General features: G+C 40.4%; 9 protein-coding genes across 10 annotated transcripts; 2 read left to right on the forward strand and 7 right to left on the reverse strand.

Annotated features, from left to right (window-relative positions):
* Positions 1 to 3,715: 3,715 nt before the first annotated feature.
* On the reverse strand, positions 3,716 to 5,756 carry pvalb8 (parvalbumin 8). Its single transcript, XM_030789876.1, has 4 exons — positions 5,696 to 5,756; positions 5,362 to 5,494; positions 4,326 to 4,435; positions 3,716 to 3,741 (listed from the first exon to the last, which is right to left on the reverse strand). Exons 1-4 carry the CDS (start codon positions 5,754 to 5,756, stop codon positions 3,716 to 3,718), a joined length of 330 nt encoding a protein of 109 aa, XP_030645736.1.
* A 4,105-nt stretch (positions 5,757 to 9,861) lies between these two features.
* Positions 9,862 to 10,617, reverse strand: LOC115825973 (parvalbumin beta). The gene is made up of 4 exons (XM_030789649.1): positions 10,557 to 10,617; positions 10,262 to 10,394; positions 10,038 to 10,147; positions 9,862 to 9,920 (listed from the first exon to the last, which is right to left on the reverse strand). Exons 1-4 carry the CDS (start codon positions 10,615 to 10,617, stop codon positions 9,895 to 9,897), a joined length of 330 nt encoding a protein of 109 aa, XP_030645509.1. The 3' UTR covers positions 9,862 to 9,894.
* A 2,730-nt stretch (positions 10,618 to 13,347) lies between these two features.
* LOC115825967 (parvalbumin beta-like) lies at positions 13,348 to 14,415 on the reverse strand. Its single transcript, XM_030789638.1, has 4 exons — positions 14,334 to 14,415; positions 13,889 to 14,021; positions 13,678 to 13,787; positions 13,348 to 13,373 (listed from the first exon to the last, which is right to left on the reverse strand). The coding sequence occupies exons 1-4, from the start codon at positions 14,392 to 14,394 to the stop codon at positions 13,348 to 13,350; spliced, it is 330 nt and encodes a 109-aa protein (XP_030645498.1). The 5' UTR covers positions 14,395 to 14,415.
* Positions 14,416 to 17,449: 3,034 nt separating this feature from the next.
* pvalb5 (parvalbumin 5) lies at positions 17,450 to 18,907 on the reverse strand. The gene is made up of 4 exons (XM_030789823.1): positions 18,847 to 18,907; positions 17,973 to 18,105; positions 17,719 to 17,828; positions 17,450 to 17,472 (listed from the first exon to the last, which is right to left on the reverse strand). Exons 1-4 carry the CDS (start codon positions 18,905 to 18,907, stop codon positions 17,450 to 17,452), a joined length of 327 nt encoding a protein of 108 aa, XP_030645683.1.
* A 1,803-nt stretch (positions 18,908 to 20,710) lies between these two features.
* lmtk2 (lemur tyrosine kinase 2) lies at positions 20,711 to 50,918 on the forward strand. Of its 2 annotated transcripts, XM_030789864.1 has the most exons (15): positions 20,711 to 21,228; positions 28,597 to 28,727; positions 28,996 to 29,146; positions 31,010 to 31,086; positions 31,837 to 31,955; positions 34,180 to 34,267; positions 39,451 to 39,581; positions 42,760 to 42,844; positions 43,391 to 43,512; positions 44,250 to 44,399; positions 44,574 to 47,064; positions 47,113 to 47,562; positions 47,659 to 47,791; positions 47,913 to 48,161; positions 48,455 to 50,918. In XM_030789864.1, exons 1-15 carry the CDS (start codon positions 21,132 to 21,134, stop codon positions 48,481 to 48,483), a joined length of 4,503 nt encoding a protein of 1,500 aa, XP_030645724.1. In that variant the 5' UTR covers positions 20,711 to 21,131; the 3' UTR covers positions 48,484 to 50,918. The 2 variants fall into 2 exon arrangements, with proteins under 2 accessions (XP_030645724.1, XP_030645723.1); XM_030789863.1 differs by having other exon boundaries at positions 44,574 to 47,562.
* Positions 50,919 to 51,265: 347 nt separating this feature from the next.
* tecpr1b (tectonin beta-propeller repeat containing 1b) lies at positions 51,266 to 63,555 on the reverse strand. Its single transcript, XM_030790026.1, has 25 exons — positions 63,481 to 63,555; positions 62,608 to 62,840; positions 62,264 to 62,449; positions 61,726 to 61,848; positions 61,306 to 61,428; positions 60,729 to 60,903; positions 60,294 to 60,391; positions 60,055 to 60,156; positions 58,209 to 58,339; positions 57,568 to 58,016; positions 57,191 to 57,297; positions 56,845 to 57,000; positions 56,218 to 56,367; positions 55,827 to 55,984; positions 55,372 to 55,499; positions 55,053 to 55,128; positions 54,853 to 54,949; positions 54,442 to 54,521; positions 54,297 to 54,353; positions 53,971 to 54,145; positions 53,626 to 53,761; positions 53,243 to 53,335; positions 52,960 to 53,066; positions 52,428 to 52,547; positions 51,266 to 51,855 (listed from the first exon to the last, which is right to left on the reverse strand). Exons 2-25 carry the CDS (start codon positions 62,830 to 62,832, stop codon positions 51,721 to 51,723), a joined length of 3,387 nt encoding a protein of 1,128 aa, XP_030645886.1. The 5' UTR covers positions 62,833 to 62,840; positions 63,481 to 63,555; the 3' UTR covers positions 51,266 to 51,720.
* Positions 63,556 to 64,418: 863 nt separating this feature from the next.
* Positions 64,419 to 68,244, forward strand: bri3 (brain protein I3). Its single transcript, XM_030790149.1, has 3 exons — positions 64,419 to 64,947; positions 65,704 to 65,824; positions 67,974 to 68,244. Exons 1-3 carry the CDS (start codon positions 64,788 to 64,790, stop codon positions 68,104 to 68,106), a joined length of 414 nt encoding a protein of 137 aa, XP_030646009.1. The 5' UTR covers positions 64,419 to 64,787; the 3' UTR covers positions 68,107 to 68,244.
* A 2,646-nt stretch (positions 68,245 to 70,890) lies between these two features.
* On the reverse strand, positions 70,891 to 97,557 carry baiap2l1b (BAR/IMD domain containing adaptor protein 2 like 1b). Its single transcript, XM_030790469.1, has 15 exons — positions 97,498 to 97,557; positions 95,471 to 95,546; positions 95,149 to 95,235; positions 87,793 to 87,854; positions 85,312 to 85,383; positions 84,805 to 84,939; positions 81,208 to 81,360; positions 80,327 to 80,482; positions 79,828 to 79,936; positions 79,319 to 79,532; positions 77,392 to 77,451; positions 75,984 to 76,158; positions 75,002 to 75,052; positions 71,426 to 71,466; positions 70,891 to 71,141 (listed from the first exon to the last, which is right to left on the reverse strand). The coding sequence occupies exons 1-15, from the start codon at positions 97,546 to 97,548 to the stop codon at positions 71,069 to 71,071; spliced, it is 1,515 nt and encodes a 504-aa protein (XP_030646329.1). The 5' UTR covers positions 97,549 to 97,557; the 3' UTR covers positions 70,891 to 71,068.
* An 11,902-nt stretch (positions 97,558 to 109,459) lies between these two features.
* On the reverse strand, positions 109,460 to 114,315 carry nptx2a (neuronal pentraxin 2a). The gene is made up of 5 exons (XM_030790843.1): positions 113,860 to 114,315; positions 112,924 to 113,143; positions 111,953 to 112,197; positions 110,344 to 110,523; positions 109,460 to 109,687 (listed from the first exon to the last, which is right to left on the reverse strand). Exons 1-5 carry the CDS (start codon positions 114,313 to 114,315, stop codon positions 109,460 to 109,462), a joined length of 1,329 nt encoding a protein of 442 aa, XP_030646703.1.
* Between the last annotated feature and the right edge of the window lie 29,230 nt (positions 114,316 to 143,545).

Raw genomic sequence — 143,545 nt, forward strand, 5'->3', positions numbered from 1 at the left:
TCTAGAGAGGTAGACACTCCAATAAAAGTGTCCATCCAGCCCATTGCATAGGTGTGTAAAGTTGCAAAAATACATCTTAAAACAGATTGTGAGTCACCTTGAATTTAAATTATGGTTGAATGCGATTCATTCTGCATTTTTTTTACCTGTGAGGGCAAGTGTTTCAGGTGGCTACCACTGATGGGAAACCAGTTCCCAATCAGCACAACAAACTATAAAAATGTGTGCAGAGGTGGCGTCAGGGAGAGAATAGATATGATACGCAGTGTTTACATCAGCAAAGCCAGCAAGCAGACAAGACAGGGAAGCTCAGGAAGCAACGCTTTTATTCCAATTTAAGCATTAAGTAACAGAGCTACTGCGGTGCCATGCACAGGGCATGTTACTCCATTTACTATTTATGTTCGATAAAGAAGAGTCTTCTCATTAGTTCTCTTTCAGTATTATTCAACCAGGTGAAGCTAACTGAGAAATAAGACATTCATCGTGCAGTTATTTTGGACCAAGCCTGGGCTTAAATGCGCAAGTTATATGTTAATCAACAGCAGCAATCTCCATTAGGATTCATGAAGCTGTGACCACTTGCTCACTGGATCATTTTTTTCCCTGAATACTTCACCAGGGAATTAAAGTACTAACCCTTAAGCTGTGATTGCGGAGCCCCGACATCTCAACACTTTACCATCTCTCACTGTATGTCTTTGTGTCAAACAGATGCAATATTGGCATTATCGCACAGTCATGGTTGTCCTGCTCCCATGCCCTTGTCACATTATCCTGTTCTACTGTCTTAACAGTCAGCTTGGATCTGTTGGGTCCAATTTCCTTCCTGTTTACAAGTCATGGCTCCTGACCCCTGAGGGGTCATGGCTCTATTGTATCTTCTGGCTTGTGTTACCTACTGGCTTCCCCCATCCTCCCTGCTCTGGTACCCTATGCCTAAAGATGTTGTACCTGGAGTGTCAGAATTACAACAGACCTATGGACTATGTAGGTGTACGTTCTCCATTTCTCTCTCTCTTTCCCTCTTTCTCTTTCTCTCTCTCTCTCTCTCTCTTGCTCTCTATCTTTTCCTTTATATTTACATTGTTTTTTAAATGCAACAATGACAAAACCATATAGTCAAAGTTAACTTCCTTGATTCTACTGTGAGAGGCCCAGAGTTGCTGTGGGTGTCTTAATGTTAGTTAGTTAGTTAGTTAGTTAGTTAGTTAGTTAGTTAGATTTATTGTCCCCGGGGGGAAATTCTTTTCCACCGTACTGTACACAGGGAAAATCAACATCACACTATCACCATCATATAGTGCATACATAGATAAACATGGGCGCTTGTACATACATAGACGCATAGACACAACATATAGCCAGGATTTCTTAGTTCCTTCTTGAAGTCACTCTGTTAAGGGCTGCTACGGTGGTGGAAACCAGACTTTTAACAAAGCGAACCCTTTTGCACCTCAGCGACCTGTACCTGCACCCAGGGGGCAGTGAGATGAAGTGGCAGTTGAGTGGGTGTGTGGTGTCCTATGCTATTGTGATTGTGATGCGTGTGATGGCCTTACAGTTGAGTTCTGAGAGGTTGGGTGTGGGGAGGTCTGTTATCTTGGTAGCAGTATTGATAATGTGTGTGACTTTGGCACGGTTTGTAACAGAGAGCATGTTAAAGAAACAGGTGGAACAGCAGAGCAGGATGGGTTGTTCATCTAAGACACGTTTATACTCTGAATTAAACACACAGAATCTATCTGAGATTTTAAAAAAAAGACATGATTATGATAGAATGTTTATGATAGAATGCAAACAGTAATGAGTATGCTCTACTGTGTTATTAAACAGTGCCAAAATGCTATTGTGAAAATAGCAGATTATATGTAGGATGTAAATGACAGAAATAGAGAGACAGTGCAGTCTTTGATGATGATGTTCCTCTTATGTTGGAAAAGCAAGAAACCTGCAAAAGAAGCACATTTTCTGTCTCTGCATCAGATGAATGTGCATTGTACAGATGTCTAAAAAAAGGACATTTTTGTTAATTTGACACTTTGTCTATTGTGGGAAATGACTGTGGATGTGTGTACTCTGACGTGACCTCACACTCATACCCATAATTTATCACATGTCTGGTACCAGTTTGGAGTTAGCACAGCTATTTTGTTTTAAAATACTCTGAATGAGGTCCCTTGACTTATCAGCCTGAATTTCTTTCTGGCCCGCTGATTAAATAATAGTTCCTAAATATACACAAATAAGCCTAAGTTTACCTAAACCTGAGGCAGTGGCCTAACTGGGCTCTGATTATTGCCTACTGCTGACTATTCTAGTCTGGAGGTCTCTGACTGCTTTCCTTAACTGTGGGCCTTGTACTAGCATGTTGTTGTTTTTGGAGCTCAGATAAAATCGCTGTTCAGGTGGATATTCCAGTGTTTGAATATGTTGATATTCCATTTGTCTTTGACTAGATATTTAACACAAAAGACTAGATCATAAAACGGAGCTAAGTGTAGATGGTAATTAAGTGGCTTCAGTTCTTTATTAGCTTGTCCTTAAGCTGTCTTTGGTCTTGACACTGTGCATTGTCTGTGTGTATAGAAACAAACTTTACATCTCTTTCACATTTGTTCATATTTGTTCATAGTTGATTTCACCAGTGCCACTATAGTCAGTCTTAGTACACTCCATCTCCAGTGTAATTATGTTTCTGCATTTGTGATGCCAGATAAATCAGTTAAGAAAATCATTTATTGTTTGATCATAACAAATTGACTCTCTCTCAACAAAATGTCATAATATAATTAGATATGACAAGCTTTTGAGGCTTCTCGTGTGAAGTAATGGGGATTCCCTTTGTGACTGAAACAGTAGAGTCACAGCACTTGTATTTTCATAATGTTGAGTCTTGGCTTCATTTACAAAGTGTAGGTCAAATGTCACTTGAAACAATTGGCTGAATCAGTAATTCGTCAGCATTCTGCCTCTCTCGGTCTTCTCTCTAATTACAATGAAATACACTGTGCTTTCAGGATGTGTTGTATTACTCCTTATACCTGATACCCAAGCGATGAATGGAGTGTTTTATACACCGGTGTGAACATGAGCAGATGCAACTGGATTAAGCTATTTTAGAAACACCAGTGCGCATGGCTCATTAAGCAAGAAGAGGCGGCTGTCATCAAACTTTATGGATAACTTCACAGACTGATCAGTCTGAGAGGTGAACCTGTTTGTACCTTTCCACTGATTTTTATATGTGTGCACATATACGTGGGCAAATACACACACACACACACACACACACACACATATATGTATGTATGTGTGTGCATGTGCGCATGTATGTGCAAAATTTGCATATATATTTAATATTATGTAATGAAAGTTACAGTTTCTAACATGAGAGAGAGAGAAAGAGAGAAAGAGAGACAGGGAGAGAGAGAGAACTGAACTGAACTGAACAGGATGTAATAAACTTCAACAAAACCAAGGACAACATTAAATTTTTCAATGGTTTATTTACTCATTTTGGGTTAGTTTTACATTTGGACAATACTGTAGCATTACCTCTCTAATGGATTGTATTTAAAAAGCAAATAAAAATGTGTTGAGTATAGATTCTGTTGGTTGGAGACTTTAAAAAAAAAGGCCTCAGGGGATGTAGTGTACATAAAATTCAATCCTAGTTTGGGTGAGAGGAGAAGACCTGAACAGTCCAAATCGTTTAGGACAACACCATGGCCTTGAACTCTGTTTGAAAAAGACAGAGAAACAAAACAAGATCAGTTACTGGCTGTGTCCTTGGCTGTGATACACAATCGAAACATGTCACACATATCATCATGTGTTAGGGTAACAACATAGTTTTACTGTATCTAAAAAAACTGATTGAATTTTCTGTGAAAAAAAAACCTGTCAAAATATGACACAATCTGATTGCAGACCCTTTCAGCAGTATGTTATTTATTCATTTAGTTATTTTTGTCCCGCAAAATAATATATTCTCCTGCAATATATGTGAGAAATCATTTTGAATATTGCCTTGGAGGAGTGCTTTGATTTTTTGCATTATATTATGAATAAAAGGTTCCTGTCACTTTTTCACAGCAGGGCCTTTTTTTTTTGGATGAGAATAAGTATCACCTTTGTCAGCACTTCTTCTTTTGCAACAGTCAGCAAACTATAACCTTATAGCATTTTAACTTAAAATGATCTCAACTATCCAAATTAAATGATTAAACTCAATCAGCAACTATAATGTATTCTGAAGCTATTCAAACGTAATCACTTTAAAAACAACACCCGTAAAGACAGATGAAGACAGTTATATTTACCATCTACACCAATCTTGCCATCGTTGTCGTCATCAGCTGCAGACAGGAAGGCCTTGGTTTCTTTATCGGTCAGCACCCGGGCTCCTGGAGAGAACCGCTGGAGGAAGAACCTGGAGCACCAGACAAACACTGTGAGACACTCCTCTACTAAACACTTAAATTTCCGAGGCTCCATAAACTGAATGTGCCCCTCTTTGTGTTATCCGCTCAGTCAGTCAGAATCTAATGTCCTGATTAGACATCTAATGTGGGTAGCGTATTCACAGAAGCCAGAGAAAAAGATTTAAGGGTGAATGTCTCCCTTTGTGTGAAAAGCAAATGTGTTCTAAGCCACAGAACATTTGCTTTCACATATCTGAGCCACGCATGTGCAGGTTTTTCCAAAGGCATACAAAATGTAAAACTTATATTTCAGAAAAAGAAGCCTAATATGTTCTCTGATGTTTCAGATCAGGAAATTTAATTTAACCTGCATTAAGCAATACCTCACATACATCAGCATCGAGCTACAGCTAATTTATTCTAGTTTTCAATAAAAAATTTCCTTCTCTTAGGCGTAGAGGGACATGAGCTTTTCATCTTTTCTGTTTCCAGAATCAGATTGTATCTTGGCTGCTAGTTTCCTTTTACTATGTCAATTACTCCAGTAATCTATGCCACATGCTCAGGTTTATCATAGTACAACCTAATTCAATCATAAAACAGATGTCTGGCACCAGATGATTTGTCTTTTCAGGAAATACTGAGGAGACACCTGAAAAGCTAATTTAAGGACTGTGTTATCCTGTATATTAACATTTCTTTCTCTAATGTTGCTCTTTGGAGGGCTATCAGAACCCATGAAGATGGGTTCTGATAGCCCTCTGAGCTCACACACACACATATGTGTGTCTGTGTGTGTGTGTGTTCCCTGCTGTTAAGGCTCAGGTAATGTCTAATTTTTGGTGGGTGAAAACAGGTATATTTCCTTAATATATTCAATGACAAGAATAAATAACCTGGTGCAGACAGGAAAATGAATGAAGAGACTCCTTACTTGAGCTCCTCCTCCTCAATGAAGCCACTGCCATCGTTGTCAAGGATGCGGAAAATGTCCTTTACTTCCTGGGGACTTTTCTTTGTCAGACCACACATTTGGAAGAACTTCTTATGACAGAAGGAATCAGGTGCTGTGAGAGAATTAACCAACATGTTCCATCAACTTAACGACAAAGAGAAATAACTGTCATGACTCTGTTAATCTCACACTGGCATCCATATTACTTAAAGCTAACCTAACATTTTGGGACTTCATGCCTAAACTCTATCCACACATGGAATTGAGGTGTCCAGTGAAGCAGCAGTATAATGATATTGGTGGAAAGCGATACCTTGGCAGTCCTTGACAGCGCTTTCGATGGCATCAGCGGAAAGGATAGATGAGAGCGACATTGTCCTGTTGGAAGAACAACCATTGTAAATAATTAACACATTTTCATGACTGATTGTACCTCTTCTCAAATCAACTTGGCAAGAATAGTAATATTCGTGATCATATGATAAAAATACATGCAGGGTTCCACAAAATACTGCTTAAGTGATCGCATATATTTTGGAAAATCTTTTTTGTTTTTTCTTTTTAAAACTTGCTGAGGCAAGAACAAAATCATCCACTCAAACTTTTTTTTGTTACTTGGTCCAGCTAAAGACAACCAGGGATTTCTCACAGAGTAGCTTACATTTTCAACGTGCACTTCCAGTGAAAACTGCAGCTAAGTCTTTCATCTCAGTAAAAGCTAAGAGTTTACATCTGAATGTGAGGAAAGATAAGCACCAGGCCAGAACATATTAAATCATCCCCCCTCTCACATTGCCTTTTCCATCTGACATTTCCACCCTTTTCATTAAATCCACCCTACATTTCTTTAAATTTTCAGAGCTCAAAATTTTGTATCTCCATTCTGTCTCAGTAGAAAGATCAGATGCGCTGAATTAACGGTGACATTGTGTCAGCATTCACAAACAGCACAGAGAGAGAAAATATAAAACAAAGTGATGCCCGCAGGTCCCCATGACGCAAGCGCACTTACCCCTTTGGTGTTCTCGCCGGCTTGGTGATCCAACAGAGAAGTAAGGCTAAGTGGTGAGTGCTGTCTGTCAAGGGGGATTTATATAGGTCTGATTGCAGTGACAATGGGCATTTCTTGAGTTACCTGTCTCTGGATCAAATTCTAACTGCTAGGCCCAGCTCACATTTCTTACCTAACTAATTAACCTTTACTATTTTTATCCGTCCTGGGGCTGAGTGTGGATAGGCCAGCCTACAGACATCTGAAACGCCCTTGTAAATGGCAAATTAAGTAATAAGTGCTTTTCTGTCTGTTCGCTGCTCTATAACTCCACCTCTCCCATTATGGATTATGATAATACAGATGCAACAAAAAGTTTCTCTCTCTCTCTGCCCTCTACCCTTCACACTCCTTTGACATCTTATTCCACCAAACAATTTATCTGTTGTCTTTTTTTTAAGCATCGATAGATTTGTTAAATCAGAGTATTAAATTACTGTGATCATCAAATACTATCCTCATGTGTTTGTTTTACTACTAAATTTATTCTTTCATCACTCCATTTGCATTTTTGAGTGCATATTTAGTAAATTCCTAAATCTTTTACTTGGTTAGAATTCAGAATAATGCTGCCTTTTCTGAAATTCTTATTCAATGTCTTTATTTTCAGACACAAATGTCAAGAGAGAATAAATTAAAAAAAATCCCATGCAGTGATACATATAGTTCCCAACTGAACTGATGCATCACTGCTTTTGTCGAACACTGAGTGCCATGACAGTTTAACCTTCTCATCTCACACTCAGCTATGAAGTAAAAACTGATCTATCATTTTTATTTTCAGTATGCTGATTCAGGAACACAAGGTCACCTGCTGCCTCTGTGCATTTGCAGTGTTTTGACTGCGCTGTTGTTTATGTTTTACCACGCACCGGAGTTCAGCATTCTCCATACCGTTCAACTTGTTCAGGTTGTAATGGGACAGACAGCCTAGCTGACCCTTGTTTCTTCAAAAAGAGAGACCTGTCTTTCTGTTGGGTACGCAAATACTTCTGTGTAGGTTTCATTTCCATGCATCAATGGAATGTTTATGAGCATTTCATTTTATACATATTTTAGATTTTTTTTTTTTCAAGCGGTGGATCATAGTTTTTTAGAGTTAGACCTGATCAAAAGTATGAATAGGCACAACAGTTCTTCTTATAGACAGCAAAGTGAATCATAGTTTGAAGCTCAGAGCATTTGGTTTATTTTATCACTGACAGAATTTGCACATTACACAGCCTGAGTAATGCTAATGGAAGGCCTGCAGACTAGTAATTTGCAATACTGAATGCTACAGTTAAACAAATAATAATAAAGACTCCAAAAGAAGTTTGTTTGAAACAAGCATTCTAGCCTACACCCTGTTCATTGACCATTACAGTGTTTGGGATCTTGTTCATGATGTCTATTGCCTTGCGTAAGCCCTGTAACCAGATGCAAGGAGCTTAATTCTCAAAGAAACCGCGAACATCTGTGGTTGGTTTCCCTCAGAATGCGCTGCGGTTTTAGGGATTCAATATACCCGCTACAGCTGTGATGTTCACTGTATGTGAAAGCTGGTCATCCTCCTAAGTGCCGGAGGCAAGCCTGTCAAAATAATATGGTTGGGCAGATCAACTGCAATATGGATTTTTAGCCAGGTTGACGTACGATGACGTTTAGTCATGATTTTGTTGTTGTTGTTGTTGTTGTGTTTTTGAGTGTTTTTGTTGTCTTGTGAAGACTCCAACCTTTTTTTGTCCTCATTTGAAGATGAATGTAAACCAAAAACACAGTGGGAAGAAAACAGTTATCCTGATCAGATTCGCTTTGAAAATAACGCTAAGTTATTTCCTTCTTACGCGTTCAAATCTTTTTAAAAAGGTGGTGGTGGTGTTTTGTTTTTTTTTCACTGCGAGTACTGACATGCTTAGGGCTGACCTGTCTGTAATGAGTTGTAGGGGACCCGCTACCGTGTTGCAGTGAGAGAAACCCAAGAGCTGGCATGTCCTTGTGAGGATGAGACGGTTAAAGACATCGGATCCAGTGGTGCTTCTTACCGATGGACGATGATGTCATGGCCGTGCCGAAACCTCATATCCTATACTGTTACTGAACAATAATTTATTCATTTACATTTACTAATATTCATTGCAAGCAGGCATTGCAGGCATGTGCTCAATGTAGCCAATGACCTAAGCAACTCTCCTAACTGTTGTGGTCCTTTGTTATTTCTTTATTTGTTTCCCAAATAACATGCATTTGTCTAGATTGTCCTAATAGAAGAAACTACTGTACCGTGTAAGCTATAATCTCGCCCTGTATACCTCAAGTAACATTCTAGATAGAGATATGCTCCCATGTTGCCTGAAAATGAAGTGTCTGTCACACCAGCAGGCAGTAGTGATAGGTATATAGCACCATCTAGTGGACGGTTGAAAGACTACTAGGTGTGCTGCTGCGCTCCGTTTGCTTAATGAAACCAGTGCTCATTGGCCACATGACCGACGCTGTTTTGAGGAGGATGTCAGTGTCCATTAAGATAATCATCCCAAATAATTTGTTAGAGTTTACCATTACATTCATTATGATCGCCTCAGATCACGTTCTTTTGCATGTTGATGAATTAGGCATACGCGAATCAGCATACTGCTTAATTTTACGCGAGATGAAGGAGAGACCGCCACCGCCACCGCCACCACCGCAAACATATAAACGTGAGATTTAACATGTACTGGTTTTAAGATGATTTGCGCTTTTTACGTGCATATCCTGCCTGCGGCTCTCATAGAAGTGTTCCATACTAAAATGAACCCCAGATAGGGGATAAACAAACAGACTAAGAAAGAAAGAAAGGTAAGAAGGAAAGAAGGACGCAAAGAAAGAAGGAAAGAAAGAAAGACAGAAAGAAAGAAAGAAAGAAAGAAAGAAAGAAAGAAAGAAAGAAAGGATGTGAATCCAAATGAGTGTGTTTTCCAGAATTGTGCAGAGGGCCTCCCTGATTGAGCCCTGTGTTTTGCTGGACCATAATATTTTTCTTAGGCCTGCAAAATGAACAAATCAGCAATAGAGGTCAATAGATAGCTATTGTAATCCTACTGTAATCATCCTTTTTTAATCTTGCCTATGAACTGCAAAAATATCCATGCAAATATATCCAAAAATAAGCACACAATATCAAAAGTTATCTTCTGATAATGTTGTACACTCCATTTGAAAAGGAAATGAAAGCAAGTCATAATATTGCAAAAGAATATTTATTCTTTTCTCATCGTCCGTTTCCCAAAAGTGCATTATAGATTTTACAATAAGCAAAATTCATATTTAAGACATGAGACACAACCGCGCTACATTCACAATCATCATTTTGGACAGAATGCTGTATGGGAGGAAACTTGTCACAAGCAAATGTATAAAAATTATTTATAGTCAGATGAAAGTCGGAGGTCTTGGGCAATGTTGTTCCTTCAGAGCAAGATGTGTTGGTCTATCGCTGTTTATGCCTTAACCAGGGCAGCGAACTCTGTATGAATGAAGAAAAAAAGAAAGAGTAAGCAATTTAACAATGATGCCTGGCCTGTAACTCATTTATCCAAACGTTTCTCTAAAACAAAATGAGAAGAGGGGTAGTGTGACCCACCATCAACTCCAATCTTGCCATCACCATCAGTGTCTCCAGCCTTAAGGAAGGTCTTGGTCTCTTTGTCAGTGAGTGCCCTGGCACCAGCTTTGAAGTTCTGCAGGAACAGTCTATGGAAAAAAGCAAAAATAAGATGAGTTTTATTTTATGTATGCTCTAAATCTAAATATTTACTTTTTTCTTTTCAGCTGTTTGTCTGTCCTTTCTAAGTCAGCGAGGCTTACTTCAGCTCATCTTCCTCAATGAAGCCACTCTTGTCCTGGTCAATGATGGCAAAGGCCTTCTTGACGTCATCGGCGGACTTGCCAGTCAGTCCAACCTTGGCAAAGAAGGCCTTGTGGTTGAAGCTGTCGGCGGCTGTGAAACGAGTGTATGCAGCATTGTCAAATATCGTCGATGTTGTTTTTGCAAACCAATTATTTTGACACTATTAATCCTTGTGGCCTAAAATGCATAACTGTGGCAGAAAATTAAATTAGGGACTGAAATTGTGTGATCATGACCATAAAAAGCAATTACCTTTACATGCCTCAAGGGCTGCAGTGATATCAGCATCATTCAGAACACCTCCGAATGCCATCTTTAGCTAAAGAAAAGAGAACACATCTTCTTTAGTCTTACAGCAGGCTAATGCGTCCCTTTGTCTTTACCTCTGTCCTATTCTTAATCTCGACCATTGTATCGAGCAAAGTTTGTTCATCATGGAACCTCTAAAAAAGTAAATTGCATGCAGATATCTTGGCTTAAGGACTGGAAATATTCAAGTTTTCATGGTTACCATGAAATGACTCGCTTTTGTTTAATAGGTCTGTCTCTACCAATCATTTAATCAAATTCCCTTTCATTCATTTCATTATACGTCTTTAAAAATACTAGCTTGATTCATGAAAAATATCAATAAGTTTCAACTGAACAGGTCAAATCCACACCACATCTAGCCATTTCATAATTATGGGGTGTTAAATTCCAAGAGTCCCTTGTGTGGCACGCATAAGGTCGGTCCTCTGTAGCTTTAGCCACTAGACAAAAGTTAGCCACAAAGTCCAAAGTAAGTCCAAATGAGTCTCAGAAGGAGCAGAACATCTTTGATGATCAGAAATGTTCTGGTAATGAAAAAAAAAATTGCAGTTCCACCTGGGCAGTTCATTGGTCCTATAAGATTCTCAACAAAGCCAGGATGTTGCTGTTTTTCCCCATAAGATGTCCTTTCTGCGTGAAGACTCACCTCTTTTGTCTTTGGTGGTGTGGACTGATTCAGAAGACTCCGAGCAACTGCAGTGATTTCAAAGTTGCCTCTGTCAACCTTATATACTTTCACTCACCCGAAATATGAGGCATAATGAAATGGATACCAGGCGGAGGGGCGGCATATGCGTCCAGTAGACAGACTGTACTATTTTTATCTTCATAAATGAAGATGCTTAAATGGTGCGTTTGAAAAAAGTTCTTAATATCCCGCAATGCTAATAATACACGCTGCTGATATGGATGCAACGACGGGTGCTGGCGACAGATTTTGCCTTGGCTGCATAATGTAGAGAAGTGCATGTATGGATATCGCGGTGGTCGCTACGTTTGGCGTTTCTCTGGAGGGAACTTTGGAGGTGGGCTTTCTTTCGTCCACCGGGCAAATCGCCCACTGTTGATGTAATTCTTGACTGTATTCGATTTTTATCAGAATTGTGTTGTAATTCGTTGGTATGATGCTAAAAGCTTTTTTTCTTTTTATGATGTTTTAGACCATGTTACGATGTGACTTATTGCACTCAAACACTGCTGACAGGGTAAGCTGGGTTTGAATTGTAAACGTGTCAGCGGTGTTTAAATTGTAGCGAATATTGGGAATGACAACACTGGTGGCCAAGTTTGTGTAGTTGCAATTGTAGTGTAATTGGAGTCTTGTTTATATTGAATCAATGAACGACGCTTAAAACCGACGGTGTGCAATGATTGTGACAGCCTAAAAGCTACGTAGACACACTTTTTAAAGCAACTACTGGTATAAGACCATTAAGACCAATGGAAATTAAATTTACAGAATATCTCTTTTACAGTATGCTTTTTCTTTTTCTTTTACAAATAGACAACTGTCACTAGTATAATTTCCCCAATACTCGAGAAATTTTCCACACCTGACAATATGCATTCATTAGACAAGTAGGCAAAGTTAACTTGAGTATGTCAGATTCTTAAAGTTCCTATTCAAAAATCATGTTAGTAGCGATATTAGTAGTGTGTAAAAAGTCTTCATAGACAACGTGCCAAATTTGCATTAAAACAGGTGAAAGAAACCCCAGTATGATTTCGTACTACGTCGTGTCGCTTTCATGTTGAACAGTAAGTGGCAGCACTGTTCCGTCAGTCACATGAAGTGACGCTGTCGAAAAGAAATTCATTTGCTGATAAAATCTCCGTGTTACAGCGTTCTACACTTTTAATTCCCCACTCTGCTGTATTTTTTTGAATGAAGAGCTTTAGAAAGTTTCACTTGTATTCCGCATCAACTGCAGAGACGAAGTGGATATAGGCCTATTTTGGTTATCTGTATTGGGTGTGCTTCAATATGCTACTATTCTGAGTGAAATTCTTTTTCTTTCTTTCTTTCTTTCTTTCTTTCTGTATGTATGTATGTATGTATGTATGTATGGATACAAACTCACAGAGGTATCTATGTAGTCTGCTTTTTGGACGATTATATGTGGTTATGAATTTGTTTTGTTACTGTTCTGAGAATACAGGAAGCTGACATGGACTCTAATTGGGTATGTGAAAACTATCCTTTGCAAATCCCCTCCATTGCATCCCAGCAAATCTCTGGGCCATCCCTCTGCCATGAGTGTGCCAAGACTGGACACTTACCCAGCAGGATTCCCTAGTGTCAGTGCATTACTGTAACAGGTGCATCCCTTGTCACTGACAGCCACTTACAATAGCACCAATTCAAGTTTTACAACTGTGCAAGGGAGGACATTCAAATGTTTCTTCCCCTTAAAGGAACCAGCTGAGACAAGAACAAGAAAAAAGTTAGTCAAAGACAGGATACACCAAAACTACATTTATTCCTTGTTTTTCACTCTTCCTCAGAAGTGCATAAGAGATTGTACATTTGCACAAGTCTTGTGCTTAAAAGTAAGATACATCCAAGTAACTTCGACAACAAACTAGCAGAACACTGTTCAATGCTGAGCAACTGTCCAAAGACAATTCATAAATAAGCTATAAAAAATATTCATGATTTAGCTGAAAGAGTTGTGAGCTGTAGCTTGTTAGGAGTTCTGGTTCCTTGAACTGAGATGGACCTTGGTCAGATTTATGCCTTTACAAGAGCAGCGAACTCTGTGAGATGAAATAAAGAAACAACTACCATTAGTGAACTATTTCTCTAAAATGCTCCATAATTTCACATTTTGTTTGACATGCAGCCATTAACAGCTATAATCAGTTCATATTCAGTTATACCCAAAAGTATTTCATCTTCACAACAATAAACAAATACAGGCTTCAGAATGAGACTTTCTACCATTTTATTCTTCTTACTTGTACATTCCCAATCCAATACTGGTTTGTTTAGCTACTAATAAATATGAGCCAATAAAATATTTTATTAGAAGTCTTTGTAGAGAAAGGTAGACCATTTTACCGTCAACTCCAATCTTGCCATCACCGTCACTGTCACCAGCAGCAAGGAAGGCCTTGGTCTCTTTGTCAGTCAGTACTCTGGCACTAGCTTTGAAGTTCTGGAGGAACAGTCTAGGGACATAATACAAAATTCTGTTAGCCTCGACCCAGCTCTGTACCTCAGATTGGGAATAATCCGGATCGTGACTAAGCATTGATTCATGTCCCCTTACTTCAGTTCATCCTCCTCAATGAAGCCACTGTTGTCCTGGTCAATGATGGCAAAGGCCTTCTTGACATCATCGGCGGACTTGCTGCTCAGGCCAACCTTGGCAAAGAAGGCCTTGTAGTTAAAGGAATCAGCAGCTGTAGAACAACATCGGAGTAACATTTTTATAACAGACAGCTGTTTCAGAAGCATCCAGAGGAAGAACTTCAAACTGAAATATGCGAGTCTATCTGAAAGGAGCTATATAAAAAATGTTATTTTTATTTTAGAATTTCTCGATCAGTGTCAGTGTTGCTGATGTTAAGATCAATTTCACATTACTCAGCATGCCAGCTCCATTTTTTGAACTATGAAAAAAATATTAATTCAAAATGTAAATCAATTTTATATTCTAAATCAAGAGTTTAAAACATCCAAGACTGTAAATTACACAGATTGTTAAGACTTACCCTTGCAGGCGTCAAGAGCTGCAGTGATGTCAGCATCATTGAGGACTCCAGCAAAGGCCATTTTTTATATCTGATCAAGCTGTAAAACAACAAGCAAAACATTAAAAATGTCCTACATCTGATATCACAAAATAGTTTATGTTAGAGGCCTATGTGAGAAAAAATCCAGGTTCTCATTTCACTAAAGGAAATTTGTATTAATCAGCACACAGGTCTCCTGTCAGTGTCTATTCTATTCTACTAACGTTTATTCCAACGTCTTCTACCCGTTCAATTAGCCTATAATTCAGATTATTGATCCCTTACAACAACGCTTTGCAGACAGGTCTGATCAAGAACAAATTTACACAATACAGGTTTGGCAATTTGATGTAAGTAAGTGTTCAGCCTATTAAACAGAAAAATCAACCCAGACATTACAATTCGGGAGAGATCACACAAATTAGCAAATGTTTTCGTCAATATGCGGTAAGAAATAGTCTTCCCACAGCCGTGGTGTAGAGACCAAGTAATTTCTTAAATCTGCCGAAAAATCATTTGCGCACAGCTTTACAACAGAAATATGAATTGAATTATTTGCCCCAGTGATAAACCCATTAAGATATTTTTTTATCTTCCAACAACTCATCCACACGCATTTGTTCATCTATGCAAGTTGGTCCACTGATGCATGTGAACCGAGGCCCAGAATTCGATATGAAGTCCAAATTCTCTTGGTAGGCCGGCGTGATGCCGGCGAATCCCAAAGTCACTACTAAGTATTCCCAAAAAAATCCATTTGTGGTAGTGATTTTCTTGTAACCATCAAGAATATCTCTGAAAACTTTTAGAACGCGAAGACCTCTGCACATGATGCCGAGTTTATCCCATGGCCTAATGGACGTGTCCTTCACTCACCTTTGCGCTTCTCTAAGGCGAGTGAAAAATCAAAGAAGTAAGTCGAGGTGTAACCACGCTTCCTTCTTTCCCGACTTATATACCCCTGACCCGAACCATTTACAGGAGTTTGGGGCGCAGTAACAGATACTTCAGATGCGCTTCGGTTAGGAATAGTTTCAAAAAAATGTGTCCAGTAGTCAAGTTGGGCTATTTTTATCCTCACAAATGATGCTCAAAACCATGTGTGAAACCCTGTAGACATTTCAAGGCGCCTTCCTCCAAAACTGAGATCGTCCTCATTGGCAATATATTCTAACCCTCTCACATGGTATAATATATGACTTTAGTGTTATTCTTGTATGATTGTTTATATTACACTTTTGGCCGAAACCGAGACACAAAACACGCAATAAACCATAAAAACCTATTTATAGGAACGTCTTTGCCTCGTGCAGTTTAAGTGGATTATGTTTCTGTTTCCAAGGAAGAACGTTGTCCTTCCACTAAACCCCTGAGCTGAGTTGGAAATTTGCAACTAGGCTTGCACAAGACTTATAATTATAACTGAGTAATTACTTGATTATTTTAATTGGTAAACACACCTAGAAAGAGCCTAAATCTTCAGGAGTGGGCGAATGGTCAATGCACACAAAATAGAATATATCTCTTTTCCTAGTATGTTTGAGCTTTCTTATGGACAAATGTTTACGTGAAAACAGTAGGAATTTCTATTAAAAACAGTTTAACAGCTGAGATGAACATCGGCGTGGCATTTGCCACGCCTCATTTACATATACTCTGACGAGTAGCCTATGGCGGTTCACGAATATCGACCAAGGTTCTGGGATAAATGAGTACCCGCTTGGATGGTTAAGAAATATCTCTGATGTTGTCTCAAATGACTTTGTCTGCAATGTAATCTTCAAGGTTGTCATAGCACTCATCTCATAGTGAATTATTCCTGAAATCAAGATCGATCAATGACCATATATAGCTGCGAGTCTTTCTGCCAATCCCTATATGTACACTTCTTAAAATGTAGGCTAATATAGACCACTCGAGGCTCCGTGTAGCCCCAGTTTCTTGGATCCGCTCCAAAACGTTAAAGGGGGCTCCACGGACATAATCAGTCGTTTACTGTTCGCGTCAAATGCTTAAGTTTATCCACCTGTCCCTCCTGGAAATCCTGCTTCCACATAACTTGCAGTGTAGCACTATACATAATTACGTGCATAATAAATTACAATGTCTACATTATAAACGGGATTAACAGATACGGTATTCAGTGTGCCCTATTTTTAAATCAAGGGAGTTGAGCCTAAAAGCTCTCCCTGTTTAAAAAAATCAGTTTTAAACTGCCAGTTTATGGAACACAATAAATATGCATTGCTTAACTGAGAAAATAGATGCATATTGTAGAATATATGGTCTGGAAAGAATCAGATCTGGAAGTAGACGATTTTAATATCATCATCTGGCTAATGTGACGACAATAAGCGATATTACAATTATTTGAAGTTGCACTTTAAACGTGTCCATCATAACGTGAGTCTTCTGCATGTCGTGGGTACAGAGCCGTAGGGATCATGAAAGCAAGCCTTGAGAGTAATTCTGAAGCCCACTGCAGCTCATAATGCTTCCAGTGTCTTTGCCTGAGACGATTTTCCGCAACGTTGAATCCAATCCGTAGGGGCACAGGCCCTGTCCATGGTCCTCGAGCTAAATTTAAGGGACTGTTGCTTGTTAAGCACTAGAAATGCTTAACAGCGAACAAGAATGTGACACTGAGTTACTGGCTGCATTGACGACGAGTATGAAATTTACTTCCTTGAACCTATTGCATTTCGTGGGCACATCCTGCTTGTTAAGTACTAGAAATACCTAATTTCAACAATGAATGCGAATGTGTCGTTAAGTTACTGGTTACAATGATGTTCACATAAAGTCTAATTTCTTTAGATTAAAGAGTAAGTAGTCTGTGTGGCTGGTACTAGGTTTCTAATTTAAGAAATTGTGAGTAAATTTGGAGGCAAATAGAAGTCATTTAAGGACACACTTTATTGAACAGTTCCATTGAAGCTGTAAATCCAAATTTGCAAAGAAAAAAAAAGAGTGTTTTTCAGCTTTGCTGTGGCTGAGAGTTGCATGCCAGTAACATGTTTGACAGGCCAGCTCATGGGCTCTTTTTTAATGTCCATCGAAGAAACCAATCCAGTCCTTCACCGCTCAGCACGACTTCATTTTAGCAAAGAGCAGAATTCTAAGGGGAAGGCAATGAACAAAATGCAATCACTTTTAGGCATTTATGCATTCAGAGAAGTAAATCACTAGATCAATAGATTCATTGAGTATATTCATATATGCAGCTGTTTCTTTCTGAATTGTGCTTCAAAATATAAAGGATCTATTCGGTATATCCACAACAAGAAACATTGTGAAGTTTACTTAATAACCTAATGACAGCCTGCAGTGAATGATTAAATCATTCAGCTGATATGATTTTTACCTTCCATTCCAATTTTGCCGTCGCCATCACAGTCTCCAGCTGCAAGGAGTGCTTTGGTCTCGGCCTCTGTGAGCTCCCTGGCCCCAGAGGAGAAGTTCTGTAAGAAACGTCTACAGAGAAAGTGAGAGAACACATAAGGTGTACGTTTAACAGTTATTCAACGTGCTCGCTTTAGCCAAAATCAACTTTTTGTGTGAATACTCAGGATTACCTCTGCATTCTCCAAAATTTACATAATGTGATATATATCTTACTTGAGCTCCTCTTCCTCAATAAAGCCACTCTGATCTTGATCTAGGACTTTGAACACACATTGGCCATCTGCATTGGACTTGCCAAACAGCCCCACTTGCTCAAAGAAGGACTTATAATTGAAACTGCCTGGAGCTGTTGAGATAAAGGGGACATGAGGGAGGAATAGATGGTGAGATTGAGGGCAGTGTAAAGAGAGAAAGAAGAGTAACACCATCTTGCTGGAAGGAAAGCCCTACAAAGCTTTTCTTATTTAACTTTAAAAAAAAAAAGCACAACCAACATTTTAATATACAGGTGGGCACAGCTGATAAGAAGTGGTGGCTTCTAGACACACAGTGCAATAGGTCACATCGATCCTATATGGATATATATAGATATATAACAACTGTTCATCATCTCAATATGCTGATTTCACCAAGTTGTTCTATAAGGTCATCCATATTACAAATCCTCTTGAGTATTGACTTGTAAAAACTCTGTGGTTTTGTTGGTTGCCCAGTGAAACTGTATCTAAAGGCACTGACATTTACATTTATTCTGGATGGTGTGCTTTGTCCGTCTTCTGAAGCAGACATAATTTTGAGATGAATAATTAAGAGCGGGTGGGATCTGAAGTCTACATAGTTGGTGATGCAAACTGGATCTTAAACGCTCAGCATAAACACACTGGTATCTTGGTGGTAACTACTCCCCAGCCCCCTGGCTGCCAGGTTACCTGTTTCTTCCCTTTCCCCATGCTGATGCCCATAGGAGTTGAGGTGGGAGTCGGCGTGTGTGTGTGTCCACATATTATTTTAAGGTTGATGCCAGTGGGTTTTCTCTGTGTGTGTATGTGCGTGTGCGTGTGTGTGTTAGCTATCATGTCTGACTCACCTTGACAAAACTGGATTGCAGTGTTGATGTCTTCTTCTCTTAGGATCCCTGCAAATGCCATGGTTTTCTTCACCTGCAGTCTGCCCAATTACCTTTCAAATGACAAAAGGTGATTTTTGGTATTTCTGTATTTTGGCTGTCTAGTGACCAAAGACTAAATCCTGTGAATATCACTGTCTACCCAAATATCCAGTAAACAACAATTAAATAGTTGTATTTTGACATTTACAAGGAACTCCCTTGATTCAGGGTTTTTCAAACACTTTCTCCTTTGTACCTGCATGTTTGTCATAGTATACAAACAAATAATCTATATATATCTTTTAAGACCACTAATTCATTTAATCCAGAATGAGAAACTTCCAAGAAAATGCAAGACTAAAAAGCTACACTCAGTTAAATCAGTGAAATAACAGAGGTGACTTTACTGTAGCTACTGTATTGTCATAATTATACTTCTATGCCATAACTCCAAAAAATGCCAAAACATGTGTGAGGAAATTAAGTAGATACTAACCGTAAAATTGCCTGATGTAACCGTTTCTTAAAACCAGCTACCAGATATATCCACCTGAATTGCTCGCTGCCAATGCCACTCTCTCTATGAGCTCAGAGATTCACAGAACTGAAGCAACCGTGATGTCTGTGCCCTCAACCCTAAGGAGACTTCCCTGCCATGAAAAGACCTCCCTCTTCATTAGTTAATCAGAGCAGATAATTTTTGACAGTTATTGGATTAAAACCAGACACACAAACTCTCTATATTCCAAAGAAAACAACATAGAAACATGGTGGAGAAAAAAACTTTGTCACCAAGTCATTATTGGAATTCTGTGAACATAGAATTTTCTGATAGTGGATTTTAGTTTTATATCACAACATTAATGTTGAGTAGTTATGTGTTTGTTCATGTGTAAGTTTATGTGAGTGTGATTGCATGTGTACTGATGAATGAATGTAAAGCAATATGTTACTGGTAATGTTCACAATATCAAACATTATTCATACCAGAATGAATTCTTTGCAATGACACTGCTGGCAGGTCTTAATGTCATAGTAATAAGTTAAGCTTATCTTATTTTACGAATTTGTGACTCGCCCTAATTTAAAAGGCTTACTTAAGATGATAACTATGGCTTCAACGTCTTCTGGTTATGTCTCAGTATGGTTGAAAATAAAAGGGGGGACATGGACCTGTGTACAATTTATATATGCACAGACCACAAATAGTGTATTCTTCTCACGTCTTGAAAACCTCATTTGAAATCATTCATGAACCTCTTAACTGTAATGAGCGTTTCTTAAGGAACAATTTGCGCTGATATCAGCAGTAGCTGTTTTGTACAAGGAGTGGAAGGTCTCTGCAGCAAGCAACATCAGACATCATATGTGTATTTATAGTTGCTATTTATAAATATTTATGTACAGTTTATTAAAGTGTAATCAGTGATACAGCTGTAATGTAGCACTATTCAAAACAAACCGGGGAAAATATTCATTCTGTGATACCCTATGGGCAATGTTAACAATACAATGAACAATAGAGAAATACGTGATTCATGGCTCATATTCACACATAACAAGTTTACTGTGTCTGATTTACCTTTCCCTAACCATTCAACCACAGATTGCATGAGTTTCATGTTTGCGAAATGACATGAAACTGCAGGTAGGCACATATGTAACTTCACATCAACCTGTTTCACTAAAGAAATATTTGTGCGAGTAATGATTGGTAGTTTCGTGTCATTTTAAAGGGTGTGGGACGTGTGATTAGTTTGTGCTTGTGACTGTGTGTAGGTTGGACACACGGCCTCCTCGTATGACGTAGCATTGTAGTAACATGGCGCCGGTAGGGAAAGGTGATGCTTGACTGTGTACACTATCGATTTGCTATCGTGAAAATAAACGTTGTGAAGATGTTAGAAAAATGTACACGTAAAGATTTGATTGTTGAAGAGAGGTAATGGAGTTTTGTCGTTGTGTGCGATGAAACAGAGACGTAATTTAAGACACCGCTAGCTCTCAGTAGCTAGTGTGTTAGCGATAGTTAGCCACAGGCAGCGTCGGGCTGTCGTGAACGTAGCTAGCTTAGCTCTGCTAGGTGTTGTAGCTAAAAACACCAGATGAAACGTTAACAGTAGCGGTAATTTTTAGGCTATGTCATATAGACTATATAATGTGTTGTGCGTCTCATAGATGAACTCTAGCATAGCATTGAACTTGATAAAATAAACTGTAGCTGTAAATTTGGAACGACTAACTGGATTAGTCAAACTGGGAGGATGGAGAGTCACCATGGATTTGTGATGTTACTGGGTGCTCTGTTTCCTTTGTTGGCATTGCCTTCAGAAGGTGCACCAACTCCTGATTCTGAAACAGGTGAGAATATTAATTTTCTCGCAACGGGTTCTTTTCAAACATACCTGCGTGATACACCTGACAACAAGTCAGTTTACTCGGCATATTGTTCAAGTGTTAGCAAGACAAGACAACTGTCTGACTAGCTGGCGAAACCGGTGGTCGGCCAACTTGACAAGCGACAACTGGAATTCTTAGCCAGTAGTAATGGACAGTGTTGTTTGAGAGACGTTTTAGTCAATCAGCTGTTTAAATTTCTTACTGGTGTATTGACATGGCACTGTGTAAACAGATAACCTATTCAGAGCTCATGTGTAAGCTGTATGGCTAATTAGCTTGCTAGCGATGGACAAGGTTTCCCACTACGCCAAGTGCTGGCCAGCAGTGATCAGCCAATTTATCACTTGTGAGCTATGAAACAATGAAACCAAAGCGGATCAGTCATTGAACTCGATAAAGCTGTAAAACAGCCAAACTCTTAAATTATTATAACTATACAGTTTCCATACAAATGCAAGTTGAATCGCACTAAAGGCACAAGGTTGCTATTCCACTCCATGTAAATGTTTTAAACTCAAGTGATGTCATTACGACACAGCTGTGTGTCGATGTTTAGGTAAGAATAGAGGATAGCTAGATATTTGTTTGGGGCGGGATATAGAATATTACATTGGTTTTGGGATTTTGTATGTTTTACTGAACTTGAGAAATTTGCCAGATGTGCCAAAACCTCATCCCATGATCTATATGCACACCGCGTGATAACGGCCCTTTCTCAGGCTAAGGGTTATTGGCGTGATCGAAGATTATCTCGTTAACTTTCTCCCTTTTCCCTTAGTCTTGTTTTGTAGCTGTCTGATTGTGGGTGAGAAGTCATTTCCTCATCCATGTGGTGGTCACCTACAGTTAAAGTAGGCTATTGTGTAACTGCAAAAATTCTTTTCTTATCAACTGTCGTTAATGATTTACTTTTTGTGGTCTTCAACAACTTAAAATTCGTTGAACACACACAAAATGATTTGTGAGTGGCTTTAGAACTAGTTTATCTGTTGGTCTGAATTCTTTACAAAACATAATAAAGGATCTAGCATAGGGGTTTAGACCTTGATCGTCATTAGTTCAGGATGATTATGGTTGTTTACTGATGGCAGCAGTTCACGCTGCTTTTCTCATGCTGACACGATGACGCATTCCTTGCTGACTAATAATGGAGTCAGAAATGGTGTCCCTCACAGCTCGTGTTGCTTGGCTTCGGTCTCTGTGAGAAAATTCAAGGTTCAGTGACAGTAACCCTGATTTTTTGGGGGGCTGCTGCCTTATTGGGTGCTCTGTCTTGATAATCTGTCAAGTCACCCTGAGGGCTCTAGAATGACAGCCCGTACCAAAGTGTTGTAGTGTCACTTTGTGTCATAGTTACTGTACTCCATCTTTAATTTCAAAGGCCTACTGATACATATGAACAAACTCCCATTTGTCTGAGATTATTCTTCCTACCGTTGGAGTGTCTGATAGGGTCCATGTAGTTTTATTAAACTGCTCTTGCTCCATGTCTTATGCACAGGCGAGTCGGAAAGGCAAGTTGAATGTGTATTGAAAGTGGGAAAGGCACCTTGGAAAAAATATTGAGACAACCCTCCTATAAGGAGCTACCTGGATAACAGCTGAAGGGAGTTGTCTTCTAAAGATTAGGATATGGAAAAGGACAAATGTGTTCACAAAACAAGTTCATGCAATTTACTGGAAACATTTCCTGGAGTTTATAGAAACATTTCCTGAGTTTATCTGTAGCTTTGAATCTCTTGACTCTCTACAAAATTCAATCAAGCTATGCTTTCTCAGGATACAGGATGAGAAGTTTACATCGTGAACATCATTAGTCTGCAATGGCAAGGATGATAATTGATAATGGTACTGATTATCTATAGAAAATACAACAAGCTACTGGCTTCAGCTACAGCAAAGCAGTTCCGCACAGTGTGGCTAGCTACTGTGGTGAAGATTTTCTTTGCTTGGTTTTATGCAAATTTTATTATACTGCCGGTGGTTAATGGAAGTTGTAACTTTGCCTGCATATGCAATCTGATTGGAGGAAAATCATATCAGTGCATTAGGCAATATTTATTGTAAAGGGTTTTTGTCAGCAGGACAGCTATCATTCTCTGTTAAAGGTATTCTTTTTTTTGTTTTGGACATTTTCATGATGTTGAACAAAATGATCATTTTCTCTTTTTTCACATTTTTGGGAAAGTGGTGCTTTTATGTGCATCAAGAAATGTGACTCGTAAGCTCAGTAAATTCATCCTCATCACCGTGTTCACAGTATAGGCCTAATATCATATTCTCTATTCATTTTGTATAATTGGGAAGTACAGCTGATTATTCTCAAATTGTGCAATAAAAATCCAACTACTAAGTTGAATCTAGGTTGTGTTGTGGTTCTGTCTTTGTAAATTTGTGGTTCAAATTGTTGAAAGCTTACATAGCTGTACAGACATACATGCGGCTTGACATAAATGCTTGTAGCTGCTTTGCCCATTCTTAATGATGCGATGACCAAGGGCATGAGTTTGAACTATATAGGCTATTGCTTATTTCTACACGCTGACCACACCATCACTAATGTACAGGGAACAGTGTAGTGAGACCTGTGTAACTGGGTCAGCTCCACTTTGGTGTGAACAGAGATCACTATAAAATGCAGGGAACAGAAATAAGAGCTGGCAGCATTGCGTGGATTGGCCTGAGCAGTAGTTTAATAATTTGTAAGGTTTGCTAAGTCATAATGTAAACCCATGACTCAGATAAGGAGAGCAAATGGATATGTGACCATACATACCCGTCTTTAAGTGGGCCGTCGAAGGAATGCCGTGGAGCAGATTTAATGGTGCACTGGGTACGGTTTTTGACCGAAGTCCCTACGCTCCGTGGTTATGAATTAATTTGGGAATGTCTAGAATAGTGGTTGACTTCATTTAGGGCGAGTGTCCGCGTTGTGGAATTTTGAACTTTAGTCACATCTGTGTTTTTTTGTTAACTTAATGCAAAATGGACTGCGCTGCAGTAGGTTGGGAATCAGTTAATGGTTGTTTTATATTGTATTTTGGAGCTGAAGCTTCGCCCACTGACCCAGCCAGAAAATAGTGTACAATGTTTATCTTACAACCTATTTGATAACCCCCCCTCCTCAGTTGAGGTTAGCAGTATTCCATGTGTTAAAGCAGCCCAAATCAGATAGTGTTTGGTTGTGGAACTACTTCCAAGATAATTGCACTGTATGACCTCAGATCTCCTTTGTCAGTTTTTTTGTTGTTTTTATCAGTTCCCCTACACCGCTTTTGTTTAACAAGTGGCTTAGTCCACTTATTTCCATACTTGACTGACTTTTGACCATGGCAGAAAAAGATAAATGTGAATTCCCGCAATTGAAACCTATAGCCTTTTCTTTCTTCTGTGTTTATAGATATTGTCATACTGTGTGGGAGCTTGTGTCAGAGAACATCAGAGAGTTTAGTCATTATATTTTGTATACTGATTAAACTTGTGTCATACTGTTTAACGTGAACTTGCTGTAGGTGCATTTACAGAGCTCTGTCATCCTCTCTTGGCAGTCTCTTAAGTAATGGATCTTTCCTAAAAGCTCTCCTCCTCGCTCAACGTAAAACACATGACTGCTACACCGTCAAGACTTGGCTGCCTCCTGTCACTTTGTGCAAATGTAAATGTAAATCTCAGCGATCGCACACACACACACATTGTGAACCGTGAGCAGTGAATTTGTCCTCTGCATTTAACCTATCCAACACACCGGTAGTGAACTCACACACACACACACACACACACACATTGTGAACCGTGAGCAGTGAATTTGTCCTCTGCATTTAACCTATCCAACTCACCGGTAGTGAACTCACACACACACACACACACACACACACACACACACACACACACCCGACGCAGGAGCAGTGGGCAGCATGCCTTGCGCCTGGGGGGCATTGCAGTTAAGTGCCTTGCCCAAGGGCACACGGCCGTGGATCTCGGTCCTGGGAATTGAACCAGCCACCCTTCGGTCACGAGCCCAGTTCGCTGACCTCTAATATTCATTAGATGTAGTTGGCTAGAAGTTGGGTTAGCATGATTTGGCTTAATTTCCTCCTACTTGTCAAATCCTATGTGCATTATTCGCTCATCTTTCCGCTAGCCCACTGTATCTTGCATCCATTCCATAGAAGTCAGTGTCACTGTGGTTTTTGTTCTAGACTCCTGGTCAATTCATTTTGTAGTAGCATGTTTCATTGGAAAAGACTCATCTTCACTGGTGTCTTCAGCCCCCCCCCCACACCCACACCCACACCCTTTTTTAAATGAGCTTAACACCATTGTGCCGCAGTTGGCCTCTGAATTTTTAATATCTTGTTAATTTTTCAAATCAGACGCGGCTTCCTTATGGCTGTCGCTCACATGCCAGTCATGTGTCTGTTTGGAATTCATGCCAGTACAAAGAAATATGATGCAGTGGACTTTGTTTCCTGTTGGCCAAGACCAAATTTGGTCACATGATTGATGATATCACATTTTGTATCAGTTTAAACCCCAAAAGTTGCTCTGTAGTTAAGTACTATGGAGGTTGTGTATAATGAAAAGAGAAGAGAAACTGGTGAGCATGAACCCAGTCTTGGAATAGCTGCGTTATGAAATAGAGGTAGTTATGAAGATTACTCTGTGGAGAAATTGTAGAGGGTTTTCAAAAGTCTACAAGTTTAAAAAAAGAAAATGTTTCTTCTTGAAGCTAGTCTTTTGTTTCCTTTACTATAATCTAGCCTATGTACTAGTGATTTGATGAAATAAAATAATCTTTAATTTGTATTTTAAAGAACAGGGCATGTTCAGATGTTTTCTCATTCATTTGTTTTCATTAATTCACTCTTAATGGATTAACAAAACTGGTGAAATAGCCTACTAATGTCTAATTAACAAAGCAATGTACCAGGTCAGACTTTATATAATTTTATATTAATAAGAATAATTTAGACATAAATGATTTATATTTTCATATGTTTATACTGAACAACCAAGAACAAGAAATATTTCAACAAACAGTGATGATATTTGGTGCACGCTAAATCATTATGTAATGTCCTCCAGTATGGTGTTTTTGTATTTGTTTCTCCATCAGTGAAATTCATTTTCCATGTCTGATTTTGTTTTCTTGAAGTAGAGCAATCATTTCTACAAATACATTTTAAACTGTTTATTTTACATAGCCCATTAAAATGTTTGTGTTATACCCTACAAGTTAGGTTAAGCGAGTGGGCCAGATTAGGGCCGCCATACTCAGATGTATATGAGAGGAGATTGGTCAACAGATGTTAACTGTATTGGAGTATGGTCTGAACTAACCAGTCAAATATATGAATATGAGGCCTCTACTGCGCACAATATTGTGTGTTAATGATATTCTTAATTTTTCATAAGGAACTGATATCCATTTCTATATCTCGAGTGAGGTTCTGGTCTTTGATAAAGTATGGCCCGTGTTTTTGCTTTCAAATGTTGCAAAAGAATCTTGTGTGAGGGATCTACTTCAGTAGTTTATTACTTTCACTGAACTGCCAGTGTTGACTCACCTGCTATTTCTGTACAAACCGTTTGTTGTTTTCTGCAGTGTGTGAAAGAAATCCCCTAGGTGAGTTGAATTGTCCATTACTATAGAACTGATGTTCCATTACAAAGGATACTCTATAGTAAACAGAGCTCATGCACATTTGCGGAAATTCTTTGTGTATAATTCCCTAAAGGAACAAATCAAAGGAGCTGTTTTCTGTGCACTGAACATGTAAGGGCAATTTCTCAGCCAAACTGAGCATACAAATATTGCAAGTGATTTGGCTGGCAGATAGCCATGTCCTGTTGGCCTTTGTTTGCATCTTTCCGTTTTTGCTTATGGTTTACATGCAGTGAACTGTGTCACTGCAACACACCCTGGCCATGTTTCCGTACGGCCTTACTGCTGGGGCCAAACAGGAAAGCTCTGCTTTAAAAACCAGACTCCAGGTTAGGCCACTGTACCGACCAGACACGCTTTCAGGCTTGTCTAGAGACTTCAGCAGGTCCTCTCCACAGACGGCTTAAATTTTTTTTTTTTTAAGCTGGATGAGCACGTTGCTTTCTACATTTTAAATATTTAGAATTTAAGTAGGCTGTTCTCTGTTGGAGAGAATACAACTTTCCTGGCCTACTGCTTGGAGGCAGCCCCCTCAAATGGAAGTAATGTCTCTCTTTGCCCATTTCACTTTTGCTCTATTTGCTGGCTGTGATGCTCTGGTTATATGTTGGGGTTTCACTCACCAGTGAAATAGCTTTGATTGCAACTGACATGGCCTATGACTGTGTCCAACATTTGTGACCATTGCATTTGCTAATAAGTGCAAGGAAAAAAAGTAGACAGGCTACGCTTCTAGCATTGATTTTATTTTCTACGCCAGTGTGTAAGCTCCATGTTCCTCTGTGATGTAACCAAGAAATGGCACTGGTCTACTGTGTATTGATCTGGACTGATTTATATGTAAGAGCAGACACTGTGAGGGCATTGAGACCACCTGATGGTCTTAACACAGTCAAAAAACACCCACTTGCCCACAAACACACACGCGCGCGCTCACACACACACACACACACACACACACACACACACACACACACACACACACACACACTGTGTTTCAGCCTTCGGCCGAGGCAGGTGCTGCTCTGACAAGCGGGTCCTCTGTGAGACCTGTGAAATGTGGAGAGAGGCCAACACAGACCAGATCCACCAGCTGTGTGGAACATGACAAAAGAGAGAGGAGGAGAGGACTGGAGTCCTGTAGGGAAATGTGCTGATAGAGGCTCAGTGTTGCAGAAATGAGTGTGATGACAGAGGAGGATAGAGAGAAGCGGGCTTTCAGCACAGATTGCTCTATTTCCAGTTTATTTTAACGTCACGTTAAACAAATGGTTTTGCTGCCTGGTGAAGAAAGAATGGCCATGTCCTCCGTGACTTAACAGAACAACTGGCTGTTTTAGTCTTCTGAAAGCCCTCCGAGGAAAACTTGACTGAATGGACGTGAATTAATAAGTTATATCACGAGTGTTTTGAAAGCTAAATTCAGTTTTGTTAACATTTTTTTTTTCGACCATTCTGGTGACACTTCATTTAATCCATAGAAGTTACTGTGTTTCAGTGCTGATACTGGTTGTATAATATATTTGGTTCATATACTGTAAAACAAGTGGAAATGCATAGTCAGCCTGCGTTGCTGAGCACGGCTTGTGTCTGAACCTTTCCTGAGAATTATCTGAACAGTTTACTCATGTCACATTTCACAATGTCACAATTATTCTTTTCAGGGGAGTCAATTGCTGAGGGCTATGTCTCTTTGAGTCTCCCTCTGGCTGTATCTCTGAGCGCGTTGATAGCCATTGTTGTTCTGCTGCTAAACTGTGTGACCTGCTGCAAGGAGCGAGAGATCAATTTTAAGGTAAGTAATGTCACGTCATCATCTTTTTTTTTGTCTCTCTCTTACACTGTTGCTCTTGGAAAATTAATCATCGATAAATTGAGTTGTGTACCGTTTTTTGTCTCTGAAAAAAAATTTCAGTTTAACAGAATTAATGCACAGTCTTTCATTTTACCTTCTGAAGTCCTTCATTAGTAAATAGTTGGAAATATTGTCTCTGGTACACTTGTGCCAAAATCAGCAAAGTCTATTGGTCTGGACTCTAATGTCCTCCACGTTTTCTCCTCAGGAGTTTGAGGACAACTTTGAGGATGAGATCGATTTCACGCCGCCAGCCGAGGACACGCCCTCCATGCAGTCTCCTGCTGAGGTGTACACGTTGGCCGTGCCTCCCGTGGCTCTACCTGGCCCTCCGCACCTCCAGCTGCCTCATATGGCCGGTCAGAATCTCCTCTCTCTCTCTCTCTCTCTCTCTCTCTCTCTCTCTCTCTCTCTCTCTCTCTCTCTCTCTCTCTCTCAGACTCTTTATCTCTCTCTCTCTCTCTCTCTCTCTCTCTCTCGCTCTCTTTATCTCTCTCTCTCTCTCTCTCTCTCGCTCTCTTTATCTCTCTCTCTCTCTCTCTCTCTCTCTCTCTCTCTCTCGCTCTCTTTATCTCTCTCTCTCTCTCTCTCTCTCTCTCTCTCTCTCAGCCTCTGTACAGCACGACAGCACTGTCCTTCTGAAGCACATACTCTTGTCCCGGGCCTGCTTGGCCTCTGTGTTGTTTAATAACTTCTCGGCTTGGCTTGTTCAGCGGTCACACTCGATGCAGTCGTGATCTGCGTTCTTTAACTAGCAAACAAACCACGTTATGGAGATGAACATGGTTTCATTTTGTGAAAGTGTTTCAGCTGCGTGCATTTCGTTTTGAGTCTTAATGTCCATTGCAGAGTGAAGAGAGACAGCCGCTCTAAGCTTTGTGAATGACAAATGGTGTTGTAGCAGCGTGTCAGATCCGAGTGTGCTCATTCATTTCTGTTGCTCATTCATTTCCACTCAATGGTTTAATATAGTAGTTTTGATGGCCTACTTTGTAATTCAAAAAACCCATGTCAAAATATGAGTGATGGGGGCACACATCTGCTGGACTGAATGAACAGCATTTTTGACACTTAGCATCTGAAATGCTTCCAAGTTGTTTTTGGTCCAGAGTTGAATCCATCTGCCCTGTGAAGGGAGCAGTTGACTTTCTCACTTAGTTCTGTTTTATAGTACTGGTGTCACATTACACTAACTGATGTCATTTTTAGGGCTCACTCTAAAGAGACAGTCCATATCCGACCTGTTGTGTCAGTTGCAAGCAAGCCAGTTGTAAGCATATCTTATCTAGACAGTGCTTTAGAAGCCTGTACCAAACATACTGCACGCTGCCACTCAAAATCTCATCAGCAGCTGCCGTTTCTTGTTGACCAGCTTAACTTAAAATGAAAAATTAGACCTCATACTTTCACCTCTTGTGCCTTTGATATGCATGGCTGTGAGGGCTGTGATATGCTGTAGGTTTAGGCTCACATGATTTAGGTGGCAGTATTTTTGCTGTAGACTGAACTGTGTGGATCAGTAAACATTACGTAGGATGTGAAAGTGGTACTCAGAGAGAGAGGTCTTTGTAGTTTTTTGATGAAATCACAGAGTGTTATGACGTGGGTGAACAGTATACAGTGTCTACAACACATACTTTTCATCTCTGTACATGAGACGTGAGGAGATTTACTGCTTTGAACCTTTCACGTATTTATCCAAGGGATATAGTGAAACATTCCTTAAGATGAAGCAAAGTTCAGTTTTACATAACAAGCATAGGAATCATGTTTATGGGAGAGGGCTTCCCCCCCCCCCTCCTCCAACCTTATGACCGGGTGTAAAATAAAAGAGGATGTAGTTCTATCTCATTCCTTTTATCAAGAGTTGTTTACTCATAAATGAGGGAAACAGAAAATATATTCTGTTTTCTTGTATTCTTGCTGCTTTATTTCAAATGTAAACAATAATAGTTGTTCACTGCAGATGAAAAACACACAGAGTATAGCATTTTGTTTGGCTGTCAAGTCTATAAGAGTATTAGAGTAACGTGAAAGGTCATTATTATAAATAGTAATTAGAGGCAGTTAAGTTGTAAATGCACAAACTTGGCAGGCTAGAAAAGGGTCTGACAATGGGAAAGGTGCCAGTGGCTAGAGGGTTTACTCTACTTGTGTGCTCCTGTGTAAGTCCCCTCCTGGCTCTCTGACAGCAGCTCTTTGTTTTGTCTTTGGCTCCACAGACAGCTCCGCAGGCTCACATGTGCCCCGTCACACTCTCAGCTACATTCAGGAGATTGGAAATGGCTGGTTTGGCAAGGTGAGCGTTTCCTGTTATTTTTGGTTTACACTCGATCTGGACGTGCGGTTTGTTTATGAGGCCATTGCCAAACACAACCTTTTTTCCCCACAGTCTCACCACGGAAAAGCAATCTTAGGATTGCGGAAATAGGCCAACACCAAACAAACAAGTCCCCAACAAATAAGTGCACAAATTGGTCAAATTTATCTCGCTGCTCTCGCTCTTTTATTGTCACTTTGTTTCTAGGCCATGATTTTGCTGTTAAATTTAACATGTTTGTTCCGTCAGAGGTGAAAAGACAAAAATAGTACCTCCCGCTGCCCCAAAGCAGGCTGCAGTTGGTGTTTAGTCTTCAGTGTTAATGAGAAGATTCTGCTCCATCTCTGAACCACCACTCTTTGTCTGCCAGTCCTCCAGGGAGAGGCAAGTGTGTGAGCGTGATCTTATGCACGTGTTATCCCTCTGTAGCCGGTGTGTTTACAGAAAGCTTGGCCGATGGGAGCGCTGCTTCCTGAAGCTGCTTCCTGTGGACTTCTATCCACGCACTTGCACAAAACCGGCGAGCGATGAGAACATCCTCTGCTCTCCTTCGACACCTGCTCCGCGGCTCCTGACCGTCCTGCCCTTGTTTTCAGGAAGCGGAGTCTTTCCTGCGCAATGCAGTTCTCTCTCCGGGCTGGGAGGCTGAATTGTGGGGTCTTCCAGCATGCAGTATAAAAAGCTGTTGTGTTACTGACTCTCTCCTGTTCTTTTCTCCCTCATTTTCAGGTTCTGCTCAGTGAGATCTACTCAGAGCCTGGAGCTGCCAGAGTGGTGGTTAAAGAACTTAAAGCTAGTGCTAGCTCTAAGGAGCAGAATGAGTTCCTACAGCAGGGAGACCCATACAGGTGAGTGGCCCGGGGAACACTCTTCACAGGATGGGTCTTATACGTACACGCGTTAGTTCACTGAATTATGAATGGCTGAATCAAGAAGTATCTCATATAGTTTTGTTTTTATTCTTTGACATGATGAAAATTGTCACAGGCTTGTTCTGATGGGACTCTTTTTGTGAGCTCTATAGCAAAGCAGTAATTCCTGGGTATGATGTTTGCTTCTGTAGGTATGATGGTTGCTGTTGTACAGAATTACTTTGTCTGTGCACTAGGGGCTGCCCCCTAAGAGTAGGAAACGAAAATATTTTCAGTTTAGTTTTTTAACAAAAGACTTTTTTTATTTATCATTTGTTATTGTGTTGGTGTTTCAAGTTCATAAGTTGTGTGATGTTATGTTGTGTTGAAATAAATAAAGAAAATGTTCGGGCTCCTTGCTACGATGGAGTGTTAGGGCCACACTGAGGAAAAAAAATGCTGAGGTTTCGAGAATAAAGTCGTAAGACTACGAGAATAAAGTCGTAGTTTTACAGGAAAAAAGTCATAATATTACAAGAACTTTATGCTTGTAATATTATGACTTTTTTTCCTGAAATATTATGACTTTATTCTCATTAAATTACGACTTTATTCCCATAATATTATTACTTTTTTTCTCAATTACAGCTTTATTCTCGCAATATTACGACCTTGTTTTCAAGATCTCAGAATTTTTTTTCCCCTCAGTGTGGCGTACCTTGTTGGTTGCTCCGACACATTTAGAATCATTACCACTTTTGCCGTTAACAGGCAGCTGGCATTATGTGTGTGCTTGTATATTTTAAAGGCTCTTTATTACGGTTTTGTAGGCTTATCTCTCTGTAATGTAGCACGGTGTTGTAACATTCTCTCTCAGCCCTGGAACTCAAAACGTTTTCTAACGCCCCAAATATATATATTTAAATAATTAAATTAATATCATAAATGTGCAACGACTAGTCGACTAATGGCTTGAACTAACGACTACTAGTTGACTAGGAAAATCTTTGGTCAGGGGCAGCCCTACTGTGCTCCAGTGCATATTGACAGATGATGAAGATCTTCTGTCAGTAAATTCGGTTTATGTCAGCGTAAGACTGCATGATTCATCGTATTTTTATCATCTCGGTATGAATTTCCACAAAAGCCACATCGAAGAATTCCGTGATATCAAAATGGTTCAGATTCATACAGCTGGAAAGTTGCTTGAGGCGTAGACCAGAGGAATAACCCTACTCTAGCATTACCCACGCACAGGTCAACCGTGCATAGACTTGTGTGCACAATGATGTAATTAGATGGCATGAGCAGAGATTTGCAAAGAGAATCACAAGCCACGTATAACAGTCAAGCAGCAAACCACCGCAATGAGTAGTCCCGAGGAACCAACTGCTGCCGATGAAGTAAGCGGAGGAGCAGCAGAGAATGCGGGACTAAAAAGGGAAAATCCATCAGTCAACTGGCAACGCTGTGGAGTTTGCATGTTCTCCCGTGTTTGAGTGGGTTTCCTCCGGGTGCTCCGGTTTCCTCCCACCACAAAGACATGCATGCGAGGATTAGTTCTCCTGTCCGTGATCTTGACCAAGGCACTGGCAAAAAGTCCTGGAGTTGGTCCCCCAGGCGCTGGCTGCCCAGTACTCCTAGCTCATAGTGTGTGTGTGTGTGTGTGTGCTCATTGCTCAGTGTGTGTGCTCACTGATGTTAGGATGGGTTAAATGCAGAGGCTGCATTTCACTGCTCACTGCACAGTGTGAGTGTGACAAATAAAGTACTACTTCTTCTTCTTCAATACCCAAAAAAAGAGATGGTTATGAAAGAGAGAACTGTTGGTGAATGTAGGTTTTTTGCAGTAGCGGTTACTGAAAAGGGGAACGCAACAAACCCGTGTCATCATTTAGCATACAACCAAAGATGATCTATTCATTTTCAGGGTCTGTTCTTACAGCATGTGCAGAGACAAGAACATGATACACTTTTAATCTTTGTTTTATCACATCTCACGTTGCATATTTTCTCCATATTGTGCAGCCTTATGTCAGAATGCTTTTAGTGTATTGGCATCAGCTGCATTTTTCCAATGACATTACTCTATCGCTCACTCTCCCAAATATAGGTCTGTTAATATGAGCCGTATCTTCAGGTATAGATTCCACGTAATGTTGTGTATGAGCATTTTTGTCAGACTGTAGTTTTTAACGGTAATTTCTTTTTGTTATTGTAGGGTTCTTCAGCACCCAAATATCCTTCACTGTTTGGGTCAGTGTGTGGAGGCCATTCCATTCCTACTGGTCTTTGAATATTGTGAGCTGGTAAGTGAGTGCTGGCACCTGGATAACACCATATAGAAACTGACTTGTCTTCATTACTCTGCTGCTTGACTGGATTCTAAGTCAGCATGTTAAATAATTGTTTAAATGTATTCAAATGGTTTTACCACCAGTAATTTAAGTCTCTCTGCACTAGACTCCACACAGGAGTTGTTTTTTTTAGAGATGAGCAATGCTGGTGAGATTTAAGGATACTCCAAGTAAATAGAGATCTCTGTAGCGTATGGTTTATTCTCTGTTTTTCTTGATCTATTTTGGACTTGATTCCTGTGCCTGCCAAGCATCTGAGCTACATAGCAGCCTCCAGCAGGGAGCTCTCAAATTCCCTCACAGCCCAATAAAGCAAGAGGCTCCTTTTAACCACAGTGTCACTATGGCATCCTGCTGTGTTTGTACATTTTATCCTGTACTAGGAAGATAATGTAAAGTGCAGCCCTTAATGTGTGTGCATGTTGCAAGTCTGCTCTGAAATATATCACTTCCTTGTGAAATGATCATCTCTTTTTATACATCTTTGTGCCCTGTGATGATTTGAAACTCTCTCTCTCTCTCTCTCTCTCTCTCTCTCTCTCTCTCTCCCCCACTCTCTTCCCCTCCCCCTCTCTCCCTCCCCCTCTTATCCTCTGGGTGTTGGCTACTTCAGCCTGTTGTTTGGAGTTTTCATGCCCCATATAGTATAAACATTGTGTTTTCTATGTATTTACGCCCACTTTATAAACGTGTTTTGGCAAGACGTGTGTACGTGCATATGAGCGTTTTAATATTTGCATAAAGCCTGAGGTCACCTTAGGCTGACTGTAGCTGCCATAAACCATATCAGCTCCAAATGTTACTGACTGGTTGTAGCTCCTCTCATATCAGAGGACCTTTATAACAGCATACACCTGGTAGCGCCCGATATACTTGTATCGAGAAATATGTAATTAAAATATGAGTGTATTCTGTATGCTGTAAGTGGATGAGTCTAATTAGCAGCCTATTTTTAAGACTTGTGCTGTTTTCAGTGAATATCACATGAATATTCAGTGAATGTCTGGCTTTCTGTTTGAGCTTTTGATTCTGAGTAGAGTAACATAGACTAACATTTAGGATCTATGCCAGTCTGCTCACAATGCCATGTCGGTCAACCAAAGAGAGAGCTTCAAATATACCCAAGTTCATCTCTGGCTAACCTACTATTCAGTGAACCGTGTGTGTGTTCTGCTGAACAAACACACTGCTGGATAAAAAAACTCTATGCCTTATTCTGTTGCTTAGATATAGTCTAGAATTAAGCGGCAGAAATCCAAGAGCGCCACAACCAGCTCTACCAAATCTTGGCGCTAACGTTACAAATTAGGTAACGTAAGACAGATGGGACTGAGCCCAGATATTTCCCCGCTGTCTTTTTGGATTCGCCAGACTTGGTGATTTGTTCCTACTCAGGAGCACTCGGAGACTGCCAAGTGCATGTCGTCAGCAGGAGAGAGAACCATTATCAACGCTGTAGCCTACTCAGGTAGTGCCAGTCTCTCCTGTGCTCCTGCCAGGAGAATGGCTGGAGATACAGTCTGTCCAACCCAGGGGGACGATGAGCTCATTTTGTCCCTGCGTTGCGTAACGCTGTCTGGGGTATCAAAGGAACCAGTTTTCCCTGAGCTTGTCAACTGGTGTTGTGGGTCAAGTTGCGGCCTCACTCATCCATCAGTCAGCAGGTGTCTTTGTAAGGCTGGAAACAGAGATGAGTTTGGGTGCAGTTTTTATTAGTTGGTTTCCTACAACATATGATATGTTCAACAAGAGGTGATTGAGAAGGTGACTGCTCCTGTCAGGAGGTCTATTCAAGTTGGGAAATGAATCTTGTAGCAGAATTTAGCTTTGTTTCAAACACAAACTGTTAACTTTTTGTTAAAATTAAGCCCAAATGTTTAGCAGCTGAAACTGCTTCTTAAAATATATCTGTCAAAATCACACAATATATCGTTGGATGTGTTAGCTTGTAACAAGCACCTTATGTTCTCACTTCAGTTTAAAATTAAATCAATTTAAATTTAAAGCTATGTTCAAAACGACAAAAGAAAAGTAAACGTACAGTCTCTTCTAGTCTCCATTTTAAGGACTTTTAACTTTGTGAATGTGAAAAACCATTGTGATTCAGATTTAACTTTGACATGTTATTTGAGCTAATGTCTCAACACTAGTCACAGCCTGAGTTTCCGCTATATTTGGACCTAAAATCTGTACTGTGCTGTTTTTTTTTCTGCCAGTAACATGTAATCACACCCCAAAAACACTCATCTGAAACTCACTGCTGTGTGATGTCTATAAGGTATTTCTGTATACACACGTACATCTACAGTATGCTACAGCAGTGGATTGATTCTGGCAAACCTTGGGCTCTGGCCGAGTGACAGAAGATCGTGATGACAGAAATCTGCTGTCATACACGGGCAGCCAACAAGCATTTAGTATATTTACCTATTATTTTGTAATCCTTTTTTTTTTTTTTTACAATTAGCAAAATAAATGAATGAAAAAAAACCCCATTTTCAATAGGAAGGCGCTTTTACCAATACATTACCAGTGGGATTTTTCCTGTCAGCAGTCAGATGTTGTGACTTCATGTGAGTGCTGTAACATGGTAATATGACTTAAGCCATTTTTGTCAGTACTTCAGACTACACTCAAGGGGAAAGACTTAAAAGCTGACTGTGACTTGGACCCGTTTCTGGGCTCTTCACTGTTTACATTCATGTCACGTTTTCATCAAGTGTTCCAAAATAGCAAAGCTGCAATTTCAGCTCATTGAAACTATAAAATAGTGCTTAGATATTTCCTAGTTTCTTCACTCTTCATTCTAAAACATATTTCAATTAGGCATCACTCCCCAAAACGTATGGTTACATTTCCCACTATCTAGTGCTTTGATTGTTGTGGCGTGGGGCTCACGCTAGACAGGTCCATGATTGATGTCTGTTTCCCTTATGTGTCTCAGTAACCAATGGTAACCCTGACTCATTGCATTTTAGACAGAAATATAGCTGCAGTGCGCAATTGGAGCAGGCTAACAGAATGCCAGCTGCTGTCGGTGTGAGTGACAGTCTCTCCTGTACACGCTTGTTTTAAGGGGGGTATGAAGGAGCGTGTGCAGGCTACCTCGGAACGGGGGAATGGAGAGATTTGTAGACTCTTTGAGTGAGAGTCTCACACTTTCAGAGTAATCCTCTAGTGACTTTTAGTGCCTGTGATTTTCTACATTTTAAAGTCTCCACTGGCTGATGTGTTTAGTTGTGCCTCACTGTGTGTCCACTGTGTTTCTGACTTAGCACTCTAATATCCAATAAATTTTCTCCTCTAATTGGACTCAGAATTAAGGCTGGCTTGTGAAACAGGGAGCCTTTTTATCCCATTTGTCATCTTGTGATAATGAGTTTCATCATAAAACCTGGTAAAAGTCCGTGCTGGTTTCATCGCTTGGTCCTGTTGTCAAAGTTTAGTGAAATGAATATCTCTTTAACCTTAATCATCATTTAAATAGCATAATGAGAAAACCTGCTTCAGATCAAGTGAAAAGCATTTGTCAGTATATTACATAAAGAGCTTCTGATCTGTGACGCATCAGAACATTACTTTTTCCTCACTTCTAAGTATGATGACAGGGTTGTGCTAAGGGCTTGACACTTTAACAAGATTTCACTCAGTGAAAGTATTTACGTGTTCATTATACGGTCTTTCCAACTATTTTTATGTGTCTATCTTTCAGCCAGACCTGTTTGTCTGCTCTGGTTAAGCACATTGCCAGTTCCCCAGCGTGTGCTGGCTGTCTCTCTCATCTGCTCTGTCTAGCCCATAGTAACAGCTCTCCACTGCAAGCAGAATATTTTTGTCTTATGCCTTAATTTAGACCTCTATGATCTAATACAGCCGTGGAGGAAGTCTTAGCACTAAAAAAAATGAATGATTAGGGTTACGTTAATGGTATTCTATTATTCACCAGACAGGAGAAATTGAGAAACTGAGAAGCGCAGTGCACAAACATAGCGACGACTCAGCGTTGCATGGCAAGCCTGGCACTTTTAGCCAAACCAGCTCATATATTATGTTACAATGCTTGTGTTGGTGCAGCAAACCGTGTCTGTGCTGTAACATTCCAAGGGGAGTGTTTAACCCTCTCACCGGTGTGGTGTGAAGCAAGGGGCCTCAGCCCAGGCTAGAACCTGATCCTCTTAGCCCTGGCCCCCATAGACCTCTCCTTCTGTGGACGTGTTTCTAACACCTGAGTCTGGGAGTCAGGGTTTGCTGACAAAAGACAAGTGTAGTACCTTATTATTATTATTTTTGTCATTTTACTGTTTGTAATCCATTCTTTGTGGTTTTTGAATTGAGAGGACGTCAGTAATCTTCTCTTCTACGTGTTAGGAAGGGTGTGTGTTTTCTCATTTTTTTTGTCAGTCGGTGACAGAATCATGATAGTGAATTTTTAAAATAATCAGTTAATCATAATTGCATTGTCAGAAGAGATTTTCACCTTACTCTGACATGCAGAATGGACTCATAAGGCTGCACAACTCAGCTCATTTGGTTTGTTGCTACACTTAATTGTTTGTGGTTGGAATTGTTGGCTAAAGAAAATCTTTTTTTTTTTTCAGCCATTCTGTGTAGTGTATCCTTTTCTGTGAGTAGCTTGTTTGGGCTAATGAGGTTATTTAACTATGGCCTGGATCAACCACCATCAGGGCCTACTTTCACATAGTCTGCTCTTCATCCCCAAACTGGGCTTCGGACCCTGGGCCCAGAAACTTGACCCAGTACAGCAGTTCTAAGGCACTTAGCCAGTCTGACCATTGCTCTTTTATTTTTAAATTGCTGTGACACAGCATATAGGCTTGTCTATTAAACAGCCTTTCCCTTTTTTGGTCCAGTCACCAACGACTGTAAACTTACCTCTGTGGAGAGCGTCTGCTGACCCCTTGTGGTTATACCAGTGCAAGACACTTCCACATGTACAGTAACATTACAAAAACCCTCAGCAGATACATGCACAACATAGAACTGTTCAAAGAATATATTACCGCTCCGTGTTTTGTCTCGTTTTACAATTGATTACATGTCTGGGGGACTTTACTGTGAAAAATAACTTTTGCTTAGGTTTTGCTCGTGTCTTACATATTTTTTTGTTGTCACAGGGGGACCTGAAAAGTTATGTGGCCCAGCAGGACTGGCTATACAGGAACACTGAGCTGCTGCAGCTCCAGAAGATGGCATGTGAAATTGCTGCAGGGGTTACCCATCTCCACAAACACAACTTCCTACATAGGTAACTCCTCTAGACCTTCCTGCATGCTAGCTAGCTATTCTCTGAATAAAATGCGTAGATTGTCCATGTAATTTTTTCTTGTTACACTGAAAAAAGTTTAATGGCCTTAGTTAGTTTAGTTAGTTTATATTTTAAACGTTAATGAATTATTTTCTTTGTCATAATGTAAGCAGAATTTAAGTGAATGTAATTGTCTATCCCTTCTTCCTTTTTTAAACTCCATTCACACACTACATTGCGTAGTCTACCTTTACGTATAACACACTGGCAGAAAATGTATTAAAATTGCCAGGTGTCATTGTTAGAACCTGGTTCTCATGACATTTTGGACTTAATTTGCGTCTTTACATGTTTGACTCGTTAATGATCATTTTGCTGATTTTTCACCGTAAAAGGCAACCTCTGTTTTGATTTTCAATTTTACCCCATGAGTGCTGTCTGTCTGGGCAAGCAAGACCAGGGTCTAGAGTAACATGCAGCGCTCAGCTTGTCTGCTCTGTTTTGCATGCTCAGAATATGCCAATAGGCATCCAATTACACAGCTCTCACGGATTGCTTGGTGTCGACTGTCCTCAGTTGGAGGGATGTGATGATTCTGCACTCTGAGTGTAAAAGGATACCCATATATTGGGGGATTTTAAAGAATATTAGGACTTAAAAGAGGTGCGCGGAGATTCCACTCAGTGTCGTTACGGGAGTAATGAAAGCATTCCGGCTTAAGCTTTTTGGTCACAAAGTTGATTTACTATGAGAACCTTGGTGTCACACTCCCTCCCACATGGGCCTCACATGGGCTGCTGCCCTGCGTGCTGCTTGGACCCCTGGGATTACTGCTGGCTGATTGGGAGTGAGGCCAAAACATACGATCTCATTTGCTTAGTGCAAAGGGCTGAAGATAAAAGACAGGCAGTGGGGGCAGTCACAGAAAAGCCCAGGCATCTTTGGTCACACAGGATAACATTTAGGGAAATGGAGGAGAAAGGTCTAGTGTCTACATGACAGTTGTTTGAAAGTAATGGTATACTGATACAGAGGAAAACGTAGGCAAATCATTCCTTCCCCAAGGGAAACTTACATAAATTATGGATAATTATATCATTCCATGTTATGATCTGTCTTGAAAGCTTTTTAGTTCTTGCAGCTGCTGTCCACACTATTAACTTGTGAAAATGTCTGCAGAATTGTGTTTTTAGGTTTAATCCCAAGAGATATTTGTGATTAAGTGAATTGGACTTGAATCTATGGGCAAATGAACCATTGTGTCTGCATGAGGACTTCATTGACACTAAATGCACTAATTTTGCTTGTGCACCATGCCACCTGAATTTGCCTTGTAGGGAAAAAAGCCTGACTTTGGTTGACGAGGACCAACTATATGTCCATCACTTGCTAGGGGCAGGGTACAGTCTAAAATATCTGTCCATTTATCTTGCAGCAGTTTCAGTAGGTTTGACAGTAGCTCTGGGGTGTGTGAGCAAAGACCACTAGTGTCAGCGATGTCCTAGGCAGGCACGGTAAAAGAGACACCCTTCTGGAACTTGGGCTCAAGTATGTAGCCGGGCCAAAAGGAAACCAGAGCTAAGCCTTCCATCAGACTTCTGTCTGTATGGGCAACCATATGTTCTCCCCACTCTCCACCCCTGTGACGAGTGTTCCTCCCTTGGAACAATATCCTGATGCTGTGTGAGTGATTCGGGAAAAGCTCCAGCATCAGTGATTTTGTTGCTAGGGGGAGAACGGAAGCAGCTGAAGATTGCCCTGTAGTTGCTCCTTAGGTGACCTCTTGAACATGTAGCTGTGACTTTAAGTAGTTTTTTTTGGCAGTTTTTGAATGACATGGTTTGTGGTCTAACTTTTAACGAGGGATCAGTTGTGGCATTAGTCGTGGTAATGCATTTGATGCAACTGATAGCAGTCAGTCTAGAAAGAAGGGTTCTTTGAAGGGTTCACCTATCACATGGGTAAAACAGGAACACAGAGGTTCTTGAACCTTTTCAGATGGCAAACAGTTCTGTCAATGTACATTAATACATCCATACCTCTTTGGCCTTTAGCTATGCTAAAACACTATGAAAGCTGTGGACCGCAAAACCAGTTGGGTTCTGATAATGATGCCTAATGTCTGGGCGGATTTTCACTGATTTTCTGATAATAAAGTAACAAAAAAATCACATTATTTGACAAAAACAAAATATGCACTTTTAATGGCCAACAGGTGCACTTCATAATACTTTTCTAATTATTTCGCAGTTATTTGAAAAATAGGTTCAGTGAGAAGGAGAGATGTTAATGCATGTTTGATTGAAAAATTCAACTTTTATAAGCAAATTATTTTAAACACAAAATATGTTCCCATTGTTGTTGTTATTTGCATTATATCTGCTATTTTTCATTTGGTCTGATTCAGACCTGTTCATTTGACAGAACTGTATTTCATTCTGAACGGATGAGTTTTGCATGATCTAGTTTCAAATCCCAAAAAATTGAATTTGCAAATAAAATTATACTGTTGAAATGACTCACTCTTGTGGTAACAATACTTTCCACTGAAGTATTTAAGCCTTTGGAGTCAGGACTCCATAGTTTTAGAATTACTGGAATCAATGCAGTCAGAATTTCACATGATAAAAGTGGGTTGGAGATGGGTCATCATTTTACAAAAGTTAAATTCTGTCTTGGAGTACAGAATTCCACTAATTAAATAATTGAGCTTTTACTCCTTTTGTCAAAAATGAACTGAATGGTACTGAAGTAATCACCACATGAGTGGAATGACAGCGAGTTTCTCTGTTTGATAAATGATGTTTATTATAGGGACAAAGGGATGATTTTGAAAGAGTGTCATGCCAGACACTCTGTTTGGTACTGTTGACCAAATAGCGAGGGAAAATGATGCGGCTGTCCTGTCGATTGATTGGTTAGGCCTAATAGTGGGTTTTAGAAAATAAAGGAAATATTGAATACCTGTAACTCTTCTCTCTTCAAAGCAGTTACGCGTTTTTTTGTTTTTTTTTTGGTGGGAGGAGCACAGTTTATTGCCTAGGACAAGGTATTGTGCAGGTCACTTCCTCTGTCTGTCATTGTTGTTTTACCTGGCAACCACATTTTTGTTTCAGGCTTTGTGATTTTAATTTGAAATATTTTGTCATGTTTCCTCCCCCCTATTTTTTTTAAACAGTGACTTAGCACTGAGGAACTGCTATCTAACTTCAGACATGACCATCAAAGTGGGAGACTATGGAATTGGACCCTCTAGATTTAAAGTGAGTTCACATTTTTATCCTTTAAAACATCAAAGATTAAAAAAAGAATGTATTTAATAACTTTATAGGTGCTGTGTACCTACTGTAGTTGTCAACTGGTTATTTAATTTATGAGTTTTTCATGCACAGTTAACCTTCAGAGAGGCAATAGAATGTGTATACTTTTTTATTGAAGGTTATGTTCAGCTGCTGGCCTTTAACTCCTGGTTGAAGTCAGAGTTAACCAAAGTGAAATGCAATACAATACATGTCATGACTAGAGCAGTCACGCAACAGTGTTATGTTGTCAGTTGCATTCTTCAAGTTATATAGAGATCTTTAACTAGTTCACACGATCTCTTACTTGTTACCTAAGCATACAAATTCAGCAAAAATGGCTTTTATGTAAATTATATATACATTTTATTATTTTTTATGTGTTAGGTAAATGACTACCAATTTTTGTAGTCATTTAATTTAAATTTAAAATAAAGACTAATTCTGGACACATTTAGTTAAGTTTAATTTAGTTGGGACTTGTTTGAAATAATTTTTCTTTTGACCCAGGATGATTACATCACTACAGAGGAAGATAAGTGGGTTCCTCTGCGCTGGCTGGCCCCTGAACTGGTGGGTGAACTTCATGGTGGCGTGATCACAGCTGAGCAAACCAAACCCAGCAATGTGTGGTGCGTATGTCCCAGTGTTCATTACATCAGAACACAAATATTTGATTCAAGATCAAATTGTAGTTATGGTTAACATACGTGATGTGTCCAAACAACAGGATTTTGTCAAGTAATTACTCAAAACCAGCGGAAGCCGTGTCCTTTCTGTAGTAACATAGTGCTTAACACATGCAGATTTTTTGTAGTTCAGGGATTCCAAGGTGATAACTTCAGGGTTTTGTGACCATAGAATTAAGTCACTGAGAGATCTGTTTGAATGTCTTTCCCTTCACAACAGCTGTCAAAATGTCCTTTGAAAATACGCTCCCTTTGCTCTGCCCTCTGTCAGTGATTGTAAATCACTGTTTGGTAGCACTAAACTCTGACCGAAGGGGGCCCTCATTCTGACACCTCTCTCTTAGGCATCATTCTGAATTCCCAAATGCTCTCTTGGCTCCTGTCCAGACATCTCGGGGCCTTATATAAGGAAGTTCTTATTACAGGACTGCCCATCTCTGAAAAAGGCTGTACTATGTTATTGCAATGTACTTGCATAATAAGTATCTCATTTCATCTTGAGAATATTTGTCAGGAAATTATGTTTTAATCCTCATGTTATAGACTGAGCATTTTGAGAACAATATTGGTAAATTGTGAGGGGGGAGGGGGGATATAAGTGAAATGACATACGGCTGCAGTGTTGTTGTGTGAGGAGATTAGTGCTTGCAGCGAGTGTATAAAAATCTTTTTGTTTTCAGGGCACTGGGTGTGACTCTTTGGGAGCTTTTTGAGAAGGCAACCCAACCTTATTCACACCTGTCAGACAGAGAGGTACTCAACCATGTGATCAGAGATCAACAGATCAAACTCTTCAAACCCCAGCTGGATCTACCCTATTCTGAAAGATGGTGAGTGTTATCAGTACCTAGTTACATGTGAAGGCACTCAACTGGCTCTGGACCAGTTCTTAGCAGTTATTAAGTCTGATAGTTTGTGTTCTGTAAAATAGTTTTCTGACTATATTGTACGCAGGCCATGTCTGTTTGTGTCATTCTCTGGTGTCCATGTATTCTTCTGTGTAGGTATGAAGTTCTGCAGTTTTGCTGGCTGCCCCCTGACAAGAGGGCCACAGCAGAGGAGGTACACCGCCTGCTGACCTATCTCAGAATGCAGGGTCAGAAAGAGATGGAAGATGACTTTGAGCAGCGCTGGAACTCCCTCAAGCCAAATCCCACTGCCCGGCAAGCCACAGTCAGCCACTCGTCTTTCCCAATCCTAGAACAGTTTGACGATGGACGGGAACCAGATGAGGTGCTAACGGTGACTGAGAGCAGTCGTGGTCTCAGCTTTGAGTATGTGTGGGAGGCAGCCAAACATGACCACTACGACAACCACAATCGCTCACCAATGGACACTACACTGAATTACCACAGCATGTTCTTCCCAGTGCCTCGGCAGGATACTGCTACTCGTTTTACTGAGTCGGTAGGTCAGCGGCAGGCTGACAGCGGTAACTTTTCGACTGGAGTCCCAGGCATCCTGCCAGTGTTTGACGCCCATAAGGCAGCCTCTGGGAATGAATACTACATTCAGCTTGAGGAACAGGAGGAGAGCGATTTGGGTGGGATGGAGAGCCAAGGTGCTGAGGGGAGCACCACATCAGAAAAGCAACAGTTTGTTGTCCTAGAGGATATCCGACTGGATGAATCCAGCACGGATGCAGATTTCTTCCATCGTAGCATAGATTCTAAAGACTCCTTCCTCCAGGACAGCCATGTGTGGTCATCTAGTGAGCATGAGAGTCCTTATCATACAAACATTTTCAGTGAGGGTGATTCAAAACTAGAGGACTCACATTCTTGGAGACAGAGTTTCATGGAGCTCCCTAAACTCAAAAGAGATGATTTTCAAAAAAGTGAATCATTAAATGGGGAAATTAAAAGCCCAGAAAGAAGTGAAAGTGGTTCTTTTTTAGGGGAACATCAAGAGGCCATTCATCTGGGAGAGGAGAGCCCAGATGTAATGAGGCTTCTTAACACTGAGAAACTGACTGACAATTTCATGTTCCTCAAAGAAAACAATCTAATGAAGGAGGACCCTGATTTTTTAGGGACTGAGTTCAGCAACATCCCAGAACAACAAAACTCAACACTGAATCCTTTTAGTGATGAAGTCTCAGAAATGGTTAATGTAACTGAGGGTACCCTAAACTCAGAGGAGGATCCTGTCCAACTAAAAGAGGATTTCTTGAACTTGGTGGATCCAATTTTGGATTTCTTATCACCAAAAGGAAATGAAACATTGGTGCCTTCAGACATATTCAGTACAGGAGAAACCTGTAGCAACCAGCTACCAGTTAGAAATGGTTCTTCCAATAAAGAATGCATTCAGTTACATTCTTCTGAAGCTGGGATTGATTCTATTCCTGAATCTACCTCTGAGAGCGCTGAGGGCCGTGTTGTTAGTTCAACTAATAGTCACCAGTCCTCTGTGCTCCTTGACAGTGCCACTACAAACATTTTGTGCACAGATGCCAAAACCCCTAGCCTTGAAGATAGCCTTGGATCCTCCAAGGATAACGAGCAGTACATGACAAATGTAGAAAATCAGAAAAGCCTTGAGACTTCACTGACACTTGAGAGTAAGGTTGTTTTTGACAATAGCTTAACTGAGAGCCCAACAATTAAGATCTCGGTGAGTGACATGCTTTCAGACTCGGAGAAAGATAGGACTCTTGATGAGATTCAACCACCCGATGACCCTGATCAGAAGGAGTCCCCAGTGGACAGCACTGTATCTCAGGACAGGTCATCTTTGTTGATCTCAGATCCATGTCCAGATCAAATCAGTCAGGACAGCCTCCTAGAGGACAGCCTTTCATCCACTCTGCCCACCATTGAAAATTCTGCAGAGACACCTGATTCTCTGGACTCTCTGGACATACATAGAGACGTGGACCAAGTAGAAACCCTGGACACCCCAGCCCTTCATAAGCTCCAGCCACCTTACAAAACAGCCGACAGTGGATATGAAACTGAGAACCTTGAGTCACCAGAGTGGAACTCTCAACCCAGCATCAAAGATGCATCTCCAGAGAACGATGAAACAAATGCTTCCAAGGTGCCAGATGCTGTTGTGCTGGTTCCTCCAGAAATTATTGTGTCAGAGGCGGATCCTCATGAAAATGTGGATGAAGATGATCATCAGCAAGGTCTTGCTGAGGATGTGCCTGCTGGTGGGAGCTACAGAGACTCTGCTTACTTCTCTGATAATGAAGAACCAGAGAAGAGATCTGAGGACATCAGTAATGGACATATTTCTGACACCTCGCCTTGGCCTAATGCAGATGGCAGTCGTGCTAATGGAGATGTTTTTGCACTCCCAGAGGTTCATAATGAGCTTACTGAGTCTGGTGCTCAGATGGAAACCTCTGGTATTTCTGAGGTAATACCTGATCTTGATAGAGGGACATCAGAAGGAAATGGTCTCCAGGAATTTGTCCTGACCACAGAGGAAAAACAGAGTAAAGATAAGCCACTGTCTACTGATGGCTCAAAGGATGAGAAATTAGAGGTTTCCTTTGACTTGTTATCTGGTGAATCTGAATCAAGTACTGTCCAGGAATCTCTAGAAACATCTGCTACCTCAGCAAAACCTTCAACAGATAGCAAGGTCCATGCAAAACTCACAAGAATGTATGCTGGAGAGGGCCCCAAGAGAAAAGAGCCTGACATGGAAGGTAGATATCTAGGCAAACTAGATGGGACTGTTGTGGAAGATGGACCAGAAGATGGCATGGATGCAGATGAGGAGGATGAGAATAGTGATGACTCTGATGAGGACATGCGCGCCTATCGGCTACACAGTGACAGCTCTGAAAGCGAAGATGACACTGTGCATCCAGTCCCTGTGATTGTGTCAGACAACAGTGATGCGTGTAACCTCAAAAGCCTGCTGAAACCCAAGTCCCTCCAGACAGCCAAAGCCTCCCCAACAGGGGGCAGTGATGGAGAAAACAGTAAAAGAGGAGTCTCCTTCTTTGATGACGTCACTGTATATCTCTTTGACCAGGTGCAGTATTCCTCTTGTGTTAATATCAGTAACAAATATATGTCTATACAGTGATGGCATAGGAGCTTACTATTGCTTACTGTTTTCCTTCATCAGGAAACACCTACAAAAGAACTTGGGGACCATAGTCTGGGTTCCAACAGCCAGGTGTCAGAGTTCAGCAGTCCAGTGCCCTCCTCCAGCTATCTTAATAGATTCACCAACTCTGAAAGCTCAACAGATGAAGAAGGTACCTCTCAAATGCTTGCATATTGCTACCCAGATATGGTAACTTCTCCTGCAGTTTAATTACCACCCTGAAAGGTCTGAGAAACACAAGGAAAACTGAAAACCTTTTCTCTGCCCCACAGGTGGTGCTTTTGAGTGGGACGATGACTTCCCTTCAGAACCCTCCTTCCTCTCCAAAGCAGGTAGTGACACTTCAGTGAACAGGACTCCACCCTCTTCAGCCTCACGCTACTTCTCCCCACCTCCTGCCAACCGTACCCATGAGCAGAGCTGGACAAGCACCTCCTCCTACTCCCGTTTCTCCATCTCCCCAGCTAGCATCGCCAGCTTCTCCCTCACGCACCTCACAGACTCTGACATTGATCAAGGAGGTATGTCAAAAACACACGAACATAAATTTATCCTAAATACACTGCTGTGAATTGTTAGCATAATGCTAGAATGTAGATTGTGCAGTAAACTCTTCCTAGGTGTAAAACGAATCCTCTGACCAATCACAATCTCATTATAGAATTGTGTTCTATGTTGGTTCAAAATACAGAGTCCAGAGGAAATGTAAGAACATCAGACAGATAGAGTATACCTGCATACATGAAAACACTGACTGAACTTATCCGGCTATTTTATGACTGACATATTTATGTTTGTCTTTTTCAAACCGCAGGAAGCAGTGAAGATGGAGAAAAGGATTAAGAGGTAGCTGGAGAGGTAATACATCCTCTCTTGGGTGATTTAATCAACCTGGAGACACATCTTTGTGAATGTAGGACAGACACTTGATTGCTTTTCTCAGGCAGCATTGCGATTTCAATGAAAAGGACTTTGTATCTATGTATGTATGAAGACTGAGCCTTTGGCTCAAACCACCCTCGAGCCCATTCTTTGTTCCCTTTCATGAACTTTTGAATGAACTTTTGACAAGACTGGCAGTGGTCAAGCCTCAGAGCAGTCACCATTTACTACATTTTGCATCATTTTATATTTTTTTTTTCCTTTTGTGCAATTCAGAGAGGATGGATCTCACGTCACGTTGGCTTTAAAACTGTCAGGCGCTTTCCATGTGTCTTGGCTCTTATTTCTGTGCTCTTGCTAAATGCACGCTCTTCTCTTGGGAATTTCTGCTCACACTGTATTGAATTCTGCTCTAAAATGACAACAGACATAAGCTCTTCTGCATTTGTCAGATTCAAAAAGAAGACTCTTCTCGTAAACATTTTCAGCCAATGGGCTCACACTCACTCGTGCAGTTTTTTGATATTGTTTGATAGTTGCCTTTTTTATTTAAACATCTGGCTTGAACTTGTCAAGCTTGTGAAATCTGGTGTGACACACGTCATTGTCTGAACTAACAATGAAATGAGAGCAGCTTTCATCTCAGCACGTCTCCTCTTGGTTTTCTTGAATTTGTTTTCCAGACGCGAGATGCTTTCTTGAAGTCTCGGTTTGGTCTTTTTACGTGTAACTGGAAACTGGAGTTTATTGGAATTTAGAAAGTAAACGGCTCTTTCTCTGTCAAACAGCTGTCAGATCTTTGACTATAGTATTTATGAAGGCAAACAGTGTCACATACTGAGAGGTGAATGGTTATGAGATCATCAACCTTGTAGTTCAGATCAAATCCATGTGTGTGTGTGTAAAATCAGTTTGTGGCATTAGTTCATGGCTTTTTATATTGTTAAAACACATCGTAGTATATGACACACTAAAAATAGGAAGTAAGTGATTTGCAAAGAGATAAATGCTTAGTTATTCCGAAATTACTGTTTTGCTGAACTTGCCTCCCTGGCAGAGGAGACACCTTAAGATTTTACACTTAAATCTTTCTGAAAATACCTTTTTAAGCCAGTGGCAGTGATGCAAACTGAGATTATCTTCCAAAGTTGATTGTTTGAGTCCAGGTTCTTTGAATTTTCTTGACCTATTTGAGTTTATTGTAAAACATAGGATGGTCTGGTATCTTTGTCAGAGTACAATACACATTGCTGTGGGCTTCATCAGGCATTCATTTTGTGCAATGAAATATTGAGGTTATAAATATAGGGAAGGATCTGTGTGATTGTGGTGATGTTTATGTGCATTGGTTTACAGTGCAGGGACTGTAAGAGAAAGTCACTTGGACCTAAAGGACAACTCCAGTGTTGGCTGTTGCAGTCAAAATGAGGAAATGTCAATAAGTCATTTGGAATCACCTTTGTCCTCTATTCCTTTTTTCTCCAAATATTAACACTTTAGAAGCATTTAAACATTTCAGGGCTTAGGATTTTCTGTCTCATTTCAGGAGGCATTTGACTCAGAGGTTTTTGTTATTTTAAACGTTTCTGAATGGCCAATTTATTTACAGCTTCAAATGTCGTTTGCATAGATACCCACTAGTATAGATACTTTGTATGAAGATCACATAAAATGTCATTTCCATAGATATGTAATGGTTGACATTATCTGTATGAAGATCAGTTTGTGTATATAAGTTGGGATTCAGTCAAAAAGAAGAAAAAATACAAGATCACCAAGATGAGCTATTTGATGTCTTAAAATATCCTCTCCTTGTCCAACCATAAAAAATTAGTTTATATTTTGATTTAGCTTTCTCATGGTTGTGTTGTGGAGATATTTTGAGAATTTATTTTTAATGGGATATCTTTTTGATCATCAGGTTCATAAAGGCCCTTTCTCAAGTGCTGTCAGATCTGTATTTTAGATTAGCAAAATGTGTCTAACCAGCACTATCTTTCAGTTGAAGTTTATATTTTATTTAAGGAAAATTCCTGTTTTATTCTACAGTATGTACTCATTTGCTTAATCTTGCACATCTGAGAAGTGTAACTTCATGTTGAACTCTACTGATGTATATAAATGTTTAATTTTGTCTGTAAATGGGGAATAATGTAAGTTCTAGGTATGAAATTTCATTTTGTAATTTAAAGCAAATCTAAAACACTACATATCACAGTTTAAAATATCACTGATAAAGAGAAAAAAGCTAAAGTAATGGTATAAACAGTTGAAAAAAATGCAGGTCATCCTGTCCTCATAACTTGTAAATTTTAAAAATTGTGGTATTTTTACTTCATATTGATGATCATGCTTAGTGTAATTGATTGAATTGTTTATAATTAATTACACTGTTTAATATGGAAATAAATGAAGATTTACTTCTACGTTTTCGTGTCTTTCATCACTGAACCTTATGGAACTCTCCTTGCATAGTTTGGGATAATTATTCGATATGTCTTCAGTCTCAACATCCACTTATTATCAGAAACAGACATATTAATGAAGGCCCCATGCACAATCAAAGACAAAATAATTTAATTATTAATAATAAAATAATCATTAAATTACAAATAAATAATAAATTCATGATCAGTGAAGAGCAAGGAATTGATTAGCTATTAGGTTATTAATGAATACGAAAACAAGGGTTAATTTTGGTTTTGAATGTCTTGGGCTGCATGAAAATCATAGATGTTTTCATGGACAGTACTGTGATGAGAAACACTGAAGATGCATAGTCCTGTTAATACAAACAAGCTTGTTAATATGTTATCTGGACACTCAAAACCTCACACCAGGACAAACAAGAGGCTTAAGTAAAAGGAAAGAAAAAACAAACTACAGACCCAATTTATATGAAGAAAGAAAGTCAGCCTTCATTCTTTTCAAACATAAGTTCACATACAAAGAACACAAGTAACACTACCTCATGTCTATTAATAAGATCAGATCAAATTGTCAGTCTTTCAGGCAAATTAGTTAAAAGAAAAAGAGAAACAAACAAACAAACAAACACGAATTAAAAAGGAAGTCACATGTGGTAGTGGACAAGAGGTGAGACACTGTGGAAGGTGTAATTAGGAGAGACAGGACACGGGCAAACCTCAGACCTCCAAGCTGAGGCCTCAAACATGCTGTCTGACATGAACGCTATGGTCAAGGCAGGGACCCTACAAAGCTTCCAGCATTCCCATTCACCTGTCTCTGGGTCCTGATGGGCAGCGGACTGCGAGGGACCAGGCGCTGGGCCTCAGTAGAATTTCCCCTAACAGACAAGTGCTCCCATCCACCCTGCAGAAACATGCAATCAATAACAAAACTTAACAAAACAGAAGAGGCACACAATATAATGAAAATATCTCTCAAAATTTGCATTATGAAGTAAGCTCATTGCTGTTAAAAAATCACTCAATGTGTGTTTTCTGTTCATTTCAGTACCAATTAGTAGATACGTTTCTGAGACATAAGAGGCCTTTTAAATGCAAGTCTTGTATGTGAGGTCTAACATTTGAAAGAGGTTGACGAGTTAGATGAATTGTAGTGCATTTCTCACATAAACAATGACATTGTTTGTCAAAGGGAACTCTTTTGGAAATCATAATAGTATAGATGACAGTGAAAATAATCTGAACTGATTTTTACTTGTTCCAATGGTTTATATCCGGAATAAAAAGCAAGAGAATGAATGAACATTATTCGCTTCTGTTAAAAGCAGTGGTAAATAAGCAGAGCTATGGCTTGGGCAGCATTCTCATGGGAGTCTTCGAGTCCAATTATGACTTTGGATTTTCATTTGATTTTAATTTTGTATGGGCTAGCAACAGCAGCAGGTGTTATGTGTTGCTCTGAGGCAGGTGACTCACGCCTATGCCATAGTCCCAGGACAAGCCTTTTGGCTGCATGGGCCTCACACCCAGCCTGTGACACACAGTGCCTGAGCTCTCAGCAACACAACCCGGAACTTTCTCTGCTATGATCCACACCTGAGGAAAATCCACAATATAGACATTTAAGGAATGTTCATAGAGAGAGAAAAGGCCAAACGATGAACTCTGTGCACTATGCCTTTATCTGAGGTCCTAACATACCTCATTCATATCTCTCCTCTCAGGAGACATGCTTTTACATCACTGTTTATTTTTTATTTTTTATCATTTTTCTTCAACAAACCAAAAGTCTTGTCTCTATTGCACATAAACAGTAGTTCCTTTTATTGTCAGAATCTACTTTGTTTCACCCCCACCTGTGGATCAGCCTTGAGTGACTGCTCGTCCATGTTTTCAATGGTCCAAGTATATCTGCTCTAAGTGTGTTTGGTTCTCTGTGGCATTTACTTGTGATAATTAGTAAACCTTGAGCCTTTAGAGTGAAAAGATGTGATGGGGAGTTTCAGACCTGGTCCAGTGGCCCAACGCTGACCTTCGATACATTATTGGAGATGAGCTCCCAAGCAGAACCCTGAGGGTAGCTGGGAGTAAGCCCCTGTCTGTACCACAGATTATCTGCCCAAACACACACACACACACACACACAAAAAAACAAAAAACAAAAGAAGGCTGGAGAGATGTTTACTACAGGGAAGACTGAATTCAGATAGCAAAATAAAATTTGAAATTTCAATTATAATAGTACTTGATTCTATACAATATTAGTTCACTCAACAAGCATTAGTCCTTACTGTTTTCATCCACTGCGTAAACAGATGTCCTGCCTACAGACACCTGCCTGAGGGTCTGTCGTGGTGGAGAGGGTATGTGATACCAGCATTCTCCTACAAGACCAGGGCATACACGAAACCTTATCAGCTTCTGACTTAAATTGTGCAACTGTGACTCTGTGATTTCTACAAACCAGCCCTCAATCCCAAAATCTTCTGCATGATTCCATGTATATGAGTTAGTTTAACTGTTTAACCCATGATTAATGACTACTCATAACAATTGCAGGCAAGACATAAAATGATACAAAAAATCCGGGTCCTGTCATAAAATTTCTGTTTATGAGAGGAACCTTTTTTCGCAGGTGTATCATTTATGATCATTGGCTAGACAGGACACTCACCCGCAGGATTTTGGACAGACACAGAGCCTCGGTAGAACACAGCACCATCCCTGGCAATGGCCCAAACCTGGTGCCCCCCGCCAATACTGATGGACTTGAAAGGTTGATCTGTGCCGACATGCAGCCAGGAGGTGCCCTGTTGTGTCATACAGTTACAACCAGAGTCACTGCAGCGGCAGCAGTGAACCAATCAGCAGGTTCACACAAGTCTCACAACACAAAACAAAGGAAAAGAGAGTGTAGACAAAGAGGTGGCTACTGGGGAGAGGTGGGCTGATGTCCTGTTGTGTATATTTCAGGGAGAGATACAGAGGGTATTGGTAAAGGGAGCAGCTTGATCCTCACAGATGGGTTTTGAGGGGTCACTCCCAGGCGACACAGGACGTCCCCCTTCTCACTGACAGCCCACACAGGCACCTGCTCCATACTGCTCTGAGCCAGACATGGCAGGATAGTGATGTCAATCAAAGAAATGGGTGGGACTTCCTGCCAGGGGCCAGTCAGTGTTATTTTACACTTCCTGTTGGGAGAGTGTTAAAAATAAATGCATGTCCTTAACCTCGTAAATGAAACAAAAAAAAGGGTTGAAAAGGATTCTACCGAGTATCACAGAAAAACAACGAAAAACCATGTTTAGACATCAAGACTGAAAGGTGAGCAAAACAATTCACCTGGCCCAACGCCTGCGCCTCACAAAGTCCTTCATGGTCTTGTAGCCATGATAGGTTCTGTATGGTGACATGACAAAAATATGCTTAGTTTAAAGTTAGAAGCCTTTGATCCAGCACACTGATGTGATAGATTAAATGGACTTACACTGGGAAATCTGCTGCATACTGCCAGCCCTCTTTGTCTGTGCCTCCGGGGACACTGTAATCAACGGCCCAGTCAGACACCTGTCAGAGCAAATGGCTCGCTGTCATGCTGTGTCACAGTAAAAGGACTGATGGGGATATAGTGTTTACAGCTGTCATTTCAAGAATACAGGCATTTATTCCCATTCTCCCTCTACATTCATTCAGCGAGGTTTAAAAAAAAAAAAAAAAAGATTAAGCTGATTAAGATCTAGTGAGGCTCCTGTTTAGTAAAAACAGGTCCATTTGATTTTTATTGGAATACAATACTGCAGACGTGGGGTTCTCCTGAAGGATGCCAAGGTCTTGCGATAAGCCATTTTAACCAATGACAGACAACCACGGCTAGTTCTGTTTTAGGCTGAGCACTCACCCAGGTCCACTGAGGTGAAGGTGGTGCTGTGTTATCTTTAGTGCACTCTTTCAGTCCAGATGCATCGCTCCACATGTAGCGGTCAGTGGGAAGGCCTCTGTCCGAAAAGACACAGGTTATTTTTTCGCACATTCTCACCTGAGCTAAGGAGCAAGAGGAAACGTTGAGCACACTGAGTGTCTCTGTAATATGGCACATACTTATCTGTGTATCCAGTCATTGGATTCCATCGCTGGTTCTCATAAATGTACACATTTCTGACATCTGTTACTGTTCCTGCCATAAAATAACAATTCTTCACATCAAAAAACTCAAAACAGTTGCACGGAAATGATTGTTTAGTGCCTAATTCGATATCTTACATGAAAGAAAGACACCTTGGTTAGTTTAGGCAGATGAAAAGGTTTTGATTTATTTGACGTACTTAGAAGTTGAAGACACTTAAATACGTTATTTTGAGGATTCCTCTTAACTGAAGGACTTGTTGAGTGCAGTAAGTTATAGTGTGAGAGAGTTTACCCTGAGAGGAGACTGCACTACAGGCCCCAGTGTAGACCCAAGCTTTGCGGTTATAGCCAATGCCCCATACCACACCTAGACTGTTACACTCCACACATAGCAGGTGACCAGGAATCTGACGCCAAAACCTGAACCCAAAACCACAACACACACACACGCACAGACAACACACAGACACAGACACACAGACACCAGCAGCAACAGACAGCTACAAGTCATGCTGATGAAGCAAGATATTAACGATGCTTAGCAAGCATGTTTGGTAAATGAAAATCAAAGCTGCGTAGACATGTAAGCTGTGTGCATGCAGACCAGAGCACAAAGCAAATACGGCAAATGGCTTTGAGATGTTACAACTGCCAAAACATGGTGTCTCGGTGTAATTTACGCATGGCAGAGAGAGAGGGAGAGAAAGAGGGAGAAAAAGAGGAGTAGAGACGAGAGAAGAATTTTACATTTGGTCACAAGGTTGGTGCTGGCCAGGGGCCTCCAGGCTCGGAAGGGGGTCGTGGACCATGATGTCACCCTTGGAGGTGACCGACCAGAGTGCCTGTTTAGACGGAGGCCCACGAAGACTCCGTGAGTCACAGCAAGATTCATTCAACACGGACAGCTGCAGGACAGACACATGCATGTGAATACACAAAAAATGTGCGCATACACACACACACACACACACACACACGCACACACTTAAATACAGTACGGAAAATGTCAATACAGACACCTTGCAAATGCTTGTTCCAGCTACTCACCATGGTAAGGACAAACTAGCCACACAAGTGTCTTCATTATTATCTCTCTCTTACGTTTCACTCACACCATCCATACATATGCCATTCATACCCAGTCGTTCATGTCCTTCTGTGAGAAAGTGGAGAGCAGAATGGGCCATCTCTGCCTGGTCCTCTCCGCTGTGTACACAGCCAGACACTGAAGGGAGTCTCTGAGCATAGGCACCAGGGCTGTTACCTCATTTATCAGAGCACAGAGGAACTATCACACACCAACAGGGCAGAAGACACAGAAAAACAAAAAAGCGTTCATTTATTTTAACAGCACGTTGTATGCTTGGCTTTTTAAATTTTACATTATGCCCCCAATTTGCAATTTCCATTAGCCACACTCTTATAAATCTTCCCCTTGCATAGCCTTCAACTCAGTCAAGATGACTCAGGCAAACACACAGCTCTGCATCTGCCTTACCACCACTCTGCTTTAGTGCCTGGAGGAGGCTGCACTTATGTTCTTTTACCATCGTGCACTATACACACTTTGTAAGTTGCTCTAGACAAGAGCACATGCTAATTGAATAAACGCAAACAAGCAAATAATACATGTAACATCGCATGGTTATTTACACCTAATGCAATTAAACAATTAAACGTTAGATTTAATATGCTTGTAAGTGCATAGGAACATGTAAAAACTAGATCATATGTTAACGGCGAGTATATGTTACTGAGGGCTTACCTTCCTCTCCTCATTGTGGGTGTAGTAGATGTAAAGCATGTCATCTCTCCTGCCATTGGTGCTGCTGACCTGCTCTAGACACACCCCCACATCCTCCCACTGATGAGGTAGCCAGTCCCTCCACCAACGCATGCGGGCCTTTCTCACCCTCACAGACTGAACACGTAAACACACACAGACACACATGGCCATACGGATGCACGCAGCACACACACACGCCCCCAACCCGGAAACACAAAACACGCTGTTAAAAAAACACAGAGTTAGAAGCCAATGCTGTGATTTCTAGGGTCCATATTTCCAGTGTTTTAGATTTTGAGGTTTGTTTGATGTGTGTGTGTGTCACCTTTTCTGCTGTCTGCACTCGCTGTGTGTCTGAGTCTCTCCTGGTTCTCTGCTCCTGTCCAGACACCGCAAGTGCAGGAGTAATGGATGGAGAGAGAGGCCCTCCGTCTAAAGAGAAAGAGCCATTATAGAAGGAGAAACAGTCCATATTATGGTTCAACAGTCCAACCCCGATGTTGGTTAAGAATGATATAGAAGCTCAAACGAAGTATTATCTGGAAAGTGAAAGCAGAGGTTTTGAGTATACTCTGTTCACACTGCGGTTTTCTCCACTTATAGAATATACTTATTTAATGACACATACACCAAAGAGAGTTCTCAAACAGCCCAACTGTCATTCATGATCACAGAACCATAGACAAGGCTGTGTAGCCATACCTGACGTGCTAAGCCAGCTAACGCATGAGGCTTCATTGAGGACGCAGCCGCCTCCTGTCACCCAGGCCCAGGGAGGCCTCTCCTCCTCTTGCTCCACAGTCTGCGCTAGCTCTATAGGGTACGTGGCCACAGAGCTCCGGGTAGCACTAGAGGGAGCACTCTTCATTTCCTCCAAGTCAACATTACTCCACGGGGGTTCACTCCCGCTGGACTGACTGGCAGGGAGTGTTGGAACCTGGGTAGATGCAACATCGTCGTTCTCTGTCTGCTCCAGGGTCTCTTCAGGCACAGGGGTGTGGGGCGGGCCGGTCGCGTCAGACACAAGGGCGGAGATAAAGCTGTCACTTGTAATTTTTGGAATAGACGGCTTGGGCTCATTTGGATCATCACAGCTGAGAACTGAACCCTGAGAAGGAGTGGTCATCTCACCGCTGAAAATGCAACATTCACTGCACGGCGAGAGAGAGAGGGAAAGAAAGGAGAAGGTAAAGAATCAAAGACAAATCAAAGCTTTTCAGACACATAAAAAGAGAAGCACAGAGGTTTGAAGTAACACCACTGAGTGTACATAAGGCGCCACCTAGAGGGTGAATTATGTGCTGCTAAGCACAGGAGGGTCTCCTATAGATGGTCTCACTGACTTAGGCTGGTTTGTGGGGCGACTTCCATCCAGTTGGGCAGACACTGGGATCCATGACTTCCCTGTGACCTCTGTGGCAGTCACACCGTGTCGGAAGTACACTGTCCGGTCCTCACTGCCGACACCCCATACCTGAGTTACACAGATACCAACACATTTCATTAGAGGAAATTCCCTGAACTCATAAAACACATGCGCAAACAGAGAGAGACACACACACACACACAAACGCACACCAGGCATCAGCCTGTCTGCCTTAACATGATCACTCAGCCATAAGCTCCACAGTATGGCTATAAACCATTACCCTAAAGCCTGCATGAAGCGTCCCTGTGTGCGTCACATGCCAAACTCTCAGCAAGGGCACAAATCTGTTAGCTCATGAAGTTGGTGGTCATTATAGAACCCCACTGCCATGCCAAAAGGGTAATGAGTAATGATATGCCAGAGTCATGATTTGCCAAATACAGACAAGCTGGAAAATTCCCACCTCTGACTGCCCCCTAAGACGGCATCACTTTTGAGGCTCCAGAATGTTGGACATAAAACACAGCACTCAGTAATACTGGGACCAGAACCAAGGTCCAGATTCAAGTATAATCATTATGAGGCTGGGGATCAAATTTAGGCACATTAATTTAGCAGCACAAATTTAGCAAAGGGAACCAACACATCGCTGGTGAAAAATCAGGCCACGTCAGTCACTGGCTGTGTCCCGAGCTGATCTTCTGGCATTTTCTCTTCATGTGCTGACACTGTTTTATCCATCAGGATATTGTTTCTGATTAACCCAAATTAAGGACAGAGGAAAACATATTAACCCTGCATCCCTGTGCATTGCACAGCCTGCGACATGGGAGAATGAAATGTGAATTATGGAGAATGATGCCCAGCCAAGCTCAAATTAGATACGGTCCGTTATGGTGCTCTGGCTCTCAGAGTATAGGCAGAGTATATATATGGTTGGGCCATGGGGCAGCTGGCGCAAGACAGCAAAGAGAGACAGAGACAGAAAGAAGGAGAGAGAGAGAGAGAGAAAGTGAGGTCGCAGCTCCAATTACAGGACAGGGGAGGGACGCTAGGGTTTGCACTGCCTGCGGACTCCACACCAATTCTCAGCAGCTGGAGCCTCTCCTCCAGAAATCATCACCCAAGGAAATGTGATTCTGTTAGCTCTTTGGCATGCTAGCACAGGGACCGAGTCTGAGACTGCCAGGGGGAGCTGATTTGGGGAGGGGGGGGGGGGGGGGGGGGGGGGGTTGTTGGAGAGATGGGGATGACAGTGAGTAGAGCCAGACTCTTTAACTGGAAGAACATATCGCTCCCTAGCACACAAAATCTTAGGATGCTTCAATCGCAAAGTGGCGTGTAAGAATCAGAGCTGTAAACAGGTTCTTCGGGGACCTATTTATATCTTCATTCATCAGGGAGATGGGAGAAATGTGAGGATGCAATTATGATAGCGCAGTAAAGTTAAACAGGACATGCTGTCGTTACATTATGTTCCACTGAGACAACTCATGAAAAGAGAGCTGTTTCTTTTTTTTTTTTTTGCATCATCATCTTCAGGCACACACAAACATCTCTGAATGGAAATGGATGCGGTCTTTTTAACACTGTGTCACGCGGCAGGCGTTGCTACATCATTAGCATTGTCAGAGCAGATGTCACAACAAGTCACACCAGCTTATCAACGCGTCAGTTTGAGAAAAGCGCTAAATAAGTGAAGTGCTGTACCTTTACAGCATGATTTCACAAACAACTCATTATGGCGAACTTAATGACACTTTTAGGTCACCCCTGCGTCAGAGACGGAAGGGTCTTACCAAAACTGAGTAGGATCTCACCTGGTCATCTGGTCCCACGCTCACCATCACCATCTCACTGCTGATGCTGATCCAACCAGAGCCACAGGGATTATGGGAATTTACGCCCCGTCTGAACCACACCTGATACATACAGGGGCATGGCCAATGGCATTACAGTCAACAATTTAAGAATAGCATCAATCTAAATATGTCTTTATGTAATTAAGATGGTCTCCTTCCCCTAACTGAAAATGTGACTGGTGTGGAAAGAATTGTACCTTGTTGTCTTTGGTGACTACCCATGTCACGTTGACTCCCACAGCAACATGGATGGCACCTGCTTGGTTTGGGGGATCCACTACTACCCATGATGATCCTAAAATCAGAGGATAAGCATCAACCATTATATTAAACCATGTATTTCACAAAGTAAGTCAAAACAACACTGATGATACAAGTTCAAAATAATATCAGTGATCAATGCAGTAATGCAGGAATGCACTTGCCATACTGAAACACACGAGGGTGTGTTTTAATTTTAAATACCTGCAAGTATGTCATGTTGTGGGAGAATATTATTTGTTTCACAATTCTGATCCTTTAATCATGTATGTACAGCTTGCCAAAACAAGTCCATCAACCTGTCAATCAATAAATTAATCAATCAGTCAATCGGCGAGTATGTATGTATGCATCTATTAACAGCAGGAGACCTTTAGGACAGTCCTTGGTGATCCCTGTCCTGACCAGGAGCTGTCCTTCCCAAAGAACAGCCCAGAGCAGGTCCGACGGTCCGGCAGCTATTTGGGCCACCTCCCTCGGTACCTGGACTTGCTCCCAGTGAGAGCCCTCTGGGTTCTGATAATGGATGCCTGAGCGGAACCACACCTGTGAAGGTTAACAGTGACGAAGACTTACATTAGTCTGATAGTCTGTTTAGGCACTGATCGCTGTAAAGCTGCTTTGAGCTGCTTTGAAAGTGCTATACAAATGAACTAGAACTTGAACTTGATACTGGACTGCTCAGATGGAGTACAATACAAACATCGCAAATCATCCACTAAGACAGGGTATAGCTGCAAAATGCTTGAAATGCCTGCTAGTCAGTGTCTTAGTTTCTCCCTTAACATTAACATTACGCAACCACACTGACCTCTGGTGGTTGACTGTTTTAAGTGCATCATAGAGTGCATTGTGGGTAAGATCACATCACGTTATCTCTACCGCATTTCTAATTTTAAACTGAAGAGAACACTGTTATCCCAGGTCGGTGGTAAAGTTAAAGTTTACCTTTCCTTGCTGAGACACAGCCCAGAGAAAAATGTGTTTCTCACTGCTGTCACTCATTGTCCAGCCCCCGCAGCTGATGTCAATGAAGGGTTCTGGAGGAGGTCTGGCTTTGTCTAAAGGCACCTAAACAAACACCACACACACAAATACATGGGTTTAGTTTACTCCAGACTGTATGGTTAACTGTACACTTTTATCATGTGACAGACAATAACAACTCTACGCAATAAGTAAGGTTTAATTTTCATATTTTATTGCAATCATCCTAACCTTACTGTCTTCCTCATAACTAAACAGTCATTTGTGTAACAGTGAATGTCATCAGCATAAGCTAAATGTAATACGTCTTTGAAAAAAAAAATATAAATAATATCAGACCATTAATTACTGGATTATTTTGTCCTCAGTTAATGACAGTACCTTGGCCCAAGAACCTTGTGCTTTATATCTCCTGTAGCGGAGCCATCTCCTCCGACGGACACAGGAATTCCATTTTTTCTCCTTTGTGTAGGTGGCTGGAAAATCCACAGCATATTCCCAACCCTGGATCAACAAAGATATCCTAAATGATCCATGCAAAAGTGTTGTTGATACAAAGCTTAGCTTACATGTCTGAGATATACTATGTAGCAAAGAAGAAAGCCAGTGACGTAAGCTGTCTTTGTGGGCAATGTGATTGTTTGAGATCAGTTCGTTCTCGTCCGTGCAATGAAAGGAGACAATCTTGCCAGTTAATACATCTGATAATAAATATGTGCCTTTGCTATCACAAAGACCTGAAAATGTACAAGTATGAATTCATCTAGGATTACAGTTTATGAAAGTATCTAACTGAAAATGTAAAAAAAAAAAATCTTATCTCACAGTAGAATGTTCACATTAATCAAATGCATGTTAGGGTGTGGTATCAGCTAAAATGTAGAGCTGCGTGGGTCAAAAGCTGATAAAAGTCCCTGACCCCTGTCGCACAGGATTCTCTTCCACAGCTCTCATCATCCACAAACCAGTCTCCTTCCCATTCCCAGTTCTCAGAAGGCAGATGAAAGCTGTGAACTGGCTGTTCATTCAGGCCAGACTCATCTGTCCACTGCCACCGGTCTGTAGGAAGCAGCATGTCTGTGTAACCCTCCAATGGGTTCCATCGCTTTTACAAGTTCACACACACACACAGAGCAGAGACACATGACACAAAATCAACAAATATCTGATGAGAAGTTAATAACACACTTAAGATTTCTTAAATGAAAATACTAAATTTCAACGAGATATGTAGAGCATTTAAAATTTGATTAAATGCTATACCTGGTTTTCATATGTCTCTTCTTGGTGCCGTATGGGCACTTCACCTGGGCTAACATTGAGGTAAACCTGGTGGTCGCACCCAATGCCCCAATAGCACTGCAATGCACCTGTCACCCGCTTCAGCTCCAGCAGAGCATCCTTGGAGCGTTCCCAGTGCCCCCCAGTGGTGGATAGGCTGTACACCCTCCCATACACATCCACCGCCCAGAGGAGGGAATCGGGCATGTCGGGCCCTGCGGGAGACAGATACAGTCAGAGGTGCAAAGACAATGCAAAAGTATGTCACAGTTTAAAAGCAACCAGCCAACATTTCTCACAGAATGACACGCCATATTACTTCGTCTCTACATCTTTCTACTTCTGATACAATTCAGACACAACTCAGGAGCAGCGTCCAGAGACGGATTTTCAGGGAATGTGGGGTGACGTCAAACTAGTAAGTCAAAGATACGTCAGACAGTACCTTTCAAAACCATATGTCACTTTTTGATCTCTAATGATCTTATCGTAATTGTAAAAATCATAGTTTATCTATACTGAGAGTACTGTATTGATAATGTCTTAAGAAGTGTTATGTTATGTGAGACTGTCAAGCACCCAATGGTATTTGACACTTAATCGGACACTTCACATACGGCCAGCGCTAGCCTATTAAATAATCGTCTTTTTCCTCTTGTGAATTCAGTCAAATATTTTAAGAAAGTAGTAAACGTATTAAAATACAACTAAACTAAGTCTCTTCGGTTTATTATCTAAGCTATTCTGGATTTTAAAGGAAACGACGAATGAGAACTCTTTATACTGCTATTGCTAAAACTGCGAATAAGACAAACAATATAATAATTAATGGACTGAGCAAAAGCCTAAACTTACGCTTTACGTCCTTGAAGGTGACCACCGCTAGCCAGCCCCTAGTTCATCCATGAATATTAGCTGGAGTTTATTATCACTTCCAGAGAATATTCCTATGTAACGGACTCCAAAAATCCACAACAGGAAGTCTGAGTATTTACTCTATGATTGGCTACCACACTGCGAAGGCCATAAAACCTTGGCATCTGATTGGCCGATCAGTGTGGGCTCGTATATTTTTCCGACTGCTACAGCTGTCTAACCTGTACATTTACATGTTCAATTATTCATTCTGTACCATCTCAATAATTTAAACCGAAGGTAGCCACCACTGACTTAACGTAGGTAAAATGCGATGAAATTTGGATAAATACCTGTAAACGACTGACAGATTATCATAGCTGGTTAATCCATGGCAACATTATTTATTTTGAAACTATATCAATGATTTAAGAAAGTTTAATTATGCAAGTTATGTATATAAACATGCATTTTTTTGTTTGATATTCTTACCTACTGAGATATAATAATGCACTATTTGGTTAACTGACTACATCTCAGAATGAAACTCTATGCTGATGCGTAACTTGTTTATTATTCTTCATGAAATGTATTCATTTATATACACCATATGACACAAGATCTGACTCATAAACGGTTACAAGTAAGTTCTATTTCTTCTTTAAACATCAGTGGGTTCTTGAAACTGAAAATGATCGCTTCGTACCCTGTCGCCTTATTCTTTTCATTTTATTTAATAAAAAAGTCCATTTACTGTTATCATGTGACGTAGACATACATCGAACATAGAGTTAGACTTCAACATTTGTAAAACTGTAGCCATTCTGAACACCTCTGATTGTGTCACTGATTCAAATGGGTTGACTGCCACTTTAAGAAGCGTCCCTTCTCACAAAGGCGTTCTGGGGCATCACATGATTCGAGTCTTGTGACAAGCTAGAAAGCAGGAAAACGGGTTCGGAGTTTTTCAAGGAGTTTCTGACGATAACTTGAACTATATTTTTCTATCACGAGGAGATTTAATTCGGGGTAGTTATGGCGACATTGTAGCATTTCAACGTCTTCACAATCATTCCTTCACCTCTTCTTAAATTTGACTGGCGCAGAGTGTACTGTGGCGGACAAAGTTGGCGCATGGAGAGTGGTGAACTTTCATATATCTTCGTCGTGTTCTCTTTGTTTTGTCACCCGTCTTTACTATTGAAAGTTTTATGACTTAAGACGCAGTTTAACTAAAGCGGAAAATAGTCAGTCGTTGGTTGAATCCGCTGGTATAAGAGAATTAATTCGAGGACGCCGATTCCGTCATGGATACCAAACCTCTCCTTCAAGACAGACCCCCAGCCTATAACACCGTACCGGGGGCGCATGCCTATGGTCCGCAGCAAAATTACGGAGCCATCCCACAGCCAGACGTTCCAGGCTTCCAACATCCGCCACCACCGTATCCGTACCCTGATGCACAAGGTAATGCACACCTTTTGTAACAGTGCCTCTTTGGTTTCGTTTCTTTCCTTAGTGAGTAATTGTGTGTTATAATCGAACTTGTTCAGAACTGGCGGTTTTATAGCGTTAGACTGCCTGTGTTACGGATGGACATGTTGCATTAATTGTCCAAATACTGAACGAGTATGGGTCCAGTAGTACTGAACTTTGATCCTGGTTTTCTGATAAAACGTTTGATCTGTCCTTTCGTGCCGCTTTTTCTTTGCTCTTCGGAATGTTATACCTTTTGTCCTGTGCAGAAAAGCGGTTTCGCAGAGGGAAAAAAGCTGCAGTTTTATCTCTGTGTTTTGACTGCGACGAAGACGTAAAAGTTGCTGTCGCCCAGTTTGTTTCGGTTTCCTCTGATAAGTAATAACTTGCCATAAATAAATGGCCAATTTAGTGGTAAGGTAGCAAAATTAATATAATTAGGTATATCAGTGAGTGCTTCGGTAAAACCCCTGAGATTCTCCTGACTTCAGTGAAACTTGAAACTAGACCATATGTTTGTATGACTTTTTACTGCGGAAAGTAACGGCGAGAGAGAGAGAGTGAAATGTTGTGCTTGACTTTGTTATTTTCTCTTTCTCATGTGTTATTAAAGAAAGCAGTGTTTATATTTCATGGGTGTCTTTAAGGACTATCTCAGAGGTTTGGGAAAACCAGGGTTACACGATAACGGCAAATTCAGCATATTTCTATATTTGTGACTTTCTTCTCTCATTGTCACTTTCTTAGCGGCATATCCAGCTGTCCCCTCAAACCAGGCCATCCCTGTCTCGCAGCAGCCAAATTTCAGCGGCACATACACCATCATACAGCCCTCTGTGGTAGTTGTGGGGGGCTGCCCAGCATGCAGGTAAGACACTGACCCTCGACAGAGAAACGACAGTTGATTACACTGATGAACAGTTTTAGTCTTTTGTGAGTCTGAACAGTCAGATACAGTGCTTTGAAATCTTTATTTGACCAAAAACAACTCCCAGATATTGAAATGGTCCCAAATGTACATTACTGGCCAGTCAAAATGAGTTGTTTAATTACTCTAACCACACTTGCTGTGCCATTTCCTGTGAATTGTAACAGAAGCTCTAATTGTCGACCTGTGGTTTTTTGATATGTGGTGAATATTCACAGAAGCAAGCAAATGACAGACAGGAGTCTGTGGTTTCTGCAAATGTTTTTCATGACTACAGTGTTGTGACACGCGACAGGTTTTATTTAGGGCTGCAGTCAGCTGTTTGCTCATACTTTCACAAGATATTTCCTGAACAATCTCCATATCTAATACATTTTTTTGTTTATGCACTGTGTTTAAAATACTCATTGCAGTGATTTGCCAGATTGAGACATAAAACCAGTCATCTTTTTCAAAGAATAGCTGTTTTTTCCTATCCTTTGCTGTAGCCATTTTATTCTGTGACATCCTAAGCTCACTTTTCATCTTGACAGCTTTTTTGGCACTCTTTGATACATTAGTTGTTTTTGTTACTAAATCAAGCATACTGTCAAGAGCTTGTACTTGATCAAATAGTAAGGTGTGCTGTAGGACAAAGAAACCTATAGGTATGTTAATTTTTATCAAGAAAGCCTTACCACTTACTTCCTCTGCATTGCAGCAAGACACTGTCATGTGAAACATTCCATCTCACATGCCTGCAGTGGAAACAGAGGGATGGAGCAGGAATACTAGATTCTCTGGTTTTTAAATGACAGGATTATTATCTGTTTACATACTTCATTTCAGTCTGAGTTTCACTTATCAAACTTTTTAAACTCATTTCAAAATTAAGATTCAGTGTATTCTTAGATATGTAATAAAACTCTGATAAAGCAGATGTTGTGTCATGGAAAAAAAGTGCTCAGTACATATGTGATCTTGGTCAGGTGATGAACTCAAGCCGAGGTCACGCAGGAAGCGAACGACTTGTCTGAACTCAGCACAATCACGTTGTGAACTGCTCATGATCATGATGTCACTCAGAAAGCAATCGCAGGAAGAGAAATCTTTCAACGCAAACAGTAATCACACAAAGGCAGAAAGCTCCACCCTTAGATCGTATCATATTCATGTGACCTATTTTGACATTTTTGAGGAATATTTATTTACAAAATTGGAACAATGTTTTAGTATGATCAGTAAATTTATTTGTTTCTAAAAACATCCAGTAAGCTTGTATTGCTGGATGAGGAAGTGTAAATACTGATAATTATCTTTATTCGGTTCTTGTTTTCATTCAAGTCCGTATGACTTTTGAGAGCTCACTATATCCGGATATGTGAAAACTCCCATCAGTCACGAGATCGATATAAAAACACCTGTCAGTTTCTTTATGCACATAATAACTTCCTCCTTGTAATTACTTTTGTCAACGTGATATTACTTTACATGTTAATATTTTACCCATTACTGCGAAATGATCCTTATAGCACTTTAACTGCTGCAGGAAATTAAATGTCAATTTTGTTTGGAAAAAAAAAACTGTCAAAGTATCGCTGCATTTCACACTTAAACTTTTCAACCTTTTGTTGTGATCAATTTATCGTCACTTTAGCCTCATTAAGAGGCTGAAAATGAGTCCATTCCATGATCACAATCACTAAGTGCAAATTCTGGTGCAGAGTTCATTTTTTCAGGTGTGCAACACAGAAACGAACTCATACTGGTTTCTACAGTAAATGTTAATGTATTTGTTTAAGATGCTAGGTTGAATTCAAAATGAAAAGACACACAGGATCACTGGAAATACTTTCATTAATGTACACTATTTCCACCCTCTTTCGTATTAAATATAATACGAAAAATAACATACTTTTTTTTTTTTTGTTCTAGTCTAGCACAGACACAATGTAACCTAAATACTGCTTGATTGTTAACTTATATGTGGATACTCAGTTTTGAGTTTAACTAACTGTTCGACCAATGAACCATTTACCTAGTGTTTATGCATTGAGAGATGTCAGCCCTGTTATGGAATGGAGTGATCTGATCTCTCTGGTTTTCTCAGGGTGGGTGTTCTGGAGGATGACTTCACCTGCTTGGGGATCATGTGTGCCATATTCTTCTTCCCGCTGGGCATCCTGTTCTGCCTGGCACTGCGCCAGAGGAGGTGTCCCAACTGCGGTGCCACCTTTGGCTAGACGGACCAAACCGCGTTTCACTCACGGCCCAAAAACATGGCTCTTTACACCCACCTTCAAATGCCATGCATTCATTATGCACCATGATAATCGAGAAATTACTATAGTGAACAGCCATACTTTTCTTTTTCTTCTTTTTTTTTTTTTTTTGTTTTTTTTTTTTGTTAAAGAGAGTAGTGCATGTGAAAGCCAGTTTTCCATTTTTCACATGCTAGTGCTTTCATTATTAGATTTTTTTTTTTTGTCCCCAACCTGTCTAAGCGAAACCTCAGTCACCTCAGTTACTCAGTCACTGGTGCCTTCCATCAGCAAAGACTCATAATGAAGAACCATATAAACACTGTCAGAGGCTTGGATGGTGATTCTCTGCTATGGGCTGATTTGAACTACAATCTAACTGAAGATCCCTTATTATCGCATCATGTTTGAATGAGTAAATGTTGTAATCTCTAGATTTACCTGTTAATCTCAATTCCAGCACAGAATGTTTTTATCAGATCTTGTATGGAACAGAGTGTCTCTCTCTCTTGTGTTTAGTGATAGGGATCAAGATTGTAAGCTGTCTTTTTTTTTTTTGCTCATATATCGAATGAAAATGAAAATCAGCCTTTGTTGGCTGCATATGAAGCTGGGCATGTAACTAAATATCTTTTTAATCATTAGGTGCACCGTGTAGAAGATCAAATGCTCATTTCACTTTTTTTTTGTTTTCCTTTTTCAGCTAGACATTACGTATAGATTTGTTGTCAACAAAACAGCTTTTCTCAATAGAAATTTTATCCCCTGTAAAACTGTGCACATAGACTGTTTTTAAAACAGGGATGATATGAACCCATAATATATGTTTCATAGAGCAGACCCTGCACTTGTAGCTGGGGTCTGTTTTTTGGGGGCCATGTTCTATATTGCACTTGATTCATCATTATCAATATTATGGGTATGAATTTGGTTCTGCTTTTTTTTTTTTTTTTAAGAGCATCTGCTGACCTCAGGTTAAATATTAGCAACATTTTCACAAATGTCAAGAGTTCTCTGAGAACATGTAACGAAGCTGTCAGTTTGAAGAGGCGCGCAGAATCATTTTACAAAGGAATTTGGTTAAAATATAATTTTCGAATCGTGCAGAACTAAGTGTGGATAACACAATTTTTTTTTTCCTCTCCCAGTATAGACAATCAATTTAGAATGTCTTTTTGCTGACAAATATGTTTGAGGAGATTTGGCAGGATGCGCAATTCTGGCTCTTTCTCCATCGTTTGTTCATTGTTCATCAGATGAAGTCAGGGGGTATTTTATTTGATATGCTTTGGAACACTACGCATGCCACTATAATTCTGTTCCCCTCACTTTTTATATGAGAGACTGTAAATAAAATGATATGAGTGCTTCCTTATGAGTCTGAGTGAACAGTGTCTTCTCAGTTTCTTTCACGTCATTTAACGTGCAGTATTGATCCAACTTATGACCAAATGAAAAGATTGTACGATTTCTGTCATCTAGACCTAATGGCTGAGGAATGAAATTGAGAAACAGCTTTTAGAACTCAAGATTACATCAGTTATATTCTGGGTAATGAAGGATTCATTTTAGATCTAAGTGTGCTGTTGCGTTTTGATTGGGCATTTGAGAAGTCTGAATCTCATATCTGTGCTTTCCTTTGGTAGAGACATTGCTAAATAGAAAGTAAATGTAGACTTTTTGCCCAATTAACTGTTGCAAGAGAATAGTTTCCTCTTCAACAATGGTCAAATGATCAATTATTTAAAAGAGACAGTCGAGAAATGAAAGATTTTTTTTATTCTCATACAGCAATGATCCAAGCCAAGGGTATATGAGGGGAATGCAGCCAGGCAAATAGTCACACTGCTCAGAAGCATATGAATAGTTTCCCTGGTACATTAAGATCAAATGAAATTGCTGTCTGTTTTATATAATTATGTGGTCTATTTAATAACTTTCTGAATATCTTATACACAATTGTACAGCATACACACAGACACAACTGACTGAAATGGATACATCATTTTTCAGTGACAGAAGAAAAATTAAAAGCATTCAAGGCAAATGTGTGACCCCTTTTTCAAGAACTGTGTTAGGCCTATTCTATGACAATTTATGAGCATCCTACAATAAGGGAATACAATAGTAGGCAACTTTTCACAGAGAAAGACCTTGGGGTAAAAATTCATTTGGTTTTTTTTTCCCTCTCCGAAGATGAACATTTTGCTGTTAGTCTATCAGTCATAATTCAGGAAGCATTCACAATGATGTATGTAGTTTGTAGAGCTCTTTTTCAATGGTAACCAAATGTATATCAACACAATAACAACATCAAAACACTGCTATAAACATCTCTCATCAAATCCAGTGTTTGAGATGCAAACATTAATTACCATTCAGCAAATGTGCTATGGCAACATGAAATCCTCAACAGTGATTTCAAACAAGGAAAGATCAAGTTTATCTTAACGTATGATATATACATATATATATATGTGTATATATATGTACAGTGTGATCTCTTTTTTCTAAATTTAATTAAATCTAAATTCTTACATGTGCTAATATCACTGTAGGTTGACTCCCCACTCATTAACACGCACACGATAAAAAAAAGAAATGAAAACAATTGAAAAATATATGAGCATCTGTTTAAAAGATATATAAATAAACTGTTGCGCCATTTTGTGGTGCTTGGCTGCAACAGAACAATCGATTTCCTAACATAGATTAAATGAGCATAGTATCTTTAGCGGAGAGGTGCGGCCCAAACCCACTCTACTGTAGTGTGGCAGTCACAAAGGGCTCATCATTCGTGTGTTTGTATGGACACAGCGTCAGTGCTTTGTGTCTAGGGGCGACAGTCTGTGTTGTCAACGTCGGGTAGAGTGGAGATGTTGTTTGATCATAAGGTTTTTGGATGGGAGCGGAGTGGTTACGTTGAATGTTGTTGCTGTGGTGATCAGATGATTGGGGCAGATCTGTCGTTGGTCACAGTGGGACGCAGCTTCACAGTTGCAAAAGGATTCCCTCCTCTGTACAAAAAATAAAGTCAAATAATCAGCTGAATTTATGAGTGTGTGTGTGTGTCTATGTGAATTTGTTCATGCAGAGAGATCGTTATATAAGCTCTACAAAAAAAATGGTGAGCTTAATCTGTATTTAAAGGCATAAACTGTATCGAAACTGTCTTTAACATTCAGTTACATGCCAATTAAAATATATATGGCAGAAAAATTTTATGAGCTGTAATTTCCATAATATATATCATTTTCTATCATTTTCATCAGATTTGTTTATTCACTCCACAAATACTCACTCAAGGAATGGAAGCTTTGCTGACCCGTTTACTTGTGTCACCTTTTAAGAAACAAATTGAACAGAAAATAATTTAAAAAAAAAAGGTTATTACTGTATGTTATATTTGAAGTTTAACTGCATTGCTTCTGTTTTATCTGGTATATGACCCACCCCCCCCCCCCCCCCCCCCCCCCCCCCCCCCAAATACTATGCTTATGTGGAGTCCCTATCAGACAGGTCTGATTACGCTGAAAACTAATTCAGTGCAAGAGACTTCTGTGCTACCACCTTATCAATGTCTCTGGAATCCAGCATTTCTGGAAAACCACGTCACCTTCTCTTCATGTTAAAGTCAAGACGGCACAATGTAGAAGGTTGTCACATGCTACACATGTTCATGACAGTTACAGTTACAGGAAGTGGAGAGCCATTCAGGAGACAAATGATGAGAATGAGGGTTAAAGAGCATTCCTTTGTCTAGAAGTGAAATGTATACATACACCAACACATACATTCCACATCCAACTACGCAAGTGATTATGGAAAGAAATGACCAACGGCCACACCTGTAGAACCCAATAAAGTAATAATTTCCCGATAATGTGATAAGTCCCAATAATGTAATAAAAATCCTCACTTAATCAAAAAGGTAAGAAAACCTGATAATGTAATAACTTCCCAATAATGTAATAAAATCTCTTAACCATAGAACCCAGTAATGTAACAAATTCCCAATAATGTACTGTTTTTTTTAAAAAAAATTTATTTATTTGTTTGTTTTTGGCATTGCTTACGCTCTAAAGAAAACATCCTGTCCTGTGACCACCTTGAACCCTGCAATGTGGGAAAAAGAATTGCTGAGATGTTATTTTCTAACAGTTTGCCAAAATCTCTGAAAAACAAGCTTTAATACACAGACCCAGGCTGGTGGTATAGTGGTATAATTATATATTGTATAATTATTATATACATAATAATTGTGTAGTGGTATAAAAAGTGTGGTAAGGTGGTATAATTCATCAGCAAATAAACAGCAACTGAAACTGAAGGTGGTGGTGTAACTCATGAGTTTCTGGTACTGCTATATAACCATTATATTATCATACATGATTAGTACCATTATATTATTACACATGATTATAGTATTGCCTGTTTTAAAATGACTAACTTACAAAAACAATGCATTCCCAATACATTAACACATTATTGGTGGCATGTTACTACAACACTGGCCAAGTTATTATAATATTGGGAAATTATTGCATTATTGGGTTCTACAAAAATAAGGTTAACCCAACAATGTAATAACCGTATTACATTATTGTTACAGAGATTATTACATTATTGGTTAAGAGATTTTATTACATTATTGGGAAGTTATTGCATTATAAGGTTTTATTACATTTTTGATGGAGTTAAGTCGAGGTTTTTATTACATTATTGGGAGTTATTACATTATCGGGAAATTATTACATTATTGGGTTCTGAAATACCTGAGAGAAATATTTGTAGAAGAATACACTTCTGCTTCAAAGAAACAAATTTCTACATAACCCTATTACTATCCTGGTGAGGACACTTGAACATGTACATTGAGCCCAAGTGCTAAATATGCCTTGTTAAAATGCAATACTGTCTTGCCACTAGATGGCAGTCTCTCACTGGAGTTCAGTATAATGTTTGGTGTTTTCTGAAGTTTGGTCAGAGCTCTGACCCAATCAAGCCTTCCATCTGTACACTTGTTTCAGCCAGCTGTGTTTAATCCCAGCTCTAAGCAGTGAGGCTATCTCTGCCCATGTGATCATCTTTCAGGGTGTTTCTGACTTCATTTACTGTGTTACCCAGTTGCTCACCTGTTAACACTGTCAAAGGTGCTACAGTAGTACTAGCCAATAAGTGTATTTATGTACACATAACTTAAGAGTTAAGCAGTATTATGCCATTACATGTCTTTCTTTCTTTCTTTCTTTCTTTCTTTCTTTCTACTTTTGTTCTTCTCTTTCACTTTGTCTCTCTGCCCCACTCTTCCTCCTCTTTCCTATCATTCTGACCAGGAAAAAAAATTATTTCTTTTATGACAGACTTTGACTCTAAGCATTCCTTACTCTCCGAGCCTCACCTATTCTGATAACATCATGACATCTGTGGAAAAATCCAGGTTATTTTTCCAGGTATGACTGTATCGTCACGCCCTCAGCTACATGACATGATGGCTGTTAAAAGAAGAGACCGGCCCTAGCAACTTCTGTAGTGAGGCAAAGCAAAGCGTGTATTTATGAGAATCAGCCTCTATCCTCCTTCCAATTACCATTCAGCAAAGACTCCAGCTGAGATGACTGCCATCAAATCATATACCTCCGCCCCTACATGTCACCTTCTTAATACACACGTTTGAAAATGCTACAGTTCCAACCCCTGACCTCTTGTGTTGAATAGGTGAACTGATGTAAATAGAAGCAGAGAGATGCATGCGCATTACATCTCCTCAAAATGGCATGTTTGACTGAGCTCTAGTATTCTAGGATTTGGGCCTCCCTGTGACCCAAATATTCATCAGTCTGCCCAGAGACTGTATATGACCACCTTTTTTAAGGACACAGATAACAGCATCTCTTTTACAGCACAGGAAGAGGTCACAGGTTTTTTTTTTCTTGAGAAAACCACACAATGTCCTGACTCAAACTGTTTGCTGGGAGCTGGTTTCAGGTTGATATCCGTGTGGAATTCCATCAGAAGGTTAAGCCAGGGCCGGATGTGCAGCGACAGCCGTAGCAAAGAGGGACAGAGGCTGGGGAGCTCCGGTGGATTGGGGAGCGATAAATATTTCACCGTGTCTAGACAGGAGTATTACCTTACACAGCAACTCCATTTAACGTGACTCAGGGCAAACGTCACAAATCAGATCTCCTACCACACACGCAAACACTAACACGTGTTCATTCACAAACACACAAACACACACGCACGCATGCACACACACTTACACACACACATGCACGCACGCACGCACGTACACACACATACACAAGCATGCATGCGCGCACCTCCATACACCCACCTACTCACAAAAACCATACACACACAGACACACAATAACACAGTTGTAATTTGTTACAGTGAAACAGTACTCATGTTCTTGACCACTTCTTGATGCCACATGCAATTAAAAGCCAATAAAAATGAGGTGACACATTAGACCTCATTACGTTAAAAGGTAAGCTCCTGTTAGATCATATAACACACACACACACACACACACACACAACTCTGGTTCTAAAAACACCCTAACAATAATGTGGGTTAGGACTGTGACGGCGCGTAGCTCAGGTGGGTGTTGAGTTGCCTTGTTTTCAAGGCAGCCACATAGCATGACGAGAAACTTGACATATTAGCCTCGTTAGTATCACATCAGCATGAGTTATGCATTGTGTTCATGCAATTTAAAGACAAACTTTCATTACACAGAACACCAACGCAAACATGCCATTTCTATTAGCAACTGTGATGGCTAAACAGACAGAAGCAGACTATGGGTTTGAATGCTCGCAGTTTTTTTTCTTTCATGGCTTGCATAAATGCAAAACACTACACTCACTTTATAATGGAGGAGACTGACCGTCCCAGGGTAATGAAAGCCAGTGATCGCCTGACAATACATTATTGTGAGAGAAGAACACGATTAAGAAAATATGAGCCAATAACATTTTTTTTTTAAAAAGGGGAACAGAACAAATAAACTGGAGCAGAGTTACATAACAATGACTGTTTCTTTTATGCTACCAGCACAGTAAGGTGAACACAGGTAATGCTAATTATTCTCTCTCTGTCTCTCTCTCTCTCTCTCTCTCTATCTCTCTCTCTCTCTCTTTCATTCACCCATGTGGTGTCACTGCTCTGTATAAGCAGTGAGCATTTAGCATTGTTCTGTGGGCAATCCTCTTTCGGGTGTGTCTGATCCTCTCATCCAAGCAACCACGTGGACTGTAATTATATCCCTGCTGCGTTTGAGTCCTTGTCACCTTTAATACAGCTTCATGCAATCACCACTCTACTCTGTCCATGGTGTCTCCAGGGTTTGCCCAGAAAACTTCTAAGAAGTTATATCACATAAGAACACAATGCTGTCATTTGTAATAAGATCATTTCTGCTTTAATGAAATGAACTGTGTTTATGTCTATGAACTGTGCTGGTATTTATATGAGTTTATCTTTGTCACTAAGGGACACCAGGTGTCTAGACTGTTTGTATTCAACGCTACTTCATTAACGCAAGGGGTTTCAGGTGCTGGAAGAACTTTTCAACAAAGGAACAAAATAATGAAGTTGAAATCCCATTGACCAGTCATTGGATACTGTCACAGGGGTCCTTGGATGGTACATAATGGAAAGAAAGCAAAACTACTCGTCCAAGTAAACCAACAACCAGGAAAGCACAGTGCTCAATAAAGAAAATTAAACAAACTCAACAGTTGTCTGATGTTATGTAACTAGGTGTGGTCCGATACAAGCTCTAAGGTAGAGAGTGGATGAAAAGAGAGAGACATGAAAGGAGAAGGGAGACAAACATGAATACTGACCGTGCTCTCAGGTGAGGGATTGTGGGACTGTGTTTTGGACCAGGAGCTGTTGGAGCTTCTTCTGACCGGGGAGTCACTGTAGTCAGGAGGAGGCAACAACATCAACTCATCCTCTGTGTCCTGCTGTATGAGATTGGCTACGCTCTTACTGCGCACGGGCGGATTGGCAACCACACTGCAACACAACATCACAGGGCAGTTTATAAAACAGTACACACTGAAACACACACACACACACACACATGCACACACATGCACAGACCTCAACAGACCTCACTATTCCCCAACTTTAAACTATGGATGCTGTGTGGTCACTATTTGGTGTCTGTGATATCTTTGTGTGTACATAATAGTTATTTGAAATATGTTGCTATATTATACAAATGTCAATATTTAGAAAGTGATTCCAGACGAGTTGATGTGACTCCGATGCCCAGCTGCGTGTTGCTAAGCCACGCATCTCACTGCTTGTTCCAAATCAACCCTAGCAACTGCTATAATCGTAACCACACACACAACTGAACGAGCCAACTTAGCTTCATTTGTAATTATAAATGATAATTATGATAACAATAACAGTGATAAGGCACAATTAAAAAATAATCAATTACAAAGCTTTTAATTGGAAGCAGTACAGGCTGAACTGTTAGATATAACTTCATATGAACTGCTTAGCTGGATTTCCAGTAGAATGAGATGATGAAGTGTGATGATCAGAGATCCTTTCTTTGATCAATAATGGTTGCTTATTATACAGAAATATAACCGCTCAATGGCTAATCAGAACAGTGTATTAAACAAAACAATGGAATTCTACATAGTAATCACCAACTATCTAATCCAACTATCACCTATATTATGCGTCAAATAAGTACCATTAACACATTGAGACTGAAAGATATCTGTATCCAATATGAAATTAATCTTGTTATCTAATCAATAAAAGTTAGCACACGTTCCCTGATCTCTGCTGAAGCAAATGGATCAAAGCCCTCAGAGCAAGGAGTGCAATTAAAAGTTCATTAAGTTTATAAATCACTCTAATTAGCCTTTGATTACTGGTAAACACAAGCCGATGTGTTTTCTGGGCAGAAGTATCTCAACATGACAGGTTTTGCTGTTGCCTAAAATTTCCTGTTGCTTATTAAAAATAATGATGTGTATTTGCTCATTCTTGAAGAGCCTAAGTTTAAATATCTTACTTGCCTAATTCAACAACCCAGTAAAATAACCAAGCTTACAAATCTTGTTTTTGTTTTACACTTCTGTTTTACATGTCAGTGCCTGCATCCATAGGTCTGATTTTATGAGACATTTATTTAGTTATTTATTTATGAATTTTTGTAAAAAGGGTTTGTATGTTTGTGTGTGTGTGTGTGTGTGTGTGTGCGTGTGCGTGTCTCATTACCTGTTACTTCCAGCAGGCTCTACATATGCACGACAGTATGATGATGGAAACCATCCTCTCCTGTATAAAGCAGAGAGAAAAGAAGAAAGCGAGAGAGAGAGAGAGAGAGAGAGAGAGAGAGAGAGAGAGAGAGAGAGAGAGCAGTGTTAAAATTTACCTTTAGCTTTTCTAAATAACAAAGGAAAAGGCATTTTAGAAGCAATTTCAGCATGCAGAACGCCACTGCATCTTTTCTTCAAAACCAATTATAATTTAGTTAGTACGCCTTTTTGTGTCCTTTTTCAGCCTGGAGTACTTTGACGTAAAATGGGATGACATAGATAATGAAAATAATGGGCCTCCGTATGTGAAGCATCTACATCTCAAGTAATTGAAAATACTGAGATGCAGCTCCAATCATCTCTTTAGTATTAGGCAAAGAGCCAAGTTTTAAACTTTTTTCTAACGCACAATAGCACTTCACTGTGAGAACTCCTCCTAATGACAACAGCAGCGTTCTGTACTGTTACAGTGTGTTTAAATGGACAAAAAAAAAAAGTTTTGAAACACAATACCACCAGTCCTAATCTTTCTGATTTTCTAAAACAGAGGCTCTGATCGGAGCTGAAGCCCTAGACTCCTTATCTATGTTATGTCTACACTTCAGTACAAATCCTTTACTCAATAAGAAATGATTGACATAATGAACTCTTTTCATTTCAACATAGTTTGCTTGTCCAAAGTAAAGAAATGTTAATGTTTGAGAAAAGGTGTGATTGTTTGCTGTGTTCAGTCTCCTGTGAAAGAACCGTGTGTGACGTAGGCTCTTCTTCTTGGTCTTAACACTTTCTATGGTCGAGTGAAGTTTCAGTCTCATGGGAGAAAAAAACCCATTATTACAGTCTATTGCAAAGACATTGATAGAGAAAAGAATGTTTGATTAATAAGACCAGCTGATGAGTCTGTGACTGTCTTTAAATAGAAACACTCAATCTAATGGAAACATTTCACACAGCACTGGCACTTTTGCCATATTGCAGTGTTCATGGGTTGCTAGGAGACTAACATGATGTTCGTTTTAAACGTGTGAGATATGAAAATGCATTCCTGTTCATGAGTTTTAAGAACTGTAAAATAAAAATATAAAACATAATGAGGGCCACGTTAGAGCTGTCATTGTTTAGGAATTAGTTTATTCCTCTTACTAAATATAATTCTAAAAATGGCAATTTTCTAATGAAAGGAAAGCGAAAACAGTAGTTGCATTGTTTTGTTAAAAGACATTATAACTGGTCTCATTAAAACACACCCCTTCCTGCTTCTGCCGTCTGGCCAAGATTTCCATTGAATGCGATGAAAACAAAAAACAGTGTAAATATTTTGGCAGGGCAGTTGAGGCAGCCCTGCTCATATCTCTCCTGCTTAATCCGGTTAGTCTGATTCCAGCTGCTCTCTGACTGAGTCTCTTCCTCCACTTTGTGCCACAATGACATTTCACAGGCATCTGCTCCGTATCTTAAAAGCACCAAGTTAAATAAACCCAGCATGAAGAGACCAAACATCCACAATAAGCAGTTTGGAAAGAAGGCTGGATGTTTGCGTACATACTGAAATCAATTGATAGCCACCACGGTGACGCTTTGACAATACGTGTTCAGAATCTCAGGTAAGTCAACATCTGACGGTCTCTGTAGGCAAATAAAATCTAGTAAAACAAGATCACTATCTCTGTGAATCTCATTCTAGAGAAATGTGTTGAGAGCGGTTCAATTCAAGTGAAAATGGTAACTAAAACAGGAGCAATGAAGAAATTACAAGGTACAATACTAAAGAATTCTCTCTTTGTCTTGACTTTCAAAAGAATGTCTTGCATTCTCGAAATTCAAAAGTGAATGTGTGGTAATCATGTTATTAGACCTCAGAGGTCATCATGTGTGAAGCGACTTACTGCCTGGTCTTCTCCAGTTCTCCATACAGCCAACCGTCTCTCTCGTCTGGGATGAGCAGTGTGATGATGTCACCCTCATCAAAGCTCAGCAGTGTGTCGTTGTTTCCTGATTTGTGTGGGAAAATGGTGCGGACACGTGGTCTCTTCATGATGTGGTTGAGTCCAGAGGCCATAGACACAGACCTGGCCAGGCTGTTTTCCTCATTACTGTAATCTGACGATGAGATAAAGAGCAGGACACAAGGTTAGCGTTGTGAACGCTTATGAATGCTCAACAGTGATCACCAAAACCTTTTGTTGGCTTTGTGCTTGCAACTGTGCAATGGTAGATGAGTGATCTGTTCAGCGGTAAAGCTAGCAACCGCAGTATAGTAGTTATGGAACGCATTATGGAACATTTGTTTCATATTGCTAAGCAACATCTCCTGCCTTGCCAACACAATGATACCAAAGCTTGTCTCTCTGCCCATATGGCTTTTAGATAAGTGAGACAACACCGGGGGGCATACCTGGCACACGCTGTTGTTTGGGTGTCTCTGGGGTAAACATATTGGCCAATGGGCTTGGTTTAGCCTGCAGGGGGGGTGCTGGCGGTGGTATCATTACATCAGAGTTGTTCTGCATGGGAGAAAAGAAGGACCTCATAAACATGTGTCTGGCAGTGATGTGAATTTCCACTGTCATGGCATGAGAGGAGCAATAAGACAATGAAATGGAGCTGTGATACATGTTAGTGCTCCCATTAACAACCACCATTAGCTGCATTAGCGCATGTTGCACACAGGCATAATTACCATAGTCTTCATGCCTATTCTCAAGTTTTTCACTTGTGAACTGGCACATTTGACTAAATGAATTAACAGCTTGGTTTTCAGACGAAGAGCTTGATGCTCTTTCTTTTTTTTTTAGAATGGGACCAATATCAAAGAGAAGATAAAGCTCAAAACACAGATGTTCCCGTGGCTTTGGCTAGCCTGTGCCAATGCATATTCTGGTAGTGTGGCGCACCCTGCTGTGACGTGACGAGGCTGGAGAGTCCTGGGGTGTGACGGACACAGGTGTACGCAGGCCCTCAATCATCGACATCACACTGTCCGGAACATTGGTGGCATCACTGCATTTGTCCTGCCAGCTGGGCAGCTTCTCACACAAAATGTCTTTGGCCTATGCACAAAGCAATGTGGGATGAGAAAAAGAAGAAAGTTAAGGGATTTTTACAGACATTTATTTATTTATTTATTTTCTGCTGAGATTTCACTGTACTGTTATGTACTTTTCATAGAGAGAGCTAGATTTTCAGAAGTTTTCAGCAAATATTAAGGTTGTACTTTGGGCAAAACCATCGGCGAATCCAAAGTTTGGTTAATATATTTGTCTAACACCTGTTTGACTGTGTTGCGGATTTTCCTATATTTATACAAGCTTAAAGTCTAAGTGCTTTACCTTCAGACATGATTTTTACTCCTGTGGAGTACAGAGAGCTTGAGTTCTTAGAACCTCATAGCTAATTTATTGTCTTGTTGTTGATTAACATTCATTTTTTAATATACCCAAATACTTTTGACAATTGACACCTTCAAGGAAGTGGAGGTAGTCCTTGCAGATGTATTTAAAAAGTTTCTACACTTGCACACATGGTTTTCCCCAGTGTGATGTGCTCGCCAACCCGAATAAAACCTTTATTACAATTTCAAAGAACAGTTTAAAGTAGCTGTAAGCAATCCTCATACCTCCTATGGAAACACAACCAGCTCAGCTAATTAAGGTCCTGAGACACTTCTAAATAAAATATTCGCTTGTGCTAGAAAAGGAGTGGAACAACAACAAGTCTAAACACTGTCTGAGTTTAATCATATGCGTGCTTGTGTTGTATGTATGAGATTAACTACCTTTTCATGAAAGGTGGCCATCCGGTAGGAGAAGGCGCAGTGTTTGTCCACCAGGAAGCAAAACCTCCTCTTTTCTTCCAACAGGGCTTCCTTACAACCATCAGCGATGAACCTCTGCATCTCCATCTGACGGTGAGTGAGTGTCTCTAGATACTACCGCCCCACCCCCCCACAGCAAAAAAACCAAAAAAACAAAACACACACACACACACACACACACATTCTTATCAGTTTTTCACACAGGCAATCATAGCGTCTCTTCGTCGTCCTTCCATTGTCAAGACATCAAATGTTTTCTTTTTTTTTTAAATGCCTACAAGCCTCCACCATAAAAGCATTGAGAAAGACAGAACAAGCAGTCAGACGGTCTGATTTTAAACACGATGAGAGAAAATACGACAATAGACTCCTGAGGCAGAGGTGACAGTGCAAGGTCAGCCAACAGTCTCACCCTTATCTTATTTTTCAGATGGTTCACCTATTGACAACACACAACAATGAAAACTTAAAATGAGTCTATGGACAGCGCTCAGCGACTGCGGAATGACTGTAGAATGCCCTAGGCTGAGCATTTAGGGATTTGTCTTTTAATGAGATTTGCAAAGCAAGCAAAGCAAAAAAGTTGGTATTGCAAACAGCTCAGGCATATTTCATCAAACTACACTAGCGTGCTTATCTGACTGTGGAATTCTGTGGAGTTTTTTTTTTTGTTGTTGTTTTTTTTTTAAACTGATTTACGACATAGTTTGCCTGAGATCACTGAGATGTTGAATCCAGCGTTGCTCGCAATCACATTTTGCAAAACATGGACAAAGAACATTACACAAAATCATTGTTGAGTGACATCTAAAAATATTCCACGAGCGAGGAAGGTTCCAGGCTGCACATTGTGTCATTCATACAGATGACAGATGTATTAACAATCTAACAAAAGGCGTTTCTGGGGTGTGTATATCCAAATACGAAAAATCTCTTGAGTTACGCAATTCACAAACTGACATAATGTGTCCATTTTCTGTTGAGTTTGATCATCTTATCTCGTCTTAGCAGACTACAGAGGGACTTAACTGAGGGATAAAAGAGTGTAGCCCTTTCTCTTCTTCCCTCCCTCTGTTCCCTCGATTCCCTCCCCCTCTCTTTTCATGGGTTGTCATGGCAAACGTGGTGTGGTGTCATGAAAGCGGCGGTCAGTGGCTGTGGCTTTTCCCTGAGGTTTCAGTTTCACCATGTGCTCCCTCTCTCTCTCTCTCTCTCTCTCTCTCTCCCTCTATCCCTCTGTCTCTCCCCTCAGTGGCGACCTGTGCTGTTCACCTCTCCTCTCCACCCCTCCTCCCTTAACCACCCGCTGTGACTCTTCTCTCCAGACCGGTGTGACTGGATCAAACAATATGACTCAAACTGCTTCGTGCCTTTACCAACCATGAAACTGTGTACCTGACTTTGTATTTCTACATTTCTGCTGCAGGTCCACCCTTCAGTTTCCAATTCACTGTACCTGGAAAACTTGGATAACAGAATCAAACCTGAAGTACTTATCCTTTGCTTATTTCCTTAAGTGCACAAAAGTGCTTCTCACAAGTTCAGTCTAGACAATGCCCTTGCTAAAACTGCTGGATCACATTTAAACTTGTAATGTAATCATCACATGGCACTCGTGCCTGAATTTCCGCTCTGTATGAACCTCTCAGACTGACTGAGTGACAGGAGACAAATTAGCAATGCTTCTGTTAGTCTCTGTGCACAGGTACTGTGTATAAATGGCATGCTACAACAATGGGTCTGGGTGGTGCAGGAAGGGTCAGAGTACCGGGCATTGCCTGAGGCAGCCTGTCTGTCTGGTACTGAGCTGATGAGGAACCAGAACTCCAGTTCTGGCTTTCTTTATTCGCTTCCTCCTTTAAACACCGGGCTACTCCGGTTAAGCTGCTTTCACAGGGGCCCAAATCATTTGTGTTCAAACAGAGCCCGTTTGAACAGACAACCTCAGATGAACCCTCCTTGTCAAGGTCTGTGGAGAGTGTAACCTGAGTGTTTGTGAGTGGGAAAAGGGTCACGCTGAACACACGCACATATTCAGCACATGAGCACTCCTAAGACCCTCAGGTTAGTGGTTGTCTCTAGTAAACAGGTGACACACACACACACACACACACACACACACACACACGGTTTGGCTGGCTGTGTTAATATTAGGTTTAGCATCATTCATACTCTGCGTGCTGTGCTTTAAACTATGTTTATATCTCTCTACAGAGACAACTCATAGTACAACCAGCCATCTAAAACCCCTGTGATAAGTGCTCAAGAAGATATGCGCGGGCGAACGGGCGTGAAAACATTCTTCCTGTTTGTCATCACGAATCTATCAATGGTAAAGCCTGTTGCTATGGACACCTAAATTTAGCCCAGTGGAAAAAGGTAAGAGAGAGAGAGAGAGATAGAGAGAGAGAGAGAGAGAGAGAGGACGTCAGACCCGGAAATGAAAGGGAATGTTAATGTTAGGTTAATATGCATGAGTACTCTTGAAAGCTTTGGAAGTGTCAGGAAAGAGGAAGTGTCTATTTACTTGAGTTATCGATGATTTTAACCTGACACTGACACTGTAGATACTGGACCTTTGTTTAGAATGTAGAGTGTTTGTTTAGAGGGGCCTGAGAGGCAGCTGTAGGAACGCTAAAATTGACACATCCAACAGTCAAAGTGACCTCAGTCAAATTTAACCATGTTTTCTGTTATCCCCCATGTCTTCACTGTAGGATTTGAATCATCCTTATAAAACTGTCCATATGAAGGAAAGAGGCTTAATGCCACAGCCCATTGTTTACCACTGAAGAGATGAAACAAAAGATTGAATGTTTAAAGCTTATCGAATCAACAATGTCCTTTGATCTTTGTTTGAAAATTACATTCTCAGATATCTAAAGTCTGTTCTCTTTGATTATCAGAGACATCTTTGAGACAAGGAATAATCTCCCAGAGAGGGTGAGAGAGAGAAAGAGAGCAGGAGGGGGAAAAAAACAGAAAAAAACAGAATATTATGTAAGTTAGGCCATGTGGAGGCAGACGGAGAGATGTGTTTAATCTTTGTGGGTGACCCTGTTGATTGTTTTAACTGTCAGAAATCAGGACTTGTAGGAAGTGTCTAAAAGCTATAAAATGTAGATATAAGACATAAAATGCAGTGTTTTTCCATAAACCACAATTTGTATTTCTGATTTTCAGCTGGCCATTCAAATAAGCTGAAGAATATGCTAATTTACAGCAATAATCTAAAAATAGCAGTCAGATAATAGTCTGTAATGCTGACAGTTGACAGTGAATCAAATCATTCATCCTCCTGGATCATTAAAGTATGTAGGCATATACGGCTATGCATGCGTGTATGTGTGTGTGTGTGTGTGTGTGTGTGTGTTTGTTTCTGTGTGTGGGTGAGAAAGACTTTGTCTCTCATGTTAAATTCCAGGAATTCATGAGCACACCTCATTACAGGCTCTATATCCACTGTTGCAAAGAGACACAAAGTGTGTGTGTGCGCGTGTGTGCGCATGTGTGTGTGTGTGTGTGTGTGTTTGTGTGTCTGTACAGGTAGGCCCTCACCTCATTTTCTTTACTCTCATATTTATAGGCATTCTTGCCCTGGCTTTTCCGTCTCAGCTTCTTCAGTTCAGACTGGGACTTCTCCAAGGAGTCTTGTTTAATTTTGTGTTCTGTCTGATACCTCTTAAACGTGGCCTGTGAATCACACAGCAGTCCATGAGTGGTTTGGTTCTTTACCATCTTTACCAGCATTCAGGTGTGGCAGACTACAGACACACTACAGAGGAGACATGTTACATTGTACTGATCAAAGTTATGTGAGATGTGTTCTGTACTTTCGGGCAGGATGACCACTATGATTTGAAGGGACAGCAGAGAGACTGGTGTCTGGGGAAATGCAACAAGATCAACAGCAATAGAACTGTCATGTTCCAGTTCCAAGTACCACAACACAATTCTCAGGATGTTTCTCTGCGGGTTACAGAGGTACTGTTTACGTGAAATTACAGCAGTGGTCCATGGAGTGTTCTCAGAAAAAAAAAAAAAAAACATCCCCAAAATGCTCACCGTCATGTATTTCACGTCCATCTCTGTTTTCCGTTCCAGCTCTGCAATAATTTCTCTATGGAACCTTTTAAACTGGAGAGAGAGAGAGAGAGAGAGAGAGAGATGTAGAGACATAGAGACAGAAAGAGAAAGAGTGTGTTAAGCTTTTTGACTCTGACGGCATGGCGTGCGCACACGTACACATACACACACACACACACACACACACACACACACACACACACACACACACACACACACACACAGACACACACAGAACAGAGTAAAAATAGACCAAACTGAAGTGTGGCAGGCTTTTGAAGATGTTGGCCTTGGGAAGGGAAGTTGTGTAAGTCTGGGAGTTTGGGTGTCTCTGTGATATGAGTTGGCGAGGCACAGATGAGTCAGACTTAGAATGGAGGGATGCCCACAGCCTTGCCACCCCCTCTGCACCCCCCCCCCCCCCAAGTCACATTAATGAGTGCGGGAGCTTACATGAGTGCAGACTTTACTGTGGAAACACAAAGTGGTGCCCACCTCTCTCTCTCTCTCTTTCTCTCTCTCCTCCTTCATCTCTCCCACTCTCTTTGTCTTTGTCAGAGGAAAAGTTCTCACTCTTTCTCCACCCTCCCATCTCGCTCATCTCTTCACTCAAAGAAAGCCAGCATTTTATGTTTGTCTTTTCATTCATTCATTCATTCATTCATTCATTCTTTTTTTTTACAGGCAGTTCATTGACAATATTACTCTGGCTTCAACCTGCTCACATTCCACATTAGGAAAGACAGACAGAGCAGACAGGATAGTTTGGTCTAGGGTACCTCTCTCTGTGTTTGCGATGGGGTGTAGTTTTATTCTGGTCGAGTGACTATTTTTGTCACCTACCCAAAGTGACATCTTTACCATACGCACTGCAAGGATCTAAGACACATTAACTGGGAAATAGGGTAAACTGTGATAACTGGCTTTATTTTACCAGTGAGCAGCAGTTACTAAACTACACTGAGATCACCCATAGAAGCAGAGACAGAGGATAAAACTGAAATATATTCAGTAAATACCTACTGTAAGATACGGGTCTTCTAACAAAAGTGAAACTTTTGTCGTACTGTGATTTTTACAAGTCTTATCTAACGATAGCCCTGAGCATTCCATCAAAAGATCTTTAACAAAGCGATTTTTTGACCGAAAGTTCAGCTCCAACATCAAAAGACTTGCAAATATCTCCGAGTGAGGCAATTTTTCTGTCCTTACATCTATTAATCACTTTGAAGTACCTAAGTCCAACTTTGATACTGGATGCAAGACGAGGTTCCTCAACTATGAGGCGTAGGACTGAAAGTTCTGGAAACCACACTTCTATTCCTTTGTAATAACATTTTTTTTTTTTTTTTACCAGCTTCACAGATTTCATTTTTGTAATTACATGAGAAGGTAAAACTGTTTAGCATACAGGACAAGATGAGATGTTCAACAAAAGCTAGGTATGGACATTTATCCTGGTTTCTGTGTGTGGGTGCAAAAGCTGTGCGTTTAGCCTACAATGACAATGACAATGTGACTCTTTTGTTTTAGTGATGATAAAAATGTATCATTCATCAAAACCGTCCCTGGAATGTTATAAGAGATATTACAACATTTTTGTTTTGCATCATCAGACCTGTGAATGCCACTCACAGAACGGTTAAACTACACATGGAGATTTAAATAAAATACTGTTACGTTGTCTTGTACCATATTTGTACAGCTTTTCAGCATGGTACAGATCTCATCCATAGAATTGACTCATTTCAGTTGCAGATACGTCCAATGGATATTCCCTAGAACCCAGTACTGTACTGCTTTATTTTATTTTCTAATGAGTATTTCTTCCCTTTTGTGTGGCCAGAAACAAATATGTGCTAAATCTCATGATATAATGATATAATCATGTGATATAAGGCATTGTAATAAGAGAGCTGTGGAGCTGAAGCTGAAGACGTGGCCGGAGGGATAAAGGCTTTGAGTAAGCACGCTGCATGTGTGTGTGTGTGTGTGTGTGTTACATTAGCGTGCATGAGTGTGTCATCAGTTGGAGCCTCAGGTGTTTTGTCGAGCTTGTTGGAACCTGTTCTGCTAACTGATACAAACTAACCAAGCAGGTGCGCTTTTTCTTCCACCTGTTTTTGTTTACTCTGTTAAGCTTTTTTTTTTTTTTCTTTTTTTTTTTTCGGGAGTCAGGCAATCAGTGGGCCTTAATGAAAGGCACATCAACAGAGTACACAGATGAGAGATCTGAACAATAATGCACTGTGTGTGTGTGTGTGTGTGTGTGTGTGTGTGTGTATGCTTTGAGGAAATACAGCGATACGTGGGGAATCACATAAACACATACTACTGAAACTATGCAAACACAATCACATACACGTACAACTGGTGAGACACAAGACAAACACTATCTCCTATCACAAACACGCACGCACACACACAGGGACAGACATAGACATTGAGGAAACTACTCACATTTTCTTCCAGCTCTAGGTGAACCTTCCTGTGCATTTCTGAAATCTCTATCAGCACAACACCTGTGGAAAAACACACACACACACAGAAAGAGAGAGAGAGAGAGTCAGTCATCAGTCTACATAGAAAACCACAGACTGACTCAAAAGCATGAACTGTATTCAGCCACATAATCTGAAAGACTGCCCAGATCCCTCCGCTCACAGGAGAGAGCTCCCCAGAGGGAAGGGGGCAGTAATTAAAAACGAGCTCTATCAGCATGGACCCAGTCCTGATATTCCTCTCAGCATGTGTTCCTCCATTGTAATCAAATGGGGATTAAAAGGCAATAATACAAAACCTACTGCAAAAAAATTATTACAACATTTTATATAAAGGACCACCCACCATGTACTTAGTCAACAGTTATTTGTGATGGGTGATTAAACATGCACTGGGAACAAGAAAGAAAAACAACAACAACATATGAGTGTTGGTCACAAAGGCTGAAACCGTGAGTGGAACATTTGGTTCTCTAAATTTCTCAGAAGTCTGTAGGTACAATTACCATTCCCTGATTTCATTTTTGCTTTGGTGTTCAGAGAGTTAGGGAAGAAAGAAGTGTGTTTTCCATTCAAACAAGAGATAAGAAAAAACAGATCTCCCTCCACTAGCCTGGAGAACTCTATCACTCCATTCAGTTTCTAAAGCAAGAGTTTCTGTGAGAGCACATTGTCTCTCAGTGCTGTGCAGTTATTGTAACCTTAAGCATTGCAGCAAATCATTTCTGTTGATTTAAGTGAATAAAATAAGGTTGAGTTGCATGAATTGGGTGTATTCATCCATCTTTTGGGGAATGGACATTTCCAGTTAACTAAAACTGAACTAAACTGGACTGAACAAAACTCTAAAGTGTTTGATATAACAGTGTGTACAGTTCAGTAGGAGCCAGTTGAATTTATCACATGATATGCAAAACACACATGAGAAAAACAAACTTAAACAAAGAAATGAACAGTCATGCTGAGTAAGGCAGTGCCACAGTCATCATCAGAGAAGCGGACCTGGGCTGGCTCTCTCTACACAAGCATCGGTCACAGCGGTCCATAGGCCACATCAACAAAACAGTTGGGAGTTGTTGTTAGTTCTCTCCCAAGTCGGCTGACTGATCACACGTTTGGACTCTTGTCTTTGTGTAAATATCCGGACAGCTGCTGCGTCTTGGGTAAGACACACTTAATTGAGGCACGTGTCTTAAAGATGTATGTGTGAAAGAGATTTATAGATAGCAGGACAATACGGAGTCACAAGGAGGGAAAAAATAAGGTGTAATCTGCAAAGCTCTGGAATACCACTGGCAAGGAAGTCTACAGAGGAAAAAAAAACAAAAAACAACTACTGGCCCTACTTTTGTGCTTTTGTTTCTTGCTCATAAACTTTGCACTTATCTTGTTTTAAGTTTCAGTTATAAAAAAATGCCATGTAAATGAACACTGTTTGAAACAACTTACCATATTTTTTTTTTTCCCAGTGTGTGGCAAATTTGTGACACAGACAACTAATATAGGTCACCGTAAAGTGCAGGCATTGTATTGAAAATTGAATAAAGCCAAATTCAGCTGCACTCTCAGAAAAATGTTCCAACTCAGAGAATCTCATTCTAGAAGGAACCACTCATTTAGTTCTTCATTACAGTTTAGCACAACACCGTCCTCCCGTTATTACGTCTGTACTAGGAGCGAAGCAGTGAGTGCAAGAGGTTTTCCATTAGTGGATTCTGATCAAAGGAACAGTAGGTGATAGACAGAAAGTTCCACTGCTTGGCACAAAAAAGCACATACAACACACTGCAGCAGAACTACTACAGTAGCATAAATAGAACAAAACAGGGAACAATCGGTGTACAGTGACAATAGGAAGATCCAACGCTTCTGTGTTCTCAGTGTCAGTAACAGCCGCTTAAAACAACAACAATGAGAATTCCAGTAGAGAAGTCACTCGTGTCTCACTGATGAATAAAGCCAAGGCCATTCAACCTCACTTTTTCTGGACTGTTTCACCAGCACCTTTAGACTCGATAAGACATAAGACCTGTAATGGTGGTGGGGGGGGGGGGGGTGGGGGGGTTATTATTGTTTTATTATTTAAGCAACATATGGACACCTACAGGATCGCCCGAGGACTGGATTTAAAATATCAACCTTTGCTTTCATTTGGAGCCTCTCATTTTACCAAAGACTAGAAACAAAATTTGGATAATGTTGTCTATACCTCTTACAGCGAGGACCGACTCAGCTCGCCTTTGCCAGACAAAGCACTGAGAGCAGAGAGCAATGTTAGGGACAGTTTTAAAAAGCAGATGCATCAGCCTATATATCCACTGCATGTATATTTTGACTGCGTTCCAGTGACCGGCCCGCAAAGTGCAGTTCAAACAACACAGCAAAGTCTAAAGGTCAACCGAATATCCCAGTAAAAGCTTTCTTTGTAGAGAGAAAGGGAGGGAAGGCTGGTCGACTGCCCCCTTCACTTTTCACTGCCTCACAAATCAACCAAGGGGTGTGGACTCACGCTGAGGGCACATTGTGTAAATGGGAGAGAGAGCTGCTAAAAAAAGATCCATCGCTCCTTCCTCCTGGCCTTTTAAAGTTAAAAATAAATAGTCCCTTTCAATAGAGACGAATCAAAGGAATGTTTTTACATAATAATTGTGACTGAATTGTGCTCAGAATTCTGTTCTGTGCTACCAGAGGATGTGGACCAATGTTTAGTGCGTCAAGTTTGATTTAAGTATACTCTTGATTAAACAATGGAATAGGCTGACCCTGTGGTTGTAGGTTAGAGAACTGTTGGATAATTTAATTATTTGGCTTGACATTGAGATACAGACTACTGTATGAGGCTTTTAAAAAAGCATTAAAAAAAAAAAGCTCTCAGTTGCCTGACGTCACATTCTGTCACTTTCTGAGGAAAAAAAAGTTTCTGAGGTAACAAAAAGGTAAAGGGTATCAAATGCTGAACCAAAAATAAGTTGATTAGAAGTGATCTCACTTGTCAGACAAGCTAGAACATTTGCACTCAAACTGTGTGGTTTGACCTGCTTTGTTTATTCACCATGTCCAAGATACAAACACGTCTCCTAGCAACCAGTATGATTAATGGAGCCACATGAAGACAGGGCGAAGAAACTGTAATATTAGTTTTGCTGTGTAACTAAACAAATGAAAGTAAGCAAGAACATACAGGTGTACAATCTGCTCTTACTAGTAAATGTGTTTTTTATGGATTTATGGATAATATTGATTATGAAGCAAAAGGTTGTGTAGCATGAAGGGTACATACTGTAATTTTCAAACTGGCATAGGAATGCATGGCTGAAAACTGGTTTAACAAACCAGGTGTCCAAATTATGTTTCAATATAACATAATTACACTATCATTATTATACTACAGACATGAACACAACTGGAATAAACTTTTCTCCTAGATAAACAGTCCTCACATGATGCCTGAATATGCAAATACTATGAAAACCAACAAGCAAAGCCTTTGAATTCAGTGCTAGCACAACACAGAGGGAGCACTGGGTATACTGGACTTTCACAGTTCATCCTACCTTGCATTGCAAATAACCAACAGATAATGTGATTGCTCCAAAGGCACTGAAACAAGCCAGTGTGCATCCACTGTTTGATGCTTTAATCGTCCAAATATGGACCGATTTTGTCATGGCGGAAATAAAAAGACACCATTATACCGCTCTGGGAAAAGTGGAAAAATCTGGGGTATAGTCACTCCAGGAAAAGACATAACACAAATAATTACTATTTCTGCTCCACTTCCATCTCGAGCTCTGTTGCTCATGGGTTGGCTTTGCAGAATGTGCTAAAAAAAAAAAAAAAAAAAAAAACTGAACAGGTGCATGCTAGGTCATCTACATTCCTCTTTTTCTCACTGGTCATCTCTTATAGCCCAGCTTAGTTTCTTCCTGAGCTACAAAGGGACGGGTTAGTTATTGACTTGTACGGTTGTCTCTGTAATAATCGGAGTAAATACACTGTAGCAATCATGGTGCTTATGATTTGTCATATTTCTAGGATTGTTTTTCTGACATGCCAATCTCTTATCAGACTTATCCTTCTCCTGCTCATGTCTCTGCTGACCGCCCTTGACCGAAATCCAGGCAATTGAGGATTATAAAACACTGGGCCACAACAGGTGATAACAACATGTTTTGAATTGTATTTACAGAAATAAATTCCAAAACCATGATAACTGTTGACTGAAATATGGCCCAGCGCTATCAGAGAGGCTGGAGTGGAGACAGTGATCCGAGAATGGAGGTTTTGCCTGAACATGTATCAAAAGTCACTCTTCAGTCAGAAAAGGGGGTGTGAGAGGCACCCAGTGTGTGAGCAGACAGATATTTGAGATATCAGACTGTCTGATGCCCTGTCGCTCTGCAAACTCCCACACATATGTCGTCTCTCTCTCTCTCTCGCGCTCCGCACACAAATGCAATCCCACAACTACCAGGTGCAGGTGCAACTCGCAGAGGGCTAAAGAGAGTTTGATTATGCAAAATGTACCTGGAAGTCATTGTAAAGGAAAAGGGAACAGCACAGTGACAGCACAGATCAGGTACACACCGGTGCCAAATCAACAGAGCAGCACGGAAACGGTCAGTGCCCCCTCCCTTGTACAAACTGGATTAACACCATATTAATCCACTTATATCCAATTCATCAATAGATAAGGTTCTGAATGTGATCTGTCTACCTTTTCAGGGCTATTATGAATGCCTTTACAACACATCTAGATGCGAAATTAGAGATAACTGTGTTGCTGGTAGACACAAGATGCCGTAAATAGCACTGTGTGCCTTGGACTCTTCTCATATATCAACTGAGAAATAACACTGTGAACAGGAAATTAACACTGTGAACAGGAGACAAACTGTAGTTACAGGGAAATTCTGATGTGCGAAATGTGCTATTTAATCCAGGTCTAGTCATTAGACAATCGACATACAACAGGAGAGCATTCCAACAGAATATAAAAGTAAAAATCATATAAAATGACAAATGGCTAAAAAAAAAAAAGAAAAAAAAAAAGAAAAGAAAAAGAAAAACAACTGCCGACTGCCGCACAACATTATGTGGGTCTCTGAACAGCTGATCAGGACAACAGTGTTAGGTGTTCCCTGTCGCTCTGCATCATGGGGAAAAAAAGACTACACAAATAGTTGGGGAGAGTAAATGATAAGAGGTGAGGTTTGACAGAACATGTCCTGGGGTGAAGAATGAAAGGGCTTTCCGTGAGCGTGACATTTGAACCCCAAAGAGAAGGCGGGGGTTTGCAGGTGTGTCAATCTGACGATGACTCTCAAGAGTATCATGTGTCAGCTAAGTTGTGTCAGCTGAGCTCCAGTTTCAGTGTACAAGAACAGTAAACTCAAGATGTTCCACTGGTAGAGGTAGAGAGAGAGAGAGAGAGAGAGAGAGAGAGAGAGGGCAGTGACACGAGGCATAAAAGTTACTATTCAGAGGTTATCTTGCCTTGCAGGGGGCAAGTTTCTGTGCTTATCACAGACCATTAAGAGGATCACTGTGCTTTCAAGCCCCGCTCTGTATCCAAAGGTTATTGCCCACATGTCAAAAGGTCAGGGACAGTACAAAAGGCTGTGAGGCCTGAGGTGCAGACAGAGAAGACCTCAGAGAAAGAGGGCATTTAATCAAACTTTAACAGAGGGCATTTTCAATTGTTCAACTTTGGTGAGTGACCATGTGATCAAGATTCAAACGCTGAATTCCATTTTCTTAAGGGTCTTCTAGATTTTTGGTGGATTGTGTCAATTTGAAGACACATGAAGTTGCTCCATTATGCAGATGTTCTACTTTGATTGGCTATATATAGTACATTTCAGTGCAAATATCACTCAATTTGAATCTGAGCATCTGCTTTCTTATTTCTACCTAGTTCCTCATGACAGGTGTATGAACCATGTCTTTGAATTTGAGCTGACACAATCAGTGGCTATGGGATAGATAAGAATCTCTTCTGAGACATACCACATATAAACAGCTGTATTTTCACACACTGTGCTTAGTGAACAAGCTTCATTAGATCAGATTAAAGTGTTTACAGAAACTTTGACATGCGCAGCAAGCTGTTCACATCAGCATTTCTCAACGCACCAGTTACTGTGCTCACTGATTAAATCCCAGCCGATTAATCAAAGAGGCCTACAGAAAACCAATCCAGCCTGCACACAGTGTGATCTACCAGCTGGGTATTCTGGCCTTATCTACACACACTCACACACTCACACACACACACACACACACACACACACACAGACACATACACACACACACGCACACACAAACACACATTCATTTACATTGTGATTACACTGGCTAGCAATCAAGTGAGGCTTCTCCTCAGTAGAAATGTTCTGACCTTACATCATCCCACCTAGACTAAGATAAAGATGTTGGAGAGACCAGAACAGAGCACTCGTTGTGTATTTTTCTATAGCTGTTCACAGTCAAACTGACAAAATCCATATTGGTTTGGCAGAAGAGAATAATATAACGTAGACTGGCTGTCTGTTCCTTCTTTTGAGAGAACGTTTAAGTGTCAGGTCTCAGTGTGCGAGCAGATGAAGCTGTCTGTATGGTTCTATCAGACGGAGAGGGAGAACAGCGGGAGAGCTCAGACACACAGGCCTGATAACTGTGTGCTGTAAATGAAACTTTCAGCCTCAGGGAACAGGAGCAGCTGTGCCACTCAAAAAAAACCCAAACAACAAACAGATACCGACAACTCCTTCACCACACAAAAGCGTTTAGCTGGCAGAGTCTGGCATATACAAGGTTATATACAAGGTTTTTAACAGGGCATGATAAATACAACATGAAGTGAGTTAGGGAGCAATACAGATAATACAGAATGTCTGGTCTCATATGAATATCCATCAAGTTCCTCAAAGGAAATAGCGCATATAAAGACACACAAAGTTACCCAAAGAGAGTTACAAAAGAAGCTTTCTTTCTAATATTGTGGTCAATAAAGGCAATTCTGAACTTAGAATAGACACAGGAGTCTGCTGTAAAACAGTTTTGCCATTTGGTAATCAACAGAATAAAAAAAAAAACCTTTAAAAATGATTGGCTAGTGCTGTGACTGCTCCCCTCCAGATTTTGCAAATACTGTCAGAACACCACAATCACTTGGAATTTTTCAACTATATCTCACATAAATTAATGATTGTCTAAGCTACATTTTAAAGCTGGGTTTGAAAATGAATCCCATAGTGGGACAGACCAACCACTGGACACAAAGTTTAAGATGGAGAAAAAGCTTGAGACTCACCAAGCTCCCTGGACACAGGAGAAACAGCCGCATTCTCTCCAATCTTAGACACCGCATCAAAATACAATTTCCCTGCCAGGGTCATCGCTGAAAAAGAGTAGATGAAAGGATCCGTAACACAGCGATGTCATTTTTGAAACTTAAGAGTTGTTTCTTTAAGATTTGCTATGCGTTTTCCTCATGGAGAACCAGTCTTCCTGGGAACCTTTTTTTAGGACTTGGCAAAGTTTCTCTGTCATGTAGTAGAAAGTTATACAAAGCTGTACATCAAAAAGAATACTGTAAGTTTATAAGTGTCAGAATAAAGACAGCTGATAATCACCTGCCACTGCTTTCTCATAACTCTTCCCCAGGTTGATGAGGTTCCGTAGCCCTGGATTAAACTGTTCCATAACATTCTGAGAAGTTGACAGAAATAAAACAGTGAACAGCATATCAAATTGAGCTGTTTGATCTGGGCAACAGTGATGCAATAGGTGGAAATCGAGGAATATCCATCGGATTGAGTGAGTTTAATGAGACCCCAATGCTTTTACACATATTTTTCAACTGGCTGCACATCTAAAACAATGTTCGTGAGGGTATCACTTACCCTGAAATTTAAAAGATATCTGAAAAAAAAACCTGTCTTATTAATTCAGTATTTTAGCAACTTTGACATGGAAACAGCCTGAAGTGCTTGCTAATCATTAAAAACTCTTACACAGAACACTTGTTAGCACCACTTCTAGCATAAAAATTCTCACACCCTCAGGCTTCGTGAGAATGAGAGAGAGAGAGAGAGAGAGAGAGTATATATATATATATATATATATATATGTATACAAATTAGCTAGGCAGATAAACTTCAGTGTATTCTTGTCCATTAGTTCCATCTGACCTATCTATCTATGTCCTACTTAGATGTCTGGACACTCACTGGTGCTTGGGAAGAGTCTAGAACTAAAGGGTTAGAGGTTTATTCATCGCTCTGATTCTTAAGGACACTGCACTCTTCTACGCCAAGTCACGCAAGATAGTTTGAAGAGTGTCTTGCTCAATACACCACATTCCTCTGTGCACTCCCCTTCTTATCATGATCGTTAAGAGTCATTGTTGTAGGGCGGTGGGATGATGACGTTGTAGTTTAGATAAGGCTTGGTCAAAATCCATCGTCAAATCTCAACATTTCATGTTTTAACAAAGTAAAACAAATACTCAATATTGGTTAAATCCCACTAAGAGGAGATCACTTTAAAAAAAAACAAAAAAAAACAAACTGAATTAAACCTGATAAGCCAGCAGTAGGCCTAATTCTGCAATGTCTTAAGTCATATCATATTCTAAACTGTAAGCTTGCCAAGATGAGAAACGTGAAGGCCAAGGGGAAACCACTAACTGAAAAGTCAGAAGTAAATGAATGGGCATGTCAATGTTTGCGAAGTCAACAGAGAAAGCACTTGCCAATTCCTCTTCGTTTCACAAGCCACACTACTACCTTTTCATGCTGTGTGAAGCACTGAGCTACAAAGTAATACCCCGAGCCTCTAAAGAGGGGCAAACAGTAAACTAATGGAGAAAAAACAAAACAACAATAAAAACCCATCCTGAGTAACTGTGACGCATCGGCACATGGTGTGGAAGCTCTCCTCTCAAACACTATACGCTCACTGGTCAAACTGAAAACACAAACGAGAAGAGTTTTAATGACCATCTAGGCAGGATTAAAAGAGGTATAGTGGCACACATGCAAGTAACGGAGTGAGTTAAACTTCAGATGTAAATTTTAAACAACACTCGATGTCATTCGACTTTTATGGTGCATAGCAATGTCAGAGATGAGCAGTGAACCAGAACGGAGAGGAAACATGAACAAAGTCCAAACACTCTTGGTCAGACAACAATACGATACTGGTTCTGTTTACCTCGTACGCTAATATTTATATCTAAACTTTATGGGAGTTCTCGGGTGTGGTCGGTGAGTCCGCATTTTGCTGGTACTCCTGGGTGCGCTATTGAAACTCGGTCACTAAAGGACTGACCACCACGACCAAGGTAACCCTCAGACATGATATTTCAGAGAGTGAGAAAAGTTTTTCACAATATATTCAAAATCTCTGAGGTTCGAAAAGTCCATCCTTCTTGTCAAAAAGAACGGTTAAGAAAAAGAAACGACAGAATCTTACTAAAGGAAGTGATTAAGATATTACCACCTGGACTTAAAAATGTACAGGCAGTAATGAAAGTCAACAGTCTAAACCAATCATCCGCGCTGAAATGAATTAATAAATAATAAATACATAAATTCAAATATATCAACAGAAACTTACGTGTTAAACGTATTGTCTACTTGACAACAAAACTGCCTACCTTGTAAGTGCTTTCGGTTAATTTATTTACTTCCTCTGGGTCTCGAGACATGATTATATCCCTTGCGTAGTCCTTAAGTTATTTTACTGATATCCGATGAATGAACACTCCAGGTGTACCCTAACAATAAAAAGGGCAGTGTTTTAGATTCGCGCAGGTCCACACAGTCACTTCGTCCTCAACATAACGTACTGTATCGCTGTCTACAAGAAATCGACAAACTGTTTTACAGTACGACAAACGTGGTGAAACGAGGAGCCCGGACGAGCCTCCCAGTTGTCTTAGCTGTCAAACTTCTGCCTGTCTGCCCGTAGAGACTGAATAGGTAGGTTGAAATATGCGACGTCACACAGGGTTCGAAGGTGCGCTCTTCTGACAGGAGGGAAGCAGCGCCCTCTGGTGAAAGCATATGTCTTTGAGGCCGGCTATAAGTTTCTGTGTCCTCATTAATTTAAACAGCAACTGTAGACAAACAGGTCTACAGACACGCGAATGGGTATAACATGATTCCTTATGTCCGAATACAATCAGTAATTTGACTGCAAGCATCGAAAATACTCATGAGCATCCTGCATTATAACCGTTGTGGTGCGTTTTCAAAAATGAGACAGATGGAAGAATCGAGTCAAATAGCCAAAACGTTAAAAGGGCATAGTATTCTACCTCCTAACTCTGCAAGCCCCGCACGATAGAAAGCATGTTGTGAGCGAGCATCGTGTCGACCCAGGTCATAGAGAATGGACATGTGGCCTGAAGGCGCGGCCCTACCACGCCACAATCTCTTAAAAGCATTTTATTTCACAATACATTCCTTTTTCTTGCTGAGAAAACGTCTGTGGATTTCAGTATTTAAGAGTAAATAATAACATGTGTAATTACCATCCAGACCTAAGAACTACGACAGTAGTAACCACATAGATATCGGTACAACACAGAGACCACCACAAGAGTAACACTTGATTCAAACAGTTCTGTGCCAAGGTTTGTGCACCTTCAGCCAAAGACATCTGCACATCTGCACATCTGTAGGTGAACATTAGCTTTATCAGCCTCTACAGGGAACAAAGCTTGATTCAACTGAAAGGTGTTCGTAAAGATAATTCACATCTCTAGAAAGGATGAATATAACAAGTTAGGAATATTTGAAAAAAAAAAAAAACCTCTGACAGAGGAAGTTGTTCTCATTCTTCACAGTGTTCTGCACAGAGCAATATGCATGGTGCAGCTGCATGGTGGAGTTGTCATAAAGGCAACTTTCTTAGCCTAAAACTTTCAGGAATTTAAGTACTTTGGATTGATGAAATGAAAACTGAACTGTTTAACCATGTAAGTTTAGAGAAAGGGTAAAAGCATCTGAACAAAAGAAAAATCATTGCCAACCGTTAAGCATACACGTGGATATATTAATGTTTCATTGGAGGGATAATGGATTTCAACAAAACAGCAGTCCAATGCATACCATAAAGTACCATGAAAATATACCATAAAACATTTACAGGAAGAAAGACAAACATTTTGTGATGACTATCAGAATCCACAGACTTGAATATTATTAAAAATCTGTTACAAGATTTTAAACATGCTGCACAAACAAAGAAACAAGAAGGTAAGAACGTCTATGTTTAAGAAGAGTTTTGCAGGAAATGAATTCTAAATTCTAAAGAGAATAGAATTACTCCCGGCTGGCTGCATTAGAAATGCTGTAGGACTGTCACGCCAGCTAAAGGAGGTGTTACTACATCCTAACTGTTAGGCTAACCAACTCTTTCACTTTCCATGTGTTTTTAAAAACTATTCTAAAACTGAATAACAAATGCAGAAAGATGTCATATTTAAATTTGGACCACGTAGGCTTCTGTCTGACTCCTAAAATGTAGTCAGACAGAAGATGTTAAGGTCCAGTAATTAGGGACTAGGGTAATGTTCAGCACAGACCTTTAGAGCTGACTCATTTCATTAATTCGCAATCTGATTTCTCAACCCTGCACAGGATGGATCATTTAAATTTCAACGACAGGAATTTAGTTTAATTCAGACCAAATCAAAAGAATCCCCTCAACCAGTTTTGCAGATCACCGATTACCTGATGACCACATGGGAGTCAAGTTCAACATTCTGCATTAAGTACACACTTTCTATGGACATATAAAATAATAAAGCTGGCTTGGAAATTCTCATGGAAAATTGTATGGAAAGTCTGAAAAATAATGACTTTGCTTGGGTACTGGAATCACCTTTAGTTGTGATAAATGATTGGATAATTTTTTTTTCAAAGAAAAAAGTCCAGTTTCCAGTTTCTCTACTGTTATTTGTTTGGAAAGCGATGGGAGACACTGCTAATATTCATACTGGAGATGTCTAAAGTAAGAGTCAGGTTAACTTGACAGTGGTTTCTTTTTATCAGTCTAGATTTGCTACTTTTTATATACATAATTACTTGTTTTTTTAAGTCTGGTATTTTGTTTTATATGAAATACATACAAAGATCAGTAATGTGCTCATGAGCCAAGGCCTATCTCAACCACTAATGTAAAGTTGTTTTTTTTCTTACCATAGAAATGTGTGATCTGTCGAAGAATTAGAATATAATTATTTCAGTGTTAGAACTGATTCCTGTCAAAACTAACAGAAGATTATCTACACCAAACTGGGACTGGAGTCAAGTCATTTGACAGGACTACTACACCAGCACGTAGAGGTTCTACTAGTAGCCACAAGAGGTCACTCCAAAACAGCAAAACAATATTTGTGCAAAGAAAGAGAAATTACAATTAATTCTGTGAAATGCCATAACTTATGAGTTTTCAGGATGTGTCATGGATGCATCACGATTTAAATTTCAGTGCGACATATTTTCTGAATAAACCAATTCGTTTAGTGGCCAAAAGAAAAATAGATTTGACGATCTGATGCTTTACATTCGACATTCACGATGTTTTACATGAACGTATTTCATTCGTCTCTCTTGTGTACGTGCTTATTTTGCAGAGTGTATACTCATCGCACTATTCAATTCACGGACATTTTCCCATCAGCAAGTGCTATTTATTCACTAAGGTGAATTTCGATAGACAGTGTACAAAAGAGAGTGACCCTCAAAGCGAAACACCTTTGGGAGAGCAAGGCTGATGCCTGCTGAAATGCCATTTTATCCAGTCAATAGAGACAATCACAAGAGCCAAAGAATAAGCTGTCACCGCATACAGACATTTGGAAATACGACTTGGTATATGTTTCTTTTCGTGAGACTTGTGGTTACCAACGGAAAATCTCTATCTATCTATCTATCTATCTATCTATCTATCTATCTATCTATCTATCTATCTATCTATCTATCTATCTATCTATCTATCTATCTATCTATCTATCTGTCTGTCTGTCTGTTTGTTTGTTTGTTTGTGTGATTATGTTCTTTAAGTGTCTGTCATAAATTATTTCACACATCTCCCATTGTATAACTGGAATGTAACTAAAAATTTGACAGACAAAAAACGGAGGCAAAATATTTCTTGAAAAAAATGTTGTGCTTAAAGAGTCACAATGGAGTGTGACTGCAACATCTCTAAGAAGACGTAGCCCTGTGACTGAGACGAAAGCTTTTCTGTTCCATTCATCTGAACTGCAGTGAAAGGGAAACAAGTGTGGTTCACTCCCTGTGGAGGAGAAGCTTATGATGCACAAAGCAAAGACACAGAATGAACTGAGCAGTGACACACGCTACCAACAATACTTTTCATACATTAATTCACACTCTTTCTGTCCTTAAAGACTGGCCTGCTCCTATTGATTTCATAGTTTAGCCCTGTGTTTTAGAGTAACAATGTCAATGTCCTAGTTCTTCATGTATCTTGATGTGAAGAATAACTTAAATGTATGCGATGACATCTTGTTCTTTTCTGCAATACTTTGTACATTCAGTGCAACACAACAAACTAGAGCCGAAAGCTTTCTCAAAAAAATACCTGCAGGCTCGGAACCTAAAAAATACTTTCCATCCTAAACATTTGGGCCATTTGGACGTCAGTGAATGACATATTGGTGCCACTGGCATTGGTATTCAAAAGACGTTGCATTGCTCACGAATGAATCATCTGCTTATAACATTTGTTACTTGGATAATGTAGTGTGACACACTTGGGTGAACATTTTATCACTTCTCTATTAACTCCGGGGCAAAAAAGTCCCCTTTGGGTCTTTATCTGTTAGATGAATAGCCCTCTGAAATGCGACCAACTCTCTACAACCAAATACAAACAGGATGGCCTCACTACTCTGCTATTCATACACACAGCATGGCTCCTCCACGTGAGTCCAACCCAGAGGGTTAGAGTCTGATTCACGCCGTGTTGCTGCCAGGATCTTTCCTTTTCTTTTTTTCTTTTTTACTCTGGTTTTCAACCTCTAAAGTAATGATAAAATCTTAAAGGATGTTTTGTCCTGAAATTTAAACCAGGCTAAAATCACAACTGCTAAAATTTTTCAAATCTCAGCTATGATCCTAGAAATAAGTTGTTTTGCTTGAAATGTTTGTGCAGAAATGTAAAAAAAACTTCAGTATACATCAGTGATATGTAATGTTTGCCTCATGATGATATGCTGATTATAGAAGTTATATTTCCAAAGTGTGTTCTGGTCTTAATGAGTGGAAAAGAATATTGTATAAATAAGTGTAGGAACCAAGTGTTCATTTAATATCTGCATTGTGCTCTTATTTTTCATAAGAGAAGCTAACACTTTTAACTTTTTTTTTTTACAGCCATTTAAGCAAACAGGGACCTTTGTCCCTTTTTCAAGGTCTGTTTAAAACACATGTACAGCTTAACTGAAGGGTTAATTGATTTATATTAACCACACAGAGCACAGAGGAGTTGCCTTCTGAGTGTTGGGTGTTTTAATTCCCAGTATCTGACCAGTAGTGCGTGCATATTTTGGTAGACATATGAGAAAACAGGCGTGGCATGTTGTCAGAGAGGTGACGTGAGTGTGCCAGATTCTCAAAAGAACCGTACTCTTTAATGTTTTCTTTTTGATGTGATATGAAATATTCACCTTGTAGCTCTGAGGATGTCACGCAGTCAGGGATAAACGTGACACGTTTCCAGGTGCACGCAACACAGAGACAGTCAAGCGTGCAGGTGCTGCCACGCAAGGTCTTTCTTTTGTTTTTAGTAGTTTACTGTGAATTTCCTTTCAAGTTCTCACAAGACCCACACTTATTAAACACTCATTAAACCTTGGATCGACACAGTGTACTCAACGCTGTCCTGTGTGTTTCTGCATCATGAGCTGTGCAGGAAGGCACAGGGGACAGAGAATGACAGAGAGAGAGAGAGAGAGAGAGAGAGAGAGAGAGAGAGAGAGAGAGAGGGAGAGAGAGAGAGGGAGAGAGAGAGAATGCCATGTTTACTGGGACTCTCTTTCTCTGGGGAGCATGCTGCAATGAGAGCAGAAACACAAGATGAAATGAGATCATTGGACTGTGCTGTGATTGGCTGTTGAATTAGAGGGCCTGTTGGTCCCCGAGCAATTCTTTCTTTGATTCTATCATCATGGAGACTGTCTATGCACAAGCAGAACGCAGGCATTTCTGCGTATATAGAGACAAAAGGTTCACACTTGCTGTTTATTCTTTTGCCCTGCTGGGAGTGAGAATCCATAACAAGTCAACAACTGTGTTCCAAAGAGCATTAAATTAGGATCGAAAAATGAGTTTGAGAAAGAAATCTGGATCCAGTGAACACAGAGCTCATAAAAGCTGACCTTGAAACTTCACTCTCTCTCTCTCTATTTCTCTGTATCTCTCTTTCTATATTTTGTGCACATATGTGCACATGAGTGTGAATGAGTGTGTGTCTTGCACACAGATCAGTCATCAAGTACCAGGAAGAATGATCAATGACTATCTTTCCCGACATCCTCTCTCCTCCTGAGGGGTCCTCTACATGACAGATACATGGCACTATTGATCAGCTCAACCTTGAGCAGAGGAACTGGGACAACCTAACGGCCTATTTCTGTTCTTTTATGAACCATATGGGGCACTGAAACACAGCCATTATCACTGAAGCCCAGTTCAATGCTAACCTGCTGTTTTTTGCAGAAACTTGTTGCTTTGTAATGAGAGTGAGGTCGTTCTTCTAATGAAAGTTTTTTTTTCACTGTTATGAATAGAGAGAAAACCTTAGTTGACAGTCCAGTGAAAAGAAACACACACTAAATCATTAGTTGGCTCAGAGCACTCAAGGTTAGGCATGAGTTCATTAATTTGTTTTGTGACAGACTGCAGACAGCTAAGTGTAGAGTAGGTACAGTCTACTCAGTGAAAATCATTTCCGTATTTTGGTCATTTCTCTTGGTTCAATCTCATTGAATCCTCCGGTTCTTTTTACAGAGCATGTTTTTCATTGAGTGAATATATAGATTCACATTAAAGAAAATGTATCTTTAGTGAGAGGCTGTTTATGATGTTCATAGAAGGTCTGCAGAATATTCTCTCTGCAATACCATTTCTGAATGGGCTAATGGATTTCCCCAGCAATCAGTTCAGGACACACACAGAGTGGACTCGCACCTCAGGGCACACAGAACTTAGTGAATATCATACAGAATGTGTCTGACCTCTAGCAGAAATATCTGGAGCTTGGTTTATTGACAAAATTAACATTAGACTTTGGTGGATTATCAAAATACCAAGAAGAAATGTCTCTCTCGACTCCTGGAAAACGTTAGAGGTTTGTTTCTGGAGAATCTAAAATATTTAAATTCAGTAGCTCTTTATTGATAAGGTTATTAAGGTTATTTCATTCTTTAAAATTTTACTCTGAAAAAAAGCCGAATCAAAATGTCATGGGTTGGATCCAAATGAAAACTTTTTCTCGGTGACATGGGTGCTCAGAGCAAGCTGGGCTCATCGGTATGTTTTTGTTTACATGAGAGGCTATCTGTGGATGGACTGTCATCTATGTCCGTCACCGATCTATCATACAGTGCTTGACATTTGCATTAACATTTATTTATCTAGATGTGTGTGGTAGCTGTCTTCATTTCAGAGCCAATACAGATCACGACTAGATTTGATGACAGTATAAACACCCACCGACATGCTGTGTCACTGTTGACTTGCTCATTCCAAAGCCTGTGAATGCTGCTACCTCTGTTTTGTCAATGGCACTATTTTGTCCCATTAGGAGCGTGAGAGGCTTGGCTTTGACAGGTGTCCTTTCGGGGCAAACCATTCACATTCTGGAACTGTCCGCTGGGCTCTAAAAATAAACACCCAAATGGCTTCAGAATGGGATTGTGATGAAAGTCAGATGATGTGTAAATGCCAGGGGCCAGCACTAAGGGGGCTTAGCTGGGCAGAGGAGGGGTGGGAAGGGGGTGGGGTGTTTGGCGGGACGTGGGCTGACCCTCGGCAGTTTAATCTGCTTGCTGCCCCATGCATCTGTGCGACTGATGACAGAGAGAGAGGGAGAGAGGGAGAGAGAGAGAGGGAGAGGGAGAGAGGAAGAGAGAGAGAGGGAGAGAGGGAGAGAGAGAGAGAGATGCTGTAATCCAGGTAATGCCCTTATACACAGCCGCCCAAGAGGATGCAGACATCTGATTAGATTCCACAAGGCAAATCGTAAAGCGTAGAGAGGTCATAACATCCGGTGATGAAGATTAATGTGTTTCGCTGAAGTTCTAATGGACTGAGTTAATTTTAACTTTCACTGTATAATATTAGGCTTGTGCGGTGACATGACGTATGGTTACACGCTGTGTTGTAGCCTTTCAAAGATAATCAAAGCCACAAGCTTAAACTGACAGTATGGTCAAAGGCTTAGTAAATATTATGCTCTACAAGACTTGCAAATTATTGCTGTTGATTTGAGTTGCTTTCACTGGTATACTAAAGCTCATCCTCACTTAGTATAACAAGCATAGAGGCACAAAACAACATAACTGTGTAACAGTTATATTATTAAATATTTTCTTTTCTTGAAAATACCTCTCAGTTTCTGTGTTTGAGACTGTATCGTTTTAGACTGATATTATTCATCTCTTTCAGTCTATTTGAAGTAAACTCCATCAAGTGCATTTTATATTAGTCTGAAAACTAGGCAGACTTCAATATAAAAGCACACAATCTGAAAAGCAAACATCAGAACTGTAAAAGAGCGATGATAAAAGAAAAGGTGACGTCAAGAGACTAATTTGACTTACAGGATGGAATGAAGGGAGACTGCAAAACACAAAGGATCTGGAATCGTGAGCGAATGAAAATTGTTCAGCTGGGGAGAAGGGGTAATCGAATGAGGAATCCCGCTGCGGACTGAGCAAACACAGACTTGGTACGTCTGGAAGAGGTTGGGCTTGCATTTTAAGGCTTTTTTCCCCCTCCAAATATAATTACAGAAGATCTTTGACAAGTTTTGGGGGGAAAGCATTTCACTGCCACACATTCTGCGGTTCCTCCAGAGAACTCTTGTCTTCAGGCAATGAATGTGATGGCATTTTAATTTCCCCCTAACGCTGAATTGAGGCAATAGACTGATGCTCATATACACCACTACCACTTGAGTTTTAATTACAGGTTTTACTTGGCTGCACTCAAGTTCTCAGACACCTCAGGCAACCCTAATAATATATCCTCTCTCCTCAACCACAGAGGGCCAAGTGAGAGAATCCAAAATGCTTGCCTACTGTGTCGTGCTGCTCTTGTGAGTCATGCAGAGTATGAGGTATTGAAGAACTGTGCTGCCTTTCAAGTTACCCAAGGTTTAAATACATAATAGCTTCTAAAAAAATATCAAAGGGAAACAAACAACAGGTGCGGGATGCAGAAAACAGCATGGTGAACCTGAATCAAAATGACTTATTTAGATGTCTTAGAGTGATTGGAATTAATCGTTTGTTCGGATGGTTACGTGCTCCCTTAGAATAATTTTTCTTGTGTTAGCCTCTGACAGATGACTGATCCCAAACTAAATCCATATCCTGTAAATTGCTTGTCAGATGACATACTTTATTGTGTTCACACTTCTGGCACCTGCTAATTGACTTAAACAGAACTCGAGTGACAAAGCAATTACAATAAGGCACTATGGGAAAAAGCCCCACAGTCCAATAAGCAACAGTGACATGCATGAAAGCGAATTACATGAGGACCTTCTGAGAAAAAAAAAAAAAAAAGAAAAAAAAGACCGACCTACATCACAGCGTACATAATCCGCTGATTTTTCATTTCCACGTGGACTGTTGCCAATGAAAGGATTTTATGCTGCTGGTAACATTTTGATCTACAGCGGAAGAGGAGGAGGGGTAGAGGGGGAATGGGGAGCCATTTAAGGATTCCTTTGTACAGCATCAGGTCCCTGTCCAACATCAAATATTTCCAGCTCAGACAGAAAAATCTAGAAAGTTGGTTGCGTTAATAACTGTGTTTTGTACAGCTGTGTACTGTGTCAGACATTATGAACAAAAGCAAGAGTCTACACTCATCTTTTTCAAAAATTTTTTTAAAGAAAAATACTATTGACTGATGAAATGTTTGTCTAGGACTTTCTGCGTGGCAGCAAAGAAGATTTCAATTACAACAACTAGATCAATGTTATTACTGATTTTAAACTTTTTTTTGGTGAAATTGACAGTCACAATGCCTCTCTTCCTTCAGCACCTGATATATTCCACAGGTAAAATATTCAGCATGTCTTGTTCTTTTGAATTCATTTATTGGGTGCAGATATACATTCAACCAGACCTCAACATTGAAAAATAAACACGAGAACAGAAACAGGAATACCACAAATTCTTTTCATACAATTCATTCTTCCCTCAGATTGTTCGCTATTCCATATTGTGGTCTTATACTTCACTTCATTGACACACATAAGGGTTGCATCCTATATACACCCTGAAAGCACATCTGGTGCGGAAAAAAAAAGGCCATTCAAGATTTTAAATAATATATTATCTGTCTTACTGACAAAAGTTGGAACTCCATTGCAAAATAAATAAATAAGTAGCCATAAATAAGTAGCCATTTTTGACATTCTAAATAAATATACACATAAAAAATGAATTGTGTATAAAGGGAAATTATTCTCAGTAATATTTATTGTATATAATTATCATAAATATCATCCATGTGATGAGCTGAAACACTTGCAGTGGCCATTTTAAATTATGGAACATATGCGCAAGTGTTAGCTTTTCCAGAACATTTCTCTCCTCTCAATCATATATAATATAAATCTTTTTAAAAATGATAACTGTTCATTAAATCAGTATCTAAAATTACAATAAATAAGAGAAAAAGTCACCTCATTTCCTGCTCTACAATATCAGTTTCCTTGTTTCTGTTCCTAATTCATCAAATCATCTAATCACAGTAGGGTAGACAGGCATTGCGGTGTTGCCTCTTGGGCATGAAAACACATATGCACAAACAGCATTTGAAGCTCAGTACACAGAAATATTCAGTGGTACACCATAACTATTGCACTGCTATGCTTTAAACATTACTGTACAATTCAATCAGAAACTCAATACAGACTGTGAAATTAAATAATTTCTTTACAAAATAGCTCTGGTCTGCCTCTATGACTTATTATAATAAATTTCATTCAACATTGCTGTCGTCACATTCTATAAATAAGCCACCAATATGTGTCTCTCCGTCACTCTCGCCGGCCTTGATTCACCAGCAATTGGTTTTCAGTGCTTTGAACTTGGGTTTAAACAGGTTGTGAGAAAAAACCTGAGGGATCTCCCAAGAAACATCATAACTCCACTTTATATTCACCTTATTTCCATAGTAAATCTCATTTTTGCCAGTAAATCTCATTTTTCCCATCATTTGTTCTGCCATCAAATGTCACAGTCACAGTAGTTAAAAGAAAAGCCTCATTAGCCCCCTTTTTTATTGTTTTTTTTTTTTTAATAAAGCTCAGCGAGAAAAAAAGAAAAATCAGGTTAAACACTGTTCTCCAAATGAAGGACTTCCCACATCCCGGTTTGTCATTTCCAGCCTCCTTACTTGGGACATTGTGTTTGGCAGCCAGGGCCTTGCAGCTTTGCAGCTATGCTTTTAACCTTGCCAGGTCAGGCCACAAAGCTGCTTGGGATGGCACCAGCTCAAGAGAAGCTGTATTAGTGTAGATTTACAAGAATGTGTTTGCTCTGTCCCTTGGCTAATCTATGCGCCTGTACACACATAAGTACAACAAGCACACACACCACACACATACACAAACACACAGACACCCACCCACACACACATAAACACACACAGGCACACACATGCTCTCTCTCTCTGTCTCTCTCTCTCTTTCAAACAGCCATCCATGGACAGAAGGATGAACAGACCGGACATTCTTGATTATCATTTTTGACTGACACTTGGTGATTCTATGTAAAAGCGTTATCAGCCATCAGTATTGAGTACCTGTGGACATTGTCTAGATGTCAGACATAGCCATCACAGCCTATGAGGGCTCCATTAAATAGAGCTTTGGGTCTGTGTTGTTCCGCAAAAACTTCTGACAACACAAGCTCATGTATAAACCTTTGTAAGAGTCTCTATAAGAAAACCCATTATTTCTGTGCCTTAAAAAAAATCAAACTAAATCAGCAAAGAGCACACGTTGAAGGTCACAAGCCACACAAAAGCGTATGTCATAAACAAGTGAGTGAAGCACGAGAGAAAGCCAAATTGTGAACTCACCTTGTACGTTTAGTCTGAGACTTTTTTTTTTTTAGTTTACAAATCACTTTTACATCTGGCACTGACCTGCTGACACCAAGAAAAGTCAACAAAATGCAGGAGAAAAAAAAAAAGATATATGAATCACGAAGAAGGCTTGTTAATACTGCAAACACTCTTGTACCAAAACACTTTTCTCCACACAGGTCCAGAAGCAGCACAGAGAGGAGTTAGACCTCAAAATAAATTTATCCAAACTGACAGACTGGCTTGGCCTTAAGAATCAAAGAGCCGATCTTCACAAATCTCCAATGCCGCTTTGGTGGCACCTCCAAACACCTCGACGTTGGCATCCACCCAGGGTACCACATTGCCTGGCATGTAGGAGGAGCAGTTAGCCATGCCTGAGATGTCCACAGGCCGCAGGACACGATCCCACATGTTAAAGTGACTCAGCTCCCCCACAAAGGCTTGGGTGGCATCAAATCTCCCACCTACAATATCCTGTCAGGACCGAAATGGACAACATGGGTTACCAAATGGACATCTCCTTTGCCAAATAATTGACTTTCTTCCTGTGGAAAAACATGATGTCACTGCAGCCACTGAAACTTGTAGATGGAGCCAAAAAACCAACCAAACAAACAAAAAAACCCAGATAATAATTCAAAAACTATTGCAAAGTTATGTTATTAGTGATAATAAGAGTCTGAATAAACATTACAAAACGAGTTCCATTATTACATTGAACAGCAAAGATTACAGTGGGGAGACTGTAGTCTGAATCCAGTCTGAAATCAGTAACTATATTCATATTTCTCATTTTGTGTAGTTTGAATTGTTTTCATTCGTATACAGATCCCACTTTGTTAAACAAACTGGAATTCGGTTGCCTAAAGAACGAGGTTTAATGACTTAATGCATCTAACATCGTCACCCAGCCCCTCAACATTAATTCTCACTAATCCCAGCTTGAGCACATAAACAGACAGTGTGCTGAAACAGGATACAAACTGCCAGCTTAATGTGTTACTTGGAGTCAGGTGAGAAAAGCACAATATGACGTTTACGACGCATCGCGTGTGAAGAGTCGCTCCCTTTTTTTTTCCATTCATCCCTCACGGGAAGCTATTTTCTCTGTCTGTCTCTCTCTCTCTCACCTGTTCCTGGCCAAGAATAATGACTCCACCAGGTTTAATTGGATGCCAGGGGGCCAGATTCTCCCCGGTGCCCAGTCTTTCTCCATCTTGGTAGGCCTCCCAGAAACCATCTCGAGTTGTCCAGGTAATGCAGATGTGATGCCACCTCCCATCACCCACTGACAGAGGTAGCTGAGCCACCTGCAAAAGGGCCAAAGTGACAACCTGTTGTTACACAGGGCATGTATTGTGTACTGTGTTGGATGCTGTGAGGACATAGTGATACTGCATTCATAGCAGGGCCAGATACTGTATGCTAGGAGAGCAATGCAAAGTAGATCAGACATTATAATGATAAAAAAAATACTGAAATGTGAATTCTATTGGCCAAAGGTCTACATTCTTACATGGTAACAATACAGGAATTCTGAAGTAATTCAGGATTATGCTCAACAGGACACCAGTGTTAACCTGCACTAGTGATGCGTACTTTCAGTCAGGCAATTTCAAGTTTTTTTTTTGCTTGTGCATCTGTTTGGATGCGAGCTTGAGGACTTCTTCTTGAGAACATCTTTCTTCAGAACATCTATGAATGTGTCCTTGCTAAGTCATGACCTATCTTCCTCATGCAATCCTGTTTTGCTTTGTTATGTGCAGCAAAGTGAAAGCCTCTGCTTGCAGCCTTGTTACAGATGGTTACAAATTACAGTGATTTGAAAAGAGATGGGAAGAGATGTTTTTATGCATTGAAAAGAGACGGGAAGAGATGCTTTTATCGATACTTTTATTTAAAACTAGGCAGTATATCCTTGAATTTTACATTCTTATTCTCTACAGATACATTTCTTCTCTGTAAAAACAGGGCCTATTGTATTGTTTCTCACATTCTCAAATGCACGAGGTACACAAGCATATACTGAGTTGAGCACAACTATTGAAGAAGCCCTCAACAGGAAATCATATTCAGCATGGCAGAGTCTCTCTCTCTCACACACAAACACACAGAGAGAGAGGGGGGGGGGGGGAGAGAGAGAGAGAGAGAGAGAGAGAGAGAGAGACAGACACACACACACAAACACACGCACACACACACACACTCACACACAGACAAACATGTATAATGCATGCTCTAGCAGGGAGCTGTAGGGCAGGCTGCCTCTCTCAATAAGTCGAATGCCAAACTGACACAACTGAAGAGGTCTATCAGGGGAATTAACCCAGCAAAGTTTCTCTCTTTCCCAGCCCTCAGGTTCAACAGAAGTGGAGCAAAAGATATGGATCTCTAATGATTTCCTTTCCTTGCCCCATGGAGATATTACACTTCAGCATTCATATAAACACTGAGAAACTTCAGGAATATGTGCTTCATAACATCACCATGGAAATTAACAACCGCTGAAACCTACTCTATTCCATATTCCACTGTGTCCTTCTGGACAGCTTCTTCATGCAGAATCACGTGGATTAAAATGCATTCTAAAGGACTACTCTCCACTGGACGCAAAAGAAAAAAAAAAAATCAGTCTAGCAGCGATCCTTACAAAAATGATCAGACCTAATATAAATTTCTGAAATGTTTTTATGCATATAAGTGACGCAAACTCCTCCATGTTTCTGAGGGCATACTCACCTTGTCATTGACAAGGAGTTCAATGGGATTGTTTCCCCATTCAATCAGCACAATTTCATTAGCCTGTCCAGGCACACCGTAGGAGAAAGGAGTGCCAATGCCTGGGCTGGCACTGGACTTGAGCCACATACACACAGTGAAGGCATACATCTCTGGTAGGCTCTTCTTAATGCGGCCATACAGGTAGTTAGTGCGTAGAGGCAGGGAAACTTTGAAGTCCTCTGGTGATTTGAACGCACTGTTGCCTGCAGAGTAACGTGAGAAGGGAGGGTGAGTGCAAGAAAACGAGATATGAGGAATTTACTGAAGCAGTCACTATGACAACGACAACAACGACATCATCAATAATGGTAATGACGACAATGATGATGATGATGATGATGACACGTATCGGTTTAAAACTGTGAGGTTCCACCAAATGGGATTTAGCTGGTGATGCAACCCAAAAAATCTGAGACGGTTGGAAAGAGTACAAGCCCAGAGTTAACAGATGGTGTATGTATCTCCTTTTCCAGCATGTCCAAAAAACAGAAGAATCCCAAATAAATGATGAGAGGAAAATCAACTGGCTGATGGTAACTAGCTTGGGTTGATTTGTATGCAGTTGGTGATGTGGAACATGCTGGCCTTGCATCATGGTCTAAGCAAACTTTAGTCAGTGGAGCAGTGTGTGCTCTCAACAGTAAGTAGCTATCCCTCGAGTTATCAGATAAAAGAACAAAAGGAAAGAACAGAGATGGAGAAAAAAATGTATGTTTGTACACTGTTCATGAAATGAATTGAGCTTGCAGCAGTGTAAAATCTTTGAACAGAGAGAAAAAATTGACTAGAGACAAAAAGAAAGTTACATCTAAACGACTGCACTTAGAAATGTAGAAATGTGACTGCACAAATGCCTCTTTCACTCCTAATTAGAAAGAGGCTGTGAAGAAGTAAAGAGAAGTAATGAATGTATGATGGTGATCTCATACTTCTCTCCAGTTCTGTGATCCTTTCCAGCAAGGAATTGAGTGTGTTTTCAGTACGCTGGCGATGGGCAGCTGTCTCGTTGTAGAGCTGAGTCTTCTCTTCCTCCAGCTCAGCCACTTTGGTGAGCAGTTGTTTTTCCAGATCGCTCAGCCTGTGTTTCAGTAGTTCCTTCAGTTCATTGGGAAACGTAGCTCCTGATGCATTAGCACGCAACTGCTGCTGCTGCAAAAGACCAAGTATCCAAAATGTCGTCCTTTTTTTTTTTTTTTAAATAATCACAGCTTATGAATGAAAGCACTTCATAACTATATGGCAAAGAAGACCTCAAAAGTTTGGTTAAAACAATGCAAATACCTGGGTTCAGTGGGTGCATGTGTGCGCGTAAGAGTGGAGCGTGTACACATTACCATGGATTCAAGATAGAGACATAGATTTATCAGCCAATATTCTACGGTGTCAAATAAGTACAACTTTATCTGCGCGGATTGATTGGAAATTCAGTTAGTATCTCGCAAAATTCAGTGAATAATAACAGTGAACAATGAACGTACTACAAAATGAACGATGATAAATCGTGTATACTCTATCGGTTTTGCAGTTGTATGTACGGATTCATTCGCTTCGCCATGTGCTCTTTTCTTTTAAAGGGTTCTTCACCAATGTACATATGTATAGTACATTTGAACATTTGGATAATACATTACTTCCTAATCGAATCCACCATCGTGCCGTGTTGTCTATTTCAGTGCTGTCTGACTGCAGTGCGAGCGTAAATATTCACTGATGGCAGTATTTGACAAAGCATAACATCCACACACATTATTTTTTCTGCAGTGAAGAACTGCAGTCAAGAAAATTTACAGTTGTGTACAGACCTGGTTATCTTTGAGACTCACCAGCCTTACGCAAGTAAAATGAAACACATACTGACTACTTGCCTCCAAGTTCTCAAGACGATCTTTAAGACTTTGCATGGTCTTCCCAAGTTGATCAATGGTTTCCGTAGGGTCACGCGGCAAGTCTCCCATCGTATTTTTGCTGTATTCCTTTCTCCTGGAGCCCTGAACTCGAGACTTGCTGTCTCGCGTGTCCTGGGCAGCTGCCTCGCAGCGAGTAAGTTTTGAGTTCAGCTCTTTGATTGTGCCCTGTTGGCTGACGATAGTCTCTTTTTGCTGCAAAATGGTCTCACGAAGTTGGATGATAGTATTTCTCAGTTCCTCCTCTTGCGGACTCGTGCCTTGCACACGATTTGTGGTGTCCACCGGACAGCTGAGGTCTGCGCCCGCGGGCACAGCTGTACATACGAAGCGGTTGCTTTTCGCGCCATTCGCTCGAGCCACTTTTCCACTCCCAAAAGCGTAAATGAATAGAAGTCCAACTAAGAAAGTGATCATGCCGATAACAAACAGAACTAACAGGTAGGCTATTAAAATACCTAGTCTCTCTCACCAACACATAAGCTATGCCTCGACAAATATGATACAGATCAAATAAACGATTTTAAATCAATAAAACATTACCCGTTTCAAATGAGCAAGCGAGCAAGAACATTGCTTTATGCTTCAAAACGGGCAGGGAAGCGAAAAAAGTTAGGTTCAAGGAGACTAAAACAGCGCAGGAATAATCAGAGAGGGCTTCAATAAAGAAGCACATGCACGCAAGAAGTATAAAGAGTAGGCTAAATCTCGACCCGTCTCAAACAACGTCCATCCAGCGACAAAAAATTTCAATCAATCCAGCGATAAGTTATTTGTAAATCTACATAACATCGTAATGACAATTTATAAATAGTAAAAAAAGAAATCTATCAGGTAAAACGCGCTGCAACACTCTGTGTTATAGAGGTTGTTCAACTGCTCCGACAGATTTCACGGTCAGTGGTGCTGAAAAGACAGCAACCGCAGTTTAGCGGATTAATATACGGCGCAGCGTTCTACTCCGTTGGTGAAACGTTTGGATTGACTGAGGTTCAGCTACGTCACCCTCTCCCAGTTGAGGCCAATCAAACGTGCAGTTTGAACACTGTCTATCTTAGCGCAGTCGTGAAGTGGGTTGCTTGTAAAATTAGTGTGTGATATGATTTTTTAAATATGAGATCATTAATCGACAAATTTCTGTCTCTTGGCTGTCTCACTTTCCGTGAATTTATGTATTCGCCATATTGTATACTTGTTTGTATTGCCTTATTACTTACAAATTTCTGTGGAATGGAGAAAGACTGACCTCTCACGTCCCTAATAAAATAATGGGGAAGAAACAGCATTTCTGACGGAAAAAAAACTTATTGGAAGACTGAAAAAACGAAGCAGATGAGGTAAAAGATCTAAAATAGTTCCTGTAGATTATGAGCATGCCATAACTCCTTTATTAAAGACTGATCGGTATCAAACAGGTGAAAATGTGGTCCTGCAGTGGCAAAGCACAGATGCATGCATTTACATCACAGTCATGTCTATATGTCCAACATGAGTCCGTTATAAGGCACGGACAGCCACGGTAAACTTGGAAGTTGTGGGTGTCACTCTACCCGGACTAGACTAGGGCAGAGCAGGTCACAGTTTGACTGACAGGTACTCTGTTAATCTGACAGGTACAGCAGGGAGTTGGCTGGCTTTGCCACTGAGGTGCCCACAGCTGCCATCACACGAAAAGGACAAATTGTACTCTTCCCTTTGTATCTGGTCCAATAGCATTTCTACAACTTTCCCAACTTTTCAATGCTGTTGTAAGTGCTGCCATTTTTAAATCACTCTTGCTCATTGAAATTTACTGGGTGCGCTGATAGACATTGAAATGCTATTGAAACTTCAAAAACTTCAGTTAGATGGATGGCAAATGTGTCACTTTCTCTGCTCTGTGGAGTCACTCTGAGGACATATAGTAAGATCACACATGTTGGCACAGTCACAACCTGTTCCTTTAGCAGCAGCAGTGAGTGGCAACAGTATTCTGAGTCAGTGAGCTGAAACATACTCCCCCACACAAGCACATGCACAAGTTACACACACACACACACACACACACACACACACACACACACACACACACACATAAACACAACCCATGCTCTTTCAGACAAACTAACAAACATGCACAAACTTCTTTATGAGTGTACAAGTACCCCTGTGTGCATACACACATACACATTGTAACACAGACACACAAATGCCCACACAAGAGAGAAAGTCAACCAAGAGGACCTCATATCCCACTTATTAAGCAACTGTCTCTTTTCTCAAAGAGAGAGCCTGAAGAGTTCAGATGGTATTGACAGAAATGATTAGTATCACTGTTCAGTATTAACAAGCCTTTTGTTAGGGTGAATGTAGCCTATTATTCAATCTACAATTCAAACGCGGTCCTTTCATCCCGCAGGCATCTCCTTAGTTGCTGTGAGTTGATTATTATTAAAGGAGATTTGGATTAAAAACCTCAAGGTATGATGCAATAATTTCAGGGCCTGAAAGAGTCAGGCTGGGTTTGGAAAAAACAGAGTCTCTCTCTCCAAAACTTGAAGTAAGGCTTTCAGTAAAGTGTCACCAGATTTCTTCATCTGACGCTTTTGCTAAATGTCATTAATTGTGAGCCATATTCTGACTGAGGTTCACTGCAAATGCCCTACAGTGTCTCCAGTGTTCTCATTTGTGTGGAAAGGCTGTCTGTAGCAGAAGTCTCAAGTCAAAATAAAGCCCCTATAACCCAAAAAGCACAATGTCTCTGCATATATATTTCATAAGTCTGTGGGCAAACTTTCATGGATGTGTTTTTGTAATGCTGTATTGCAGATAAATTGCTCTCTGTTGTATGATGTCTACTGAAATTAGCAAAAACTGTCATGGAGTAACCGAGACAATCAGATGCAAGGCAAGTGCTTGCAACATATTGTTCTCATATATTCATATTATGTGCAAATACTGTTTTTTATTACATGCAATTTGAGAAGACAATATTAGAAAATATATCTACACTATACTTACATCAAGCTTCTATGTCAACGCACAATTACAGACCAGAATACAAATACCATTTTACAGAACTGGCCCAGGTGACTCAGATTAGATGCAAAAGTCTTGCCTCAAACATATTTTTCTTGTCTCGTTCTGTTTAAGGATTATTCTTCAAGTATGTGAATACTTGAAGAGATGGCTATGTGGGTAAAATCCAACTGATTTGATCAAAAGACTGCAGAAATCTTTGATGTGGAGTATTCCATCCAAAAGAGGCTCCAATATCTGTACCTCTCCACATAGAGTAGGAATATGATGCACGCACACACACACACACACACACACACACACATACGAAAAAAAAATAATTTCCTTGTTGGCAGGAAGACACTGAAATCTCTGTGTTCCTTTCATTTTCAGGGATGGTGAATATTACATGCCCTCAATATGAGAGAATAGAGATGACCATCAAAGATTACATTCAGACACAAAAGCACAGTGACCATTTCATTAGTTTTCTTAACCAGATGGTGTCCCAGTGTCTTGATGAAAAATATGAGAATTTTGTCCCCTCACTCTGCCCATGTATCTGATATAATAGATAACACATGAAATAGAATAAGGTTGACAACCATATTTTAGTTACAATACCAGTTTTTGTGCTGTGTTCAGGCTGTGCTTACATAATGCATGCAACCCACTTGTATCTCACAAACCTGCAGAGCTTGAAAGAAAAGCTTAGAAACTAAAGACAACCACTTAATTATGTCACAATGCAATACTTTGTTTGCCAACACTCTTGAATCAAACATTCGTGACCGCAGTGAACCATTGCATAAATGCTGAGGGAAACTGAGAAAATGGTCACAAATGGTTGTTTACATTGTTGACTTGTACGGGAGCTGTGGTGCCTTACTGTATTGAGACAATGTCATTAACAGCTTGTAATTGCACAATTTTAGCGGCAGTATCGGATAATATGGACTCCCACTCAACACACGGCTGACCATCAGGTGCTGGCTACGGCCCATGCATGTGCATTGGAGGCGTGCAATTGCCATAGCTATTGTGCGGATAAAGTGTATGTCAAACAATGCATCTACTGCTCAAGAACTGCATGTCTGTAATTTTCAAAATTCATATCCTTCTACTGTTATACTAGAGGCATATCTGTTAAAGAGGATTTGCTAGCATCCTTCTCAATGTGGTTGACATACATGCTTATGCGCTTTACATAGACACTTCCCTTACAATGAGTCACTGTGCACCGCAGTTTTTATCGATACATTGTAGAGCCTCTTGGCTGCAATACTGGAATAGACAGTGGTGGACAATGATTAATGTTAGTCAGAATTAGGCCAGGGTCTCTGTGCCAAATTGTGGTAGGAGATTTTTCTTGTGCTTATGTCTGTTCAGTGCTGCTGTCCTTCAGATGCCTGCGTATACTCTTCAGTCAGCGGCAGACAACGTCAACTGAAGTGTAGGTCTTTGACAGACATCAAAGGAGAGAGCATGGGATATTATGGAGGAGACACAGACCTGAAGATATGTTCTATTTTCATAGTAGCCTATTGCAAAATGATTTCTCTTTCATGTTCCTGGGGCGAATTCGTACGTGACAGCTGTTGTGTTGTGTATGCAGGTGGTATATCTGGGCTGATACACTGACATAATTTGTTATCACATCTGGAGCGTAACTTGGCGGCTGGCTTTGTGAGTATGAACTCTGAACCAGGTTTGATATAACAGTAGTTCATTACAAATGTTATTGAAATATTTACGAAAGGGAGGAGATATAAAAGAACCACAAGATGATCAGAATGACCTCAGATTTTCCAGTGAGACCCAGATATTTCCCTCTTTTCTTTAATCGTTTATTTCTTAGTTCTCTTAGACACTCAATCACTGACACCACAAGAAAAAGAATATGTCTTTCACAGTGATTTCTTTTTCTTTTTCACCCTGCATATATATATATATATATATATATATATATATACACACACACACACACACACACACACACACACACACACATATATATATATATATATATGGAGGGTGTGTCTCTGCTGTACAAAATACACAAATCTACATCAGATGTCTCATTTGTATTGAAAATCAGAAATGTTCAAGTCCAAAGTCAGATAAAGCTTTAGCTTCAAACAGTGGCCTTGTTTAGTGCCAGTTTGGGGCTTGTGATTAAAATGAACCAGCCAGCGTGCCGCACAGAAAGCCAAGAGCAGCAGCTGCCTTTGAGGCTAACTGCTCACAGGCTGCGGGTCTGGGCTGAGGATCCAGGCCACACATCGGCCTTGTCCACAGAGACTTAGAGGGGGCAGTGTACAAAGCCTCAGGGCTCAGCCAAGCTCTCTCCAGATGGGAGAGCCAGGTCACAGCAGCTTCTATCTGACCCCAAAATAAAGAGTTTCCAACAAGCAACAGGCACAGATTCCACTAGCAGTGAGACACTAACATTACATGTTATAGCGGTAGGATACAACATATTTCTTAGAAAACAACAAGAACTCAGACCTAAGAACTGTGTTTACTCACTGAATAGGAATCTCTTTTTTGTCACATTTCATCTGACATCTCTCTTTATAATTTTTCTTTTTTGACATTAGTAGTCTGAAGGTGCATGATGGCACTGAAAGACATAACAGATGATGCAATGATACATTAGATCTGTTGTTCTGGAGATGATGCAAGGTGAAGAGATACAGCCAGTGATTCATTATTTATCTCTTCCCTTGCTTTGTGTGTCTTTTTACAGGTAGTTCAGTAGCAGTGTCAAAGGAATTTCAGTTTTCTGCGAACACAAGAGGAAAATGCTAGTGATATAACTCAAACATTTGGATACTTAAAAAAAAAGATAAATAAATAAAGTTGGATAAATGATTATGCAACAACCTGAGTCACAAAGTTCCCAGAAAAAAAAAAAAATCACGTCAAGCAAGTCTAATCCAAGTTATTTGGCTGAAGCCTCTTCAAGTCCCCAACATCACCAGAATGTTATCATTTGAGTCACGCATGCAGAGCCGATAAAAAAAAAAAAAAAAAACGTCGCCGTGCCTCTAGTCATGAGGTCAAACCTTTAGTATAAACACCCATGTCATGATCTTCACCAACAGGATCACCGCTATCCTGTTTACAGTAGCCAGCAGGGGTTTTGGCTGTAACCTGACTCGGCCACCTGTGGGGAGAATGGCTGGAAGGTGGCAATACAGAGTGTCTGTAGTCCACGGCACTCATCCTTCTCCAACGGTCTGCAGATTGAGCTCGACAGATTGGCCGCCCCCGATGTTTCTGCTGCTGAGGATGACTGTGTCGCTCTCTCTCTGCTGGTGTAGCAAAACTCACAGCTACATGTAAACAGCACCTGTGACTCTGAGAAGAGGGGCAGGGAGGTTATGTAATACTAGAGTTCGTTTAAGCAAAGTGTGTGGTCAAAGATGTTGGCTTGGCACGGTTAATCACTTTGGCAGAGCAAGATAAATCCAGTTGGGAAACAGCCCCCCATGGAAAACGTCAGCAGAACCACATGGTTGGGGCACCTGCCCCACGCCACACAGCATCTGGCAGGAGCAAATCCAACATTTCATCACAAAAACATCTGCATTGCTTTTTATTCCCTCAGCAGAATTTACAGATTGCAACATTCAGCTGACTTGTGTTAAAGGATTCAAGGCTCATTCTCATTCTCTTCACGTTGGGACTTGGGAAGTTTCTGTCAGGTGTTGCTCAGTGATAGTATCCTCCCTCTCTCTCTCTCTCTCTCTCTCTGTCTCTCTCTCTGTCTCTCTCTCTCTGTCTCTCCCTCTTTCTCTGTCTGTCTGTCTGTCTGTTTGACTGTATGCCTGTATGTCTCTCTCTCCCTCTCTCTGCTTCTCCCTCTTTCTCTCTCCCTATCACTCTCCCCCATCTCACTCTCTCTTCTCCTTTTTTTCTCTCAGAGAGAAAAACTTCTTTCCATTCCTGCCGGGAGGTTGTCAGGTCTGGCCCTCTCCTGATGTGGCAGCCAGGCTTTCATCAGTTGGCACATGGCAGTACTCTGCCTGCAGCAGATTTCGCTCACTGGCTCAGTCTGGCCTGGATTCAGAAAACAGGATGTGCAATGTGCCAGTCATAAGCCAAAGTGCACATCCAGAATTCCACAGAGTGCCTTCAAAACATCCACACCAATGACTTAGCTGAATTTCCTATCCTTATTTCAGACAAACAGAAACTCAGGGTGTGAATTAGCATATGAATACTATGAGTAACACTGTGTGAGAAGTGAATAGTCATTTCTAACACCATTCCTGTGATGCAGATCATAGTAATTATGAGAAATTGTCTTATTGTGGTTATGTGTTGTAACCATTAACTCTTAACAGGTTTCATGGTTTCATGTCAGTCTGCATAACCATCGTGTCAGTTTATGGGTGATTTGGTCATCTCTCCTCATTTCAATACCATATTAGTCTGTAACAGTTGGCAAAATACTCAGCACTCTTTTAATTATTCATAATGAAATTTCACATGTTTACACACTCAGCTGCACAGGATTATAAAAAGACTACACATTACAGACAAAAAGAATCCTCAATGAGAACTTTTGAAAGTGTTAGAGCAAGAAATTATAAAGTACATTAACTGTACTTCTGTGGCTTGTGTGACTACCCTGACCGAAGCTCCCTTGCAAAAGCAGTTGTTAATCTCAGTGGGACTCACCTGGATAAATGAAGGACAAATAAATATAAAACAAATTGCGCACACGATTAGAGAGAATTTAAGGCCGTGTCATTCAAAATTGTTCATAGTCGCAGAGAGCTTTATTGGCACTGTTTCAATGCCGTGTGTCAGACTTGTTGCGTCATTACCTCATGAGGATGCAACAATTTGGACTGAATTCCTCCAAGACCCTCCCCTCTTTTCCTGCTCCTGTCTCTCCTCATTCAGCACTGAGTCAGCTCCATATCAGATTCTAGTGGAAATCAAGTTGGGGTTGAAAAGGAATTCTCAAAACACAGATGAACAGTCGCAGGAAATGGAGCAATTTATAATGCATGGAGCTAGACTGGCCTTTCTGCATGCCAACCTCCCCTGAGTGTGTTCCTGTTCGCAGAAGGAATGACAATGTGACTGAGGTAATAGTAGGCTCAAAGAATTGGCTGAGCCCTCTGTGTGTGTTTTGAGGCCAGGCTGTGGATATGGGCTTCAAAGACCCAAAGGCACAGTAGCAGTACTATCTCATTCTTTTTGTCCTCCTTCTCTCACACACAGCTCCTGCTGCTCTCTATCCACAACAGATACTCCTCTCTCTCTCTCTCTCTCACACAGTCAAAGGGAGACAACAAAAGACAACATCACGAGGCCCATCACTCCTCACACATCTCTCTCTCTCTCTCTCTCTCTCTCTCTCTCTCTCCCTCCCTCCCTCTCTCTCTCACTGCAGAGCACACATTCGTGAATGCACATGCACATGTGCGTGCACACACACACACACACACACACAAGCACACACACTCTACATCACTCTCTCTGATGTGGCTATGCACCTGAGGGCCTCTGTTTTGTACTCTGTCTTTTAATGTCTATTTTGGCCTCTGAATAAGGGAGTGGTACAGTGCTGATGGGCTCTTCATTGTTGGAGAGCCTTTGTGACGTACGCCCAGATGACATAGTACCAATGACGCATTTATTTCCTCTCTTAAAATCCACATCTTTCACTCATTGTCCGTAATACTTTTTTTCACTTCATCAAGCACAGTCACAGTGACTAAACCTTTCTCATTTTAAACAGAATCATACATTTAAAAAAAAAAGAGGTACACTTTCGGTTTTGTAGAGCATAAAAAATCATCATAAGGAACGTTGTGCTCTGTGCTTTAGCTCTCTTGAGAGTTTCTCTGAGTTGTCTGAAGAGAATATTCGCCACCATATAAAAATAACTGACTTGCTGCTTAAGGGCTCCTTGAAGTCATTCTCCTTTACTAAATATGAGATGAACTTCGTTTTGTAAGAGAAACAGAAAACTCAGATGACAATGTTTCTCTCTCTATCTCTCTCTCTCTCTCTCTCTCTGTCTGTTCTTATGTGTGTGTGTATGGGGGGGGCACTTAGTGGCCCTGCTAAGTCTGGGACTGACCAGTGACATGAAAACAAGTCTAAATCTGTGTTATACAATCGCTCTGCATGTCACACTCATTCGTTATATACATCATTCGTTTTGTTCCTGCACCTCCCACTGTGAGTGTCAGAACATCTTAAGTGCTTCTCACATCACAGCTGAAATCTCTCTTTGATTATTTGCCTCACTCTCTCTTGAGTGGAGGTGTTGGAGAATTGTGACATTGGAAAACAAGGCTTGACAATCAGCTCTAGATTTTGTTATGATTTTATGCCCACAGTACCTCAGAGACAAAACGATTTAGAGTTGAAGGTGAAGTCAAGCCGATTCGGTACATTGTTTTGTGGGATTGACGGCAATCCCAGACTGTCAAAATAACTTATTCATCATGTAGTTGAAGGGAAACGTTGCTGAAACACAGATCATATGTAAGACCCTGTAGTGGTTGGGTCAAAGTAAAGAAAGAGGGGGCATGCATACTCTCAAAGACTCACACTGAGAAGGTTGTACATCAGAGTAAGGAATCTTGACGTGTTGTAAGTCCATTAAAACAAACATTTAAGAAGCCGCATCGAATACTCCGTTCTGGCAGCCAGCCTCACTCGGCCCTTTGTTGCATTATTAATCTCCATGGAGACCCTGGGAGTTGAAAGTTTCTACTTTTCCAGTTGTGCTCATTCTAGCAATTTAGCGCTGAAATTTCTTTCAGATGTTTTCTTTTTTCTTTGGGGTTACTGTTGCTTTCTCATTTGCACTCAGGCTCTGAGTAGACGACCCATACCTGCAGCTTCCAGCTTTTAGATTGTGCCAATAACATGAATAATATGCGGAGGGGGGACAAATGTACATAATGTTACACCTCAAAATGGTGACTCTAGTCAAAATGTTTTTCTCTTGCCAAACTTACACCCTCAGAGTAATTGCTCTCTAGATTTTTCTTTCTTGTCATCCCAGCTCATGCATTAATGAGTATTAACACTGTTTTGTTCTTACCCTATCCTCCCTAATGGAGTGTGTGTGGATAGCATGTAATGAATAAATCACTGGAATTCTCTGATGCTCAGTCTTCCTGAAGCTTAAGAGGAGGAGAGATGTGTTTGTAAAGCCTATGTTGGTCTCAGATGATGGGAATATAAAATAAAGATGGTAATTTCACTAACTGTGTGAGCAGGCACAGGTCTGATGTGAAGAACAAAAAGTTCCTCCTGTTTTGCTCTTTTGTGAGTTGATTCGTCACATGGATGTTTCAGGGTGAACTCTGGGACGTTACTCCTTCAGAACTCCCTCGCAGAGTGATCTTCATGTCCTGTTACAGGGTGTTTCTTCATCTCTGGGATAATATTACCTCTAAGTTTCCTTCTTCTTTTTTATAGCTTTTTCCCCCTCACTTTTTAGATTTTATTTTGTTTTGGTTGGAACAGGAAGCTGTCACTTGAAAGGCACGAATTCTGAATTCAGTGCACTCAACTGAATTTAGCATTTCTTTAAAAAGTATGGATGTATGGTCAAAGTGAGACTTTGAATGATCCAAGAGTTTTGCCATAATTTCAAGGTTGATACTAAATAATAGAAAATCTAACATTATGGATGCATTTTAATGTGTGGACTTCTCTTATTTCTCTTCAAGTTTCAAAAACTCATACAGAAAAAGTTTGGGTACCAACATGATGTCATCCAATACCTCAACAGAGAACCATCCAGTGAGAAAACCTGTCAACAGTCAAATGTCTGACAAATTGTTTTTATTAATTTATCATGGCTTCAGCCTAGACTACTGTCAAGAGTTCTCCTCTTCGAACTTTGCAAGAGAGACAGGAGAACCTGACCCTTCATATCCATACATCCGCTTTTCACCTTAATGTCAGTTCCTTCAGCTACCTGAAGTAAAGGCTGGGAGTGCTTGCATTGTGCTGGAGCAGTCCACACTATGAAAAATGAATGAGAGTTCATGTTGAGTTGTGAGGCACTGCCATCAAAGCCGTTTCTTGGGGCAACAAAACGGTTTCCTCTTTGTAGAGAGAAGAGCAATAATTTAGCGTAGAGGCAAAGTATGTAGTGATGCAATTGTGAGGGTGCTGTGCTACATGACTAATTAGCGAATCTTGACTTTATGAGTGCTCTACATTCCAGTACATCAGTATTATGTTGTACATCTGTATCACATTCGTGTATTGGATACCTGCCGTGATGTACCTATCTAAAGGGAAATCATCTGTGTTTTCTCAGCTCAGTGTAGACTTACCCTCAAACTACCAAAAGGATACAAAGACAATATCACAAGCTTATTATTGACTGTAAAGACCTTATTTCTTTTCTTCAAAAGACAGAAAGAACCAACACATTAGAACTGTGACTGATTTCCCCTGTGAGGTTCATAGTTCTCACTTGGCTCAGAGTTCCTCAATGGCTGTAGGCCAGGGCATGTTTTAATGCGAGGAGAGAGAAACATAGGCTCGGTGCTAATGATCACATCCGACTGAAACGCTGCATTTTAATAGTAGTATGCATAACTGATGAAGGAGCACTACTCTGCATGTAGGTTACGTATTATCTGTCTCTGTTTTGTTTTGATATTGAGAACACTGATGTAAGCTAATCCTTCTCAGTCTAATTTTTTGGAGCCGGTTCCTTGATCGGTCTTGTTATACACGAACTGCCGAATAATATCGCTGTTTCTCACTCTGCAGACATAAATGGTAATGAGACCAAGCTCTGATGACAGCAAACTCTTTGTCATTTGTCTGTATCCTCTTAAACGTTGACTATACTCACTATAAATGTCCCTGAAATTGTTTTTTGTTTTGTTTTTTTTCCTAAATGGGGAAATGCATTCATTTTCTGGAATCATCTCCTACTTGTCCTCTCTCCCCAGGGTACACCCACATTTTCACAAGACACTTTCAGAGCAGCAATTGCTCATTTCACCTAGCCGAGCCTTGTCACACACTCATTGCGTGGTATTGAAACTGACAGACATTTCTACACAGTGTTTCTGCTCTACCCCCTAAGCCATAATTTATTGCATAAGTTTTCATGTTAGGGAGATGGGAAACCGATGCACTGTAGGTTTGTGTGATTTTGCTGAAAATTGAATTATCTGTAAGTTACCTTCTCTGACCTGATCTAACTGAGTCATTGGATTAAGTCCTCTTGATTAGAAATGGACTCACAATCCCAGAGTGCTTTGTTTTGCTGCAGACATGGAAAGTTTGGGTAAAACCAAGTAGCAGTAAATGTTTGAGTCGGCCTCCGTCTGACTAACATTTTCCTGTAAGTGATTGAGTTTCACTGACTCACTGTTGAGTTTAATGTTTTTTTCTTTTTTTTTCTTCTTTTTTTTTAGCTGAACCATGACCACATGTCCTTGAATTTCTGCAAAAATTAAAAAGAAACATCTATATTTCCAGTAACAGTCAGACCCTGCTTATAACAAGCATTTTTTTTTACAAAAATCTGAGAAATGAGGGAGGAAGGTTGTGTTCAGTGTAGGAACAAGTTGAAGGTAATATTTAAGTGCAATGTGCCCTCAAAGTTTAACAAATGTAGCCTCTTTTTGTTTTCGTTCAAGGACAAACTGACAGCTATTCCATCATCCACTTTTCACCCAACAGCTGCTAAAAAACTCAAACACATTGCGAGAGGCACTTCGATGACGGATAGCAGTCGTCGTCGAGTACCTGCGCGTTCGGAGATTAAGCTGCGTGAGATCTGACTCTTATGGCACTTCTGTGTGGCTTAAAGTTGTGTGTGCTCGGGCCCGGGCTGTTCAATGGAAGGTTTCAGTGCACCAGTCTGTTTCATCTGGCTGGCATGAATCATTAAAGCAGGTTGGGCAAGACTGATGAGGCAGGCAGGGGGCGCTCCACAGGGACACATAAAAGTCAATGTGGATTAATGATTCATGCTAAAGGTACTGTGGAACCGCTTCTGTCTCTGCTAACATTGCCGTCCTTAATGAGCCAAGCCCTGCCTCCGTTTGTTTAGGAGAGCCAGGATTAACCACACCACACCCCACGATACACAACGCACTGAAATATTGATTGTTCAGGACCCCCTTCCCGCCCAACTCAACTAGCTCTGTGCCTCCCACCGATACATGGATATATGAGCATATTATACTCTATGCCCTCATATGGCCAGATAGAGCGAGGCCTGTGCCAGGGATGAGAGACAACCCAGCAGGAGACTAATCGCTGTTGAAACACAGCATACAATCATAGTGAAAAAAGACTGCTCTTAATTATGGAATGAGCTGTGGTTAGAGTCATGTCATTTCTTTTCTTTCTTTTTTTTTCTACTCTACACACTTTTACATTTTAATTGTGTTGTTCTGACATTGTCTGCATTAAAATGTATAAAACTGTTTAAATGATGATGTTGAGACAGTAATAATGAGAATCTCATACATATGATATCTGCTGACTGCTACCTGTGTTGAATATGTATAGTCTTTCCTTGTCTGTCTGAGAGCAATGGATTAAATAAACTTAATTTGTCAAAATACCAAAATAAATTTGATTAGTATTTCTTTTTATTCCTTAGACATCATTTAGTAGTTCTGTTAATATAAATGATCCTATTAATGGGCCATAAAATGACATTGTAGAAAGGATTCATTAAGATATAAGAAAATATTCCGTGAAATGTCACAGTCATGCCTGAATCGCTGTGCTACACTAAATTAATTTCATCAATCACATGACTGAACCAATTCACAATTAGCTATGTTACATTTATTCCCTTACTGCCCATAACCATTTTTTAAGAGAAATTAAGCTATATGATTAAAAAGTAAAAATTGTCATGTTATGAGTCATTGGTGTAAGTCTTTTTGATTAAGAGTGGACTCAGAGTCCCAGAGTGCTTTGTTGTATGATAGACAAGAAGAGTTAGAATCAAACCAAATTACAGTAAGACGGATTAAGTGATTGGCAAGGAAATATACTGCGAGCTGTGTTATCAGATTCTCGAATTTTTCAGCCACTGTCTTCTGATCCTTTGTATTCAGTGTTTCTTTAATAACATATTGTGCTACCCAAGTCTCCTTTCATAATTCAACACATTTGTACGCCATTCACAGACTTCCTGAGCTCAAATGATCAATATTTTCAGAACATTGTCTCACTCTCGCACAGCTGTGTGTGCTCTGTTTCTTTTCTTTTCTTTTCTTTTCTTTTCTTTTCTTTTCTTTTCTTTTCTTTGCTTTTCTTTTCTTTGCTTTTCTTTTTTTTGAGGAGCAATTCTAAAAGATGAAAATATAAAGGGTTATGTGTAAACAGAGCTATAGAAAGTACATTTTTAACACTTTTTTTCAACTTGAACATATGTCATCTGTGAATTGGCTTCATGCATTGGGAGCTTCACAGTGATGTATTTTATCAAATTCATGCAAGAACCATTCTTTGCTGGGTAAAGTTTGGCATATTCTGCATGGAATAAGTAATGGAAACTTCTCCACTAGAGGAAGGCATGGAGTTTCTGAAAGATTCATAGTAGACTCACTCAACAGGCGTGTCCATGGCAACCCAACATTTTCAAGCAGAGAATGAAGGCCACGATGCATCGCTTGACTATCTGTAGCACACTTTGATCTCGATCTCTGCTTCTCTTTTTCTTTCTCTTTCCCCAGCTCCCTCCGTCTCTCTGTCTCTCTTTCTCTCTGTCTCTCTTTTTTTGTCCCTCCTTCACTCTCCTCCTTACCCATTCCACTCTCTCAAGCACAGAGGCATGCTTACTGCTCCACTGTCATGATACTGTGATTTGATTTGTGTCCACACACACACACACACACACACACACACAACCCCCCCCCCCCCCCAAAAGAATCTGCTTGTAGAATTCAACCAGTGCACATTGTTTATGCAGATGTAAACCTGACATGCACAGTGTTGTGCAGATAAGCAGTTTTTCTTATGTTACACAACTGCTTATTTTGAAACCCTCTACAGGGAGAATTCGCGGCACTTTGTATGTATGTAACGCTTTTGGTGTGAGATTTCATTTCAAACACATGCACTCTTCATCTGTGTGTTTACATTTTCAAATCCACCACATTTCAAAAATCACAAATCCCCTTAAGCCACTGGCATGCTAAATGAAATTATTAATACATTATAGGGATAAAGCATGGGAATCCTGAGCAACCATCTCTCTCTCTCTCTCTCTCTCTCTCTCTAATCCCTCTCTCTTTCTCTCCCTCCCTCTTCTCCCCATGGATCCATGCACCTGGGCCTAAACTCAATCCAGGCCCACAGACTGTCCTGAACCAACAGCGACAGGATTAAAGGATTAGGTAGGAGGTGGGGCGTAGGGTGTGCTTGTCAGGGCTACTGTGTGGGTGACACACTCTGTCAGGTGACCACAGCCACGAAGCAGAAGAGGTGTGGGGATCAGATGGTTGTTTACTGTAGCCAGACAGAGAATACTCACTCAGCTGGAGTGGAGCCCTCGCCACTCATGCGTATGGTGACTAATACACGAAAGCACTTCAGTGCCATTAAAGTGAGTGGGAGTTCGTCTTAATGTTATTAATTGTGATTATTGAATAGAGTTGTGAAGTTATGTCAGTTAACTAAACAAATCCCAAACAAATGAACTCTTGCAAACCATCCTTTACCTGTAGGCGCACAAAGACAAAAACATAAAAGCACAAAAACACACCGTTCACTAACACTCGTGACATCAAAATCAAGAAAGGAAGAAAATAAAAAGGGAAAAATAACTTGGAGAGGAGTCTCCACAGAGTAACCCACTCTTAAACATGTCTTTAATGAGTTTGACAGAGAGGCCTAGAGCTGAAAATGAAAACATGGGCGTATTCTGCCCCCCTGTGGTTAAATTCTACAATGCAAGCTGATTACACAGGCAAGAATGTGTTTTCACTCACTTCAGAAACGGTCTGCAGATAAGCTACAAGAATAAATACACCCTTAGACATCTGTTCACATGAATACATGATAAACATACCCACAATTTCTTTGCATTTTTGGAAAAGCTGTTCCAAGAATGGAAGAATGGGTCATGTCAATATAACTGTACTGTCATTTGTTTAGTTTAAACTAGTCAACCATAACCACCCTTTGTTACAACAGCTGATAGCATGGCTTTCCATAGAACAGATAATGATTGCATCAAAAAATGATTCACCATTTTGAAATGCTCTGGATGTCGTTCTTTGGTGACATCTGCTGGTAACTTAAAGACAAATGCAGTATTAAGGTGAGTTTTACACATCTGATCAATCAGTTCAGTAAAACATGGAATTAGTAGATAATTCATGTATTTTCTGACCTGTATGACTCGATGTAGTCTAATAGTACATTAAATTACACTGATCCATGGCATGGGCCAATCATGGAGACCAGAAGCACAAGGCTGTGTTTGAATCATGTCCTGCATTTGATGCTTTTGTTATGTCTAGAAATACAAAACATGAAAATACTATGTAAAGTTACTGACTTTCCCCAACTTCCTCCAGCTAACCAAAAGCTGTTTACCAGGAAACATTCACAAAGACTCAGCCAAGGGAAACTTAAAAACAAGGGAAAAAAGTGGTAGTGTACTTGTGATAGGTATACAGAGTTGATGTTGTACAGAGGTGAAAAAATAACAGTGTGTTCTTTAGAAAATGTCACCAAAAGTCAATCAAACCTGATTTTCTACAAACAGAAACTTATAGTCTATAATGTGTTAATAAATCAACCAAATTTACCCAAATCTTTGTAAGAGCCTGGAAATCATACTAAAGTCACTTTTTAATCACCATCAGTGGTGTCTATTTTCCACCAAAGATTAATTCTTTTTCCAACAAAACTTTTGAGTGCATCAAATAAAGTGAATCATTACTTTTAATGATTCTTTCCTATGGTTTATCTACTCATTGCAAGCAGTAAACTGAAGCAGACAGCAACTCCTCCCTCACTTTTGTCTCTCGTTCTTCCATTTTAAATGAATAGCAGCCGTTTAACAATGAAAGCTCTGATCCCTGTATCACAGTCTGGTTTTTGAGTTCCTGCTTGTGGCCAAAAACAATCAGTTCTTCAGTTGAAAAAGGTGATAAGCTACTAATCAGGAAGCCAATCTATGGATCAACACACTCACATATCCTGTCCCCTGTGATAAGGCATACTCTCACTGATTCAATAATAGAGAAGGAAGAACAAAACAACCATTGCCCCTAAAAGATGAGAGTAACTCATTTATTGCTCTAAGGCTCTCATTACTGAGTATTATTTTTTGACTTGCTGTCATGCACCGGTGGCTTCAGTATTCGTCCTATGGAGGAATAACATTAATACTTGAAGTGGTAAAAGGAGAAGCCATTGGAATTATGTCCTTAGAATGAAATTGTGTTCTTGCTTGTTAAAACGAGTATTTTTAGAATTAGAGTGTGTTTTTGTTGTAGTTAAAAGTATTGTGGTAATAATTCAGGTCTTCATTAGGACTAGTAGAGCCTTCTGAAAGATGTGCATTAACTGTTATTAGACCTTAAATTAAACAAATTACATATACACCCAACTTTTTGGGACCAACATGTTTTTTGTCAAATTTATGACTCATAACACTTTTGGAAGAAAGATGACCACACTCAGTAATTACAGCAGATGTAGCTAAGCGCTACAAACAAGCATGTTCTTAATTATGCCCTTAATGATTACGAAGAGAGGCTGAGAGTTTAATGTCTGTTTTTCACATGGAGGACAGAATGTTGTTGTAGAATTCTTTGGCAAAGAGTACACCCATGAGGTGAATACAGTGCACTAAGGAAATCGCACACACACACACACACACACACACACACACACACACACACACACACTGTATTGCCTGCCACTGACCGGTAGCAATCCCTCCCCTTCTGTGCTTAATGAGAGAGGACGTTTTTCACTTCATCCTGTAATTGGCCCTGCAGAGAATTTTAATAGAATCACTCTGGGAAATGGGCTCTTACCTACTACATGCTGCCTCCTCTCCTTCACTTCAGCACTCCTCCTTCCTCCCTCCATCTCTTTTTTTCCTCTCTCTCTCTCTCTCTCTCTCTTTCTCTCTTTGTTTTCTCTCTCACTCTCCCCTTTTCCCTCTCTTTCCTTCACTGCACTCACAAGCAGGTTCAAGGTGCAGTTGCTTTTGGAAGTACAGCCCGGTCAAATGCTTTGCAATTAATTGCTGTCATGTTTACTTCTGTGAGGAGATGCTGTAAGTAACGGGGACATTTTGTATTACAGAATTCATTCCATGCATGGCTAGGCTGTTTGATGAGTCTGTGCTAATGGGCCAGGGGTTTCTGAGTGCTGGGGCCACAAAGGACAGCCAGGGCATGTAAAACAGAACCTCCTCAGACCAGCTAAAGAGTAAAGCACTTACCTGCCTTAGAACTCAAATCTTTTATATTCAAACTCATCTACCGCAACCTACCAAAGCCGGCTTTTTCACTAACCATTTATAATATTGTGGGATACTGTTTCATAAGCAGGACATTGAAAAGTGAAGACATAGTTCGAGTATAATTTGGCATGAACTGAATATCTCTCAGTAGCGTAGCATATTCAAACTGCCAAATGAGGACTCACTTGAACATTTGTGCTTGTGTGTGGATGTAACAGTAGTGAATAACAGTAAAGAGACAGGGGAGGGAGACTGCCATGATCTTTGTCTGCCGTGAGGGGTCACGCTGCATCTTGTCAGGCAGCTGCCAGAGAGAGAGGGAGAGTGTTTTAGTGTTTTAGTGGAGCCCTGTGTCATTCTCAATACTCTTACCTGCCCCCGCTGTCCCTCCCTTCATCTTCCCATGTCTCTAACTGTAATTGGATCATCCCATGCTCAATCGCATCCCATTATCCTGAGTGACAGTGCCTGTCAAGGTCTGTTTTAGGGAGAAGTTTTTGCAGAGGCATATGATTGTGAAGTCTCTCTCTCTCTCTCTCTCTCTCTCTCTCTCTCTCTCTCTCTGTACACGTGCGTGTGTGTGTGTGTGTGTGTGTGTGTGTGTGTGTGTGTGTGTGTGTGTGTGCGTGTGCACGCGTGTTCGTGTGTGGATGAAATTGCATTGATGTACCTCAGGGCATCCAGATTAGACCTACTGATTTAAAAATATATGTGTTTTGTTTCATAAATCTGAATGGTAGAACATAATGTGTTGCCAGTCTTGAGGACTCATCAGTCATTTACATACCTACCAAACAAGTCCAGGTTACTCAGAAAAATGAAATTTCCAATGCTACATCAATTCTCTGAAGGTAAAACAAATTCACGGACAATTCAAATCAATAGGAAGCTCAGTCATGGTATCTCGTATTAAAAGTCCAATTTCCCAGTCCCCATTCAGAGTCAAGAGGTTACAAATTCATCTGTCCTGAACAATAGTACCGCCCTGCATGGGTGTACTGTGGGCCACTGGCGTGTGTGGAGTTTGGAAGGACAGTTTGGTCAAATCAATTTTAATGCATCCTGCCAAGCCTTCTGACATGACATGCCACACAGGGCTTCAGCTGCTCATGGCAGGGGAAAGGGAAATGAAGGTCACACTTAAACAGTCATTGTTCAAAAAAAGTGAAGGCAAAAAACAGTCAAATTGATAGAAAGAAAAGTGCGCACTCATTTATATTCTCTCGTGTATGGTATGCGTGGCAGTGCTCAAGGTTGTGGACGTTTAATGAAGTGTAACTCCGATTCCAGCATGATGATTTGTTAGTGGGTGCATGAGGCTTACTCAGACTCAGGGGGGCAGGTGTAGGGGCCTTGACGTGGAGACAGATGAAGCCATGAGACAGACGGTGAGACAGAAGACAGGAGGAAGAGAGTGCATGAGCACGTGAAGTGCTAAAATGGTTGAAATTCATCCCAAAGTATCACCTCCAGAATGGTCATAACTTTAGGCCAAGTCTCACAGATGCACTTAACCACTTCTGAATTACCCCTGATATGAGACAGTGTAAGTGACACAGTTGTAATGGGGTGTAGTTTAGATTTTAATTCAGAAATGTAATTGTAGAAGAGTCATTGGCTTGTCATTGCCATAACGAGAGCGAGCGCAGTGTGAGAAACGAAATGCAAGCTCACTGATGTGGTAATTTGTGTTGTGGTAGATGAACCAATAGACTGTGAGGGCTTTTAGAAACAAAAGTTATGTTAACAGAGAAGAACGAGAGGAAGAGAGGAGTCTAATGAATTACAGTTTTGTAGTTCTTTTGAATTCTTTTGTCTGTTTTGAATATTTCCTTGGTAGAGCCCTTTCATGCCATAAGTATTAACCGAGGAGAAAAACGTCAGTTGAATTTTGTCAGCGTTTTAAAAAGCACTTGCACATCTCATTTCATTCATTCTTGGTTATTCACATGTATGTGGAGTTTTTCCTGCATAACTGACTGCTCCTTTGAGCTATGAATAATCTTAAAGGGAATTTTGAGTATTATTTGCCTACATTAACTCTTGGTGGTTGTTGAATATTGGATAGAATTGGCCCAGCAGGGGGGTTTGTGTTTTCTTTTGCGTTGTTCGTATGTTTACATGGGTGAAAACAAATTGAAATCACTGTGAATTACCATAAAAAAAAAACAACAAAAAAACCAAAACAAGTGTTAACAGAATTCAATACTGTTGATGGTAAAGACTTGCTTTTAACTGAGATTTCTTTGCACGATTTTTTTTTTTTTTAACAGAGAAATGTTTAAAAAAGAAAAAAAAAAGGAAAAAAGAAACAGTAAGACAACATTCTCATCAAAAGTCTGGTAACACCCACCCAGAAAACCAAAGCTCAAAAGGCTTTGATTAATGTTGGTTATATCAAAGTTGATAGATATAAAGACGCACCCTTAGACTGAGGAATTAGATCACAGCTCTGTGTTCAGCTGCATTCATGCTGTTTAACTCAGCTCTCTCAGTGACTCATCGTATCAAATGAGTCATGCACAGCCATTAGTGCGGAATGAGAATTCTACTTACACTGTTGTGTTTGGAACGTTAAAAACCCTTAGACTGGTCATTACATGCCTGCTGTGGTGTTGGACTGCAAAACCTCTCCTGACCTCGTCCGACGTTAAGGAATATGAAGTTCTTTTCTTATTAAATTTATCTAAGCACAATCACATTACTTGAACCTACCTCTGCAAATCACTTTTTGATGATTGACAGACAATGCTGTCCCCCAGGTGCAGCATTTTTTTTTTTTCATGCAGAAAAGAATAAGAAAATATGAAACAGCTGTCTTTAACATTCAGCTAATTGTGTTCATTGAACCAGTTTACCGACAGTGTTCAAGTCAAACGGATGCCGTGAGAACTCTCATTTACTCAACTTTACAACTTTACTCAACAGCTTTTCTTTTTGCACATACAGTTTTGTTTCTGAGAGCACAATCAGTCAACCAAACTGCTTACAATTTGCTAATCTTTGGTCACACCATTCATTTTACGTACACAAATGATTTTTGCCAATGTCAGACAGTCACTATTTTCAATTTCTTTTCTAAGAGAATTATCACTCTTTTTCAACATTGGCTTGCCACCTGTGCTGGTCGCATGCTATGTGCTGGTTACATTTATCTCTCTGTGAGCAGACATATCCATTTCTCAGTATCCAAACTGCAGTATGGCACTCTTCTCATTTTTTTTTTTTTCTAAATTTGTTTGTTGAATAATAATTTTCTCTTGGCCCCTCATGAGTGTATTGGGTGCTGGGTAGCTTGGTTGCTAGGAAAAGGTCACCCCATCTGCATAATTTCATATTAATGTTAATGTGTGCAGTGATTGGATTCTGCCTTGTGGCCAGTCATCCGATGAAATTTCTTATTTCACGGTCTCCTAAATGAATTCTTCTCTGGAGATATTTGAATGTAGGGGGGGTTGCGTGGTGATCCTGTCAGTATGTTTTTGTGTGTATGCTTTTTACAAAAAAAAAAAGAAAAAAGAAAAAAGAGAAAAAAAAAACCCTCCATAGTCGTTCAGAAGCTACTGTGACGTGTGACTTTTCTTGGTCAAAAGATGCTCAGATCAGTCATCTGCACTAAGGTGTACGTCATTGCTGTAGATGTTACGCAATTTAGCCTCAGCGAGATGTGAAATTCTAATCAGAAGGTCACTACCAATTCAAAAAGGGTTGGATTTTCATTCTCTTCAGATTGCACTTAGCTTCTCAGTTAATGCATTTGTTTAAAAATTTGCAGTGGCTTATTGGTAAAGGAAACAGTCCAGTAACTTAAGGGTTTGTATATGAGAGCTATCTGCCAGTCTATCCTTGACCAAAAAGAACTTAACCTCCTGGTTGTTTCAGAGATGTGTGCCCTCTGACATAAGATAAAAAATGTTTTAATTTCTGACAAAAGCATCAGCTGAACTGAAAAATGTAAATGAAAATATGAGATCTAAAGTACTCACTGGAACAGAGCAGTACTTTACTGAAGCTTATTAAATATTTTCAGTTGTATTGCTTTTCTTTCTCAGCACCACATTAACAATGTTTATGTTCACACTCTTTCATAATAACACACAGGAGGAAATTTGTCACCGGAAGCTTTCGATAATAATAAAATATACAATTACTGAAACAGTGTAACACAGATTTACAACTGTGGCTCTCTGCTCCAGAGTATTTAAAAGATCTTTAATTACTGAAGTTGAAGAGTAAAGATTATTTAAGTGCAGATGTAGTGGTTTTATACTGAAGTGATCATGAATGTGTCCTTTACTGATTAGCCCAGGGTTGTAGCATTTACCATTCTGTGTTTTTTGTTCCATGAGGCCCATTGTGTTTTATGTCACCAGCCAGTGTCTTATTTTGACTGAACCACAGAGCGAGCCAGTTATTCACATACACTTCCACTGAGGCCTACTGGTGGTCGTGTCAGCATTGCCAATCACTGGGGGGTTAACTGACCCTGTTCCTACTATCCCAACAAGTGTTACTGTTAACTGACAGGGATATCAGAGAGGAAGCTGTCACCATACTTATGTCTTATTATTTTTAATGTCCAGACACACACACACACACACACGCACACATGTACACACAGACACATATACACACACAAATGACCCTACTTCATGCAAGGGAAAAGACTGCTGTTCAATTTCATCGACAGCACAGCGAACTCAAATTGATCTGTTTCCCTATATGGTCCCTACATAAACCCTCTACACCCCAGCATTCCTTTCTATTCCCTCCCCTAGGGCCAGCCTTATAAATCTAATTCCACCACCAAGCAAGCTGTCCACTTGTTCTTCTCCTTCATTCATCACTCTGCATCTATTCATCTCCTTGATGACTACATCAGAATGAGCTTTACACACACATGCACGAAAATGCACGTTCACATGCACACACCCACACGCACACGCATGCACACATGTGAGTGAGCCTATGCTTAACTTTGTCAATGGAAAAGTTGGTAAGAATTACAACGTGTTAGGAGTGCTGTCTGGGTGTGGAAAGGTTGGTACGAATTACAACGTGTTAGGAGTGCTGTCTGGGTGTGCCCCCCCCCCCCACCCCCACACACACACCCACACCCACACACCCACACACCCACACACATAGTGAGTGTAATGTTTGAGGCAGGGTGAAAAATCCAAAGCGGGGGCTGACAGCAGTTTTGGAGCCAGTGAGTGTAGCTAATGGCCTGTCTCCTGGAATTGTGCTCACAAAGATGGAGTGCAGGGCGCTTGTCCAAGTATGCAATATGTCCCCTCTTGACACAGACCTGCCACAGGGAACACGTCCAGGGATCCTGCTGGAAGCTGATGTTACTACCCCGTATCCCTCAACAAAGCTGACCCTTCAGGTGGCTGTGGAGAATCCACATAGTTCACAGGTCTCAGCTGAGCCACCTGTTCCTGGACGTGGTCTTCAAAAGAGGGTAAGTCCTGGCATGAGTCAACGGTCACGAGGAGTCACGAAGCACATAGACGATGAAGCACACAAAGACACCAGAGACCTGGACTAATAGGTATTATTAAAGAGAAAAAAGTATTCATTTATTATCCTTGTTACATTTTCTCAGGTAGCTCTAGACAGTTCACACACGAGCAGTGTAGTTGCTGTAGTGCATGGCATAAATGTTTGATGTCGTTAAGCTATGAACCTAAAATGGGACCCAGCACAGCTGAGTTAGGGTAGTGTAGTGACTGTATATTCTTATTAGTTACTTATGGCAACCAACAGCTTGCAGGCAGCTCACTGTATGGACAATGTACTTAAGTCCGTCTGTGCTGGGGCAAGAGCGCCCTAACCAAGTCTGTAACTATCAGTGAAGAAAGTTTGTTCTATTTTAAATAAATATATATATATATATATATATTTTTTTTTTTTTTTTTTTTTTTTCATTCTCTATCAGTGGTTCTTTGGGCTCTCTCTCTCTCTCTGTTTGTGTGTGTGTGTGTGTTCTGTGCAGGGATTCTGCAGGTGAAAGGGCAACTCTCTGGTGAGTCCACATCTCCATTTCTCTGTTGGCTCCATCATGCTGGGGCTCTCCTTGTAGCTGGCCTTAGTAGCTGGGTAAAAATCAATACTTTCCCGGAAAGACACTGACCACGCATGGTTCAGAGCACGGCTGATATCGCCATAATGCATCATCATTAAACACTAGTTTAAAATTCCTGACTGTTTCTTAGACAACACTATTTTTTCCCATAATTGATATTCACTATTTTTAGCTCGGCATTAATGTTTTTTTCAGTGAGAGTGCCTGTCAACCAGAGAAAAAATGCAATGAGAAAACCTAAAAAAAAAAAGGCAAACTAATTATGTGCTGTTCTTCTTACTCTATGTGTGTGTGTGTGTGTGTGTGTGTGTGTGTGTGTGTGTGTGTGTGTGTGTGTATGCGTGTGTGTGTGTGTGTGTGTGTGTGTGTGTGTGTGTGTGTGCGTGTGTGTGTATGCGTGTGTGTGTGTGTGTGTGTGTATGCGTGTGTGTGTGTGTGTGTGTGTGTGTGTGTGTGTGTGCATGCGTGTGCGCATGTGTGCGTATGAGTGCCCCATGTTTCTGTGTGAGTTGAGTAATGTTTTCGTGCTCCACTTACTCAAATGCCCTACCTTGTCACTGTTATGTAAGAATAAAGTACATAGCTGTGTGGTATTAAGAGCTATATCACCTCTTCTCTGTCACTGTGTCCCCTTGCCCATAGGTAGGACTGAAGCTCACCTGGCGGTCTCTCTCTCTCTCTCTCTCTCTCTGTCTCTCTCTCTCTCTCTCCACTCATTGCAGTCCCCTCTGTAATACCCTGCTATCTCTGGCCAGAGTGAAACAGACCGCAGGGAGCCTCTGTGAGCACTGATGGATTCTGACCCTGTACAGTAGAGCTCTGGGCTTGGTTCAGGTCATCTGACAGGGACAGTGTGACTGTTCACTGTGACTCTCTCTGTAATGAGAGATCACACTGTGCTGTGCTGCTGCAGTGGTATGCTCACTAATAGGAACAGCCAACAACTACCTCAATACAGCTAAAATCCCAGGAATTTTGAGTGTGTGTGTGTGTGTGCGTGTGTGTGTGTTTGTGAATTTAGCCTACATAGTTTGTTTTAAATGTGTCTAAAAAGGGTAGTAGTTGGCGTCAACTTAGCTTTTACATCTAACACAACAAAATCTCTGTGACATCTGTAAAATCCCAAGTTGCACAATTTTTACACCACGTGGTATATATAGTGACCATTTACCTTTGTAATTGCTAGCTTTTTGCCATGGGAAAATAGAGCCTATGAAATGCATAAGCCTTCTCTTCTTCTATCTGGCCTGAAAGTCCTACTGAGAACATGACTGCACTTAAGGGAAATGACAGAGCATTGCTTCCCACACATCTCCATGGTCTCAGGTATAGCAGGCCGTTAGTGTGTAGAGGTAGCAGTGGGCACTATGTCTGCCATGGCTCACCACAGAGCTGTCAAAGGTAGTTGTCAATTAGAAGGCCTTAAGTACAGTCATCTCAGCAACCCACCATGCCGAAAATGTCGTGGCTGAAAGTAATGGTGGTAATGCAGGGATGATTACATCTCAAAATCATGTTTTTGGCTAATCTCTCTCACTCTCTCTATCTCTCTCACTCTCTCTCTCTCTCTCTCTCTCTCTCTCACACACACACACACACACATACATACAGCCTTTCTTTTAAAATAGTTCCTTATTGCAGAAACAGTAGGACTTTTTCTACCCCTGAACTGAAGTGATTAATGGATGTTGTTCTTTTCTTCCCCAAGCTTTGCTGCTGAGCGGTGAGTAGCCTCTTTTGAAATAACGACCGTATGCTGCACTATTAAGAAATATTTTATCATCATTGAACAGGGCTAAAACCATCAACTGGACAGTCTCATTTATTTGTTTGGCATTCCTGTATATCAAATATAATTGGAAATCTATTGGTCATACCATAGCACAGCACTTCTCATACCCTCATACTCTTTTAAATTCAGTGTTAAACAGACACAATATGACCACCAATTTGAAGTTCAGCCAACAAGGAGTGAGCAAACTGGTGTGCTACTGATTGAGTTATTAACAGGTAACTAACACACATTCAGAGCATCAGCCAAAACCTATGCCTCTGACCTACGGTCATACACAAGAGGGAGCTGTTCCTCTACTGTACATTAATGGGTTTTGTCAAAAGCTCAGGGTATTGTCATGCGTTACGACTGAGGGGACATTAATTGTCCTTCACTTCACAATGACTTTTTAAGCCTTTTGTCTCTTGTATGAAAGCAAAAGGAAATGTATGCCAATTTTAAATCTAAGTTGTTCCTGTTATGCTCCTTGATGCTTCTAGAAACGTGTGTTTGGACGCATATGTGCGGCAATACTTATGTGCATGTGTCTACAAGAGACGCAGAGAGCTCGGCTGCTCCTCCCTCTTGAAAGTCTCGGAGATTTTAAAAAGTTTCAGAGATTTTAAAAAAGCAGATGCGGGTACGATTATGCCTCGGCTGGGACCGCTGCTTTGATTAAATATCTCTCATAAAGGGAATGAGGCATGGACTGAATATGGAGGAGTACACAACACCCCCCCCCCCCCCCCCCAACCCACTCCGCAGTCAGTCGTCCTTCCCTGGCTGCGCTGAGGCATGCTGAATATGCATGTGTCATTCTGAAAGGCAGGGTCCCACATTTTCACCACACTCTCCATGCTGGTTTGCCACACAGCCAGCATCCGACCAAATGCTGAAAGGCCACCCATAAATATTAATGGGATGCTGAAGCAGAGAAAAAAAAAGGGGGGTTAATTGAGCCGACATCGTATAGGCTCTGTGTTATGTCTGTCCTCTCCATCATCTATGCTTTTCCTCCTTAGAGGAACCAGCACATGAAGCTCTCTGTTGGAGTCGGTTACCTAGGCAGATCATTTGTGATTTAAAAAGCACCGGAGCACTTGCATTCTTAATCGGGGCTTAAAATTCAGGTGAGGTCTAAGAGGAATAGTCTTGAAACGTATAAAGGAAGTTCATGAAAGAGAAATTTTTCTTTTGCTCGTCAAACTGCGGCAGGATATCAATCAAACTTTAATGTCTACTGTGACCTGCCTCGTTCCTGTGGACTTTCCCTGCAGAATTATTAATTGCTCCTTTTCCATCTTCTTCCTTATCTGGGAGCAGATGCTTTCTTTGTGTGTTCCTCGTACTGACATTTGATTAATTGACGTATCCATCTACCAGCAAATGCCATGTTTCAGCAGGACTGGACTGTGACGTCCTGCATCTCGAGCTTCGTTAGACGGAATCAGATCAAGCTTTTTTCCTCTTTTTCGTCTTCTTCTTCTTCTTCTTCTTCATCTCGCTCCGTTACTGCAACAGCATTGCAATATTTCCAGCTAGTGGCAGACTACGGTCCCTTGACACACCCCCTCTTGAAATACTGTTTTTTCTCTATCCAAAGAGCTTGTTTGATGTATTTCTGCTTGTGAATATGATCAGGGCCTTTGGACTAGAGCCTTACTAGTTGGCTTTAACAGTAGTTGTTTATGACAGCATCTAATGATTCTCAGGTTTGTGTAATGAGAATCCCAATTAGCTATTTTTTTTCTTCCCTAAGCCTCTACTCTCCAGCGGTTTGCTTTGTGCTGCCCATCGACAGGTGTAATGAACGGAGCTAATGGCGCCTGCGTGACCGTTTTGTTGGAGAGCTGGGGGTCTGACACAAACCGGGGCAGTGGAATAGAAATAAAATGAGGACACACCTGCAATGAGAGGATAAAAAGGAACTGGTCCGCACCAGGATGTGGTCTGTGTTTTACATATGTGACCAGCAGCAGCTGCTTTGTTCAGGGTTCTTCACACCTGCATACAGTCCTTCATAAGATAAGAGCGGAAGACTCAGCAGGAGCGCTGCTCTCTGGAGGAAGAGGAATGGTGACAGCACCTTATATCAGCGTTGCTTTTACATACAGTCGCTGGTTCATAACGATTGCATTTTCTCTGGTGCAAATTTATAACAAAGAACAATGATCAAATTATTGAATTCATCTGAGAGAGTTTAGAGTGGAACACAAAAACAAAAGCTGGTAAAACATAAAAAGATTTTGTCTGATATTTCATCTTTCATTTTATTCGTTTTTGAATGTTGGGTCTCAGGTAAGCAGACTGAAAAGAGCATTCAGTTTTATTGTGAAAGTAACCCACTGGCTTTATGCAGTGATCCATGATCCTTTCCAGTACTGCCTATGGATCTCTCTGCAGGAGAGACATGTGATCAATGTCTCTTCAGTTTAGTCTTTGGATTAAATGCATACGTTAGCTTTGTTTTGGTCTGTCATGTGTTGTAATTAAGCTATCATATTGGATTAATGACCCTTATTACAGTATGCTGATGACATCATCGGCTAAGCCTCTTTGACCCAGTGGGTGGTTTATTTACTGCACCCATCCTCTTTGACCTTTCTCTCAAAAAGAGCTCTTTTCATCCAGAGAACTACATTTATTTATTTTATTAATTTTTTATAAATGAATTAAACCTGGACATTCCTGAAACCAACAGTCATACCCCTGACAACGTCACTGATTTGCACACTGATTTACAAACATTGTAATGTTTGATTTTAACAGTGCCTGTCACATAGCAACGTATAGCCACAGCTACGTAACTGTACGAGCAGTTCAATCTGATGAATTGAGAGATGTGCAAAACAAGGCCAATGAGTATTTGAATTCAGATAAAATATAATTAAAAAAAAAAGATTCTCAAACCATTCCAATGATGTACACCCTCAGCAACTCTGTTCCCTCATTTTTGCACCAAGGTTGTTTGGAAAATGGTATCACCTTTGTGATGTATTTGTATTAAAACAATTGACAATTAAAATGTGCAGAGATGAGTTTAATAGATACCTGTGCTGGATTAGTGAATGCTTTTCTGAGCTATGAGCTGGGCAGAAGGTCAGGACCACTGCATATAAACCCTGACAGAAATAGTTCTGATCTGATGTTGTTTGACAGTAGATGAAGCCACCACCTCAGTGAGCAGTGGACCAAGATTCTTCCTCTGTACAGTTGACCTATGCAGCAGATGAATGCGTTGAGCCCATGGGGGTGTTGGAGGGGGGGTTGATAAAGAAAACAGTGGATAGAGTCACTTAGAGAGTGTAGGACAGAG

This window comes from Chanos chanos, chromosome 13, assembly GCF_902362185.1.
Source record: "Chanos chanos chromosome 13, fChaCha1.1, whole genome shotgun sequence".
Taxonomy (NCBI): Eukaryota; Metazoa; Chordata; class Actinopteri; order Gonorynchiformes; family Chanidae; genus Chanos; species Chanos chanos.

Coding starts and splice junctions, on each gene's coding strand:
- pvalb8 (XM_030789876.1), bottom strand. CDS start 5,756: ATGTCGCTCTCATCTATCCTTTCCGCTGATGCCATCGAAAGCGCTGTC. Junction 4,436..5,361: donor ATTGAGGAGGAGGAGCTCAA/GTAAGGAGTCTC, acceptor CTGGTGCTCCAG/GTTCTTCCTCCAGCGGTTCT. Junction 3,742..4,325: donor TGGCAAGATTGGTGTAGATG/GTAAATATAACT, acceptor TTTTTCAAACAG/AGTTCAAGGCCATGGTGTTG.
- LOC115825973 (XM_030789649.1), bottom strand. CDS start 10,617: ATGGCATTCGGAGGTGTTCTGAATGATGCTGATATCACTGCAGCCCTT. Junction 10,395..10,556: donor AGCCCTTGAGGCATGTAAAG/GTAATTGCTTTT, acceptor CTCGTTTCACAG/CCGCCGACAGCTTCAACCAC. Junction 10,148..10,261: donor ATTGAGGAAGATGAGCTGAA/GTAAGCCTCGCT, acceptor TTTTTTCCATAG/ACTGTTCCTGCAGAACTTCA.
- LOC115825967 (XM_030789638.1), bottom strand. CDS start 14,394: ATGGCCTTTGCTGGAGTCCTCAATGATGCTGACATCACTGCAGCTCTT. Junction 14,022..14,333: donor AGCTCTTGACGCCTGCAAGG/GTAAGTCTTAAC, acceptor GTTGTTCTACAG/CTGCTGATTCCTTTAACTAC. Junction 13,374..13,677: donor TGGCAAGATTGGAGTTGACG/GTAAAATGGTCT, acceptor TTCATCTCACAG/AGTTCGCTGCTCTTGTAAAG.
- pvalb5 (XM_030789823.1), bottom strand. CDS start 18,907: ATGGCATTTGCAGGGATCCTAAGAGAAGAAGACATCAACACTGCAATC. Junction 18,106..18,846: donor TGCAATCCAGTTTTGTCAAG/GTGAGTCAGACA, acceptor TTATCTCAACAG/CTCCAGGCAGTTTCAATTAT. Junction 17,829..17,972: donor ATTGAGGAAGAGGAGCTCAA/GTAAGATATATA, acceptor CTTTCTCTGTAG/ACGTTTCTTACAGAACTTCT.
- lmtk2 (XM_030789863.1), top strand. CDS start 21,132: ATGGAGAGTCACCATGGATTTGTGATGTTACTGGGTGCTCTGTTTCCT. Junction 21,229..28,596: donor AACTCCTGATTCTGAAACAG/GTGAGAATATTA, acceptor TATTCTTTTCAG/GGGAGTCAATTGCTGAGGGC. Junction 43,513..44,249: donor ACCAAACCCAGCAATGTGTG/GTGCGTATGTCC, acceptor TTTTGTTTTCAG/GGCACTGGGTGTGACTCTTT.
- tecpr1b (XM_030790026.1), bottom strand. CDS start 62,832: ATGCCCGATTCCCTCCTCTGGGCGGTGGATGTGTATGGGAGGGTGTAC. Junction 61,429..61,725: donor CACAAGGTTCTTGGGCCAAG/GTACTGTCATTA, acceptor GTGTTTGTTTAG/GTGCCTTTAGACAAAGCCAG. Junction 52,548..52,959: donor GCGTTGGGCCACTGGACCAG/GTCTGAAACTCC, acceptor GATTTTCCTCAG/GTGTGGATCATAGCAGAGAA.
- bri3 (XM_030790149.1), top strand. CDS start 64,788: ATGGATACCAAACCTCTCCTTCAAGACAGACCCCCAGCCTATAACACC. Junction 64,948..65,703: donor TCCGTACCCTGATGCACAAG/GTAATGCACACC, acceptor TCACTTTCTTAG/CGGCATATCCAGCTGTCCCC. Junction 65,825..67,973: donor GGGGGCTGCCCAGCATGCAG/GTAAGACACTGA, acceptor TGGTTTTCTCAG/GGTGGGTGTTCTGGAGGATG.
- baiap2l1b (XM_030790469.1), bottom strand. CDS start 97,548: ATGTCTCGAGACCCAGAGGAAGTAAATAAATTAACCGAAAGCACTTAC. Junction 81,361..84,804: donor ATGAGAGTAAAGAAAATGAG/GTGAGGGCCTAC, acceptor GTGGGGCGGTAG/TATCTAGAGACACTCACTCA. Junction 80,483..81,207: donor TGGCCACCTTTCATGAAAAG/GTAGTTAATCTC, acceptor CTTTGTGCATAG/GCCAAAGACATTTTGTGTGA.
- nptx2a (XM_030790843.1), bottom strand. CDS start 114,315: ATGATCACTTTCTTAGTTGGACTTCTATTCATTTACGCTTTTGGGAGT. Junction 112,198..112,923: donor GATCACAGAACTGGAGAGAA/GTATGAGATCAC, acceptor GTTACTCTGCAG/GCAACAGTGCGTTCAAATCA. Junction 110,524..111,952: donor AACTCCTTGTCAATGACAAG/GTGAGTATGCCC, acceptor GCCCTTTTGCAG/GTGGCTCAGCTACCTCTGTC.